This window comes from Oncorhynchus mykiss, chromosome 18 (genome assembly GCF_013265735.2).
Source record: "Oncorhynchus mykiss isolate Arlee chromosome 18, USDA_OmykA_1.1, whole genome shotgun sequence".
In the NCBI taxonomy this organism is placed as follows: Eukaryota; Metazoa; Chordata; class Actinopteri; order Salmoniformes; family Salmonidae; genus Oncorhynchus; species Oncorhynchus mykiss.
In genome coordinates this window covers 73,345,339-73,489,517 of record NC_048582.1, presented here as the reverse complement: position 1 = coordinate 73,489,517, position 144,179 = coordinate 73,345,339, and the positions used below count along the sequence as shown (strand labels likewise).

The 144,179-nt window shown below is 46.9% G+C and overlaps 4 protein-coding genes across 6 annotated transcripts in view; 3 read left to right on the top strand and 1 right to left on the bottom strand.

The window, feature by feature from the left end:
- Positions 1-44,355: 44,355 nt before the first annotated feature.
- On the top strand, positions 44,356-55,803 carry LOC110496758 (sodium-dependent neutral amino acid transporter B(0)AT1). Its single transcript, XM_021572791.2, has 12 exons — positions 44,356-44,867; positions 47,218-47,358; positions 49,050-49,187; positions 50,088-50,269; positions 50,569-50,679; positions 50,764-50,876; positions 51,055-51,183; positions 51,843-51,999; positions 52,091-52,292; positions 52,545-52,704; positions 54,033-54,195; positions 55,011-55,803. Exons 1-12 carry the CDS (start codon positions 44,666-44,668, stop codon positions 55,221-55,223), a joined length of 1,911 nt encoding a protein of 636 aa, XP_021428466.2. The 5' UTR covers positions 44,356-44,665; the 3' UTR covers positions 55,224-55,803.
- A 15,200-nt stretch (positions 55,804-71,003) lies between these two features.
- LOC110496759 (nucleoporin NUP42) lies at positions 71,004-93,073 on the bottom strand. 2 transcript variants are annotated; one of them, XM_036953660.1, is made up of 7 exons: positions 92,779-93,073; positions 86,778-87,084; positions 86,537-86,625; positions 74,354-74,430; positions 73,771-73,857; positions 72,635-72,737; positions 71,004-71,665 (listed from the first exon to the last, which is right to left on the bottom strand). In XM_036953660.1, the coding sequence occupies exons 1-7, from the start codon at positions 92,933-92,935 to the stop codon at positions 71,097-71,099; spliced, it is 1,389 nt and encodes a 462-aa protein (XP_036809555.1). In that variant the 5' UTR covers positions 92,936-93,073; the 3' UTR covers positions 71,004-71,096. The 2 variants fall into 2 exon arrangements, with proteins under 2 accessions (XP_036809555.1, XP_036809556.1); XM_036953661.1 differs by having other exon boundaries at positions 86,778-87,087; positions 92,785-93,073.
- A 2,746-nt stretch (positions 93,074-95,819) lies between these two features.
- LOC110496760 (cell wall adhesin EAP1) lies at positions 95,820-100,757 on the top strand. 2 transcript variants are annotated; one of them, XM_021572794.2, is made up of 3 exons: positions 95,820-96,163; positions 97,600-97,757; positions 99,468-100,757. In XM_021572794.2, the coding sequence occupies exons 2-3, from the start codon at positions 97,610-97,612 to the stop codon at positions 99,755-99,757; spliced, it is 438 nt and encodes a 145-aa protein (XP_021428469.1). In that variant the 5' UTR covers positions 95,820-96,163; positions 97,600-97,609; the 3' UTR covers positions 99,758-100,757. The 2 variants fall into 2 exon arrangements, with proteins under 2 accessions (XP_021428469.1, XP_021428468.1); XM_021572793.2 differs by having other exon boundaries at positions 99,465-100,757.
- A 25,029-nt stretch (positions 100,758-125,786) lies between these two features.
- LOC110517586 (stromal membrane-associated protein 2) overlaps positions 125,787-144,179 on the top strand; it is a 59,361-nt gene continuing 40,968 nt past the window's right edge. The window contains exon 1 of the mRNA XM_036953659.1: positions 125,787-126,401. Within this exon, the coding sequence (XP_036809554.1) occupies positions 126,293-126,401 (109 nt within the window). The 5' untranslated portion in view covers positions 125,787-126,292. The remainder of the gene's footprint in view (positions 126,402-144,179) is intronic.

Genomic DNA, 144,179 nt, shown 5'->3' with positions numbered 1-144,179 from the left:
GAATGAACCTGACCAACCAGAGGATGACGGGTCTTTAGAGGAATGAACCTGACCAACCAGAGGATGACGGGTCTTTAGAGGAATGAACCTGACCAACCAGAGGATGACGGGTCTTTAGAGGAATGAACCTGACCAACCAGAGGATGACGGGTCTTTAGAGGAATGAACCTGACCAACCAGAGGATGACGGGTCTTTAGAGGAATGAACCTGACCAACCAGAGGATGACGGGTCTTTAGAGGAATGAACCTGACCAACCAGAGGATGACGGGTCTTTAGAGGAATGAACCTGACCAACCAGAGGATGACGGGTCTTTAGAGGAATGAACCTGACCAACCAGAGGATGACGGGTCTTTAGAGGAATGAACCTGACCAACCAGAGGATGACGGGTCTTTAGAGGAATGAACCTGACCAACCAGAGGATGACGGGTCTTTAGAGGAATGAACCTGACCAACCAGAGGATGACGGGTCTTTAGAGGAATGAACCTGACCAACCAGAGGATGACGGGTCTTTAGAGGAATGAACCTGACCAACCAGAGGATGACGGGTCTTTAGAGGAATGAACCTGACCAACCAGAGGATGACGGGTCTTTAGAGGAATGAACCTGACCAACCAGAGGATGACGGGTCTTTAGAGGAATGAACCTGACCAACCAGAGGATGACGGGTCTTTAGAGGAATGAACCTGACCAACCAGAGGATGACGGGTCTTTAGAGGAATGAACCTGACCAACCAGAGGATGACGGGTCTTTAGAGGAATGAACCTGACCAACCAGAGGATGACGGGTCTTTAGAGGAATGAACCTGACCAACCAGAGGATGACGGGTCTTTAGAGGAATGAACCTGACCACCTGACCAACCAGAGGATGACGGGTCTTTAGAGGAATGAACCTGACCAACCAGAGGATGACGGGTCTTTAGAGGAATGAACCTGACCAACCAGAGGATGACGGGTCTTTAGAGGAATGAACCTGACCAACCAGAGGATGACGGGTCTTTAGAGGAATGAACCTGACCAACCAGAGGATGACGGGTCTTTAGAGGAATGAACCTGACCAACCAGAGGATGACGGGTCTTTAGAGGAATGAACCTGACCAACCAGAGGATGACGGGTCTTTAGAGGAATGAACCTGACCAACCAGAGGATGACGGGTCTTTAGAGGAATGAACCTGACCAACCAGAGGATGACGGGTCTTTAGAGGAATGAACCTGACCAACCAGAGGATGACGGGTCTTTAGAGGAATGAACCTGACCAACCAGAGGATGACGGGTCTTTAGAGGAATGAACCTGACCAACCAGAGGATGACGGGTCTTTAGAGGAATGAACCTGACCAACCAGAGGATGACGGGTCTTTAGAGGAATGAACCTGACCAACCAGAGGATGACGGGTCTTTAGAGGAATGAACCTGACCAACCAGAGGATGACGGGTCTTTAGAGGAATGAACCTGACCAACCAGAGGATGACGGGTCTTTAGAGGAATGAACCTGACCAACCAGAGGATGACGGGTCTTTAGAGGAATGAACCTGACCAACCAGAGGATGACGGGTCTTTAGAGGAATGAACCTGACCAACCAGAGGATGACGGGTCTTTAGAGGAATGAACCTGACCAACCAGAGGATGACGGGTCTTTAGAGGAATGAACCTGACCAACCAGAGGATGACGGGTCTTTAGAGGAATGAACCTGACCAACCAGAGGATGACGGGTCTTTAGAGGAATGAACCTGACCAACCAGAGGATGACGGGTCTTTAGAGGAATGAACCTGACCAACCAGAGGATGACGGGTCTTTAGAGGAATGAACCTGACCAACCAGAGGATGACGGGTCTTTAGAGGAATGAACCTGACCAACCAGAGGATGACGGGTCTTTAGAGGAATGAACCTGACCAACCAGAGGATGACGGGTCTTTAGAGGAATGAACCTGACCAACCAGAGGATGACGGGTCTTTAGAGGAATGAACCTGACCAACCAGAGGATGACGGGTCTTTAGAGGAATGAACCTGACCAACCAGAGGATGACGGGTCTTTAGAGGAATGAACCTGACCAACCAGAGGATGACGGGTCTTTAGAGGAATGAACCTGACCAACCAGAGGATGACGGGTCTTTAGAGGAATGAACCTGACCAACCAGAGGATGACGGGTCTTTAGAGGAATGAACCTGACCAACCAGAGGATGACGGGTCTTTAGAGGAATGAACCTGACCAACCAGAGGATGACGGGTCTTTAGAGGAATGAACCTGACCAACCAGAGGATGACGGGTCTTTAGAGGAATGAACCTGACCAACCAGAGGATGACGGGTCTTTAGAGGAATGAACCTGACCAACCAGAGGATGACGGGTCTTTAGAGGAATGAACCTGACCAACCAGAGGATGACGGGTCTTTAGAGGAATGAACCTGACCAACCAGAGGATGACGGGTCTTTAGAGGAATGAACCTGACCAACCAGAGGATGACGGGTCTTTAGAGGAATGAACCTGACCAACCAGAGGATGACGGGTCTTTAGAGGAATGAACCTGACCAACCAGAGGATGACGGGTCTTTAGAGGAATGAACCTGACCAACCAGAGGATGACGGGTCTTTAGAGGAATGAACCTGACCAACCAGAGGATGACGGGTCTTTAGAGGAATGAACCTGACCAACCAGAGGATGACGGGTCTTTAGAGGAATGAACCTGACCAAACAAGAGGACGACGGGTCTTTAGAGGAACGAACCTGACCAACCAGAGGATGACGGGTCTTTAGAGGAATGAAGCTGACCAACCAGAAGATGACGGGCCTTTAGAGGAATGAACCTGACCACCTGACCAACCAGAGGATGACGGGTCTTTAGAGGAATGAACCTGACCAACCACAGGATGACGGGTCTTTAGAGTAATGAACCTGACCAACCAGAGGATGACGGGTTTTAGAGGAATTAACCTGGCAACCCAGAGGATGACGGGTCTTTAGAGGAATGAACCTGACCAACCAGAGGATGACGGGTCTTTACAGGAATGAACCTGACCAACCAGAGGACTGACGGGTCTTTAGAGTAATGAACCTGACCAACCAGAGGATGACGGGTCTTTAGAGGAATGAACCTGACCAACCAGAGGATGACGGGTCTTTAGAGGAATGAACCTGACCAACCAGAGGATGACGGGTCTTTAGAGGAATGAACCTGACCAACCAGAGGATGACGGGTCTTTAGAGGAATGAACCTGACCAACCAGAGGATGACGGGTCTTTAGAGGAATGAACCTGACCAACCAGAGGATGACGGGTCTTTAGAGGAATGAACCTGACCAACCAGAGGATGACGGGTCTTTAGAGGAATGAACCTGACCAACCAGAGGATGACGGGTCTTTAGAGGAATGAACCTGACCAACCAGAGGATGACGGGTCTTTAGAGGAATGAACCTGACCAACCAGAGGATGACGGGTCTTTAGAGGAATGAACCTGACCAACCAGAGGATGACGGGTCTTTAGAGGAATGAACCTGACCAACCAGAGGATGACGGGTCTTTAGAGGAATGAACCTGACCAACCAGAGGATGACGGGTCTTTAGAGGAACGAACCTGACCAACCAGAGGATGACGGGTCTTTAGAGGAATGAACCTGACCAACCAGAGGATGACGGGTCTTTAGAGGAATGAACCTGACCAACCAGAGGATGACGGGTCTTTAGAGGAATGAACCTGACCAACCAGAGGATGACGGGTCTTTAGAGGAATGAACCTGACCAACCAGAGGATGACGGGTCTTTAGAGGAATGAACCTGACCAACCAGAGGATGACGGGTCTTTAGAGGAATGAACCTGACCAACCAGAGGATGACGGGTCTTTAGAGGAATGAACCTGACCAACCAGAGGATGACGGGTCTTTAGAGGAACTGAACCTGACCAACCAGAGGATGACGGGTCTTTAGAGGAATGAACCTGACCAACCAGAGGATGACGGGTCTTTAGAGGAATGAACCTGACCAACCAGAGGATGACGGGTCTTTAGAGGAATGAACCTGACCAACCAGAGGATGACGGGTCTTTAGAGGAATGAACCTGACCAACCAGAGGATGACAGGGTCTTTAGAGGAATGAACCTGACCAACCAGAGGATGACGGGTCTTTAGAGGAATGAACCTGACCACCTGACCAACCAGAGGATGACGGGTCTTTAGAGGAATGAACCTGACCAACCAGAGGATGACGGGTCTTTAGAGGAATGAACCTGACCAACCAGAGGATGACGGGTCTTTAGAGGAATGAACCTGACCAACCAGAGGATGACGGGTCTTTAGAGGAATGAACCTGACCAACCAGAGGACGACGGGTCTTTAGAGGAATGAACCTGACCAACCAGAGGATGATGGGCTCTTTAGAGGAATGAACCTGACCAACCAGAGGATGACGGGTCTTTAGAGGAACTGAACCTGACCAACCAGAGGATGACGGGTCTTTAGAGGAATGAACCTGACCAACCAGAGGATGACGGGTCTTTAGAGGAATGAACCTGACCAACCAGAGGATGACGGGTCTTTAGAGGAACTGAACCTGACCAACCAGAGGATGACGGGTCTTTAGAGGAATGAACCTGACCAACCAGAGGATGACGGGTCTTTAGAGGAATGAACCTGACCAACCAGAGGATGACGGGTCTTTAGAGGAATGAACCTGACCAACCAGAGGATGACGGGTCTTTAGAGGAATGAACCTGACCAACCAGAGGATGACGGGTCTTTAGAGGAATGAACCTGACCAACCAGAGGATGACGGGTCTTTAGAGGTAATGAACCTGACCAACCAGAGGATGACGGGTCTTTAGAGGAATGAACCTGACCAACCAGAGGATGACGGGTCTTTAGAGGAATGAACCTGACCAACCAGAGGATGACGGGTCTTTAGAGGAATGAACCTGACCAACCAGAGGATGACGGGTCTTTAGAGGAATGAACCTGACCAACCAGAGGATGACGGGTCTTTAGAGGAATGAACCTGACCAACCAGAGGATGACGGGTCTTTAGAGGAATGAACCTGACCAACCACAGGATGACGGGTCTTTAGAGTAATGAACCTGACCAACCAGAGGATGACGGGTTTTAGAGGAATTAACCTGGCCACCCAGAGGATGACAGTTCTTTAGAGGAATGAACCTGACCAACCAGAGGATGACGGGTCTTTACAGGAATGAACCTGACCAACCAGAGGGCAAAGGGTCTTTAGAGTAATGAACCTGACCAACCAGAGGATGATGGCTCTTTAGAGGAATTAACCTGACCAACCAGAGGATGACAGGTCTTTAGAGGAATGAACCTGACCACCTGACCAACCAGAGGATGACTGGTCTTTAGAGGAATGAACCTGACCACCTGACCAACCAGAGGATGACGGGTCTTTAGAGGAATGAACCTGACCAACGAGAGGATAACGGGTCTTTAGAGGAATGAACCTGACCAACCAGAGGATGACGGGTCTTTAGAGGAATGAACCTGACCTACCAGAGGATGACGGGTCTTTACAGGAATGAACCTGACCAACCAGAGGACAACGGGTCTTTAGAGTAATGAACCTGACCAACCAGAGGATGATGGCTCTTTAGAGGAATTAACCTGACCAACCAGAGGATGACGGGTCTTTAGAGGAACGAACCTGACCAACCAGAAGATGACGGGCCTTTAGAGGAATGAACCTGACAAACCAGAGGACAACGGGTCTTTAGAGGAATGAACCTGACCAACCAGAGGATGACGGCTCTTTAGAGGAACAAACCTGACCAACCAGAGGATGACGGGTCTTTAGAGGAATGAACCTGACCAACCAGAGGATGACGGGTCTTTAGAGGAATGAACCTGACCAACCAGAGGATGACGGGTCTTTAGAGGAATGAACCTGACCAACCAGAGGATGACGGGTCTTTAGAGGAATGAACCTGACCAACCAGAGGATGACGGGTCTTTAGAGAAATGAACCTGACCAAACAGAGGATGACGGGTCTTTAGAGGTATGAACCTGACCAAAAAGAGGACGACGGGTCTTTATAGAAACGAACCTGACCAACCAGAGGATGACGGGTCTTTAGAGGAATGAACCTGACCAACCAGAGGATGACGGGTCTTTAGAGGAATGAACCTGACCAACCAGAGGATGACGGGTCTTTAGAGGAATGAACCTGACCAACCAGAGGATGACGGGTCTTTAGAGGAATGAACCTGACCAACCAGAGGATGACGGGTCTTTAGAGGAATGAACCTGACCAACCACAGGATGACGGGTCTTTAGAGTAATGAACCTGACCAACCAGAGGATGACGGGTTTTAGAGGAATTAACCTGGCCACCCAGAGGATGACAGTTCTTTAGAGGAATGAACCTGACCAACCAGAGGATGACGGGTCTTTACAGGAATGAACCTGACCAACCAGAGGGCAAAGGGTCTTTAGAGTAATGAACCTGACCAACCAGAGGATGATGGCTCTTTAGAGGAATTAACCTGACCAACCAGAGGATGACGGGTCTTTAGAGGAACGAACCTGACCAACCAGAAGATGACGGGCCTTTAGAGGAATGAACCTGACAAACCAGAGGACGACGGGTCTTTAGAGGAATGAACCTGACCAACCAGAGGATGACGGCTCTTTAGAGGAACGAACCTGACCAACCAGAGGATGACGGGTCTTTAGAGGAATGAAGCTGACCAACCAGAAGATGACGGGCCTTTAGAGGAATGAACCTGACCACCTGACCAACCAGAGGATGACGGGTCTTTAGAGGAATGAACCTGACCAACCACAGGATGACGGGTCTTTAGAGTAATGAACCTGACCAACCAGAGGATGACGGGTTTTAGAGGAATTAACCTGGCAACCCAGAGGATGACGGGTCTTTAGAGGAATGAACCTGACCAACCAGAGGATGACGGGTCTTTACAGGAATGAACCTGACCAACCAGAGGACAACGGGTCTTTAGAGTAATGAACCTGACCAACCAGAGGATGATGGGTCTTTAGAGGAATGAAGCTGACCAACCAGAAGATGACGGGCCTTTAGAGGAATGAACCTGACCACCTGACCAAACAGAGGATGACGGGTCTTTAGAGGAATGAACCTGACCAACCACAGGATGACGGGTCTTTAGAGTAATGAACCTGACCAACCAGAGGATGACGGGTTTTAGAGGAATTAACCTGGCCACCCAGAGGATGACAGTTCTTTAGAGGAATGAACCTGACCAACCAGAGGATGACGGGTCTTTACAGGAATGAACCTGACCAACCAGAGGGCAAAGGGTCTTTAGAGTAATGAAACTGACCAACCAGAGGATGATGGCTCTTTAGAGGAATTAACCTGACCAACCAGAGGATGACGGGTCTTTAGAGGAACGAACCTGACCAACCAGAAGATGACGGGCCTTTAGAGGAATGAACCTGACAAACCAGAGGACGACGGGTCTTTAGAGGAATGAACCTGACCAACCAGAGGATGACGGCTCTTTAGAGGAACGAACCTGACCAACCAGAGGATGACGGGTCTTTAGAGGAATGAACCTGACCAACGAGAGAATGACGGGTCTTTAGAGGAACAAACCTGACCAACCAGAGGATGACGGGTCTTTAGAGGAATGAACCTGACCAACCAGAGGATGACGGGTCTTTAGAGGAATGAACCTGACCAACCAGAGGATGACGGGTCTTTAGAGGAATGAACCTGACCAACCAGAAGATGACGGGTCCTTTAGAGGAATGAACCTGACAAACCAGAGGACGACGGGTCTTTAGAGGAATGAACCTGACCAACCAGAGGATGACGGCTCTTTAGAGGAACGAACCTGACCAACCAGAGGATGACGGGTCTTTAGAGGAATGAACCTGACCAACGAGAGAATGACGGGTCTTTAGAGGAATGAACCTGACCAACCAGAGGATGACGGGTCTTTAGAGGAATGAACCTGACCAACCAGAGGATGACGGGTCTATAGAGGAATGAACCTGACCAACCAGAGGATGACAGGTCTTTAGAGGAATGAACCTGACCACCTGACCAACCAGAGGATGACGGGTCTTTAGAGGAATGAACCTGACCACCTGACCAACCAGAGGATGACGGGTCTTTAGAGGAATGAACCTGACCAACGAGAGGATAACGGGTCTTTAGAGGAATGAACCTGACCAACCAGAGGATGACGGGTCTTTAGAGGAATGAACCTGACCAACCAGAGGATGACGGGTCTTTACAGGAATGAACCTGACCAACCAGAGGACAACGGGTCTTTAGAGTAATGAACCTGACCAACCAGAGGATGATGGCTCTTTAGAGGAATTAACCTGACAAACCAGAGGATGACGGGTCTTTAGAGGAACGAACCTGACCAACCAGAAGATGACGGGCCTTTAGAGGAATGAACCTGACAAACCAGAGGACAACGGGTCTTTAGAGGAATGAACCTGACCAACCAGAGGATGACGGCTCTTTAGAGGAACAAACCTGACCAACCAGAGGATGACGGGTCTTTAGAGGAATGAACCTGACCAACCAGAGGATGACGGGTCTTTAGAGGAATGAACCTGACCAACCAGAGGATGACGGGTCTTTAGAGGAATGAACCTGACCAACCAGAGGATGACGGGTCTTTAGAGGAATGAACCTGACCAACCAGAGGATGACGGGTCTTTAGAGAAATGAACCTGACCAAACAGAGGATGACGGGTCTTTAGAGGTATGAACCTGACCAAAAAGAGGACGACGGGTCTTTATAGAACGAACCTGACCAACCAGAGGATGACGGGTCTTTAGAGGAATGAACCTGACCAACCAGAGGATGACGGGTCTTTAGAGGAATGAACCTGACCAACCAGAGGATGACGGGTCTTTAGAGGAATGAACCTGACCAACCAGAGGATGACGGGTCTTTAGAGGAATGAACCTGACCAACCAGAGGATGACGGGTCTTTAGAGGAATGAACCTGACCAACCACAGGATGACGGGTCTTTAGAGTAATGAACCTGACCAACCAGAGGATGACGGGTTTTAGAGGAATTAACCTGGCCACCCAGAGGATGACAGTTCTTTAGAGGAATGAACCTGACCAACCAGAGGATGACGGGTCTTTACAGGAATGAACCTGACCAACCAGAGGGCAAAGGGTCTTTAGAGTAATGAACCTGACCAACCAGAGGATGATGGCTCTTTAGAGGAATTAACCTGACCAACCAGAGGATGACGGGTCTTTAGAGGAACGAACCTGACCAACCAGAAGATGACGGGCCTTTAGAGGAATGAACCTGACAAACCAGAGGACGACGGGTCTTTAGAGGAATGAAGCTGACCAACCAGAAGATGACGGGCCTTTAGAGGAATGAACCTGACCACCTGACCAAACAGAGGATGACGGGTCTTTAGAGGAATGAACCTGACCAACCACAGGATGACGGGTCTTTAGAGTAATGAACCTGACCAACCAGAGGATGACGGGTTTTAGAGGAATTAACCTGGCCACCCAGAGGATGACAGTTCTTTAGAGGAATGAACCTGACCAACCAGAGGATGACGGGTCTTTACAGGAATGAACCTGACCAACCAGAGGGCAAAGGGTCTTTAGAGTAATGAAACTGACCAACCAGAGGATGATGGCTCTTTAGAGGAATTAACCTGACCAACCAGAGGATGACGGGTCTTTAGAGGAACGAACCTGACCAACCAGAAGATGACGGGCCTTTAGAGGAATGAACCTGACAAACCAGAGGACGACGGGTCTTTAGAGGAATGAACCTGACCAACCAGAGGATGACGGCTCTTTAGAGGAACGAACCTGACCAACCAGAGGATGACGGGTCTTTAGAGGAATGAACCTGACCAACGAGAGAATGACGGGTCTTTAGAGGAACAAACCTGACCAACCAGAGGATGACGGGTCTTTAGAGGAATGAACCTGACCAACCAGAGGATGACGGGTCTTTACAGGAATGAACCTGACCAACCAGAGGATGACGGGTCTTTAGAGGAATGAACCTGACCAACCAGAAGATGACGGGCCTTTAGAGGAATGAACCTGACCAACCAGAGGATGACGGGTCTATAGAGGAATGAACCTGACCAACCAGAGGATGACAGGTCTTTAGAGGAATGAACCTGACCACCTGACCAACCAGAGGATGACGGGTCTTTAGAGGAATGAACCTGACCACCTGACCAACCAGAGGATGACGGGTCTTTAGAGGAATGAACCTGACCAACGAGAGGATAACGGGTCTTTAGAGGAATGAACCTGACCAACCAGAGGATGACGGGTCTTTAGAGGAATGAACCTGACCAACCAGAGGATGACGGGTCTTTACAGGAATGAACCTGACCAACCAGAGGACAACGGGTCTTTAGAGTAATGAACCTGACCAACCAGAGGATGATGGCTCTTTAGAGGAATTAACCTGACCAACCAGAGGATGACGGGTCTTTAGAGGAACGAACCTGACCAACCAGAAGATGACGGGCCTTTAGAGGAATGAACCTGACAAACCAGAGGACAACGGGTCTTTAGAGGAATGAACCTGACCAACCAGAGGATGACGGCTCTTTAGAGGAACAAACCTGACCAACCAGAGGATGACGGGTCTTTAGAGGAATGAACCTGACCAACCAGAGGATGACGGGTCTTTAGAGGAATGAACCTGACCAACCAGAGGATGACGGGTCTTTAGAGGAATGAACCTGACCAACCAGAGGATGACGGGTCTTTAGAGGAATGAACCTGACCAACCAGAGGATGACGGGTCTTTAGAGAAATGAACCTGACCAAACAGAGGATGACGGGTCTTTAGAGGTATGAACCTGACCAAAAAGAGGACGACGGGTCTTTATAGAAACGAACCTGACCAACCAGAGGATGACGGGTCTTTAGAGGAATGAACCTGACCAACCAGAGGATGACGGGTCTTTAGAGGAATGAACCTGACCAACCAGAGGATGACGGGTCTTTAGAGGAATGAACCTGACCAACCAGAGGATGACGGGTCTTTAGAGGAATGAACCTGACCAACCAGAGGATGACGGGTCTTTAGAGGAATGAACCTGACCAACCACAGGATGACGGGTCTTTAGAGTAATGAACCTGACCAACCAGAGGATGACGGGTTTTAGAGGAATTAACCTGGCCACCCAGAGGATGACAGTTCTTTAGAGGAATGAACCTGACCAACCAGAGGATGACGGGTCTTTACAGGAATGAACCTGACCAACCAGAGGGCAAAGGGTCTTTAGAGTAATGAACCTGACCAACCAGAGGATGATGGCTCTTTAGAGGAATTAACCTGACCAACCAGAGGATGACGGGTCTTTAGAGGAACGAACCTGACCAACCAGAAGATGACGGGCCTTTAGAGGAATGAACCTGACAAACCAGAGGACGACGGGTCTTTAGAGGAATGAACCTGACCAACCAGAGGATGACGGCTCTTTAGAGGAACGAACCTGACCAACCAGAGGATGACGGGTCTTTAGAGGAATGAACCTGACCAACGAGAGAATGACGGGTCTTTAGAGGAACAAACCTGACCAACCAGAGGATGACGGGTCTTTAGAGGAATGAACCTGACCAACCAGAGGATGACGGGTCTTTAGAGGAATGAACCTGACCAACCAGAGGATGACGGGTCTTTAGAGGAATGAACCTGACCAACCAGAAGATGACGGGCCTTTAGAGGAATGAACCTGACAAACCAGAGGACGACGGGTCTTTAGAGGAATGAACCTGACCAACCAGAGGATGACGGCTCTTTAGAGGAACGAACCTGACCAACCAGAGGATGACGGGTCTTTAGAGGAATGAACCTGACCAACGAGAGAATGACGGGTCTTTAGAGGAACAAACCTGACCAACCAGAGGATGACGGGTCTTTAGAGGAATGAACCTGACCAACCAGAGGATGACGGGTCTTTAGAGGAATGAACCTGACCAACCAGAGGATGACGGGTCTTTAGAGGAATGAACCTGACCAACCAGAAGATGACGGGCCTTTAGAGGAATGAACCTGACAAACCAGAGGACGACGGGTCTTTAGAGGAATGAACCTGACCAACCAGAGGATGACGGCTCTTTAGAGGAACGAACCTGACCAACCAGAGGATGACGGGTCTTTAGAGGAATGAACCTGACCAACGAGAGAATGACGGGTCTTTAGAGGAATGAACCTGACCAACCAGAGGATGACGGGTCTTTAGAGGAATGAACCTGACCAACCAGAGGATGACGGGTCTATAGAGGAATGAACCTGACCAACCAGAGGATGACGGGTCTTTAGAGGAATGAACCTGACCACCTGACCAACCAGAGGATGACGGGTCTTTAGAGGAATGAACCTGACCAACGAGAGGATAACGGGTCTTTAGAGGAATGAACCTGACCAACCAGAGGATGACGGGTCTTTAGAGGAATGAACCTGACCAACCAGAGGATGACGGGTCTTTACAGGAATGAACCTGACCAACCAGAGGACAACGGGTCTTTAGAGTAATGAACCTGACCAACCAGAGGATGATGGCTCTTTAGAGGAATTAACCTGACCAACCAGAGGATGACGGGTCTTTAGAGGAACGAACCTGACCAACCAGAAGATGACGGGCCTTTAGAGGAATGAACCTGACAAACCAGAGGACAACGGGTCTTTAGAGGAATGAACCTGACCAACCAGAGGATGACGGCTCTTTAGAGGAACAAACCTGACCAACCAGAGGATGACGGGTCTTTAGAGGAATGAACCTGACCAACCAGAGGATGACGGGTCTTTAGAGGAATGAACCTGACCAACCAGAGGATGACGGGTCTTTAGAGGAATGAACCTGACCAACCAGAGGATGACGGGTCTTTAGAGGAATGAACCTGACCAACCAGAGGATGACGGGTCTTTAGAGAAATGAACCTGACCAAACAGAGGATGACGGGTCTTTAGAGGTATGAACCTGACCAAACAGAGGACGACGGGTCTTTATAGAAACGAACCTGACCAACCAGAGGATGACGGGTCTTTAGAGGAATGAACCTGACCAACCAGAGGATGACGGGTCTTTAGAGGAATGAACCTGACCAACCAGAGGATGACGGGTCTTTAGAGGAATGAACCTGACCAACCAGAGGATGACGGGTCTTTAGAGGAATGAACCTGACCAACGAGAGGATGACGGGTCTTTAGAGGAATGAACCTGAGCAACCAGAGGATGACGGGTCTTTAGAGGAATGAACCTGACCAACCAGAGGATGACGGGTCTTTAGAGGAATGAACCTGACCAACCAGAGGATGACGGGTCTTTAGAGGAATGAACCTGACCAACCAGAGGATGACGGGTCTTTAGAGGAATGAACCTGACCAACGAGAGGATAACGGGTCTTTAGAGGAATGAACCTGACCAACCAGAGGATGACGGGTCTTTAGAGGAATGAACCTGACCAACCAGAGGATGACGGGTCTTTACAGGAATGAACCTGACCAACCAGAGGACAACGGGTCTTTAGAGTAATGAACCTGACCAACCAGAGGATGATGGCTCTTTAGAGGAATTAACCTGACCAACCAGAGGATGACGGGTCTTTAGAGGAACGAACCTGACCAACCAGAAGATGACGGGCCTTTAGAGGAATGACCCTGACAAACCAGAGTTCAACGGGTCTTTAGAGGAATGAACCTGACCAACCAGAGGATGACGGCTCTTTAGAGGAACAAACCTGACCAACCAGAGGATGACGGGTCTTTAGAGGAATGAACCTGACCAACCAGAGGATGACGGGTCTTTAGAGGAATGAACCTGACCAACCAGAGGATGACGGGTCTTTAGAGGAATGAACCTGACCAACCAGAGGATGACGGGTCTTTAGAGGAATGAACCTGACCAACCAGAGGATGACGGGTCTTTAGAGAAATGAACCTGACCAAACAGAGGATGACGGGTCTTTAGAGGTATGAACCTGACCAAAAAGAGGACGACGGGTCTTTATAGAAACGAACCTGACCAACCAGAGGATGACGGGTCTTTAGAGGAATGAACCTGACCAACCAGAGGATGACGGGTCTTTAGAGGAATGAACCTGACCAACCAGAGGATGACGGGTCTTTAGAGGAATGAACCTGACCAACCAGAGGATGACGGGTCTTTAGAGGAATGAACCTGACCAACGAGAGGATGACGGGTCTTTAGAGGAATGAACCTGACCAACCAGAGGATGACGGGTCTTTAGAGGAATGAACCTGACCAACCAGAGGATGACGGGTCTTTAGAGGAATGAACCTGACCAAACAAAGGGCGACGGGTCTTTAGAGGAACGAACCTGACCAACCAGAGGATGACGGGTCTTTAGAGGAATGAAGCTGACCAACCAGAAGATGACGGGCCTTTAGAGGAATGAACCTGACCACCTGACCAACCAGAGGATGACGGGTCTTTAGAGGAATGAACCTGACCAACCACAGGATGACGGGTCTTTAGAGTAATGAACCTGACCAACCAGAGGATGACGGGTTTTAGAGGAATTAACCTGGCAACCCAGAGGATGACGGGTCTTTAGAGGAATGAACCTGACCAACCAGAGGATGACGGGTCTTTACAGGAATGAACCTGACCAACCAGAGGACAACGGGTCTTTAGAGTAATGAACCTGACCAACCAGAGGATGATGGGTCTTTAGAGGAATGAAGCTGACCAACCAGAAGATGACGGGCCTTTAGAGGAATGAACCTGACCACCTGACCAAACAGAGGATGACGGGTCTTTAGAGGAATGAACCTGACCAACCACAGGATGACGGGTCTTTAGAGTAATGAACCTGACCAACCAGAGGATGACGGGTTTTAGAGGAATTAACCTGGCCACCCAGAGGATGACAGGTCTTTAGAGGAATGAACCTGACCAACCAGAGGATGACGGGTCTTTACAGGAATGAACCTGACCAACCAGAGGGCAACGGGTCTTTAGAGTAATGAACCTGACCAACCAGAGGATGATGGCTCTTTAGAGGAATTAACCTGACCAACCAGAGGATGACGGGTCTTTAGAGGAACGAACCTGACCAACCAGAAGATGACGGGCCTTTAGAGGAATGAACCTGACCAACCAGAGGATGATGGCTCTTTAGAGGAATTAACCTGACCAACCAGAGGATGACGGGTCTTTAGAGGAACGAACCTGACCAACCAGAAGATGACGGGCCTTTAGAGGAATGACCCTGACAAACCAGAGTTCAACGGGTCTTTAGAGGAATGAACCTGACCAACCAGAGGATGACGGCTCTTTAGAGGAACAAACCTGACCAACCAGAGGATGACGGGTCTTTAGAGGAATGAACCTGACCAACCAGAGGATGACGGGTCTTTAGAGGAATGAACCTGACCAACCAGAGGATGACGGGTCTTTAGAGGAATGAACCTGACCAACCAGAGGATGACGGGTCTTTAGAGGAATGAACCTGACCAACCAGAGGATGACGGGTCTTTAGAGAAATGAACCTGACCAAACAGAGGATGACGGGTCTTTAGAGGTATGAACCTGACCAAAAAGAGGACGACGGGTCTTTATAGAAACGAACCTGACCAACCAGAGGATGACGGGTCTTTAGAGGAATGAACCTGACCAACCAGAGGATGACGGGTATTTAGAGGAATGAACCTGACCAACCAGAGGATGACGGGTCTTTAGAGGAATGAACCTGACCAACCAGAGGATGACGGGTCTTTAGAGGAATGAACCTGACCAACGAGAGGATGACGGGTCTTTAGAGGAATGAACCTGACCAACCAGAGGATGACGGGTCTTTAGAGGAATGAACCTGACCAACCAGAGGATGACGGGTCTTTAGAGGAACGAACCTGACCAACCAGAAGATGACGGGCCTTTAGAGGAATGACCCTGACAAACCAGAGTTCAACGGGTCTTTAGAGGAATGAACCTGACCAACCAGAGGATGACGGCTCTTTAGAGGAACAAACCTGACCAACCAGAGGATGACGGGTCTTTAGAGGAATGAACCTGACCAACCAGAGGATGACGGGTCTTTAGAGGAATGAACCTGACCAACCAGAGGATGACGGGTCTTTAGAGGAATGAACCTGACCAACCAGAGGATGACGGGTCTTTAGAGGAATGAACCTGACCAACCAGAGGATGACGGGTCTTTAGAGAAATGAACCTGACCAAACAGAGGATGACGGGTCTTTAGAGGTATGAACCTGACCAAAAAGAGGACGACGGGTCTTTATAGAAACGAACCTGACCAACCAGAGGATGACGGGTCTTTAGAGGAATGAACCTGACCAACCAGAGGATGACGGGTCTTTAGAGGAATGAACCTGACCAACCAGAGGATGACGGGTCTTTAGAGGAATGAACCTGACCAACCAGAGGATGACGGGTCTTTAGAGGAATGAACCTGACCAACGAGAGGATGACGGGTCTTTAGAGGAATGAACCTGACCAACCAGAGGATGACGGGTCTTTAGAGGAATGAACCTGACCAACCAGAGGATGACGGGTCTTTAGAGGAATGAACCTGACCAAACAAAGGGCGACGGGTCTTTAGAGGAACGAACCTGACCAACCAGAGGATGACGGGTCTTTAGAGGAATGAAGCTGACCAACCAGAAGATGACGGGCCTTTAGAGGAATGAACCTGACCACCTGACCAACCAGAGGATGACGGGTCTTTAGAGGAATGAACCTGACCAACCACAGGATGACGGGTCTTTAGAGTAATGAACCTGACCAACCAGAGGATGACGGGTTTTAGAGGAATTAACCTGGCAACCCAGAGGATGACGGGTCTTTAGAGGAATGAACCTGACCAACCAGAGGATGACGGGTCTTTACAGGAATGAACCTGACCAACCAGAGGACAACGGGTCTTTAGAGTAATGAACCTGACCAACCAGAGGATGATGGGTCTTTAGAGGAATGAAGCTGACCAACCAGAAGATGACGGGCCTTTAGAGGAATGAACCTGACCACCTGACCAAACAGAGGATGACGGGTCTTTAGAGGAATGAACCTGACCAACCACAGGATGACGGGTCTTTAGAGTAATGAACCTGACCAACCAGAGGATGACGGGTTTTAGAGGAATTAACCTGGCCACCCAGAGGATGACAGGTCTTTAGAGGAATGAACCTGACCAACCAGAGGATGACGGGTCTTTACAGGAATGAACCTGACCAACCAGAGGGCAACGGGTCTTTAGAGTAATGAACCTGACCAACCAGAGGATGATGGCTCTTTAGAGGAATTAACCTGACCAACCAGAGGATGACGGGTCTTTAGAGGAACGAACCTGACCAACCAGAAGATGACGGGCCTTTAGAGGAATGAACCTGACCAACCAGAGGATGATGGCTCTTTAGAGGAATTAACCTGACCAACCAGAGGATGACGGGTCTTTAGAGGAACGAACCTGACCAACCAGAAGATGACGGGCCTTTAGAGGAATGACCCTGACAAACCAGAGTTCAACGGGTCTTTAGAGGAATGAACCTGACCAACCAGAGGATGACGGCTCTTTAGAGGAACAAACCTGACCAACCAGAGGATGACGGGTCTTTAGAGGAATGAACCTGACCAACCAGAGGATGACGGGTCTTTAGAGGAATGAACCTGACCAACCAGAGGATGACGGGTCTTTAGAGGAATGAACCTGACCAACCAGAGGATGACGGGTCTTTAGAGGAATGAACCTGACCAACCAGAGGATGACGGGTCTTTAGAGAAATGAACCTGACCAAACAGAGGATGACGGGTCTTTAGAGGTATGAACCTGACCAAAAAGAGGACGACGGGTCTTTATAGAAACGAACCTGACCAACCAGAGGATGACGGGTCTTTAGAGGAATGAACCTGACCAACCAGAGGATGACGGGTCTTTAGAGGAATGAACCTGACCAACCAGAGGATGACGGGTCTTTAGAGGAATGAACCTGACCAACCAGAGGATGACGGGTCTTTAGAGGAATGAACCTGACCAACGAGAGGATGACGGGTCTTTAGAGGAATGAACCTGACCAACCAGAGGATGACGGGTCTTTAGAGGAATGAACCTGACCAACCAGAGGATGACGGGTCTTTAGAGGAATGAACCTGACCAAACAAAGGGCGACGGGTCTTTAGAGGAACGAACCTGACCAACCAGAGGATGACGGGTCTTTAGAGGAATGAAGCTGACCAACCAGAAGATGACGGGCCTTTAGAGGAATGAACCTGACCACCTGACCAACCAGAGGATGACGGGTCTTTAGAGGAATGAACCTGACCAACCACAGGATGACGGGTCTTTAGAGTAATGAACCTGACCAACCAGAGGATGACGGGTTTTAGAGGAATTAACCTGGCAACCCAGAGGATGACGGGTCTTTAGAGGAATGAACCTGACCAACCAGAGGATGACGGGTCTTTACAGGAATGAACCTGACCAACCAGAGGACAACGGGTCTTTAGAGTAATGAACCTGACCAACCAGAGGATGATGGGTCTTTAGAGGAATGAAGCTGACCAACCAGAAGATGACGGGCCTTTAGAGGAATGAACCTGACCACCTGACCAAACAGAGGATGACGGGTCTTTAGAGGAATGAACCTGACCAACCACAGGATGACGGGTCTTTAGAGTAATGAACCTGACCAACCAGAGGATGACGGGTCTTTAGAGGAATGAACCTGACCAACCAGAGGATGATGGCTCTTTAGAGGAATTAACCTGACCAACCAGAGGATGACGGGTCTTTAGAGGAACGAACCTGACCAACCAGAAGATGACGGGCCTTTAGAGGAATGACCCTGACAAACCAGAGTTCAACGGGTCTTTAGAGGAATGAACCTGACCAACCAGAGGATGACGGCTCTTTAGAGGAACAAACCTGACCAACCAGAGGATGACGGGTCTTTAGAGGAATGAACCTGACCAACCAGAGGATGACGGGTCTTTAGAGGAATGAACCTGACCAACCAGAGGATGACGGGTCTTTAGAGGAATGAACCTGACCAACCAGAGGATGACGGGTCTTTAGAGGAATGAACCTGACCAACCAGAGGATGACGGGTCTTTAGAGAAATGAACCTGACCAAACAGAGGATGACGGGTCTTTAGAGGTATGAACCTGACCAAAAAGAGGACGACGGGTCTTTATAGAAACGAACCTGACCAACCAGAGGATGACGGGTCTTTAGAGGAATGAACCTGACCAACCAGAGGATGACGGGTCTTTAGAGGAATGAACCTGACCAACCAGAGGATGACGGGTCTTTAGAGGAATGAACCTGACCAACCAGAGGATGACGGGTCTTTAGAGGAATGAACCTGACCAACGAGAGGATGACGGGTCTTTAGAGGAATGAACCTGACCAACCAGAGGATGACGGGTCTTTACAGGAATGAACCTGACCAACCAGAGGACAACGGGTCTTTAGAGTAATGAACCTGACCAACCAGAGGATGATGGGTCTTTAGAGGAATGAAGCTGACCAACCAGAAGATGACGGGCCTTTAGAGGAATGAACCTGACCACCTGACCAAACAGAGGATGACGGGTCTTTAGAGGAATGAACCTGACCAACCACAGGATGACGGGTCTTTAGAGTAATGAACCTGACCAACCAGAGGATGACGGGTTTTAGAGGAATTAACCTGGCCACCCAGAGGATGACAGGTCTTTAGAGGAATGAACCTGACCAACCAGAGGATGACGGGTCTTTACAGGAATGAACCTGACCAACCAGAGGGCAACGGGTCTTTAGAGTAATGAACCTGACCAACCAGAGGATGATGGCTCTTTAGAGGAATTAACCTGACCAACCAGAGGATGACGGGTCTTTAGAGGAACGAACCTGACCAACCAGAAGATGACGGGCCTTTAGAGGAATGAACCTGACAAACCAGAGGACGACGGGTCTTTAGAGGAATGAACCTGACCAACCAGAGGATGACGGCTCTTTAGAGGAACGAACCTGACCAACCAGAGGATGACGGGTCTTTAGAGGAATGAACCTGACCAACGAGAGAATGACGGGTCTTTAGAGGAACAAACCTGACCAACCAGAGGATGACGGGTCTTTAGAGGAATGAACCTGACCAACCAGAGGATGACGGGTCTTTAGAGGAATGAACCTGACCAACCAGAGGATGACGGGTCTTTAGAGGAATGAACCTGACAAACCAGAGGATGACGGGTCTTTAGAGGAATGAACCTGACCAACCAGAGGATGACAGGTCTTTAGAGGAATGAACCTGACCACCTGACCAACCAGAGGATGACGGGTCTTTAGAGGAATGAACCTGACCACCTGACCAACCAGAGGATGACGGGTCTTTAGAGGAATGAACCTGACCAACGAGAGGATGACGGGTCTTTAGAGGAATGAACCTGACCAACCAGAGGATGACGGGTCTTTAGAGGAATGAACCTGACCAACCAGAGGATGACGGGTCTTTACAGGAATGAACCTGACCAACCAGAGGACAACGGGTCTTTAGAGTAATGAACCTGACTAACCAGAGGATGATGGCTCTTTAGAGGAATTAACCTGACCAACCAGAGGATGACGGGTCTTTAGAGGAACGAACCTGACCAACCAGAAGATGACGGGCCTTTAGAGGAATGAACCTGACAAACCAGAGGACGACGGGTCTTTAGAGGAATGAACCTGACCAACCAGAGGATGACGGCTCTTTAGAGGAACAAACCTGACCAACCAGAGGATGACGGGTCTTTAGAGGAATGAACCTGACCAACCAGAGGATGACGGGTCTTTAGAGGAATGAACCTGACCAACCAGAGGATGACGGGTCTTTAGAGAAATGAACCTGACCAACCAGAGGATGACGGGTCTTTAGAGGTATGAACCTGACCAAAAAGAGGACGACGGGTCTTTATAGGAACGAACCTGACCAACCAGAGGATGACGGGTCTTTAGAGGAATGAACCTGACCAACCAGAGGATGACGGGTCTTTAGAGGAATGAACCTGACCAACCAGAGGAGGACGGGTCTTTAGATGAATGAAGCTGACCAACCAGAGGATGACGGGTCTTTAGAGGAATGAACCTTACCACCTGACCAACCAGAGGATGACGGCTCTTTAGTGGAATGAACCTGACCAACCAGAGGATGACGGGTTTTTAGAGTAATGAACCTGACCAACCAGAGGATGACGGGTCTTTAGAGGAATGAACCTGACCAACCAGAGGATGACGGGTCTTTAGAGGAATGAACCTGACCAAACAGAGGACGACGGGTCTTTAGAGGAATGAACCTGACCAACCAGAGGATGACGGGTCTTTAGAGGAATGAACCTGACCAATCAGAGGATGACGGGTCTTTAGAGGAATGAACTTGACCAACCAGAGGAGGACGGGTCATTAGATGAATGAAGCTGACCAACCAGAGGATGACGGGTCTTTAGAGGAATGAACCTTACCACCTGACCAACCAGAGGATGACGGCTCTTTAGTGGAATGAACCTGACCAACCAGAGGATGATGGGTCTTTAGAGGAACCAACCTGACCAACCAGAGGATGACGGGTCTTTAGAGGAATGAACCTGACCACCTGACCAACCAGAGGATGACGGGTCTTTAGAGGAATGAACCTGACCACCTGACCAACCAGAGGATGATGGGACTTTAGAGGAATGAACCTGACCATCTGACCAACCAGAGGACGATGGGTCTTTAGAGGAATGAACCTGACCATCTTACCAACCAGAGGACGATGGGTCTTTAGAGGAACGAACCTGACCATCTGACCAACCAGAGGACGATGGGTCTTTAGAGGAATGAACCTGACCAACCAGAGGACGACGGGTCTTTAGAGGAATGAACCTGACCAACCAGAGGATGACGGGTCTTTAGAGGAATGAACCTGACCACCTGACCAACCAGAGGATGATGGGTCTTTAGAGGAATGAACCTGACCACCTGACCAACCAGAGGATGACGGGTCTTTAGAGGAATGAACCTGACCACCTGACCAACCAGAGGATGATGGGTCTTTAGAGGAACGAACCTGACCATCTGACCAACCAGAGGATGACGGGTCTTTAGAGGAATGAACCTGACCAACGAGAGAATGATGGGTCTTTAGAGGAATGAACCTGACCAACCAGAGGATGACGGGTCTTTAGAGGAATGAACCTGACCAACCAGAGGATGACGGGTCTTTAGATGAATGAACCTGACCATCTGACCAAACATAGGACAATGGGTCTTTAGAGGAATGAACCTGACCATCTGACCAACCAGCGGACGATGGGTCTTTAGAGGAACGAACCTGACCATCTGACCAACCAGAGGACGATGGGTCTTTAGAGGAATGAACCTGACCAACCAGAGGATGACGGGTCTTTAGAGGAATGAACCTGACCAACCAGAGGATGACGGGTCTTTAGAGGAATGAACCTGACCACCTGACCAACCAGAGGATGACGGGTCTTTAGAGGAATGAACCTGACCAACCAGAGGATGACGGGTCTTTAGAGGAATGAACCTGACCACCTGACCAACCAGAGGACGACGGGTCTTTAGAGGAATGAACCTGACCAACCAGAGGACGACGGGTCTTTAGAGGAATGAACCTGTCCAACCAGAGGACGACGGGTCTTTAGAGGAATGAACCTGACCAACCAGAGGAGGACGGGTCTTTAGAGGAATGAACCTGACCAACCAGAGGACAACGGTTCTTTAGAGGAACGAACCTGACCAACCAGAGGACAACGGGTCTTTAGAGGAACGAACCTGACCAACCAGAGGACGACGGGTCTTTAGAGGAATGAACCTGACCAACCAGAGGATGACGGGTCTTTAGAGGAATGAACCTGACCAACCAGAGGACGATGTGTCTTTAGAGGAATGAACCTGACCAACCAGAGGACGACGGGTCTTTAGAGGAACAAACCTGACCAACCAGAGGACGACGGGTCTTTAGAGGAATGAACCTGACCACCTGACCAACCAGAGGACGACGGGTCTTTAGAGGAATGAACCTGACCAACCAGAGGATGACTGGTCATTAGAGGAATGAACCTGACCAACCAGAGGACGATGTGTCTTTAGAGGAATGAACCTGACCAACCAGAGGATGACGGGTCTTTAGAGCTATGAACCTGACCAAACAGAGGACGACGGGTCTTTAGAGGAATGAACCTGACCAACCAGAGGATGACGGGTCTTTAGAGGAATGAACCTGACCAAACAGAGGACGACGGGTCTTTAGAGGAATGAACCTGACCAACCAGAGGATGACGGGTCTTTAGAGGAATGAACCTGACAAACTAGAGGATGACGGGTCTTTAGAGGAATGAACCTGACCAACCAGAGGATGACGGGTCTTTAGAGGAATGAACCTGACCAACCAGAGGATGACGGGTCTTTAGAGGAATGAACCTGACCAACCAGAGGATGACGGGTCTTTAGAGGAATGAACCTGACCACCTGACCAACCAGAGGATGACGGGTCTTTAGAGGAATGAACCTGACCACCTGACCAACCAGAGGATGACGGGTCTTTAGAGGAATGAACCTGACCAACGAGAGGATGACGGGTCTTTAGAGGAATGAACCTGACCAACCAGAAGATGACGGGTCTTTAGAGGAATGAACCTGACCAACCAGAGGATGACGGGTCTTTAGAGGAATGAACCTGACCAAACAAAGGGCGACGGGTCTTTAGAGGAACGAACCTGACCAACCAGAGGATGACGGGTCTTTAGAGGAATGAAGCTGACCTACCAGAAGATGACGGGCCTTTAGAGGAATGAACCTGACCACCTGACCAACCAGAGGATGACGGGTCTTTAGAGGAATGAACTTGACCAACCAGAGGATGACGGGTCTTTAGAGGAATGAACCTGACCACCTGACCAACCAGAGGACGACGGGTCTTTAGAGGAATGAACCTGACCAACCAAAGGACGACGGGTCTTTAGAGGAATGAACCTGTCCAACCAGAGGACGACGGGTCTTTAGAGGAATGAACCTGAACAACCAGAGGAGGACGGGTCTTTAGAGGAATGAACCTGACCAACCAGAGGATGACGGGTCTTTAGAGGAATGAACCTGACCAACCAGAGGACGATGTGTCTTTAGAGGAATGAACCTGACCAACCAGAGGACGACGGGTCTTTAGAGGAACAAACCTGACCAACCAGAGGACGACGGGTCTTTAGAGGAATGAACCTGACCACCTGACCAACCAGAGGACGACGGGTCTTTAGAGGAATGAACCTGACCAACCAGAGGATGACTGGTCATTAGAGGAATGAACCTGACCAACCAGAGGACGATGTGTCTTTAGAGGAATGAACCTGACCAACCAGAGGATGACGGGTCTTTAGAGCTATGAACCTGACCAAACAGAGGACGACGGGTCTTTAGAGGAATGAACCTGACCAACCAGAGGATGACGGGTCTTTAGAGGAATGAACCTGACCAAACAGAGGACGACGGGTCTTTAGAGGAATGAACCTGACCAACCAGAGGATGACGGGTCTTTAGAGGAATGAACATGACAAACTAGAGGATGACGGGTCTTTAGAGGAATGAACCTGACCAACCAGAGGATGACGGGTCTTTAGAGGAATGAACCTGACCAACCAGAGGATGACGGGTCTTTAGAGGAATGAACCTGACCAACCAGAGGATGACTGGTCATTAGAGGAATGAACCTGACCAACCAGAGGACGATGTGTCTTTAGAGGAATGAACCTGACCAACCAGAGGATGACGGGTCTTTAGAGCTATGAACCTGACCAAACAGAGGACGACGGGTCTTTAGAGGAATGAACCTGACCACCTGACCAACCAGAGGATGACGGGTCTTTAGAGGAATGAACCTGACCACCTGACCAACCAGAGGATGACGGGTCTTTAGAGGAATGAAGCTGACCAACCAGAAGATGACGGGCCTTTAGAGGAATGAACCTGACCAACCAGAGGACGATGTGTCTTTAGAAGAATGAACCTGACCAACCAGAGGACGACGGGTCTTTAGAGGAACAAACCTGACCAACCAGAGGACGACGGGTCTTTAGAGGAATGAACCTGACCACCTGACCAACCAGAGGACGACGGGTCTTTAGAGGAATGAACCTGACCAACCAGAGGATGACTGGTCATTAGAGGAATGAACCTGACCAACCAGAGGACGATGTGTCTTTAGAGGAATGAACCTGACCAACCAGAGGATGACGGGTCTTTAGAGCTATGAACCTGACCAAACAGAGGACGACGGGTCTTTAGAGGAATGAACCTGACCAACCAGAGGATGACGGGTCTTTAGAGGAATGAACCTGACCAACCAGAGGATGACAGGTCTTTAGAGGAATGAACCTGACCACCTGACCAACCAGAGGATGACGGGTCTTTAGAGGAATGAACCTGACCACCTGACCAACCAGAGGATGACGGGTCTTTAGAGGAATGAACCTGACCAACGAGAGGATGACGGGTCTTTAGAGGAATGAACCTGACCAACCAGAAGATGACGGGTCTTTAGAGGAATGAACCTGACCAACCAGAGGATGACGGGTCTTTAGAGGAATGAACCTGACCAAACAAAGGGCGACGGGTCTTTAGAGGAACGAACCTGACCAACCAGAGGATGACGGGTCTTTAGAGGAATGAAGCTGACCAACCAGAAGATGACGGGCCTTTAGAGGAATGAACCTGACCACCTGACCAACCAGAGGATGACGGGTCTTTAGAGGAATGAACCTGACCAACCAGAGGATGACGGGTCTTTAGAGGAATGAACCTGACCACCTGACCAACCAGAGGACGACGGGTCTTTAGAGGAATGAACCTGACCAACCAAAGGACGACGGGTCTTTAGAGGAATGAACCTGTCCAACCAGAGGACGACGGGTCTTTAGAGGAATGAACCTGAACAACCAGAGGAGGACGGGTCTTTAGAGGAATGAACCTGACCAACCAGAGGATGACGGGTCTTTAGAGGAATGAACCTGACCAACCAGAGGACGATGTGTCTTTAGAGGAATGAACCTGACCAACCAGAGGACGACGGGTCTTTAGAGGAACAAACCTGACCAACCAGAGGACGACGGGTCTTTAGAGGAATGAACCTGACCACCTGACCAACCAGAGGACGACGGGTCTTTAGAGGAATGAACCTGACCAACCAGAGGATGACTGGTCATTAGAGGAATGAACCTGACCAACCAGAGGACGATGTGTCTTTAGAGGAATGAACCTGACCAACCAGAGGATGACGGGTCTTTAGAGCTATGAACCTGACCAAACAGAGGACGACGGGTCTTTAGAGGAATGAACCTGACCAACCAGAGGATGACGGGTCTTTAGAGGAATGAACCTGACCAAACAGAGGACGACGGGTCTTTAGAGGAATGAACCTGACCAACCAGAGGATGACGGGTCTTTAGAGGAATGAACCTGACAAACTAGAGGATGACGGGTCTTTAGAGGAATGAACCTGACCAACCAGAGGATGACGGGTCTTTAGAGGAATGAACCTGACCAACCAGAGGATGACGGGTCTTTAGAGGAATGAACCTGACCAACCAGAGGATGACGGGTCTTTAGAGGAATGAACCTGACCACCTGACCAACCAGAGGATGACGGGTCTTTAGAGGAATGAACCTGACCACCTGACCAACCAGAGGATGACGGGTCTTTAGAGGAATGAACCTGACCAACGAGAGGATGACGGGTCTTTAGAGGAATGAAACTGACCAACCAGAGGATGACGGGTCTTTAGAGGAATGAACCTGACCAACCAGAGGATGACGGGTCTTTAGAGGAATGAACCTGACCAAACAAAGGGCAACGGGTCTTTAGAGGAACGAACCTGACCAACCAGAGGATGACGGGTCTTTAGAGGAATGAAGCTGACCAACCAGAAGATGACGGGCCTTTAGAGGAATGAACCTGACCACCTGACCAACCAGAGGATGACGGGTCTTTAGAGGAATGAACCTGACGAACCAGAGGATGACTGGTCTTTAGAGGAATGAACCTGACCACCTGACCAACCAGAGGACGACGGGTCTTTAGAGGAATGAACCTGACCAACCAAAGGACGACGGGTCTTTAGAGGAATGAACCTGTCCAACCAGAGGACGACGGGTCTTAAGAGGAATGACCTGAACAACCAGAGGAGGACGGGTCTTTAGAGGAATGAACCTGACCAACCAGAGGACGACGGATCTTTAGAGGAATGAACCTGACCAACCAGAGGACGACGGGTCTTTAAAGGAATGAACCTGTCCAACCAGAGGACGACGGGTCTTTAGAGGAATGAACCTGACCAACCAAAGGACGACGGGTCTTTAGAGGAATGAACCTGTCCAACCAGAGGACGACGGGTCTTTAGAGGAATGAACCTGAACAACCAGAGGAGGACGGGTCTTTAGAGGAATGAACCTGACCAACCAGAGGATGACGGGTCTTTAGAGGAATGAACCTGACCAACCAGAGGACGATGTGTCTTTAGAGGAATGAACCTGACCAACCAGAGGACGACGGGTCTTTAGAGGAACAAACCTGACCAACCAGAGGACGACGGGTCTTTAGAGGAATGAACCTGACCACCTGACCAACCAGAGGACGACGGGTCTTTAGAGGAATGAACCTGACCAACCAGAGGATGACTGGTCATTAGAGGAATGAACCTGACCAACCAGAGGACGATGTGTCTTTAGAGGAATGAACCTGACCAACCAGAGGATGACGGGTCTTTAGAGCTATGAACCTGACCAAACAGAGGACGACGGGTCTTTAGAGGAATGAACCTGACCAACCAAAGGACGACGGGTCTTTAGAGGAATGAACCTGTCCAACCAGAGGACGACGGGTCTTTAGAGGAATGAACCTGAACAACCAGAGGAGGACGGGTCTTTAGAGGAATGAACCTGACCAACCAGAGGATGACGGGTCTTTAGAGGAATGAACCTGACCAACCAGAGGACGATGTGTCTTTAGAGGAATGAACCTGACCAACCAGAGGACGACGGGTCTTTAGAGGAACAAACCTGACCAACCAGAGGACGACGGGTCTTTAGAGGAATGAACCTGACCACCTGACCAACCAGAGGACGACGGGTCTTTAGAGGAATGAACCTGACCAACCAGAGGATGACTGGTCATTAGAGGAATGAACCTGACCAACCAGAGGACGATGTGTCTTTAGAGGAATGAACCTGACCAACCAGAGGATGACGGGTCTTTAGAGCTATGAACCTGACCAAACAGAGGACGACGGGTCTTTAGAGGAATGAACCTGACCAACCAGAGGATGACGGGTCTTTAGAGGAATGAAACTGACCAAACAGAGGACGACGGGTCTTTAGAGGAATGAACCTGACCAACCAGAGGATGACGGGTCTTTAGAGGAATGAACCTGACAAACTAGAGGATGACGGGTCTTTAGAGGAATGAACCTGACAAACCAGAGGATGACGGGTCTTTAGAGGAATGAACCTGACCAACCAGAGGATGACGGGTCTTTAGAGGAATGAACCTGACCAACCAGAGGATGACGGGTCTTTAGAGGAATGAACCTGACCACCTGACCAACCAGAGGATGACGGGTCTTTAGAGGAATGAACCTGACCACCTGACCAACCAGAGGATGACGGGTCTTTAGAGGAATGAACCTGACCAACGAGAGGATGACGGGTCTTTAGAGGAATGAAACTGACCAACCAGAGGATGACGGGTCTTTAGAGGAATGAACCTGACCAACCAGAGGATGACGGGTCTTTAGAGGAATGAACCTGACCAAACAAAGGGCAACGGGTCTTTAGAGGAACGAACCTGACCAACCAGAGGATGACGGGTCTTTAGAGGAATGAAGCTGACCAACCAGAAGATGACGGGCCTTTAGAGGAATGAACCTGACCACCTGACCAACCAGAGGATGACGGGTCTTTAGAGGAATGAACCTGACCAACCAGAGGATGACGGGTCTTTAGAGGAATGAACCTGACCACCTGACCAACCAGAGGACGACGGGTCTTTAGAGGAATGAACCTGACCAACCAAAGGACGACGGGTCTTTAGAGGAATGAACCTGTCCAACCAGAGGACGACGGGTCTTTAGAGGAATGAACCTGAACAACCAGAGGAGGACGGGTCTTTAGAGGAATGAACCTGACCAACCAGAGGACGACGGGTCTTTAGAGGAATGAACCTGACCAACCAGAGGACGACGGGTCTTTAAAGGAATGAACCTGTCCAACCAGAGGACGACGGGTCTTTAGAGGAATGAACCTGACCAACCAGAGGAGGACAGGTCTTTAGAGGAATGTACCTGACCAACCAGAGGACAACGGTTCTTTAGAGGAACGAACCTGACCAACCAGAGGACGACGGGTCTTTAGAGGAACGAACCTGACCAACCAGAGGACGACGGGTCTTTAGAGGAATGAACCTGACCAACCAGAGGATGACGGGTCTTTAGAGGAATGAACATGACCAACCAGAGGACGATGTGTCTTTAGAGGAATGAACCTGACCAACCAGAGGACGACGGGTCTTTAGAGGAACAAACCTGACCAACCAGAGGACGACGGGTCTTTAGAGGAATGAACCTGACCACCTGACCAACCAGAGGACGACGGGTCTTTAGAGGAATGAACCTGACCAACCAGAGGATGACTGGTCATTAGAGGAATGAACCTGACCAACCAGAGGACGATGTGTCTTTAGAGGAATGAACCTGACCAACCAGAGGATGACGGGTCTTTAGAGCTATGAACCTGACCAAACAGAGGACGACGGGTCTTTAGAGGAATGAACCTGACCAACCAGAGGATGACGGGTCTTTAGAGGAATGAACCTGACCAAACAGAGGACGACGGGTCTTTAGAGGAATGAACCTGGCCAACCAGAGGATGACGGGTCTTTAGAGGAATGAACCTGACAAACTAGAGGATGACGGGTCTTTAGAGGAATGAACCTGACCAACCAGAGGATGACGGGTCTTTAGAGGAATGAACCTGACCAACCAGAGGATGACGGGTCTTTAGAGGAATGAACCTGACCAACCAGAGGATGACGGGTCTTTAGAGGAATGAACCTGACCACCTGACCAACCAGAGGATGACGGGTCTTTAGAGGAATGAACCTGACCACCTGACCAACCAGAGGATGACGGGACTTTAGAGGAATGAACCTGACCAACGAGAGGATGACGGGTCTTTAGAGGAATGAACCTGACCAACCAGAGGATGACGGGTCTTTAGAGGAATGAACCTGACCAACCAGAGGATGACGGGTCTTTAGAGGAATGAACCTGACCAAACAAAGGGCGACGGGTCTTTAGAGGAACGAACCTGACCAACCAGAGGATGACGGGTCTTTAGAGGAATGAAGCTGACCAACCAGAAGATGACGGGCCTTTAGAGGAATGAACCTGACCACCTGACCAACCAGAGGATGACGGGTCTTTAGAGGAATGAACCTGACCACCTGACCAACCAGAGGATGACGGGTCTTTAGAGGAATGAACCTGACCAACGAGAGGATGACGGGTCTTTAGAGGAATGAACCTGACCAACCAGAGGATGACGGGTCTTTAGAGGAATGAACCTGACCAACCAGAGGATGACGGGTCTTTAGAGGAATGAACCTGACCAAACAAAGGGCGACGGGTCTTTAGAGGAACGAACCTGACCAACCAGAGGATGACGGGTCTTTAGAGGAATGAAGCTGACCAACCAGAAGATGACGGGCCTTTAGAGGAATGAACCTGACCACCTGACCAACCAGAGGATGACGGGTCTTTAGAGGAATGAACCTGACCAACCAGAGGATGACGGGTCTTTAGAGGAATGAACCTGACCACCTGACCAACCAGAGGACGACGGGTCTTTAGAGGAATGAACCTGACCAACCAGAGGACGACGGGTCTTTAGAGGAATGAACCTGTCCAACCAGAGGACGACGGGTCTTTAGAGGAATGAACCTGACCAACCAGAGGAGGACGGGTCTTTAGAGGAATGAACCTGACCAACCAGAGGACGACGGGTCTTTAGAGGAATGAACCTGACCAACCAGAGGACGACGGGTCTTTAGAGGAATGAACCTGTCCAACCAGAGGACGACGGGTCTTTAGAGGAATGAACCTGACCAACCAGAGGACGATGTGTCTTTAGAGGAATGAACCTGACCAACCAGAGGACGACGGGTCTTTAGAGGAACAAACCTGACCAACCAGAGGACGACGGGTCTTTAGAGGAATGAACCTGACCACCTGACCAACCAGAGGACGACGGGTCTTTAGAGGAATGAACCTGACCAACCAGAGGATGACTGGTCATTAGAGGAATGAACCTGACCAACCAGAGGACGATGTGTCTTTAGAGGAATGAACCTGACCAACCAGAGGATGACGGGTCTTTAGAGCTATGAACCTGACCAAACAGAGGACGACGGGTCTTTAGAGGAATGAACCTGACCAACCAGAGGATGACGGGTCTTTAGAGGAATGAACCTGACCAAACAGAGGACGACGGGTCTTTAGAGGAATGAACCTGACCAACCAGAGGATGACGGGTCTTTAGAGGAATGAACCTGACAAACTAGAGGATGACGGGTCTTTAGAGGAATGAACCTGACCAACCAGAGGATGACGGGTCTTTAGAGGAATGAACCTGACCAACCAGAGGATGACGGGTCTTTAGAGGAATGAACCTGACCAACGAGAGGATGACGGGTCTTTAGAGGAATGAAGCTGACCAACCAGAAGATGACGGGCCTTTAGAGGAATGAACCTGACCACCTGACCAACCAGAGGATGACGGGTCTTTAGAGGAATGAACCTGACCAACCACAGGATGACGGGTCTTTAGAGTAATGAACCTGACCAACCAGAGGATGACGGGTTTTAGAGGAATTAACCTGGCCACCCAGAGGATGACGGGTCTTTAGAGGAATGAACCTGACCAACCAGAGGATGACGGGTCTTTAGAGTAATGAACCTGACCAACCAGAGGATGATGGCTCTTTAGAGGAATTAACGTGACCAACCAGAGGATGACGGGTCTTTAGAGGAACGAAACTGACCAACCAGAATATGACGGGCCTTTAGAGGAATGAACCTGACAAACCAGAGGACGACGGGTCTTTAGAGGAATGAACCTGACCAACCAGAGGATGACGGCTCTTTAGAGGAACGAACCTGACCAACCAGAGGATGACGGGTCTTTAGAGGAATGAACCTGACCAACGAGAGAATGACGGGTCTTTAGAGGAACAAACCTGACCAACCAGAGGATGACGGGTCTTTAGAGGAATGAACCTGACCAACCAGAGGATGACGGGTCTTTAGAGGAATGAACCTGACCAACCAGAGGATGACGGGTCTTTAGAGGAATGAACCTGACCAACCAGAGGATGACGGGTCTTTAGAGGAATGAACCTGACCAACCAGAGGATGACGGGTCTTTAGAGAAATGAACCTGACCAACCAGAGGATGACGGGTCTTTAGAGGTATGAACCTGACCAAACAGAGGACGACGGGTCTTTATAGGAACGAACCTGACCAACCAGAGGATGACGGGTCTTTAGAGGAATGAACCTGACCAACCAGAGGATGACGGGTCTTTAGAGGAATGAACCTGACCAACCAATGGAGGACGGGTCTTTAGATGAATGAAGCTGACCAACCAGAGGATGACGGGTCTTTAGAGGAATGAACCTTACCACCTGACCAACCAGAGGATGACGGCTCTTTAGTGGAATGAACCTGACCAAACAGAGGATGACGGGTTTTTAGAGTAATGAACCTGACCAACCAGAGGATGACGGGTCTTTAGAGGAATGAACCTGACCAACAAGAGGATGACGGGTCTTTAGAGGAATGAACCTGACAAAACAGAGGACGACGGGTCTTTAGAGGAATGAACCTGACCAACCAGAGGATGACGGGTCTTTAGAGGAATGAACCTGACCAACCAGAGGATGACGGGTCTTTAGAGGAATGAACTTGACCAACCAGAGGAGGACGGGTCTTTAGATGAATGAAGCTGACCAACCAGAGGATGACGGGTCTTTAGAGGAATGAACCTTACCACCTGACCAACCAGAGGATGACGGCTCTTTAGTGGAATGAACCTGACCAACCAGAGGATGATGGGTCTTTAGAGGAACCAACCTGACCAACCAGAGGATGACGGGTCTTTAGAGGAATGAACCTGACCACCTGACCAACCAGAGGATGACGGGTCTTTAGAGGAATGAACCTGACCACCTGACCAACCAGAGGATGATGGGACTTTAGAGGAATGAACCTGACCATCTGATCAACTAGAGGACGATGGGTCTTTAGAGGAATGAACCTGACCAACCAGAGGACGACGGGTCTTTAGAGGACTGAACCTGACCAACCAGAGGATGACGGGTCTTTAGAGGAATGAACCTGACCACCTGACCAACCAGAGGATGATGGGTCTTTAGAGGAATGAACCTGACCACCTGACCAACCAGAGGATGACGGGTCTTTAGAGGAATGAACCTGACCACCTGACCAACCAGAGGATGATGGGTCTTTAGAGGAACGAACCTGACCATCTGACCAACCAGAGGATGACTGGTCTTTAGAGGAATGAACCTGACCAACCAGAGGATGACGGGTCTTTCGATGAATGAACCTGACCATCTGACCAAACATAGGACAATGGGTCTTTAGAGGAATGAACCTGACCATCTGACCAACCAGAGGATGACGGGTCTTTAGAGGAATGAACCTGACCAACCAGAGGATGACGGGTCTTTAGAGGAATGAACCTGACCAACCAATGGAGGACGGGTCTTTAGATGAATGAAGCTGACCAACCAGAGGATGACGGGTCTTTAGAGGAATGAACCTTACCACCTGACCAACCAGAGGATGACGGCTCTTTAGTGGAATGAACCTGACCAAACAGAGGATGACGGGTTTTTAGAGTAATGAACCTGACCAACCAGAGGATGACGGGTCTTTAGAGGAATGAACCTGACCAACAAGAGGATGACGGGTCTTTAGAGGAATGAACCTGACAAAACAGAGGACGACGGGTCTTTAGAGGAATGAACCTGACCAACCAGAGGATGACGGGTCTTTAGAGGAATGAACCTGACCAACCAGAGGATGACGGGTCTTTAGAGGAATGAACTTGACCAACCAGAGGAGGACGGGTCTTTAGATGAATGAAGCTGACCAACCAGAGGATGACGGGTCTTTAGAGGAATGAACCTTACCACCTGACCAACCAGAGGATGACGGCTCTTTAGTGGAATGAACCTGACCAACCAGAGGATGATGGGTCTTTAGAGGAACCAACCTGACCAACCAGAGGATGACGGGTCTTTAGAGGAATGAACCTGACCACCTGACCAACCAGAGGATGACGGGTCTTTAGAGGAATGAACCTGACCACCTGACCAACCAGAGGATGATGGGACTTTAGAGGAATGAACCTGACCATCTGATCAACCAGAGGACGATGGGTCTTTAGAGGAATGAACCTGACCAACCAGAGGACGACGGGTCTTTAGAGGACTGAACCTGACCAACCAGAGGATGACGGGTCTTTAGAGGAATGAACCTGACCACCTGACCAACCAGAGGATGATGGGTCTTTAGAGGAATGAACCTGACCACCTGACCAACCAGAGGATGACGAGTCTTTAGAGGAATGAACCTGACCACCTGACCAACCAGAGGATGATGGGTCTTTAGAGGAACGAACCTGACCATCTGACCAACCAGAGGATGACTGGTCTTTAGAGGAATGAACCTGACCAACGAGAGGATGACGGGTCTTTCGATGAATGAACCTGACCATCTGACCAAACATAGGACAATGGGTCTTTAGAGGAATGAACCTGACCATCTGACCAACCAGAGGACGATGGGTCTTTAGAGGAACGAACCTGACCATCTGACCAACCAGAGGACGATGGGTCTTTCGATGAATGAACCTGACCATCTGACCAAACATAGGACAATGGGTCTTTAGAGGACTGAACCTGACCAACCAGAGGATGACGGGTCTTTAGAGGAATGAACCTGACCAACCAGAGGATGACGGGTCTTTAGAGGAATGAACCTGACCAACCAGAGGATGACGGGTCTTTAGAGGAATGAACCTGACCACCTGACCAACCAGAGGATGACGGGTCTTTAGAGGAATGAACCTGACCAACCAAAGGATGACGGGTCTTTAGAGGAATGAACCTGACCACCTGACCAACCAGAGGACGACGGGTCTTTAGAGGAATGAACCTGACCAACCAGAGGACGACGGGTCTTTAGAGGAATGAACCTGTCCAACCAGAGGACGACGGGTCTTTAGAGGAATGAACCTGACCAACCAGAGGACTACGGGTCTTTAGAGAAATGAACCTGACCAACCAGAGGAGGACGGGTCTTTAGAGGAATGAACCTGACCAACCAGAGGACAACGGTTCTTTAGAGGAACGAACCTGACCAACCAGAGGACGACGGGTCTTTAGAGGAACGAACCTGACCAACCAGAGGACGACGGGTCTTTAGAGGAATGAACCTGACCAACCAGAGGATGAAGGGTCTTTAGAGGAATGAACCTGACCAACCAGAGGACGATGTGTCTTTAGAGGAATGAACCTGACCAACCAGAGGACGACGGGTCTTTAGAGGAACAAACCTGACCTACCAGAGGACGACGGGTCTTTAGAGGAATGAACCTGACCACCTGACCAACCAGAGGACGACGGGTCTTTAGAGGAATGAACCTGACCAACCAGAGGATGACTGGTCTTTAGAGGAATGAACCTGACCAACCAGAGGACGATGTGTCTTTAGAGGAATGAACCTGACCAACCAGAGGACGACGGGTCTTTGGAGGAACAAACCTGACCAACCAGAGGACGACGGGTCTTTAGAGGAATGACCCTGACCAACCAGAGGATGACGGTTCTTTAGAGGAATGAACCTAAGGAAGATTTTACTCTCGCTTTGGCTTACTCTGTTTGAGGATTTGGAGACCAATGTTGCTATCAATCACTTGGTAAAAATAACTCAATACAAATGAAATAATTCAAATACTATAAAATATCATTTCAGGGATATAGAAATGTACCATATTTTACATACAATCAAATAGCTTTGATGACATTATTTATAAATCTGTCTTCTAGAGGTCGACCGATTAATCGGAATTGCAAGTTCGAGCCCAGGTAGGGGCGAGGAGAGGGATGGAAGCATACTGTTACACTGGCAATACTAAAGTGCCTATAAGAACATCCAATAGTCAAAGGTATGTGAAATACAAATGGTATAGAGAGAAATAGTCCTATAATTCCTATATTAACTACAACCTAAAACTTCTTACGTGGGAATATTGAAGACTCATGTCAAAAGGAACCACCAGCTTTCATATGTTCTCATCTTCTGAGCAAGGAACTGAAACGTTAGCTTTTTTACATGGCACCTACATGGCACTTATTACTTTCTTCTCCAACACTTTGTTTTTGCATTATTTAAAACAAATTGAACATGTTTCATTATTTATTTGAGGCTAAATGGATTTTATTGATATATTATATTAAGTTAAAATAAGTGTTAATTCAGTATTGTTGTAATTGTCATTATTACAAATACATTTTCTTTATTTTATTATTATTATTATTATTATTATTTTAATTGTCCGATTAATCTGTATCGGCTTTTTTGGTCCTCCAATAATCGGTATCGGTATCGGCGTTGAAAAATCCTAATCGGTCGACCTCTAGTTCTATTGCCAGATATTACAACTACAAGTCAATAAAAACAGTATATTTGCAACAGTGCCTGGGTTAATAATTGTATCAGAAGGGTACACTGATAAGATGTATAGAGAATCAAAGGGAGGCCTTTTACTCCATAACAAAACAGGGAAAACATTTTCCACACTATCAGTTCAAAGGTCACGTCCTTAACAGAACCTTATTCCCTATGGGTAAAAAAGTTGGGTACTACGTAGGACATGGGGTGACATTTGGGACACTGATCAATCAATTAGTTCACCTTTGGCCCGCCTTTAATTAATTACTGTGCTGCTCAGAGTATCTTCATTATGTTCATGGGAACGTCTTGCACTGATTGTTAAGATAAGCGTGGATGGGAAAGATGTGTCACCATGTTGGTAAATGAGGAGGATTTTGAGCACTTTGTACCAAACCCAAACAAATTTGATTTGAACCATTTGTTCTGGTCCAGAACCACTGATTCCATGAGTGGTTCTGTCTCAGGACAAGGCTTCCCACTGGGTACAAAACGGTTAAATCAACGTTGTTTCAACCTATTTTGTTTAAAGTATTGTGATGTGGAATCTGCATATGGAGAAAAAAAAAGTGGATTTTGAAAAAGTAATCGATACAAACGGGTGTTTTGGGGATAAAATTTCAAACACAGGATTATCAAAATCACGGTCGCCAATTTTCAACACGGTCAAACCTTTGAAACAGCGTCAGATCTTCAACATAATATGTCTACGATAAGAATACAATTGGCTGGGCAGCACCTCCTACTAGAGAGTTGATCTATCTACAACTACCCCACTAGTATCCCATCCAGGGTTTTAACAGCTACCCCTCTAGTATCCCATCCAGGGTTTTAACAGCTACCCCTCTAGTATCCCATCCAGGGTTCTAACAGCTACCCATCTAGTATCCCATCCAGGGTTCTAACAGCTACCCCTCTAGTATTCCATCCAGGGTTTTAACAGCTACCCCTCTAGTATCCCATCAAGGGTTCTAACAGCTACCCCTCTAGTATCCCATCCAGGGTTTTAACAGCTACCCCTCTAGTATCCCATCCAGGGTTTTAACAGCTACCCCTCGAGTATCCCATCCAGGGTTTTTACAACTACCCCTCTAGTATCCCATCCAGGGTTTTATCCCTCTAGTATCCCATCCAGGGTTTTAACAGCTACCCCTCTAGTATCCCATCCAGGGGTTTAACAGCTACCCCTCTAGTATCCCATCCAGGGTTTTAACAGCTACCCCTCTAGTATCCCATCCAGGGTTTTAACAGCTATCCCTCTAGTATCCCATCCAGGGTTTTAACAGCTACCCCTCTAGTATCCCATCCAGGGTTTTAACAGCTACCCCTCTAGTATCCCATCCAGGGTTCTAACAACTATCCCTCTAGTATCCCATCCAGGGTTTTAACCAAGCCCAACCCTGCTTAGCTTTGATATGTGTCTCTGACTATTAACAATGTGCTATCGTGAGGATGATTGTTGTGAAATCTCCATATAATAGATTTACTGGTGCTGTCAAAGTCCTTCCAAAGGTTCCACAGAGCCAATGAAAAGTAACTTTATGTTACCAATCATAAACTGTACGATCAATGATGCTATTTAGGCCTATAAAGCGTTTCAGAAGTCATCAACAGCTAAGCATTAAATTCAGAGCCAGGAAAATAGACAATACATATTTAGTCCTTGGGTTTCAAGCTTTGGTTGATTTCAAATGGAATCTATGAGGTAATAATACATATGTTTGATTCACATCTCGATAAGTTAACAACTTAAGAGTCCATGTTTGCATAATGTAAAAACTCCCCCATCAAAATCCGTCTGTTTCTCTCTCTCACCTTTATTTAACTTGGCAAGTCAGTTAAAGAACAAATTCTTATTTACAATGACGACCCACATGTTTAAATGTTGATATTTTGGTTGTGTTGTCAAACAAACAATTAAATATGACTTTTGTAAGACAGTAATGTTAAAGTTATAATAGGTTTTTAATTCAATCAACCTTAAAATGAGTAACACTTCCATGGTCACATTTAGAGAGGTTACTGTGACTATAAATGTCTTCCTATGTAATCCTAGGAAGCGTTCATGGTCACATTTAGAGAGGTTACTGTGACTATAAATGTCTTCCTATGTAATCCTAGGAAGCGTTCAAGGTCACAGGTCTGTGGAAATCTACACTAATCTACAGAGAATCTCACATGGTGTTGATCACTTACACCATGTACTGTAATGTAATCTCATCTGTAATGTAATCTCAACTGTAATGTAATCTCAACTGTAATGTACTGTAATGTAATCTCATCTGTAATGTAATCTCAACTGTAATGTACTGTAATGTAATCTCATCTGTAATGTAATCTCATCTGTAATGTAATCTCAACTGTAATGTAATCTCAACTGTAATGTACTGTAATGTAATCTCATCTGTAATGTAATCTCAACTGTAATGTACTGTAATGTAATCTCATCTGTAATGTAATCTCAACTGTAATGTACTGTAATGTAATCTCATCTGTAATGTAATCTCATCTGTAATGTAATCTCAACTGTAATGTACTGTAATGTAATCTCATCTGTAATGTAATCTCAACTGTAATGTACTGTAATGTAATCTCATCTGTAATGTAATCTCAACTGTAATGTAATCTCAACTGTAATGTACTGTAATGTAATCTCATCTGTAATGTAATCTCAACTGTAATGTACTGTAATGTAATCTCATCTGTAATGTAATCTCATCTGTAATGTAATCTCAACTGTAATGTAATCTCAACTGTAATGTACTGTAATGTAATCTCATCTGTAATGTAATCTCAACTGTAATGTACTGTAATGTAATCTCAACTGTAATGTAATCTCAACTGTAATGTACTGTAATGTAATCTCATCTGTAATGTAATCTCATCTGTAATGTAATCTCATCTGTAATGTAATCTCAACTGTAATGTACTGTAATGTAATCTCATCTGTAATGTAATCTCATCTGTAATGTAATCTCATCTGTAATGTACTGTAATGTAATCTCAACTGTAATGTAATCTCCACTGTAATGTACTGTAATGTAATCTCAACTGTAATGTAATCTCAACTGTAATGTACTGTAATGTAATCTCATCTGTAATGTAATCTCAACTGTAATGTAATCTCAACTGTAATGTAATCTCAACTGTAATGTAATCTCAACTGTAATGTAATCTCCACTGTAATGTAATCTCCACTGTAATGTACTTTAATGTAATCTCATCTGTAATGTAATCTCAACTGTAATGTAATCTCAACTGTAATGTAATCTCAACTGTAATGTACTGTAATGTAATCTCAACTGTAATGTAATCTCCACTGTAATGTAATCTCATCTGTAATGTAATCTCAACTGTAATGTAATCTCAACCGTAATGCACTCTAATGTAATCTCAACTGTAATGTACTGTAATGTAATCTCAACTGTAATGCACTCTAATGTAATCTCAACTGTAATGTACTGTAATGTAATCTCAACTACCTGCAATCCAGGCCATGTAGTTGTGCTATTAGATCAAGCACACACATTAAATTGTTGTAGAAATAAACCAAATAGCTGACATTTTATTCCCATGTGAACTTTAGTGTGCTTTTAACAAAAAACAATGTAAAGTGCAGTTGATAACACATTTAGGTGACAACTAATCCACAAATCTGACATTGATCTTCCAATTGAAATTTGGTTGGGAATTCAAAAAAACGTTTTGGCTGTCTCTGTTTTCGATTGGTTGAAAATCGGTTGGAATCTCATTGATCAACGAATCTACCAAATAGTATCCAATTTCTCCACGTTGAAATGACGTAGTGTGCCCAGTGGATTACATTCTCACTTGATTAATTGATTTTGGATCAACTCTATAGTCTTTAATGAACAATAGGCAGAAGGATTCAATTTCATCAAGAGGTTATTGATTTACATTTATTGGTTTTAGTAAATTGAGCAAATATATCTCAGTTGTAAGAACCTTCCAAACTCAACCTTTTATTGTCCTACTCAAGTCGTATGGGAGTTTTCACCAAACAACTTTTCTATTGGTTTCCTCCTTCTTTGAAACACAGCCTTTTCATATGATCTATACAGTGCCTTGCGAAAGTATTCGGCCCCCTTGAACTTTGCGACCTTTTGCCACATTTCAGGCTTCAAACATAAAGAAATAAAAGTGTATTTTTTTTGTGAAGAATCAACAACAAGTGGGACACAATCATGAAGTGGAACGACATTTATTGGATATTTCAAACATTTTTAACAAATCAAAAACTGAAAAATTGGGCGTGCAAAATTATTCACCCCCTTTACTTTCAGTGCAGGAAACTCTCTCCAGAAGTTCAGTGAGGATCTCTGAATGATCCAATGTTGACCTAAATGACTAATGATGATAAATACAATCCACCTGTGTGTAATTCGGGCGGCAGGGTAGCCTAGTGGTTAGAGCGTTGGACTAGTAACTGGAAGGTTGCAAGTTCAAACCCCCGAGCTGACAAGGTACAAATCTGTCGTTCTGCCCCTGAATTTGTTCTTAACTGACCTGCCTAGTTAAATAAAGGTAAAAAATAAATAAATAAAATAAATATAAAAAAAATCAAGTCTCCGTATAAATGCACCTGCACTGTGATAGTCTCAGAGGTCCGTTAAAAGCGCAGAGAGCATCATGAAGAACAAGGGACACACCAGGCAGGTCCGAGATACTGTTGTGACGAAGTTTAAAGCTGGATTTGGATACAAAAATATTTCCATAGCTTTAAACATCCCAAGGAGCACTGTGCAAGCGATAATATTGAAATGGAAGACCAGATTTGCAGACCACTGCAAATCTACCAAGACCTGGCCGTCCCTCTAAACTTTCAGCTCATACAAGGAGAAGACTGACCAGAGATGCAGCCAAGTGGCCCATGATCACTCTGAACTGCAGAGATCTACAGCTGAGGTGGGAGATTCTGTCAGTCGTATATTGCACAAATCTGGCCTTTATGGAAGAGTGGCAAGAAGAAAGCCATTTCTTAAAGATATCCATAAAAAGTGTCGTTTAAAGTTTGCCACAAGCCACCTGGGAGACACACCAAACAGGTGCTCTGGTCAGATGAAACCAAAATTGAACTTTTTGGCAAGAATGCAAAATGTTATGTTTGGCGTAAAAGCAACACAGCTCATCACCCTGAACACACCATACCCACTGTCAAACATGGTGGTGGCAGCATCATGGTTTGGGCCTGCTTTTCTTCAGCAGGGACAGGGAAGATGGTTAAAATTGATGGGAAGATGGATGGAGCCAAATACAGGACCATTCTGGAAGAAAACCTGATGGAGTCTGCAAAAGACCTGAGACTGGGATGGAGATTTACAGCTGTAATCGCAGCAAAAGGTGGCGCTACAAAGTATTAACTTAAGGGGGCCGAATACTTTCGCAAGGCACTGTACATTCATATAATGGACTGTATTAAGTCATATAGAGTATGGAACATATGACATCAGTGGGCTTCCAGCCACAGAGCAGAACTAGACTGTACAAATTAATTTATGTTAAAGGTCATGAAACACTCAAAATCATGTTTTTCATGAAATTGGATGATAATTTGAATGAAACCAGACCACAGGCACTGGTCCCCTCCCCCGTGTCAAACACTTGGATTAAGGAGGCAGGATTATTAAGCGGATAGGGTAACATCACCCTAGCTCTCATTTTAATACACCAATGGTAACATTATATTGTCTTACCTAATTTAAATAAGAACATCTTGTAACCAACATCAGAGAAGGTGTGTTTGCAGAGGGGTGTGGTTTATATTGCTAGATATCTACTCTACTGGTGCCAACATTTTACTGTCGGGTGTTAGCAAAAGATAATAAAACATCTACACTATTTATCCATGTCAAAGATACTTAGATATCTTTCCCCTTTCATCTGTCTGGGTGTAGCTACTTACTGGCTAGCTAGGTCTTCAAGGGGGGGGGGGGGGGGTTGTTCAAAACCCTTGACACAGTTGTCATGTCAACACATCTGTCAGTGCTGCTGTGAACCGCATCACAAGAGACATGCCAGACGGGAGATATATATATATATAAAAAATTGACATCTTTGATGCAATTTCAATGTTGTTTGAGTTGATTTGTGTTTCACCAAATTAGCTTGAGATGGTTTTACTGCAACGCTGCTAACTGCAACGCTGCTAACTGCAACGCTGCTAACTGCATCGCTGCTAACTGCAACGCTGCTAACTGCATCGCTGCTAACTGCATCGCTGCTAACTGCATCGCTGCTAACTGCAACGCTGCTAACTGCATCGCTGCTAACTGCATCGCTGCTATCTGCAACGCTGCTAACTGCTAACTGCATCGCTGCTAACTGCAACGCTGCTAACGGCATCGCTGCTAACTGCAACGCTGCTAACTGCAACGCTGCTAACTGCAACGCTGCTAACTGCATCGCTGCTAACTGCAACGCTGCTAACTGCATCGCTGCTAACTGCAACGCTGCTAACTGCAACGCTGCTAACGGCATCTAAGTTTCTTGACGTAGGTGTTTCAAAGAGCTGTCAGTCAAAGACAAGCTCATGAAGCTCCCTGCCCACTCAGCCTGTCTTTTCAAACTTCCTGGTAGTTAGTCCTGAGAGAAAATGTACTTTTTCAAAAATGTTCAACCCCCACCCCCCTATATTACAGGTGATATTTTAGTTACTCAAAAGGCTATTTTACATGGGAATCAAAATGACTGTCCGGGACCTTTAAACTAGAAGTAGACTGTACAGATCGTGTAAATAGAACAGGCTTAATTAGTCCACATTTGCCACTCCGTACTACTATGTACATGGAAAGATGAGTGTTGATGGGAAGAATGTGTCAACACGTTGGTAAATGAGAACACAGCATCAGTGACCTTTAAGTCGCGGGTGAGCTAGACCACATTCCTTTCTGCGTTCTATTGTTCTAGAGCGTTCTATTGTTCTAGAGCGTTCTGAGCTAGACCAATTCCTTTCTGCGTTCTATTGTTCTAGCGCGTTCTGAGCTAGACCACATTCCTTTCTGTGTTCTATTGTTCTAGAGCGTTCTGAGGTAGACCACATTCCTTTCTGCGTTCTATTGTTCTAGAGCGTTCTATTGTTCTAGAGCGTTCTGAGCTAGACCACATTCCTTTCTGCGTTCTATTGTTCTAGAGCGTACTATTGTTCTAGAACGTTCTGAGCTAGACCACATTCCTTTCTGCGTTCTATTGTTCTAGAGCGTACTATTGTTCTAGAGCGTTCTGAGCTAGACCACATTCCTTTCTGCGTTCTATTGTTCTAGAGCATTCTATTGTTCTAGAGCGTTCAATTGTTCTAGAGCATTCTATTGTTCTAGAGCGTTCTATTGTTCTAGAGCGTTCCAATAAGGAATAGGCTGCCATTTTGGATGTGGACCCTCGCTTCCGTCTGGAAAAACAATGCCAATTACGCGACTGCTCTTCCCGTGATGTTTTAACCATTATAAAGATGGCTGACCTTTTAGCCGACACAACCTGCTGACGATGTGTATAATATCTCACTGGCTCAGATCAATCCTCAGATAACTGAAGCCACTGTGAAACCAAAGTTCAGCAGAATTGCTGTGACAGTCCCCCTTGAAATAAGACATTTAGAGGGTAAAGGCCACACAAGGTAGGCAGGACACACGCAACAGTCAACCAGCTGACAGTAGAGAGGCTAGATACACTCGGCAGTCAACCAGCTGACAGTAGAGAGGCCATTCAGTTCCTTTTGTTGTTTACAACCATCCTGAGACCCTTTCTGGGTGAACAAAAAAGCCAGCAGCTGAAAGAGAAAGAGAACTAGAGAGAGAGACGGAGAACAAGAGAGAGAGAGAGACGGAGAACTGTATCTTCATTGGGTGAGGAAGACTTCACTATCTAGCCGGTTGCCATGAGATTCCCCAAGCTGCCCAACCCAGGTCTGGATGACCGGATCCCGTCTCATAAGGAGCTGGAGAGGATGGAGAAAGAGGAGGCTGGGGACAGGCCCAAATGGGACAACAAGACCCAGTACATGCTGACCTGTGTGGGCTTCTGTGTGGGGCTGGGGAACGTGTGGAGGTTCCCTTACCTGTGTCAGAGCCATGGAGGAGGTAGGGGAGAAAGAGGGAGTGGGTTTGATTGTATGCAACATTTTTGTAAATTAATGAAAAGGATTTTGAGATACGTATTTTTTCACAGTAGAAATGAAATAGGGAAAACTACAAACTACAGGGAGATTACAAAACATTACATTGAGCAAGGCACTTAGACCTAGTTGCTCTGGATGAAAACGTCTACTGAATAACTAAAATGTCAAACGTAGGACGAGTCAACAACATTGTTTGGGTAATAACACTTTAAAGTAACTGGGGCAGCAGGGTAGCCTAGTGGTTGGACTAGTAACCGGGTTTGAACAACCCCCGAGCTGGACAAGGTACAAATCTGTCGTTCTGCCCCTGAACAGGCAGTTAACGCACTGTTCCTAGGCCGTCGTTGAAAATGAGAATTTGTTCTTAACTGACCTGCTTAGTTAAATAAAGGTTAAAAAAATAAGATATATGAGAACTTTTAAAAGAGGGATTTTTCACTGGAGAGTTAATTTAAAATTGTGATTATCTGAACATCTTCAACACTAAGACTTGGATAACACAATAATACACCTGCTACTGTTGCAATATTGGAAATGTGTTCAGTAGACTATTGTTGATTTGTCAACTGATCAAAACAACCAACAAGAGATTCCAATTCCAATCTTGTGTTCTCAGGAGCATTTATGATTCCATTCCTGATCTTGTGTTCCCAGGAGCGTTTTATGATTCCATTCCTGATCCTGTGTTCCCAGGAGCGTTTATGATTACATTCCTGATCCTGTGTTCCCAGGAGCGTTAATGATTCCATTACTGATCTTGTGTTCCCAGGAGCGTTTTATGATCCCATTCCTGATCCTGTGTTCCCAGGAGCGTTTATGATCCCATTCCTGATCCTGTGTTCCCAGGAGCGTTTATGATCCCATTCCTGATCTTGTGTTCCCAGGAGAGTTTATGATTCCATTACAGATCTTGTGTTCCCAGGAGCGTTTTATGATCCCATTCCTGATCCTGTGTTCCCAGGAGCATTTATGATTACATTCCTGATCCTGTGTTCCCAGGAGCGTTTATGATCCCATTCCTGATCCTGTGTTCCCAGGAGCGTTTATGATTCCATTCCTGATCTTGTGTTCCCAGGAGAGTTTTATGATCCCATTCCTGATCCTGTGTTCCCAGGAGCGTTTTTGATTACATTCCTGATCCTGTGTTCCCAGGAGCGTTTATGATCCCATTCCTGATCCTGTGTTCCCAGGAGCGTTTTGTGATTCCATTCCTGACCCTGTGTTCCCAGGAGCGTTTATGATTCCATTCCTGATACTGTGTTCCCAGGAGCGTTTTATGATTCCATTCCTGATCTTGTGTTCCCAGGAGCGTTTATGATTCCATTCCTGATACTGTGTTCCCAGGAGCGTTTTATGATCCCATTCCTGATCTTGTGTTCCCAGGAGCGTTTTGTGATTCCATTCCTGATACTGTGTTCCCAGGAGCGTTTTATGATCCCATTCCTGATCTTGTGTTCCCAGGAGCGTTTTGTGATTCCATTCCTGATCCTGTGTTCCCAGGAGCGTTTATGATTCCATTCCTGATCCTGTGTTCCCAGGAGCGTTTATGATTCCATTCCTGATCCTGTGTTCCCAAGAGCGTTTTATGATACTATTCCTGATCTTGTGTTCCCAAGAGCGTTTTATGATTCTATTCCTGATCTTGTGTTCCCAGGAGCGTTTTATGATCCCATTCCTGATCCTGTGTTCCCAGGAGCGTTTTATGATACTATTCCTGATCTTGTGTTCCCAAGAGCGTTTTATGATTCTATTCCTGATCTTGTGTTCCCAGGAGCGTTTATGATTCCATTCCTGATCCTGTGTTCCCAAGAGCGTTTTATGATACTATTCCTGATCTTGTGTTCCCAAGAGCGTTTTGTGATTCCATTCCTGATCCTGTGTTCCCAGGAGCATTTTATGATTCCATTCCTGATCCTGTGTTCCCAGGAGCGTTTTATGATTCCATTCCTGATCTTGTGTTCCCAGGAGCGTTTATGATTCCATTCCTGATCTTGTGTTCCCAGGAGCATTTTATGATTCCATTCCTGATCCTGTGTTCCCAGGAGCATTTATGATTCCATTCCTGATCCTGTGTTCCCAGGAGCGTTTTATGATACTATTCCTGATCTTGTGTTCCCAAGAGCGTTTATGATTCTATTCCTGATCCTGTGTTCCCAGGAGCGTTTTATGATACTATTCCTGATCTTGTGTTCCCAAGAGCGTTTTATGATTCTATTCCTGATCTTGTGTTCCCAGGAGCGTTTATGATTCCATTCCTGATCCTGTTTTCCCAGGAGCGTTTTATGATTCCATTCCTGATCTTATGTTCCCAGGAGCGTTTATGATCCCGTTCCTGATCCTGCTGGTTCTGGAGGGGATTCCACTGCTGCACCTGGAGTTTGCCATCGGACAGCGCCTCAGGAGCGGCAGTGTCGGGGTGTGGGGCTCTGTCAACCCTTACCTCACTGGCATTGGTGGGTGACAGACCATTCCTGATTACGGTATCTGTGTGGAATTCCTGTGATCATGTCTGACAAAACCCTTGTGGCTTCAGGAATATGGTTATAAGTGGCTATGTTTTTATGTTTTGCCATATTATGTATTATGTATAGCATACTTAAACATACAGTACCAGTCAAAAGTTTGGAAACAGCGACTCGTTCAAGAGTTTTGCTATATTTGTACTATTTTCTATATTGTAGAATAATAGTGAAGCTATCCAAACTATGAAATAACACATATGGAATCATGTAGTAACCAAAAAAGTGATAAACAAATCAACGTATATTTTACATTTCAAATCAAATCAAAGTTTATTTGAGAATCTTCAAAGTAGCCACCATTGCCTTGATGACAACTTTACACACTCTTGGCATTCTCTCAACCAGCTGAATGAGGTAGTCATCTGGAATGCATTTCAATTAACAGCTGTGCAAAGTTGTAGAATTCCATTTGTAGAATTTCTTTCCTTCTTAATGCTTTGAGCCAATCAGTTGTGTGGTGAAAAGGTAGGTGTGGTATACAGAAGATAGCCCTATATGGTAAAAGACCAAGTCCATATTATGGCAAGAACAGCTCAAATAAGCAAAGAGAAATGACAGTCCATTATTACTTTAGGACATGAAGGTCAGTCAATCCGGAAAGTTCCAAGAAATGTGAAAGTTTCTTCAAGTGCAGTCACAAAAACCATGAAGTCCTATGATGAAACTGGCTCTCATGAGGACCGCCATAATTGCTGCAAAGAAACCACTATTAAAGGGCACCAATAACAAAAAGAGACTTGCTTGGGCCAAGAAACAAGAGCAATGGACATTAGACCGGTAGAAATCTGTCCTTTGGTCTGATGAGTCCAAATTTGAGAGTTTTGGTTCGAACCGCCGTGCCTTTGTGAGATGCAGAGTAGGTGAACGGATGATCTCCGCATGTGTGGTTCCCACTGTGAAGCATGGAGGAGGAGGTGTGATGGTGTGGGGGTGCTTTGCTGGTGACACTGTCTGTGATTTATTTTGAATTCAAGGCGCACTTAACCAGCATGGCTACCAAAGCATTCTGCAGCGATATGCCATCCCATCTGGTTTGCGCATAGTGGAACTATCATTCATTTTTTTAACAATGACCCAAAACACACCTCCAGGCTCCTTAAGAGTTGTTTGATCAAGAAGGAGAGTGATGGAGTGCTGCCTCCACAATCACCCGACCTCAACCCACTTGAGATGGTTTGGGATGAGTTGAACCGCAGAGTGAAGGAAAAGCAGCCAACAAGTGTTCTGCATATGTGGAAACACTTTCCATTGTTTTGGAAAATCATTCCTCATGAAGCTGGTTGAGAGAATGCCAAGAGTGTGCAAAGCTGTCATCAAGGCAAAGGGTGGCTACTTTGAAAAATCAAAAATATATTTTGATTTGTTCAACACTTTTTTGGTTACTACATGATTCCATCTGTGTTATTTTATAGTCTTGATGTATTCACTATTATTCTACAATGTACAAAACAGTTTTTTTGTTGTAATAAAGAAAAACCCTTGAATGAGTATGTGTGTCCAAACTTTTGACTGATACTCTGTATACTGTATATACTTAGACATAGCATACTTGAATACACTTTAATATGCTTATAATTCACTGGAATGTACAGGGAATGTAAATAACATTGGTTCTGAAACAGGTATTGCCTCCATGTTGGTATCATTCCTGGTTGGGATGTACTACAACACCATCATGGCCTGGATCATGTGGTACCTCTTCAACTCCTTCCAGGACCCCTTGCCTTGGAGTCAGTGTCCCCTCAATGCAAACAAGACAGGTACAGAATTTCCTTCATGAGTAACAGTTGGTATTGGTAGCGACCTTAACTCAATACGTAGCTACCTCGGTTACCTAGCTACCTCGGTTACCCAGCTACCTCGGTTACCCAGCTACCTCGGTTACCTAGCTACCTCGGTTACCTAGCTACCTCAGTTACCCAGCTACCTCGGTTACCCAGCTACCTCGGTTACCTAGATACCTCAGTTACCCAGCTACCTCGTTTACCTAGCTACCTCAGTTACCCAGCTACCTCAGTTACCTAGCTACCTCAGTTACCTAGCTACCTCGGTTACCCAGCTACCTCGGTTACGATGTTCAGACCTCTAGGCGTAAAGGTTTGAGGTGTTGGCTTGACAGAGTCCCGGTCAGGGCGACCCCCCCGTGAATTCACTACAGTATCATCAAAACCTGGACCCCAAAAAAGATATCTAAACTTAGCTAGCTAGCCTAATAACAGCATGATAGCAAGCAGGCTCAGCTCACGGGTTAACTGACGTCGTCACGAAAACGATGCACACACGTCCATGGGGAAGATGTGTCTGTGTGTTATTATTTAAGATGGATAGCTAGCAACTAGCTTATAACTATATGAATAAATATATATGATATATATATAGCTACGTATAACTAAGCTAGCAACAATGACAAGAAGCTGCCTTGAGGGGGAATCGTAGGTAGCTGTTATTAATACCATGTTGTTTTGAGGTGTTTTTGACTCGTCTCATCTATGCTGAATCATGCTTTTTCATTCTGTATCATGCTGAATACATTGGCAGTAAGATCGCTAGCTAGACAAACATTGAGAATTTAGACCGACCCAACTTCTATCTCATTTTCATCTTAGCTGTTATCATTCTTAGATCCAGACAGAAACAGTTTGAATATCGGCCCCCTGCAGGTCTGGTGTCAGAATGCGCACGGAGCTCCTCAGTGGATTACTTCTGGTACAGAGAGACACTGAACACCTCTACGGCCATAGATTTATCTGGAGGCCTTCAGTGGTGGATGGTGCTAGCCCTGGTGTCTGCCTGGACCTTACTCTATGTCTGCTGTATCAGGGGGATTGAGACTACTGGCAAGGTACCAGCTCAGATTCACTCTCTCCCTGTTTATGAGGGAGGTCAAATTTCAGTAAAAAATAATGGCTTGCCTTGGGAATGGGTGCCAGTTGTCTTATTGCTGATGTTTCTCTGTATCTCTCTCTCTCTCTCTTTCTCTCTCTGTCTCTCTCTCTGTCTCTTTCTCTCTGTCTCTTTCTCTCTGTCTCTCTCTCTCTCTCTCTCTGTCTCTCTTTCTCTTTCTCTCTCTGTCTCATTTCATAAGTGGTTCTGGATTCAGTTTGTGTAACAGTTTTAGAATCTCTCTCTCCTTCTCGTCAGGCTGTGTACATAACATCCACTCTGCCCTACTTGGTGCTCACCATCTTCCTGATCCGAGGACTGACTCTCAAAGGTTCTCTGGATGGAGTCAAGTTCCTCTTCACGCCCGACGTACGTACGCATTAACGTTGTCGTGCCACTAAAATCAACACAAAGGCTGATTTCTTTAGGTCTAACTGTTTTCTATTTCTCCAGGTGAATGAGTTGATGAACCCGTCTACCTGGCTGGATGCAGGGGCACAGGTGTTCTACTCTTTCTCCTTGGCCTTCGGAGGTCTCATCTCATTCTCCAGCTACAACTCTGTACAGTAAGCAACTCCTTATTAAAATGTTTTTTTTTTATTTTTTTTTTACTTTTATTGCGACTGAATCCTCATCCGTGCAGAGAGTAAATCACAGATGCTCATATACATTATTCCCAAGGATCTTGTCTTTTAATCTCTTCAAATAATTTCAGTCATTTTCTTCCATTGTCTGTTTCTCCAGCAACAACTGTGAACAGGATGCTGTCATCATCTCCATCATCAACGGAGCCACCTCCGTCTACTCTGCTACCGTCATCTACTCCATCATAGGCTTCAGGGCCACGGAGAAGTTTGACGACTGCTCGGATGGGTAAATTCCTAGTTCCGTCTTGGTTGAATCCATATTTTCAATCAAATTCAATGTAGATTGAACTCATATTTGTTGACAACACTGTCAAGTTTATGTCAAAATTGGATTTAATAATTAGGGATTACAGGAAGATAATCTAATGAGTTTGGTGTTTACTTCTATATGTTCTCTTCCTTGTGACATCATGGCCCTGCTAAATGTGTTCTCTTCCTTGTGACATCATGGCCCTGCTGAATGTGTTCTCTTCCTTGTGGACATCATGGCCCTGCTGAATGTGTTCTCTTCCTTGTGACATCATGGCCCTGCTGAATGTGTTCTCTTCCTTGTGACATCATGGCCCTGCTGAATGTGTTCTCTTCCTTGTGACATCATGGCCCTGCAGAATGTGTTCTCTTCCTTGTGACATCATGACCCTGCTGAATGTGTTCTCTTCCTTGTGACATCATGGCCCTGCTGAATGTGTTCTCTTCCTTGTGACATCATGGCCCTGCTGAATGTGTTCTCTTCCTTGTGACATCATGGCCCTGCTGAATGTGTTCTCTTCCTTGTGACATCATGGCCCTGCTGAATGTGTTCTCTTCCTTGTGACATCATGGCCTTGCTGAATGTGTTCTCTTCCTTGTGACATCATGGCCCTGCTGAATGTGTTCTCTTCCTAGTAACACCACGGCCCTTGTGAATGCATTTGATCTCCCTGAGCACTTCCTCACTGAGAACAACTATGAGGAAGTTCTTCAACATTTCAACAGCACATCGCCAGATATCATCCAGGGATTAAACCTGAAGACCTGTGATCTACAGCAGTTTCTCAGTCAGGTAGTGAAATTACACCATGTCCAATCCAAGACACATCATTTACTCTAAGGGACACCAGAACTTTCTTATGCCCGTACTGTGTTCCCTGTAGGGTGTGGAGGGAACTGGTCTGGCCTTCATCGTGTTCACAGAAGCCATCACCAAGATGCCTGTCTCTCCTCTCTGGTCCATCCTGTTCTTCATTATGCTCTTCTGTCTGGGACTGTCCACCATGTTTGGGAACATAGAGGGGGTCGTGGTGCCCCTTCAGGATCTCAACATCTTCCCCAAGTGGCCCAAAGAAGTCTTAACAGGTTAGTGACACACAGAAGCTGACATTTCTTCTTCTAAACAGCACTAAATCAAAATGTCTTCAAACCAAGGCATTGTCTCCAACATCCCAGTTGTTCAGGGGTTGAGATCACAAGCTTGTTGTTGACCTTTAACCTCTCTGCGCACGCACCTTTAAGGGAGTATCCCTCTGAACATCCAATGAGGTTGAGCACCAATGATAGAACCTTGGCTGTCGCCGTTTAAACAAATGTCTTTGTTTCGTCTTCTTTCAGGCGTCACTTGTATCGTTTGCTTCACGGTCGCTCTCATATTCACCCAGCGGTCTGGTAACTACTGGCTGGCTCTGTTCGACGGCTTTGCCGGCTCCATCCCTCTCCTAGTCATCGCCTTCTGTGAAATGGTGTCTGTTGTTTACATCTACGGGATCGACAGGTGAGTCCAGATACTGAAACACCACAAAATAAAATAGAACTGAATAGAATAGAAAATACCTAATTGTCAAAGCTTACATGGAGATGTACTGTAGATGTCAAACGTTTGGACACACCTACTCATTCAAGGGGTATTCTTAATATTTTTTCATCTGGATCATCATAGCTAGCTAACCGCAACCCGGGTTGACTACTCCTGGCTAACGTTTTCGTCCCGGAGCTAGCACCAACTAGCCTGGGGCTAGCCCATGCTAGACCCATCTTCCGGCTCACTCCTGGGCTACAATATCCGGTCCCCTTCTACTGCCGGTACGGGGCACAGAACCCCACCGATCCTCTACGACTGGAATACTGACATAATCTGCCCGAGGATTCCAACAGGCCCCTCAGGCGCGACGCCCGCTGAAGGCCCATTCTGCTAACCTGCTAGGCCTGCTAGCTACCTAGAGCTACTTGGAACCCTACTAATTCCACAACTGGTGTAACGACGTCACCTTACGAAGAGGCAAAAACAGACTTACCGCCATCGCAACGTCCCCCAAAGGCTAACTTGCTAGCCCTGGTCTACTAACTGCAAGCTTGCCAGCCCCGGTCTGCTAACTGCTAGCTTGTTTAGCCCCGGCCTACTAACTGTTAGCGTGTTAGCATCGGCCTGCTAACTGTCTGAATCGCCTTGTCCCCAGTCAGCCCAACCACTCACTGGACCTAATACTGTCTTATTGTAGTGGGTTTATTTTACTGTCTTATTTCACTGTAGAGCCTCTAGCCCTGCTCAATTTGCCTTAACCAACCATGTTGTTCCACCTCCTACATATGCGATGACATCACCTGGTTTAAAAGTCTCTAGAGACTATATCTCTCTCTTCATTACTCAATGCCTAAGTTTACCTCCAATGTACTCACATCCTACCTTATCTTTGTCTGTACACTATGCCTTGAACCTATGCTTTCGTGCCCAGAAACCTGCTCCTTTTACTCTCTGTTCCTCTGGTGATGTAGAGGTTAATCCAGGCCCTGCAGTGCCTAGCTCCACTCCCACTCCCCAGGTGCTCTCATTTGTTAACTTCTGTAACCATAAAAGCCTTGGTTTCATGCATATTAACATTAGAAGCCTCAAAAATGCAATTTCAGGATGTGGGGGGGGCATGTCCCCAGTGAATGTTGCGCGCCTGAGTACACCTTAGGTCTTCATTAGACCTGTTGGGTTACATCAAACATGTATCACAGTGTGCATATTCCTCTTCATTAGATATCATGGGGAACTTTCACTCTGATAACCAGCCATTGGAACATCGAAATCCCAGTTAATTCACTCTCCTTCTCCGACAGGTTTAACGCAGACATAGAGTTCATGATTGGACACAAGCCCAACCTGTTCTGGCAGGTGACTTGGAGGTTCGTCAGTCCAGTCATCATGCTGGTGATTTTCATCTTCTACTTCGTCACCCAGGTCAGCGGAGAGCTGACCTACCTCGTATGGGACCAGGAAGCGGTAAGTCTTGTTGACAGGAAATAGTTCATGAATGTTGTTGATATCATATCTGCGTCCCAAATGGCACCATATTCGCTGTGTAGGGTCTATAGGGTAGTAGTGCACTACTTTAGACCAGGGTCTATAGGGTAGTAGTGCACTACTTTAGACCAGGGCCTATAGGGTAGTAGGGCACTACTTTAGACCAGGGCCTATAGGGTAGTAGGGCACTACTTTAGACCAGGGTCTATAGGGTAGTAGTGCACAACTTTAGACCAGAGTCTATAGAGTAGTAGTGCACTACTTTAGACCAGGGCCCATAGATGATGCCGACATGGACTTGTATGCATTTTCTCCCTTATTCTAAGTAAAGACTTTCACTTGTTGAAGTTTAAACCATTTGTTGCTCTTATGCCACAACAACTCTTTAGTATCTAGATTGGAAATGTATCTAAAGTTGTCAACAGTTTTTTGAAGTTGATACATTATACAGGATATATAGCCGTATGTGGACACCCAATCAAATGAGTGGATTCGTCCATTTCAGCCACACCCATTGCTGACGGGTGTATAAAATCGAGCCCGCCGCCATGCGATCTCCATAGACAAACAATGGCAGTAGAATGGCCCGTATTGAAGAGTTCGTTCCGGTTCTCTTAACACAGTATGGACCCGGAACTTAATCCAGAATCTAAACTAATTACGCAAAACTTTAGTTCTGGATTATCCAAGATGAATCAATTATCAACAAATGAAAACACTATTTAGGATAAACCAAGTTAATTTAAGAAAATAAGTTATTTTGTTGTTCCCTGATTTCCTTCATCTGGTTCTAGGAGGAGTTCCCTACTCTGGCAGACCGTCAGTATCCCGACTGGATCTACTTCATCATATTTATTTTGGCTGGCATTCCCAGTCTGGCTGTCCCTGGAGTCGCCATATTCAAATTCACCTACAACCGCTGCTGCCAGAAAGACAACGGCTTCAGAGAAGACACCATCAACTCTGTCTCTGCTAAAATACAGATGATAGAAAAACCGATGGACTAAAAGTAACAGGTTCACCTTCAGTTCTGGATTTCAATGAAAAGTTGTTTTTACCTTGTCAGCTCGGGGGATTCGTCCCCGAGGTCGGTGTCGGCACGCTGCTGGAGCCGCGTGTCAACGGGGTGGGGGGGGGTACTGTCAAGACTTCCATCAAAGTTGTTCCCTCTCCTTGTTCGGGCGGCGTTCGGCGGTCGACGTCACCGGCTTTCTAGCCGCCACCGATCCATGTTTCATTTTTCCTTTTGTTTTGTCTCTTTACACACCTGGTTCCCATCTCATAATTAATGTTCCGTATTTAACCCTCTCGTTTCCCTTTCTGTTTTGTGCGTGATTGTCTTTCGTTGTATTCCGGTGTGATGTATTTTGAGTCCTGTTTTGTCCTTGTTTGGAACGGGATTTTGTTACGTTTTGGAGTAAATCAGTGATTGTTACTCTTATCTGTGTCCTGGGCCCGACTCCTTCGCTATCTTTTAGATAGACTCTGACAGCTGTAACTTAACAAAATGTGGAAAAAGTCAAGGGGTCTGAATACTTTCCGAATGCTCTGCATTTTACTTGCTTTGGCAATGTAAACATACAGTGGCTTGCGAAAGTATTCACCCCCCTTGGCTTTTTTCCTATTTTGTTGCCTTTACAACCTGGAATTAAAATTGATATTTTGGTGGTTTGTATCATTTGATTTACTCAACATGCCTACCATTTTTAAGATGTAAAATACTTTTTTTATTGTGAAGCAAACAAGAAATAAGACAAAAAAAACTGAAAACTTGAGCATGCATAACAAAGCATGCATAACAAAGTCAATATTTTGTAGAGACATCTTTTGAAAGTCTCTTGGGGTATGTCTCTATAAGCTTGGCACATCTAGCCACAGGGACTTTTGCCCATCCTTCAATGCAAAACTGATCCAGCTCCTTCAAGTTGGTTGGGTTCTGGTGGTGTACCGTAATCTTTAAGTCATACCACATATTCTCAATTGGATTGAGGTCTGGGCTTTGACTAGGCCTTTCTAAGACATTTAAATGTTTCCCCTTAAACCACTTGAGTGTTGCATTAGCAGTATGCTTAGGGTCATTGTTCTGCTGGAAGGTGAACCTCCGTCCCAGTCTCAAATCTCTGGAAGACTGAAACAGTTTTCCCTCAATAATTTCCCTGTATTTAGAGCCATCCATCATTCCTTCAATTCAGACCATTTCCCCAGTTCCTGCCGATGAAGAACGTCCCCATAGCATGATGCTGCCACCACCATGCTTCACTGTGGGGATGGTGTTATTTGGGTGATGAGAGGTGTTGGGTTTGTGACTGACAAAGCATTTTCCAAAAAACTACATCTGACCAGAGTGCCTTCTTCCATATGTTTGGGGAGTCTCCCACATGCCTTTTGGCAAACACCAAACAGGTTTGCTAATTTTTTTCTTTAAGCAATGGCTTTTTTCTGGACACTCTTCCGTAAACCCCAGCTCTGTGGAGTGTACGGCTTAAAGTGGTCCTACGGACAGATACTCCAATCTCCGCTGTGGAGCTTTGCAGCTCCTTCAGGGTTATCTTTGGTCTCTTTGTTGCCTCTCTGATTAATGCCCTCCTTGCCCGGTCCGTGAGTTTTGGTGGGCGGCCCTCTCTTGGCAGGTTTGTTGTGGTGCCATATTCTTTCCAGTTTTTAATAATGGATTTAATGGTGCTTCGCTCCATGGGATTTTCAAAGTTTCAGAATTTTTTTATATCCGATCCCTGATCTGTACTTCTCCACAACTTTGTCCCTGACCTGTTTGGAGAGTTCCTTGGTCTTCATGGTGCCGCTTGCTTGGTGGTGCCCCTTGCTTAGTGGTGTTGCAGACCCTGGGGCCTTTCAGAACAGGTGTATATATACTGAGCTCATGTGACAGATCATGTGACACTTAACTAATTATGTGACTCCTGAAGGTAATTGGTTGCACCAGATCTTATGTAGGGGCTTCATAGCAAAGGGGGTGAATACATATACACACACCACTTTTCCATTTTTAATTATTGAACATTTTCTTAAACAAATTATTTATTTCATTTCACTTCACCAATTTGTATTTTTTTTGTGTATGTCCATTACATGAAATCCAAATGAAAATCTATTTAAATTATAGGTTGCGATGCAACAAAATAGAAAAAACGCCAAGGGGGATGAATCCTTCTGCATTGCCACTGTATGTGTAAATTGAATTGAGAAGTGAATTCAACCAGTATATTAGTTTGACTGTCTCATACTAGAGGGAACACCTGTTAGGATCTACTCAAAGGAGACGTATTTGTGCAGCTGAAATATGGGAACGCAACGCAAACGGAGCTCTGTAGATGAGTTGGCGTAGACTGTGAAATCACGATGGAGAGCCTTTCACAGCCTAAAGACAGACCTGGGCAAGTGGCACCAGTGAGAAAGATACTTTCATTATCAGCACAGTCATCAGCACATTTAGCTAATGAAGACAACAGTGACAATGAGTGGATAGAGATGGAGGATGTGAAAGGCAGATGGAAGCTAAAACGACAGAAGTATGGAGAATCCTATATTATGTAACAAAAAGCTCAGGCTTGCCTTTGTTTCAGAGTTTGACTAGTTGGTTGGTGTACTCTGACATGTCCCAGATCAGATTGAGGAAGTAAGCGTGGTTTCAGTCCACATTCTGACCAAAGGGCAAACTCTGGGCATAGGCATGGAACCTAATGCCCCAAAACCACAGAAAGTATCGCTGATTAGAAGTAAAGGAGGTTACTGAATGAAATGGAATGTGTCCACTCTTGGAATAAAGGTGAACAAGAAAATAAATGATTGATTCCGTTAGAGATAAAATGTAATCCCCCCAAAAAATTCATTCATAAAACCCAGGAAAACATTAACCATAGAGAAATGACCATTACTATATCATAGCTGCTAAGATTTATTACAGTATCTATAAACTATGTTAGTGGTTAGCTAGTTAACCATCAATCTGCTGGTGTGTCTATCTGGGTTTCTTTCAGACAGAGAGGCTAAAGTCCCTCTCCTTTGTTTACTGTGGCTGTTTGTGGTCACACATTTCATGTAGGCCGTGGAGAGAGTGGACAGACAGTTGATTGACAGGTGGTCATAGCCAATAGCAGAGCCCGACTCACTTTAAAGTCCAGGAAGAGGGCGTGGCACTTGAATCCGAGGATGGACATGAGCTTCCTCATCATTTGCGGTGCGTCACAGTGGGCGGAGCCTAGAGTCAGACTGTAGCTCAGGGATTTATTTAGTTATTTCACCTATATATAACCAGGTAGGCCAGGTGAGAACCAGTTCTCATTTACAACTGCGACCTGGCCAAGATAAAGCAAAGCAGTTCGACACAGACAACAACACAACGGCTCACGTGGATATTTCTGCAGTCAGCGTGCCTTTGCTGTCCCCAGTCCACCTGGCCGTGCTGCTGCTCCAGTTTCAACTGTTCTGCCTGTGATTATTATTATTTGACCATGCTGGTTATTTATGAACATTTGAACATCTTGGCCATGTTCTGTTATAATCTCCACCCGGCACAGCCAGAAGAGGACTGGCCACCCCTCAGAGCCTGGTTCCTCTCTAGGTTTCTTCCTAGGTTCTGGTCCTTTCTAGGGAGTTTTTCCTAGCCACCGTGCTTCTACACCTGCATTGCTTGCTGTTTGGGGTTTTAGGCTAGGTTTCTGTACAGCACTTTGAGATATCAGCTGATGTACGAAGGGCTTTATAAATACATTTGATTTGATTTCAAAGCTGCAATATGTAACGTTTTTTGGGAGACCCCGACCAAATTAACATAGAAATGTGGGTTATAGATCTGTCATTTTCATTGAAAACAAGTCTAAGAAGCAGTAGATATGTTCTACGTGCGCTAATTCTACGCATTCCGTTCTTTAAAATGTTGTTAATGCGTCTTCTTTTACTTTCGGTTTTGTTCACCAACTTCCAACAGCTGAAAGTACTATATTTCTTTATGGAAAACATATTTCACATTAGATTAGATGGTTATATAATATATATATATATAATAATAATAGAATAGATACAATGATTCTTTAAACAACTTGTTTTGTCATAAACTGAAATTAGTAAGAACGAAAAAATATATAAAATGCAGCAACCAGGAAATGGCAGAGCAACCAGGAAATGGCAGAGCGAGCAGGAAATGGCAGAGCGAGCAGGAAATGGCAGAGCGAGCAGGAAATGGCAGAGCGAGCAGGAAATGGCAGAGCGAGCAGGAAATGGCAGAGCGAGCAGGAAATGGCAGAGCGAGCAGGAAATGGCAGAGCGAGCAGGAAATGGCAGAGCGAGCAGGAAATGGCAGAGCGACCAGGAAATGGCAGAGCGACCAGGAAATGGCAGAGCAACCAGGAAATGGCAGAGCGACCAGGTAAATGGCAGAGCGACCAGGTAAATGGCAGAGCGACCAGGTAAATGGCAGAGCGACCAGGTAAATGGCAGAGTGACCAGGAAATGGCAGAGCGACCAGGTAAATGGCAGAGCGACCAGGTAAATGGCAGAGCGACCAGGTAAATGGCAGAGCGACCAGGTAAATGGCAGAGCGACCGGGAAATGGCAGAGCGACCAGGAAATGGCAGAGCGACCAGGTAAATGGCAGAGCGACCGGGAAATGGCAGAGCAACCAGGAAATGGCAGAGCGACCAGGTAAATGGCAGAGCGACCGGGAAATGGCAGAGCGACCGGGAAATGGCAGAGCGATTTCTGCACTGTACGTCTTAAACTAGAGACTTTCAGCATATAGAGACACTCAACTTCTACTGCAAATCAAATCAACATTAATGTCGCGTGTGCCGAATACAACAGGTGTAGGTGGACCTTACAGTGAAATGCTTACTGACAGGACCTAATCAACAGCATAATTTTTAAGTAAAAAAAAAAAAAAGGTATTAGGTGAAAAATAGATTAGTAAAGAAATAAATACAACTGTAAAAAGTAGAGAGGCTCTATACAGTAGAGAGGCTTTATACAGTAGAGAGGTTATATACAGTAGAGAGGTTATATACAGTAGAGAGGCTTTATACAGTAGAGAGGTTATATACAGTAGAGAGGTTATATACAGTAGAGAGGCTCTATACAGTAGAGAGGTTATATACAGTAGAGAGGCTTTATACAGTAGAGAGGCTTTATACAGTAGAGAGGTTATATACAGTAGAGAGGCTTTATACAGTAGAGAGGTTATATACAGTAGAGGCTATATACAGTAGAGAGGCTATATACAGTAGAGAGGCTTTATACAGTAGAGAGGCTATATACAGTAGAGAGGCTTTATACAGTAGAGAGGTTATATACAGTAGAGGCTATATACAGTAGAGAGGCTATATACAGTAGAGAGGCTTTATACAGTAGAGAGGTTATATACAGTAGAGGCTATATACAGTAGAGAGGCTTTATACAGTAGAGACTATATACAGTAGAGAGGCTATATACAGTAGAGACTATATACAGTAGAGAGGCTATATACAGTAGAGAGGTTATATACAGTAGAGAGGCTTTATACAGTAGAGAGGCTTTATACAGTAGAGAGGCTTTATACAGTAGAGAGGCTTTATACAGTAGAGAGGCTATATACAGTAGAGGGGCTATATACAGTATAGAGCCTATATACAGTAGAGAGGCTATATACAGTAGAGAGGCTATATACAGTAGAGAGACTATATACAGTAGAGAGGCTTTATACAGTAGAGAGGCTTTATACAGTAGAGGCTATATACAGTAGAGAGGCTATATACAGTAGAGAGGCTATATACAGTAGAGGCTATATACAGTAGAGGGGCTATATACAGTAGAGAGGCTATATACAGTATAGAGCCTATATACAGTAGAGAGGCTATATACAGTAGAGAGGCTATATACAGTAGAGAGGCTATATACAGTAGAGAGCCTATATACAGTAGAGAGGCTATATACAGTAGAGAGGCTATATACAGTAGAGAGGCTATATACAGTAGAGAGGCTATATACAGTAGAGGCTATATACAGTAGAGAGGCTATATACAGTAGAGGGGCTATATACAGTAGAGGGGCTATATACAGTAGAGAGGCTATATACAGTATAGAGCCTATATACAGTAGAGAGGCTATATACAGTAGAGAGGCTATATACAGTAGAGAGGCTATATACAGTAGAGAGGCTATATACAGTAGAGAGGTTATATACAGTAGAGAGGCTATATACAGTAGAGAGGCTATATACAGTAGAGAGGTTATATTCAGTAGAGAGGCTATATACAGTAGAGAGGTTATATTCAGTAGAGAGGCTATATACAGTAGAGGCTATATACAGTAGAGAGGCTATATACAGTAGAGAGGCTATATACAGTAGCGAGGCTATATACAGTAGAGAGGCGTTATACAGTAGAGAGGCTATATACAGTAGAGAGGCTATACAGTAGAGAGGCTATATACAGTAGAGAGGCTATATACAGTAGAGAGGTTATTTACAGTAGAGAGGCTATATACAGTAGAGGCTATATACAGTAGAGAGGCTATATACAGTAGAGAGGCTATATACAGTAGAGAGGCTTTATACAGTAGAGAGGCTATATACAGTAGAGAGGCTATATACAGTAGAGAGGCTATATACAGTAGAGAGGCTATATACAGTAGAGAGGGTATAGACAGTAGAGGCTATATACAGTAGAGGCTATATACAGTGGAGAGGCTATATACAGTAGAGAGGCTATATACAGTAGAGAGGTTATATACAGTAGAGGCTATATACAGTAGAGAGGCTTTATACAGTAGAGACTATATACAGTAGAGAGGCTATATACAGTAGAGACTATATACAGTAGAGAGGCTATATACAGTAGAGAGGTTATATACAGTAGAGAGGCTTTATACAGTAGAGAGGCTTTATACAGTAGAGAGGCTTTATACAGTAGAGAGGCTTTATACAGTAGAGAGGCTATATACAGTAGAGGGGCTATATACAGTATAGAGCCTATATACAGTAGAGAGGCTATATACAGTAGAGAGGCTATATACAGTAGAGAGACTATATACAGTAGAGAGGCTTTATACAGTAGAGAGGCTTTATACAGTAGAGGCTATATACAGTAGAGAGGCTATATACAGTAGAGAGGCTATATACAGTAGAGGCTATATACAGTAGAGGGGCTATATACAGTAGAGAGGCTATATACAGTATAGAGCCTATATACAGTAGAGAGGCTATATACAGTAGAGAGGCTATATACAGTAGAGAGGCTATATACAGTAGAGAGGCTATATACAGTAGAGAGGCTTTATACAGTAGAGAGGTTATATACAGTAGAGGCTATATACAGTAGAGAGGCTTTATACAGTAGAGACTATATACAGTAGAGAGGCTATATACAGTAGAGAGGCTATATACAGTAGAGAGGCTATATACAGTAGAGAGGTTATATTCAGTAGAGAGGCTATATACAGTAGAGAGGTTATATTCAGTAGAGAGGCTATATACAGTAGAGGCTATATACAGTAGAGAGGCTATATACAGTAGAGAGGCTATATACAGTAGAGAGGCTATATACAGTAGAGAGGCTATATACAGTAGAGAGGCTATTTATAGTAGCGAGGCTATATACAGTAGAGAGGCTTTATACAGTAGAGAGGCTATACAGTAGAGAGGCTATATACAGTAGAGAGGCTATATACAGTAGAGAGGTTATTTACAGTAAAGAGGCTATATACAGTAGAGGCTATATACAGTAGAGAGGCTATATACAGTAGAGAGGCTATATACAGTAGAGAGGCTATATACAGTAGAGAGGCTATATACAGTAGAGAGGCTATATACAGTAGAGAGGCTATATACAGTAGAGAGGCTATATACAGTAGAGAGGGTATAGACAGTAGAGGCTATATACAGTAGAGGCTATATACAGTGGAGAGGCTATATACAGTAGAGAGGCTATATACAGTAGAGGCTTTATACAGTAGAGAGGCTATATACAGTAGAGGCTTTATACAGTAGAGAGGCTATATACAGTAGATAGGCTATATACAGTAGTGAGGCTATATACAGTAGAGGCTATATACAGTAGAGAGGCTATATACAGTAGAGAGGCTATATACAGTAGAGAGGCTATACAGTAGAGAGGCTATATACAGTAGAGAGGCTATATACAGTAGAGAGGTTATTTACAGTAGAGAGGCTATATACAGTAGAGGCTATATACAGTAGAGAGGCTATATACAGTAGAGAGGCTATATACAGTAGAGAGGCTTTATACAGTAGAGAGGCTATATACAGTAGAGAGGCTATATACAGTAGAGAGGCTATATACAGTAGAGAGGCTATATACAGTAGAGAGGGTATAGACAGTAGAGGCTATATACAGTAGAGGCTATATACAGTGGAGAGGCTATATACAGTAGAGAGGCTATATACAGTAGAGAGGTTATATACAGTAGAGGCTATATACAGTAGAGAGGCTTTATACAGTAGAGACTATATACAGTAGAGAGGCTATATACAGTAGAGACTATATACAGTAGAGAGGCTATATACAGTAGAGAGGTTATATACAGTAGAGAGGCTTTATACAGTAGAGAGGCTTTATACAGTAGAGAGGCTTTATACAGTAGAGAGGCTTTATACAGTAGAGAGGCTATATACAGTAGAGGGGCTATATACAGTATAGAGCCTATATACAGTAGAGAGGCTATATACAGTAGAGAGGCTATATACAGTAGAGAGACTATATACAGTAGAGAGGCTTTATACAGTAGAGAGGCTTTATACAGTAGAGGCTATATACAGTAGAGAGGCTATATACAGTAGAGAGGCTATATACAGTAGAGGCTATATACAGTAGAGGGGCTATATACAGTAGAGAGGCTATATACAGTATAGAGCCTATATACAGTAGAGAGGCTATATACAGTAGAGAGGCTATATACAGTAGAGAGGCTATATACAGTAGAGAGGCTATATACAGTAGAGAGGCTTTATACAGTAGAGAGGTTATATACAGTAGAGGCTATATACAGTAGAGAGGCTTTATACAGTAGAGACTATATACAGTAGAGAGGCTATATACAGTAGAGAGGCTATATACAGTAGAGAGGCTATATACAGTAGAGAGGTTATATTCAGTAGAGAGGCTATATACAGTAGAGAGGTTATATTCAGTAGAGAGGCTATATACAGTAGAGGCTATATACAGTAGAGAGGCTATATACAGTAGAGAGGCTATATACAGTAGAGAGGCTATATACAGTAGAGAGGCTATATACAGTAGAGAGGCTATTTATAGTAGCGAGGCTATATACAGTAGAGAGGATTTATACAGTAGAGAGGCTATACAGTAGAGAGGCTATATACAGTAGAGAGGCTATATACAGTAGAGAGGTTATTTACAGTAGGGAGGCTATATACAGTAGAGGCTATATACAGTAGAGAGGCTATATACAGTAGAGAGGCTATATACAGTAGAGAGGCTATATACAGTAGAGAGGCTTTATACAGTAGAGAGGCTATATACAGTAGAGAGGCTATATACAGTAGAGAGGCTATATACAGTAGAGAGGGTATAGACAGTAGAGGCTATATACAGTAGAGGCTATATACAGTGGAGAGGCTATATACAGTAGAGAGGCTATATACAGTAGAGGCTTTATACAGTAGAGAGGCTATATACAGTAGAGGCTTTATACAGTAGAGAGGCTATATACAGTAGAGAGGCTATATACAGTAGTGAGGCTATATACAGTAGAGGCTATATACAGTAGAGAGGCTATATACAGTAGAGAGGCTATATACAGTAGAGAGGCTTTATACAGTAGAGGCTTTATACAGTAGAGGCTATATACAGTAGAGAGGCTATATACAGTAGAGAGGCTATATACAGTAGAGGCTATATACAGTAGAGAGGCTATATACAGTAGAGGGGCTATATACAGTAGAGAGGCTATATACAGTATAGAGCCTATATACAGTAGAGAGGGTATATACAGTAGAGAGGCTATATACAGTAGAGAGGCTATATACAGTAGAGAGGCTATATACAGTAGAGAGGTTATATACAGTAGAGAGGCTATATACAGTAGAGAGGCTATATACAGTAGAGAGGTTATATTCAGTAGAGAGGCTATATACAGTAGAGAGGTTATATTCAGTAGAGAGGCTATATACAGTAGAGGCTATATACAGTAGAGAGGCTATATACAGTAGAGAGGCTATATACAGTAGAGAGGCTATATACAGTAGAGAGGCTATATACAGTAGAGAGGCTATATATAGTAGCGAGGCTATATACAGTAGAGAGGCGTTATACAGTAGAGAGGCTATATACAGTAGAGAGGCTATATACAGTAGAGAGGCTATACAGTAGAGAGGCTATATACAGTAGAGAGGTTATTTACAGTAGAGAGGCTATATACAGTAGAGGCTATATACAGTAGAGAGGCTATATACAGTAGAGAGGCTATATACAGTAGAGAGGCTATATACAGTAGAGAGGCTTTATACAGTAGAGAGGCTATATACAGTAGAGAGGCTATATACAGTAGAGAGGCTATATACAGTAGAGAGGCTATATACAGTAGAGAGGGTATAGACAGTAGAGGCTATATACAGTAGAGGCTATATACAGTGGAGAGGCTATATACAGTAGAGAGGCTATATACAGTAGAGAGGCTATATACAGTAGAGAGGGTATAGACAGTAGAGGCTATATACAGTAGAGGCTATATAACAGTGGAGAGGCTATATAACAGTAGAGAGGCTATATACAGTAGAGAGGCTATATACAGTAGAGAGGCTATATACAGTAGAGAGGCTATATACAGTAGAGAGGCTATATACAGTAGAGAGGTTATATACAGTAGAGAGGCTATATACAGTAGAGGCTATATACAGTAGAGGATATATACAGTAGCGAGGCTATATACAGTAGAGAGGCTATATACAGTAGAGAGGCTATATACAGTAGAGAGGCTATATACAGTAGAGAGGGTATAGACAGTAGAGGCTATATACAGTAGAGGCTATATACAGTGGAGAGGCTATATACAGTAGAGAGGCTATATACAGTAGAGGCTTTATACAGTAGAGAGGCTATATACAGTAGAGGCTTTATACAGTAGAGAGGCTATATACAGTAGAGAGGCTATATACAGTAGTGAGGCTATATACAGTAGAGGCTATATACAGTAGAGAGGCTATATACAGTAGAGAGGCTATATACAGTAGAGAGGCTTTATACAGTAGAGGCTTTATACAGTAGAGGCTATATACAGTAGAGAGGCTATATACAGTAGAGAGGCTATATACAGTAGAGGCTATATACAGTAGAGAGGCTATATACAGTAGAGGGGCTATATACAGTAGAGAGGCTATATACAGTATAGAGCCTATATACAGTAGAGAGGGTATATACAGTAGAGAGGCTATATACAGTAGAGAGGCTATATACAGTAGAGAGGCTATATACAGTAGAGAGGTTATATACAGTAGAGAGGCTATATACAGTAGAGAGGCTATATACAGTAGAGAGGTTATATTCAGTAGAGAGGCTATATACAGTAGAGAGGTTATATTCAGTAGAGAGGCTATATACAGTAGAGGCTATATACAGTAGAGAGGCTATATACAGTAGAGAGGCTATATACAGTAGAGAGGCTATATACAGTAGAGAGGCTATATACAGTAGAGAGGCTATATATAGTAGCGAGGCTATATACAGTAGAGAGGCGATATACAGTAGAGAGGCTATATACAGTAGAGAGGCTATATACAGTAGAGAGGCTATACAGTAGAGAGGCTATATACAGTAGAGAGGCTATATACAGTAGAGAGGTTATTTACAGTAGAGAGGCTATATACAGTAGAGGCTATATACAGTAGAGAGGCTATATACAGTAGAGAGGCTATATACAGTAGAGAGGCTTTATACAGTAGAGAGGCTATATACAGTAGAGAGGCTATATACAGTAGAGAGGCTATATACAGTAGAGAGGCTATATACAGTAGAGAGGGTATAGACAGTAGAGGCTATATACAGTAGAGGCTATATACAGTGGAGAGGCTATATACAGTAGAGAGGCTATATACAGTAGAGAGGCTATATACAGTAGAGAGGGTATAGACAGTAGAGGCTATATACAGTAGAGGCTATATAACAGTGGAGAGGCTATATAACAGTAGAGAGGCTATATACAGTAGAGAGGCTATATACAGTAGAGAGGCTATATACAGTAGAGAGGCTATATACAGTAGAGAGGCTATATACAGTAGAGAGGTTATATACAGTAGAGAGGCTATATACAGTAGAGGCTATATACAGTAGAGGATATATACAGTAGCGAGGCTATATACAGTAGAGATACTACATACAGTAGAGAAGTTATATACAGTAGAGAGGCTATATGCAGTAGAGGTTATATACAGTAGAGGCTATATACAGTAGAGAGGCTATATACAGTAGAGAGGCTATATACAAGCACTGGTTAGTCATGCTAATTGAGGTAATATGTACATGTAGGTGTAGTTAAAGTGACTGTGCATTTATGATGAAAAGAGAGTAGCAGCAGCGTAAAAGGGAGGGGGGGCACAATGCAAATAGTCCGGGTAGCCATTTGATTACTTGTTCAGGAGTCTTACGGCTTGGGGGTAAAAGCTGTTGAGAAGCCTTTTTGTCCGTGGCAGAGAGCAGAGAGAACAGTCTATGACTGGGGTGGCTGTGGTCTTTGACCATTTTTAGGGCCTTCCTCTGACACCGCCTGGTATAGAGGTCCTGGATGGCAGGAAGCTTAGCCTCACTACCCTCTGTAGTGCCTTGCGGTCGGAGACCGAGCAGTTGCCATACCAGGCAGCTGTAGAACCTTTTGAGGATCTCAGAACCCATGCCAAATCTTTTTAGTTTCCTGAGGGGGAATAGGCTTTGTCGTGCTCTCTTCACAACTAACTCAGATAAAGGATGATTGGTTAAAAGACAAGGATAAGATGATAGTTGGAACTGTGTTGTTAGATTTCAGTGCAGCCTTTGATGTTATTGATTATAAATTGTTATTGAAGAAACTCACTATATATGATTTTACATCACCTGCCATCATATGGTTGGTTGGATAGTTACTTAACCAATAGAACCCAGAGTGTGTTCTTCAATGGAAGATTCTCTAACATCAGATGTGTAGTGGGGGTGTCCCTCAGGGCAGTTGCCTTGGGCCATTACTCTTCTCTATTTTTACAAGTTATTTGCCACTGGTCTTAAACACAAAGCTAGAATGATTCAGATGATTCCAAAGCCAGTTTGAGCTCACTGAACCTCTAAATAATGAGTTAGTTACAGAATGGGTGATTCATAACAAACAGGTCTGAAATACATCTGCAACTAAAAGTATTTCATTTGATTAAAAACACTCTCTAAGACCTCAATTGGAGAACATAAAGAATGTGACCACTGAGCCTGTTGAGGAAATTCATCTCCTTGGTTTAACATTGGAGGGTCAGTTATCATGGTTAAGACTGTCATGACTGTCCTGATCAGGTCAGGTTACAGGAGACCACAACCCTACAGATTATCTCTCAACCCCAACAGAGGAGGAGAGATCTGGGGGTTTTATGACCCCTCACGCCCCTTGTAAATCTCAGGCCACAGACACATTCCTTTGTCCTGTTACTATGAAGAACCAGCCTCAGAACATTAAACATGAAATGAAGGAATTTGGGACAATGGTTTCCGTCAGCCACAATGGTGGTCATGACGATAGATGGGATATGAAAATGTATGTCATTTTTGTTTTGTTATTAGAGGTTAATAGATGATGTTATTACAAAAACATTGTAACATCAACAGTTTACCTAGTATATGTTTGATGTTTATACATTGTACGTTGTATGGAAAATGTCCAAATCAAAGAGAATGTTTTGGTAAAGGTGAAATGTGAAGTTAGTTGTCTAAAATTGGATTTGAGTCAAATCTAGACCTTTCCTCTTAACTAGGTATGCCCAGAGAATTGCCCTAAAAGGCGGTTACGCCCACTTCTGACATGAGGGTATAAAACCTGTGAGAAAATAATTTACAGATAAGACTACGTGACCCAAGCTGCAGCCAAGGTCTAAAAAGTCAACAAACCCAAAACGCAACGCAAGTTTGAAGACAAAGAAATATTTTTCTACCCAAGCTACCCGCTATGTCCAAGCGGGTGAATTCAAGTCGAACCCCCTAGCATCCAATCCCAGCGAATCATGGTATCGAAAAGGTTTCATTCCTATGCTGTGAGCTCTGAGCTACAGAGCTGCCTGTCCTCAGAAGACCCCTTCCAGAGCAAGGGTGAGGGAACAGACTCCTAAGCCAAAAGGACACTGACATCGTGAGGACGACCAGAAAGGTGCGCCGGAGAAGTGCGTCATCGAGAAGCCTGAACGGTCCCCTGAACGGTCCACGCAGAGAATCCTCGGAGGTCTTCCCCACGTAATTACATCATTATATTCTGACCCATAAGAGCGGCAGTTTGGGGCAAGGCTAGGGTTAGAATAGCACAGCTGACAAATTCACACAAATGTATATTTCTCTCGTGTACTTTCTTTTTTCTCTCTCTCTCTTTGAAATCCCCATTGTGGGTGACACGCGCCATAGTGTGTTGGCCCGTTATACTAAGTTCTAATCAATAGCCTATGTGTTTTGTCTATGTGTACCTTTTTTCATCATTTTAGCTTTTTAGTAAATAAATAGTAAACTAAGATTGGTGTGGTACGAACTCATTGGTGAGACCCGGGTCCGAACTCATTGGTGAGACCCGGGTCTGTGCAGATTCACGGGCTACACGACGTTCAGAACCAGATTGGTAGAGGAAACTGGTTAATTAACGGCTGTTGTAAAATCGATATTCTGATATTCTTTTGAGTTAATTTGGGAAATAGAAACTCAATAAAAAACTAGTTTTCCCATGGTGCCCCAGGTTAATGAGTTAATAATTGCTTGATTCAGTTAATCACGCAATTAGAATTGTTTTAATATTGATGAACAACAGTCGTCACATTAACTAATACAACGTCACGACATATTGACTAAGTTGCTGTGAAGACGGGAAGGTCTGTTATTAAAACATGTTCTGTATTGTTTTTTGTGTTTAAATTATTATTATTATTTTTACACATAAATCAACAGTAGCAGTAGTATCAGACTGTGGTCCCATGTTGATTACTGTCCGGTAATATGGTCAAGTCTAGCTAAATAAAGACCTGGCGGGGGGGGGGGGGGGGGGGGGGGGGGGGGGGGGGATGAAAGCACACAACAATTTGGTTTGAAAAAATACATCTATGTAAAGGAAAACAAATACCACCAACCATAATTAATTAAAACTGAATTTAATGTTGAAACATTAAGTCCCTGCAGACCACCAGTAAGTAGCCTGTGATAATGATATCTGCATTACATTCTGCTCCACCTTCATTTTAAAAAGAAAACATTTCAACCAACTGCCAAGGAACTATTACCAGGAACACCCTCTTGGTTGAAACATGACATCATTCAGAATCCATGTGATCAGTAGAATCTAGTCAGATCAAAGGGTTTTTTTACTCATTCTGTCCAGCTCTTTCCTCCATCGGGTCAGTTAAAGAAGAGGAGACAAGACATTTTGCAGATGTCCATGGTGGGATCAGACCACCAGCATATCAACAGGGGGGAGGTCTGAGTGGTGGGATCAGACCACCAGCATATCAACAGGGGGAGGTCTGAGTGGTGGGATCAGACCACCAGCATATCAACAGGGGGGGGGGGGGTCTGAGTGGTGGGATCAGACCACCAGCATATCAACAGGGGGGAGGTCTGAGTGGTGGGATCAGACCACCAGCATATCAACAGGGGGGAGGTCTGAGTGGTGGGATCAGACCACCAGCATATCAACAGGGGGAGGTCTGAGTGGTGGGATCAGACCACCAGCATATCAACAGGGGGAGGTCTCAGTGGTATCTGTCCCAGGGTGAACCTCTTCCCTCCAAACTCCTTCAGTTCCTCTTCACTCAGCTGGCTCTGGGGGGAGAAGAGACTGTTTGCTGCCCCCCCAGTCGCCCCTGCCCCTGCTACCAAACCCCCAAACCCTCCACTCGCCTGTCCAAAACCACTTGCAGCCCCCGGGACTGCACTCCCGAAACCACTTCCTCTAAATCCTCCTCCACTAGTGGTCGTCGAGGTGAAGCTAAACCCGGAAGCAGAGGCAGCAGCTCCAAACCCTGAAGCAGAAGCTCCGAAAGCGGCAGTAGTTAGGTCTTTGTTGGCAGCAGGGGCGGTAAAGGAGAAACCGGCTGCCGAGGGAGCAGAGGCGGCCGTAGAGCCGATCCCAGCGGGAGATGGTGCGGCACCTACCACAGCACTGCCAAAACCAGACGCTGCAGGCTTTGGAGCAGCCGAACCAAAGCCTCCTGCACTCGGCGCAGCAAAGCTGAAACTGCTGACACCTGCGGTGTCCTGGACTGGAGCCTGGGCTGGCACTCCAAAACCTAGAGAGAGTCGAGCTTTAGACTGAGAGACGTACCAGAGAGAATTCATCCTACAGGGGGTCTTAGCCAGTCAACATAGGACTTACAGGGTCTTAGCCAATCAACATAGGAGTTAGAGGGGGTCTTAGCCAGTCAACATAGGAGTTAGAGGGGGTCTTAGCCAGTCAACATAGGAGTTAGAGGGTCTTAGCCAGTCAACATAGGAGTTAGAGGGTCTTAGCCAGTCAACCTAGGAGTTACAGAGGGTCTTAGCCAGTCAACCTAGGAGTTACAGGGTCTTAGCCAGTCAACATAGGAGTTAGAGGGGGTCTTAGCCAGTCAACATAGGAGTTAGAGGGTCTTAGACAGTCAACATAGGAGTTACAGGGTCTTCGCCAGTCAACCTAGGAGTTACAGAGGGTCTTGGCCAGTCAACCTAGGAGTTACAGAGGGTCTTGGCCAGTCAACATAGGAGTTACAGAGGGTCTTAGCCAGTCAACATAGGAGTTACAGAGGGTCTTGACCAGTCAACATAGGAGTTACAGAGGGTCTTGGCCAGTCAACCTAGGAGTTACAGAGGGTATAGGCCAGTCAACATAGGAGTTACAGAGGGTCTTAGCCAGTCAACATAGGAGTTACAGAGGGTCTTAGCCAGTCAACATAGGAGTCAGAGGGGGTCTTAGCCAGTCAACATAGGAGTTAGAGGGTCTTAGCCAGTCAACATAGGAGTTAGAGGGTCTTAGCCAGTCAACCTAGGAGTTAGAGGGTCTTAGCCAGTCAACCTAGGAGTTACAGAGGGTCTTAGCCAGTCAACATAGGAGTTAGAGGGTCTTAGCCAGTCAACATAGGAGTTACAGGGGGTCTTAGCCAGTCAACATAGGAGTCAGAGGGGGTCTTAGCCAGTCAACATAGGAGTTACAGAATGCCCCCACGCCTGTATTCCATTTGTATTGTCTTCCTATGAAGAACACAGGCTACAGCAGATCTTACCTGTTCCGAAGCCAGATGGTGCTGAGGACCCAAAGCCGGTCACTGGTGTCGACCCAAAACCTCCAGACGCTGCCCGTGGTGCTGGGTTGCCTAGCTCTGCAAGCTGGGAGAGAAGAGACAGTATTACTCACCCTGTACATACACTACCGTTCACCAGGCTCAACGTCAACAGTGAAGAGGCGACTCCGGGATGCTGTCCTTCTAGGCAGAGTTCCTCTGTCCAGTGTCTGTGTTCTTTTGCCCATCTTAATCTTTTATTTTTATAGGCCAGTCTGATATGGCTTTTTCTTTGTAACTCTGCCTAGAAGGCCAACATCCCAGAGTTGCCTCTTCACTATGGACATTGAGACTGGTGTTTTGCGGGTACTATTTAATGAAGCTGCCAGTTGAGGACTTGTGAGGCGTCTGTTTCTCAAACTAGACACTCTAATGTACTTGTCCTATTGCTCAGTTGTGCACTGGGGCCTCCCACTTATCTTTCTATTCTGGTTAGAGCCAGTTTGTGCTGTTCTGTGAAGGGAGTACTACACAGCTTTGTACGAGATCTTCAGTTTCTTGGAAATTTCTCACATGGAATAGCCTTCATTTCTCAGAACAAGAATAGACTGACGAGTTTCAGAAGAAAATTCTTTGTTTCTGTCTATTTTGAGCCTGTAATCGAACCCACAAATACTGATGCTCCAGATACTCAACAAGTCTAAAGAAGGCCTGTTTTATTGCTTCTTTAAATCAGGACAACAGTTTTCAGCTGTGCTAACATAATTGCTAAAGGGTTTTATAATGATCAACTAGCCTTTTAAAATGATAAACTTGGATTAGCTAACACAACGTGCCATTGGAACACAGGAGTGATGGTTGCTGATAATGGGCCTCTGTACGCCTATGTAGATATTCCATTAAACATCTGCCGTTTCCAGCTACAATAGTCATTTACAACATTAACAATGTCTACACTGCATTTCTGATCAATTTGTTGTTATTTTAAAAATGGACAAAAAAAATGATCATTTCTTTCAAAAACAAGGACATTTCTAAGTGACCCCGACCTTTTGACCTTTTGAACAGTTAGTGTATAAGACTTCCTATTTTGTCTTGTCGTATTACTACAGAAAGTAGTGTGTGTGTGTGTGTGTTACCATAGCGACTCTGGTGTTGCCGCTCATAGCCCTCAGCTCCTGGACTCTGCATCTCCATTGGTTGAGCAGCTGATTGATGATGTCAGCCTGCAGACACACAGAAGGTAGCATTGATTGGACGATACAGACACATATCAAATCAAATCAAATTGTACTCCAATGGCGGTACACTCTGGAATCGCTGTCCTTAAAGTTCGAAGGAACTTAACGCCCCTAAACTGCTCCTTGGACGCTGCACTACGGCCACCTCTACATAAGGTGTGTGTGTGTGTGTGTGTGTGTGTGTGTATCGGAATGGTTCGTAAAAAAAACCAGGAGACAAATGTCTGTCTCGTATGGATCAATAACATATTGTGTTCATGACATTGAATCCCAGTGCAGACGCCTTCACGTTATACTGTGTTCATGACATTGAATCCCAGTGCAGACGCCTTCACGTTATACTGTGTTCATGACATTGAATCCCAGTGCAGACGCCTTCACGTTATACTGTGTTCATGACATTGAATCCCAGTGCACAGATGGCTTCACGTTATACAGTGTTGCTGCAGATAAAGGGACACATGCATGTGATTCTACTCACATATCCCTGCAGGTCTCCAGACGGCTTGGTGTTGTAGTACTCCAGTCTCAGCTCCTCTGGAGAGAGCTCTGTGAACCCTGCACAGAGGAGGAGGAAGACCCGGTTCAATGCCGTCCACATCCATTCAATATGCTGGAGTTAACATCACAGCCCCCCCACCCCCCCCAAGTCCAAAACTAATTCATGACAACGCACAGTAATATACAGAGAGCCATGATCGCATAGAAACTCCTTTCCATGTCCAACGACTCAAGCAAACAGCAAAATGACCTTTTAAAACAAACGAATAAACAACATCTCATGGAACAGTAGGGACTGTAAGACACACACGCATACACACACACGGGAAAAGGAGACAAGCCATTTTGCAGATGTCCATGGTGGGATCAGACCACCAGCATATCAACAAGGGGAGGTCTGAGTGGTGGGATCAGACCACCAGCATATCAACAGGGGGGGGGGGGGGGGGGGGGGTCTGAGTGGTGGGATCAGACCACCAGCATATTAACAGGGGGGGGGGGGGGGGGGGTCTGAGTGGTGGGATCAGAACACCAGCATATCAACAGGGGGAGGTCTGAGTGGTGGGATCAGACCACCAGCATATTAACAGGGGGGGGGGGGGGTCTGAGTGGTGGGATCAGAACACCAGCATATCAACAGGGGGGGGGGGGGGGTCTGAGTGGTGGGATCAGACCACCAGCATATCAACAGGGGGGGGGGGTCTGAGTGGTGGGATCAGACCACCAGCATATCAACAGGGGGGGGGGGGGGGGGGGTCTGAGTGGTGGGACCAGAACACCAGCATATCAACAGGGGGGGGGGGGGGGGGGGGGGTCTGAGTGGTGGGATCAGACCACCAGCATATCAACAGGGGGGGGGGGGGGGGTCTGAGTGGTGGGATCAGACCACCAGCATATCAACAGGGGGGGGGGGGTCTGAGTGGTGGGACCAGACCACCAGCATATCAACAGGGGGGGGTCTGAGTGGTGGGATCAGACCACCAGCATATCAACAGGGGGGGGGGGGTCTGAGTGGTGGGATCAGACCACCAGCATATCAACAGGGGGGGGGATCTGAGTGGTGGGATCAGAACACCAGCATATTAACAGGGGGGGGGGGGGTCTGAGTGGTGGGATCAGAACACCAGCATATTAACAGGGGGGGGGGGGGGGGGGTCTGAGTGGTGGGATCAGACCACCAGCATATCAACAGGGGGGGGGGGGGGGGTCTGAGTGGTGGGATCAGAACACCAGCATATTAACAGGGGGGGGGGGGGGGGGTCTGAGTGGTGGGATCAGACCACCAGCATATCAACAGGGGGGGGGGGGGTCTGAGTGGTGGGATCAGACCACCAGCATATCAACAGGGGGGGGGGGGGGTCTGAGTGGTGGGATCAGACCACCAGCATATCAACAGGGGGGGGGGGGGTCTGAGTGGTGGGATCAGAACACCAGCATATCAACAGGGGGGGGGGGGGTCTGAGTGGTGGGATCAGACCACCAGCATATCAACAGGGGGGGGGGGGGGTCTGAGTGGTGGGATCAGACCACCAGCATATTAACAGGGGGGGGGGGGGGTCTGAGTGGTGGGATCAGACCACCAGCATATCAACAGGGGGGGGGGGGGGGAGGGGGGTCTGAGTGGTGGGATCAGAACACCAGCATATCAACAGGGGGGGGGGGGTCTGAGTGGTGGGATCAGACCACCAGCATATCAACAGGGGGGGGGGGGGGTCTGAGTGGTGGGATCAGAACACCAGCATATCAACAGGGGGGGGGGGGTCTGAGTGGTGGGATCAGACCACCAGCATATCAACAGGGGGGGGGGGGTCTGAGTGGTGGGATCAGAACACCAGCATATCAACAGGGGGGGGGGGGGGGGTCTGAGTGGTGGGATCAGAACACCAGCATATTAACAGGGGGGGGGGGGGGGGGGGGGGTCTGAGTGGTGGGATCAGACCACCAGCATATCAACAGGGGGGGGGGGGGTCTGAGTGGTGGGATCAGACCACCAGCATATTAACAGGGGGGGGGGGTCTGAGTGGTGGGATCAGAACACCAGCATATTAACAGGGGGGGGGGGGGGGGTCTGAGTGGTGGGATCAGACCACCAGCATATCAACAGGGGGGGGGGGTCTGAGTGGTGGGATCAGACCACCAGCATATCAACAGGGGGGGGGGGGGTCTGAGTGGTGGGATCAGACCACCAGCATATTAACAGGGGGGGGGGGGGGGGGGGGTGTCTGAGTGGTGGGATCAGACCACCAGCATATCAACAGGGGGGGGGGGTCTGAGTGGTGGGATCAGAACACCAGCATATCAACAGGGGGGGGGGGGGTCTGAGTGATGGGATCAGAACACCAGCATATCAACAGGGGGGGGGGTCTGAGTGGTGGGATCAGAACACCAGCATATCAACAGGGGGGGGGGGGTCTGAGTGGTGGGATCAGACCACCAGCATATCAACAGGGGGGGGGGGGGGGGGTCTGAGTGGTGGGATCAGAACACCAGCATATCAACAGGGGGGGGGGGGGTCTGAGTGGTGGGATCAGACCACCAGCATATTAACAGGGGGGGGGGGGGGTCTGAGTGGTGGGATGAGACCACCAGCATATCAACAGGGGGGGGGGGGGGGGGTCTGAGTGGTGGGATCAGAACACCAGCATATCAACAGGGGGGGGGGGGGGGGGTCTGAGTGGTGGGATCAGACCACCAGCATGTCAACAGGGGGAGGTCTGAGTGGTGGGATCAGACCACCAGCATATTAACAGAGGGGGGGGGCCTGAGTGGTGGGATCAGACCTCCAGCATATCAACAGGGGGGGGGGGGGTCTGAGTGGTGGGATCAGAACACCAGCATATCAACAGGGGGGGGGGGGTCTGAGTGGTGGGATCATACCACCAGCATATCAACAGGGGGGGGGGGGGGGGCTGAGTGGTGGGATCAGACCACCAGCATATCAACAGGGGGGGGGGGGGGGGTCTGAGTGGTGGGATCAGACCACCAGCATATCAACAGGGGGAGGTCTGAGTGGTGGGATCAGACCACCAGCATATTAACGGGGGGGGGGGGGGGGGTCTGAGTGGTGGGATCAGACCACCAGCATATTAACGGGGGGGGGGCCTGAGTGGTGGGATCAGACCTCCAGCATATCAACAGGGGGGGGGGGGGGGGGTCTGAGTGGTGGGATCAGACCACCAGCATGTCAACAGGGGGAGGTCTGAGTGGTGGGATCAGACCACCAGCATATTAACAGAGGGGGGGGGCCTGAGTGGTGGGATCAGACCTCCAGCATATCAACAGGGGGGGGGGGGGTCTGAGTGGTGGGATCAGAACACCAGCATATCAACAGGGGGGGGGGGGTCTGAGTGGTGGGATCATACCACCAGCATATCAACAGGGGGGGGGGGGGGGCTGAGTGGTGGGATCAGAACACCAGCATATCAACAGGGGGGGGGGGGTCTGAGTGGTGGGATCAGACCACCAGCATATTAACAGGGGGGGGGTCTGAGTGGTGGGATCAGAACACCGGCATATTAACAGGGGGGGGGGTCAGACCACCAGCATATTAACAGGGGGGGGGGGGTCTGAGTGGTGGGATCAGACCACCAGCATATTAACAGGGGGGGGGGGGGGGGGTCTGAGTGGTGGGATCAGACCACCAGCATATCAACAGGGGGGGGGGGGGTCTGAGTGATGGGATCAGAACACCAGCATATCAAAAGGGGGGGGGGGGTCTGAGTGGTGGGATCAGACCACCAGCATATTAACAGGGGGGGGGGGTCAGACCACCAGCATATTAACAGGGGGGGGGGGGTCTGAGTGGTGGGATCAGACCACCAGCATATTAACAGGGGGGTGGGGGGGGGTCTGAGTGGTGGGATCAGAACACCAGCATATCAACAGGGGGGGGGGGGGTCTGAGTGGTGGGATCAGACCACCAGCATATTAACAGGGGGGGGGGGGGGGGGGGGTGTCTGAGTGGTGGGATCAGACCACCAGCATATCAACAGGGGGGGGGGGTCTGAGTGGTGGGATCAGAACACCAGCATATCAACAGGGGGGGGGGGGGGTCTGAGTGATGGGATCAGAACACCAGCATATCAACAGGGGGGGGGGTCTGAGTGGTGGGATCAGAACACCAGCATATCAACAGGGGGGGGGGGGGTCTGAGTGGTGGGATCAGACCACCAGCATATCAACAGGGGGGGGGGGGGGGGGTCTGAGTGGTGGGATCAGAACACCAGCATATCAACAGGGGGGGGGGGGGTCTGAGTGGTGGGATCAGACCACCAGCATATTAACAGGGGGGGGGGGGGGGTCTGAGTGGTGGGATGAGACCACCAGCATATCAACAGGGGGGGGGGGGGGGGTCTGAGTGGTGGGATCAGAACACCAGCATATCAACAGGGGGGGGGGGGGGGGGGTCTGAGTGGTGGGATCAGACCACCAGCATGTCAACAGGGGGAGGTCTGAGTGGTGGGATCAGACCACCAGCATATTAACAGAGGGGGGGGGCCTGAGTGGTGGGATCAGACCTCCAGCATATCAACAGGGGGGGGGGGGGTCTGAGTGGTGGGATCAGAACACCAGCATATCAACAGGGGGGGGGGGGTCTGAGTGGTGGGATCATACCACCAGCATATCAACAGGGGGGGGGGGGGGGGGCTGAGTGGTGGGATCAGACCACCAGCATATCAACAGGGGGGGGGGGGGGGGTCTGAGTGGTGGGATCAGACCACCAGCATATCAACAGGGGGAGGTCTGAGTGGTGGGATCAGACCACCAGCATATTAACGGGGGGGGGGGGGGGGGTCTGAGTGGTGGGATCAGACCACCAGCATATTAACGGGGGGGGGGCCTGAGTGGTGGGATCAGACCTCCAGCATATCAACAGGGGGGGGGGGGGGGGGTCTGAGTGGTGGGATCAGACCACCAGCATGTCAACAGGGGGAGGTCTGAGTGGTGGGATCAGACCACCAGCATATTAACAGAGGGGGGGGGCCTGAGTGGTGGGATCAGACCTCCAGCATATCAACAGGGGGGGGGGGGGTCTGAGTGGTGGGATCAGAACACCAGCATATCAACAGGGGGGGGGGGGTCTGAGTGGTGGGATCATACCACCAGCATATCAACAGGGGGGGGGGGGGGCTGAGTGGTGGGATCAGAACACCAGCATATCAACAGGGGGGGGGGGGGTCTGAGTGGTGGGATCAGACCACCAGCATATTAACAGCGGGGGGGTCTGAGTGGTGGGATCAGAACACCGGCATATTAACAGGGGGGGGGTCAGACCACCAGCATATTAACAGGGGGGGGGGGGGTCTGAGTGGTGGGATCAGACCACCAGCATATTAACAGGGGGGGGGGGGGGGGGTCTGAGTGGTGGGATCAGACCACCAGCATATCAACAGGGGGGGGGGGGGGTCTGAGTGATGGGATCAGAACACCAGCATATCAACAGGGGGGGGGGGGTCTGAGTGGTGGGATCAGACCACCAGCATATTAACAGGGGGGGGGGGTCAGACCACCAGCATATTAACAGGGGGGGGGGGGTCTGAGTGGTGGGATCAGACCACCAGCATATTAACAGGGGGGTGGGGGGGGGTCTGAGTGGTGGGATCAGAACACCAGCATATCAACAGGGGGGGGGGGGGTCTGAGTGGTGGGATCAGAACACCAGCATATCAACAGGGGGAGGTCTGAGTGGTGGGATCAGAACACCAGCATATTAACAGGGGGGGGGGGGGGTCTGAGTGGTGGGATCAGACCACCAGCATATCAACAGGGGGGTGGGGGGGGGTCTGAGTGGTGGGATCAGAACACCAGCATATCAACAGGGGGGGGGGGGGTCTGAGTGGTGGGATCAGAACACCAGCATATCAACAGGGGGAGGTCTGAGTGGTGGGATCAGACCACCAGCATATCAACAGGGGGGGGTCTGAGTGGTGGGATCAGAACACCAGCATATTAACAGGGGGGGGGGGGGGGGGGTCTGAGTGGTGGGATCAGAACACCAGCATATTAACAGGGGGGGGGGGGGGTCTGAGTGGTGGGATCAGACCTCCAGCATATCAACAGGGGGGGGAGGGGTCTGAGTGGTGGGATCAGAACACCAGCATATCAACAGGGGGGGGGGGGGGTCTGAGTGGTGGGATCAGACCACCAGCATATTAACAGGGGGGGGGGGGGGGGTCTGAGTGGTGGGATCAGAACACCAGCATATCAACAGGGGGGGGGGTCTGAGTGGTGGGATCAGAACACCAGCATATCAACAGGGGGGGGGGGTCTGAGTGGTGGGATCAGACCACCAGCATATCAGCAGGGGGGGGGGGGGTCTGAGTGGTGGGATCAGAACACCAGCATATCAACAGGGGGGGGGGGGGGGTCTGAGTGGTGGGATCAGACCACCAGCATATTAACAGGGGGGGGGGGGGGGGGTCTGAGTGGTGGGATCAGAACACCAGCATATTAACAGGGGGGGGGGTCTGAGTGGTGGGATCAGACCACCAGCATATTAACAGGGGGGGGGGGTCTGAGTGGTGGGATCAGAACACCAGCATATTAACAGGGGGGGGGGGTCTGAGTGGTGGGATCAGAACACCAGCATATCAACAGGGGGGGGGGGGGTCTGAGTGATGGGATCAGACCACCAGCATATCAACAGGGGGGGGGGGGGGGTCTGAGTGGTGGGATCAGACCACCAGTATATCAACAGGGGGGGGGGGGGGGGGTCTGAGTGGTGGGATCAGACCACCAGTATATCAACAGGGGGGGGGGGGGGGGGGTCTGAGTGGTGGGATCAGACCACCAGCATATTAACAGGGGGGGGGGGGTCTGAGTGGTGGGATCAGAACACCAGCATATCAACAGGGGGGGGGGGTCTGAGTGATGGGATCAGACCACCAGCATATCAACAGGGGGGGGGGGGGGGTCTGAGTGGTGGGATCAGACCACCAGTATATCAACAGGGGGGGGGGGGGGGGGTCTGAGTGGTGGGATCAGACCAGCAGCATATTAACAGGGGGGGGGGGGGGGGGGGTCTGAGTGGTGGGATCAGACCAGCAGCATATTAACAGGGGGGGGGGGGGTCTGAGTGGTGGGATCAGAACACCAGCATATCAACAGGGGGGGGGGGGTCTGAGTGGTGGGATCAGAACACCAGCATATCAACAGGGGGAGGTCTGAGTGGTGGGATCAGACCACCAGCATATTAACAGGGGGGGGGGGGGTCTGAGTGGTGGGATCAGAACACCAGCATATCAACAGGGGGGGGGGGGGTCTGAGTGGTGGGATCAGACCACCAGCATATCAACAGGGGGGGGGGGGGGGTCTGAGTGGTGGGATCAGACCACCAGTATATCAACAGGGGGGGGGGGGGGGTGTCTGAGTGGTGGGATCAGACCACCAGCATATCAACAGGGGGGGGGGGGGGTCTGAGTGGTGGGATCAGAACACCAGCATATCAACAGGGGGGGGGGGGGGTCTGAGTGGTGGGATCAGACCACCAGCATATTAACAGAGGGGGGGGGGGGGTCTGTGTGGTGGGATCAGAACACCAGCATATCAACAGGGGGGGGGGGGGGGTCTGAGTGGTGGGATCAGAACACCAGCATATCAACAGGGGGGGGGGGGTCTGAGTGGTGGGATCAGACCACCAGCATATCAACAGGGGGAGGTCTGAGTGGTGGGATCAGACCACCAGCATATTAACAGAGGGGGGGGGGGGGGTCTGAGTGGTGGGATCAGAACACCAGCATATTAACAGGGGGGGGGGGGTCTGAGTGGTGGGATCAGAACACCAGCATATCAACAGGGGGGGGGGGGGGTCTGAGTGGTGGGATCAGAACACCAGCATATTAACAGGGGGGGGGGGGGGGGTCTGAGTGGTGGGATCAGACCACCAGCATATTAACGGGGGGGGGGGGGGGGTCTGAGTGGTGGGATCAGAACACCAGCATATTAACAGGGGGGGGGGGGGGGTCTGAGTGGTGGGATCAGACCACCAGCATATTAACAGGGGGGGGGGGGGGGGTCTGAGTGGTGGGATCAGAACACCAGCATATTAACAAGGGGGGGGGGGGGGTGTCTGAGTGGTGGGATCAGAACACCAGCATATCAACGGGGGGGGGGGGGGTCTGAGTGGTGGGATCAGAACACCAGCATATTAACAGGGGGGTCTGAGTGGTGGGATCAGAACACCAGCATATTAACAGGGGGGGGGGGGGGGGGGTCTGAGTGGTGGGATCAGAACACCAGCATATCAACAGGGGGGGGGGGTCTGAGTGGTGGGATCAGAACACCAGCATATCAACAGGGGGGGGGGTCTGAGTGGTGGGATCAGACCACCAGCATATCAACAGGGGGGGGGGGGGGGGGGGGGGGTCTGAGTGATGGGATCAGAACACCAGCATATCAACAGGGGGGGGGGGTCTGAGTGGTGGGATCAGAACACCAGCATATCAACAGGGGAAGGTCTGAGTGGTGGGATCAGACCACCAGCATATTAACAGGGGGGGGGGGGGGTCTGAGTGGTGGGATCAGAACACCAGCATATCAACAGGGGGGGGGGGGGTCTGAGTGGTGGGATCAGACCACCAGTATATCAACAGGGGGGGGGGGGGGGGGGGTGTCTGAGTGGTGGGATCAGACCACCAGCATATCAACAGGGGGGGGGGGGGGGGGTCTGAGTGGTGGGATCAGAACACCAGCATATCAACAGGGGGGGGGGGTCTGAGTGGTGGGATCAGACCACCAGCATATCAACAGGGGGAGGTCTGAGTGGTGGGATCAGACCACCAGCATATTAACAGAGGGGGGGGGGGGTCTGAGTGGTGGGATCAGAACACCAGCATATCAACAGGGGAAGGTCTGAGTGGTGGGATCAGACCACCAGCATATTAACAGAGTGGTGGGATCAGACCACCAGCATATTAACAGAGTGGTGGGATCAGACCACCAGCATATTAACAGGGGGGGGGGGGGTCTGAGTGGTGGGATCAGAACACCAGCATATCAACAGGGGGGGGTGGGGGGGTCTGAGTGGTGGGATCAGACCACCAGCACATCAACAGGGGGGGGGGGGTCTGAGTGGTGGGATCAGAACACCAGCATATCAACAGGGGGGGGGGGGGGGGGTCTGAGTGGTGGGATCAGACCACCAGCATATTAACGGGGGGGGGGGGGGGGGCTGAGTGGTGGGATCAGACCACCAGCATATCAACAGGGGGGGGGGGGGGGTCTGAGTGGTGGGATCAGAACACCAGCATATTAACAGAGTGGTGGGATCAGACCACCAGCATATTAACAGGGGGGGGGGGGGGGGGGGTCTGAGTGGTGGGATCAGAACACCAGCATATCAACAGGGGGGGGAGGGGGGGTCTGAGTGGTGGGATCAGACCAACAGCATATTAACGGGGGGGGGGGGGGGGTCTGAGTGGTGGGATCAGACCACCAGCATATTAACGGGGGGGGGGGGGGGGGGCCTGAGTGGTGGGATCAGAACACCAGCATATCAACAGGGGGAGGTCTGAGTGGTGGGATCAGACCACCAGCATATCAACAGGGGGAGGTCTGAGTGGTGGGATCAGAACACCAGCATATCAACAGGGGGGAGGTCTGAGTGGTGGGATCAGACCACCAGCATATCAACAGGGGGAGGTCTGAGTGGTGGGATCAGAACACCAGCATATCAACAGGGGGGGGGGGGTCTGAGTGGTGGGATCAGACCACCAGCATATCAACAGGGGGAGGTCTGAGTGGTGGGATCAGACCACCAGCATATCAACAGGGGGAGGTCTGAGTGGTGGGATCAGAACACCAGCATATTAACAGAGTGGTGGGATCAGACCACCAGCATATCAACAGGGGGGGGGGGTCTGAGTGGTGGGATCAGACCACCAGCATATTAACGGGGGGGGGGGGGGGGGGTCTGAGTGGTGGGATCAGACCACCAGCATATTAACGGGGGGGGGGGGGGGGGGGGGCCTGAGTGGTGGGATCAGAACACCAGCATATCAACAGGGGGGGGGGGGGGGGGTCTGAGTGGTGGGATCAGACCACCAGCATATCAACAGGGGGAGGTCTGAGTGGTGGGATCAGACCACCAGCATATCAACAGGGGGGGGGAGGTCTGAGTGGTGGGATCAGACCACCAGCATATCAACAGGGGGGGGGGGGGGGGTCTGAGTGGTGGGATCAGAACACCAGCATATCAACAGGGGGGGGGGGGGTCTGAGTGGTGGGATCAGACCACCAGCATATCAACAGGGGGGGGGGGGGGGGGGGGGTCTGAGTGGTGGGATCAGACCACCAGCATATTAACGGGGGGGGGGGGGGGGGGGGTCTGAGTGGTGGGATCAGACCACCAGCATATTAACGGGGGGGGGGGGGGGGGGGCCTGAGTGGTGGGATCAGAACACCAGCATATCAACAGGGGGGGGGGGGGGTCTGAGTGGTGGGATCAGACCACCAGCATATCAACAGGGGGGGGGGGGGGGTCTGAGTGGTGGGATCAGACCACCAGCATATCAACAGGGGGAGGTCTGAGTGGTGGGATCAGACCACCAGCATATCAACAGGGGGGGGGGGGTCTGAGTGGTGGGATCAGACCACCAGCATATTAACGGGGGGGGGGGGGGGGGGGCCTGAGTGGTGGGATCAGAACACCAGCATATCAACAGGGGGGGGGGGGGTCTGAGTGGTGGGATCAGACCACCAGCATATCAACAGGGGGGGGGGGGGGGTCTGAGTGGTGGGATCAGACCACCAGCATATCAACAGGGGGGGGGGGGGGGGGGGGGGGGGGGGGGGGGGGGGGGTCTGAGTGGTGGGATCAGACCACCAGCATATCAACAGGGGGGGGGTCTGAGTGGTGGGATCAGACCACCAGCATATCAACAGGGGGGGGGGGGGGGGTCTGAGTGGTGGGATCAGACCACCAGCATATCAACAGGGGGGGGGTCTGAGTGGTGGGATCAGAACACCAGCATATTAACAGGGGGGTCTGAGTGGTGGGATCAGAACACCAGCATATTAACAGAGTGGTGGGATCAGACCACCAGCATATTAACAGGGGGGGGGGGGGTCTGAGTGGTGGGATCAGAACACCAGCATATCAACAGGGGGGGGGGGGGGGGGGGGTCTGAGTGGTGGGATCAGACCACCAGCATATTAACGGGGGGGGGGGGGGGGGTCTGAGTGGTGGGATCAGACCACCAGCATATCAACAGGGGGGGGGGGGGGGTCTGAGTGGTGGGATCAGACCACCAGCATATTAACAGGGGGGGGGGGTCTGAGTGGTGGGATCAGAACACCAGCATATCAACAGGGGGGGGGGGGGGGGGGGTCTGAGTGGTGGGATCAGACCACCAGCATATTAACGGGGGGGGGGGGGGGGTCTGAGTGGTGGGATCAGACCACCAGCATATTAACGGGGGGGGGGGGGGGGGGCTGAGTGGTGGGATCAGAACACCAGCATATCAACAGGGGGGGGGGGGGGGGGTCTGAGTGGTGGGATCAGACCACCAGCATATCAACAGGGGGGGGGGGGGTCTGAGTGGTGGGATCAGACCACCAGCATATCAACAGGGGGGGGGGGGGGGGGGGGGGTCTGAGTGGTGGGATCAGACCACCAGCATATCAACAGGGGGGGGGGGGGGGGTCTGAGTGGTGGGATCAGACCACCAGCATATCAACAGGGGGGGGGGGGGGGGGGTCTGAGTGGTGGGATCAGACCACCAGCATATCAACAGGGGGGGGGGGGGGGGGGGTCTGAGTGGTGGGATCAGAACACCAGCATAACAACAGGGGGGGGGGGGGGGTCTGAGTGGTGGGATCAGAACACCAGCATATCAACAGGGGGAGGTCTGAGTGGTATCTGTCCCAGGGTGAACCTCTTCCCTCCAAACTCCTTCAGTTCCTCTTCACTCAGCTGGCTCTGGGGGGAGAAGAGACTGTCTGCTGCCCCCCCCCCCCCCCCAGTCGCCCCTGTCCCTGCTAACAAACCCCCAAACCCTCCACTCGTCTGTCCAAAACCACTTCCTCTAAATCCTCCCCTGACTAGTGGGTAATAGTTAACAGCTGTATCCAACCCTCATGTGTGAGTGTGTGGTTGCAACAATCAATCTGTTCCAACCAGACGATCCTATAGTGGGACACACCGAAGCTAAGCTGTTTGTCTTACCTGAGATGCTTTCTTTGAGGACAGAGTAACAGGAAAAAAGCCATTGGCCTGAAGTCTCCCAGATCTCCATATATTTCTGGATGGTCTCTCTGGTGAGGATAGAAGACAATGGATATTACATTTACAGACTACTTTGTACAGTGTGTGTGTGTGTGTGTGTGTGTGTGTGTGTGTGTGTGTGTGTGTGAATTCTGAATAGCATAATGAAAACTGTATCCACACAACCAATCACTGGACTTACAAGTGTTTTTCATTGTCCTCCCCTTCACTCCCCCCCCTCTCGTAGGTGCTCTGTGTGCTCAAGGCAGAAAATCTGTTGTGGTTTGGAGAGGCGGCTGCAAAACTGAAACTGGAACTCTTGACTTGGCTGTCTCTTCCTCCTCCTCCTCCTCCGCCTGGACCCCAGTTGTTGCCACCACCTCCCCCACCTCTTCCTCCCCCTCTACCCCAGTCATCCCCACCCTGCTGGGAGGAGAAGGATGACGGCTGGACGTAGCTTCCTCCTCCAGACCTCTGAGCTGGGTTCACCCACACTCTGTTCCCAAATCCTGAAAACAGGACGTTCATAGATTAGACTGCCTCCATATTGGATGAGGAAACAGGACATTCATAGATTAGACTGCCTCCATATTGGATGAGGAAACAGGACATTCATAGATTAGACTGCCTCCATATTGGATGAGGAAACAGGATGTTCATAGATTAGACTGCCTCCATATTGGATGAGGAAACAGGACGTTCATAGATTAGACAACCTCCATATTGGATGAGGAAACAGGACATTCATAGATTAGACTGCCTCCATATTGGATGAGGAAACAGGACATTCATAGATTAGACTGCCTCCATATTGGATGAGGAAACAGGACATTCATAGATTAGACTGCCTCCATATTGGATGGGGAAACAGGACATTCATAGATTAGACTGCCTCCATATTGGATGAGGAAACAGGACATTCATAGATTAGACTGCCTCCATATTGGATGGGGAAACAGAACATTCATAGATTAGACTGCCTCCATATTGGATGAGGAAACAGGACATTCATAGATTAGACTGCCTCCATATTGGATGAGGAAACAGGACATTCATAGATTAGACTGCCTCCATATTGGATGAGGAAACAGGACATTCATAGATTAGACTGCCTCCATATTGGATGAGGAAACAGGACATTCATAGATTAGACTGCCTAAATATTGGATGGGGAAACAGGACATTCATAGATTAGACTACCTCCATATTGGATGAGGAAACAGGACATTCATAGATTAGACTGCCTCCATATTGGATGAGGAAACAGGACATTCATAGATTAGACTGCCTAAATATTGGATGGGGAAACAGGACATTCATAGATTAGACTACCTCCATATTGGATGAGGAAACAGGACATTCATAGATTAGACTGCCTCCATATTGGATGAGGAAACAGGACATGCATAGATTAGACTGCCTCCATATTGGATGAGGAAACAGGCAATTCATAGATTAGACTGCCTCCATATTGGATGAGGAAACAGGACATTCATAGATTAGACTGCCTCCATATTGGATGAGGAAACAGGACATTCATAGATTAGACTGCCTCCATATTGGATGAGGAAACAGGACATTCATAGATTAGACTGCCTAAATATTGGATGGGGAAACAGGACATTCATAGATTAGACTGCCTCCATATTGGATGAGGAAACAGGACATTCATAGATTAGACTGCCTCCATATTGGATGGGGAAACAGAACATTCATAGATTAGACTGCCTCCATATTGGATGAGGAAACAGGACATTCATAGATTAGACTGCCTCCATTGTGGATGAGGAAACAGGACGTTCATAGATTAGACTGCCTCCATATTGGATGAGGAAACAGGACATTCATAGATTAGACTGCCTCCATTGTGGATGAGGAAACAGGACGTTCATAGATTAGACTGCCTCAATATTGGATGAGGAAACAGGACGTTCATAGATTAGACTGCCTCAATATTGGATGAGGAAACAGGACATTCATAGATTAGACTACCTAAATACGGGCTGCTTGAGTGGCGCAGCGGTCTATGGCACTGCATCTCAGCGCAAGAGGCGTCACTGCAGTCCCTGGTTCAAATCCAGGCAGTATCACAACCGGCCGTGATTGGGAGTCCCATAGAGCGGCGCACGATTGGCCCGGCGTCGTCCGCGTTTGGCCGGGGGGGGCAGGCCGTCATTTTAAATAATAAATAGTTCTTAACTGACTTTCCTAGTTTAATAAAAGGTTAAATAAAAAAATACTGGATGAAAATAAGAATTTGTTCTTAACTGACTTGCCTAGTTAAATACAGGTAATTACATGTACAGAGTCAATGGGCCACCGGTTAGTCAAAGTAATTGAGGTAATATGTACATGTAGGTAGAGTTATTAAACTGACTATGAATAGATAATAAACAGAGAGTAGCAGCAGCATAGTGGGGTCTAGGTAACCCTTTGATTAACCAAGGATCTTTGTTTGGTTTGGGTATTACAGAAATGAGGCCTTGTGTCATAGAAACAGGCAGGAGCCCTAAATCAATTGCCTCCTTAAAGACATGAAATATAAATTAAACAATATCCTCCTGAAAATATGAATAGAATTCAGTAATAAGGCCATCATTCCCTGGAGATTTGTTCTCTTTTAACCTAGCTGATACATTTAGCTGATACATTTAGCTGATACATTTAGCTGATACATTTAGCTGATACATTTAGCTGATACATTTAGCTCTCTTCATACATTCGGTCCATAATTGACCCTTTCCTTCTTCATCCATAGAGATTAGAGAAAGTATGTCCTTAATTTCCTCTTCCCTCAATCTTTTAAAGTTCAGAAATGTCTTTCCCTCTCATCTCATACATTCACAATATTTTCCTTTTTTTATTTTATTTTACCTTTATTTAACCAGGCAAGTCAGTTAAGAACAAATTCTTATTTTCAATGACGGCCTAGGAACAGTGGGTTAACTGGTCTAGGAACAGTGGGTTAACTGGTCTAGGAACAGTGGGTTAACTGGTCTAGGAACAGTGGATTAACTGGACTAGGAACAGTGGGTTAACTGGTCTAGGAACAGTGGGTTAACTGGTCTAGGAACAGTGGGTTAACTGGTCTAGGAACAGTGGGTTAACTGGTCTAGGAACAGTGGGTTCACTGGTCTAGGAACAGTGGGTTCACTGGTCTAGGAACAGTGGGTTAACTGGTCTAGGAACAGTGGGTTAACTGGTCTAGGAACAGTGGGTTAACTGGTCTAGGAACAGTGGGTTAACTGGTCTAGGAACAGTGGGTTAACTGGTCTAGGAACAGTGGGTTAACTGGTCTAGGAACAGTGGGTTAACTGGTCTAGGAACAGTGGGTTAACTGGTCTAGGAACAGTGGGTTAACTGGTCTAGGAACAGTGGGTTAACTGGTCTAGGAACAGTGGGTTAACTGGTCTAGGAACAGTGGGTTAACTGGTCTAGGAACAGTGGGTTAACTGGTCTAGGAACAGTGGGTTAACTGGTCTAGGAACAGTGGGTTAACTGCCTGTTCAGAGGCAGAATTATATTTTTATATTTTTACCTTGTCAGCTCAGGGATTCCTTTCGTTTACAAGTCCAACGCTCTAACCACTAGGCTACCTGCCGCCCCAATGACAAATAGTTGGGCTTTCCTCCAATTGTCTTGTATAATATCTTTGACATCCATCTTGAAATGATCATCTACCAACAGTCTACTATTGAGTTTCCTATAACTCAGATTTGGGTTTATTAACTTCAGATCTATTCAAATTTAAAGATAATAATATAACTGTATGATCATATGGTTCAATGGATACCTTTACTACAGTGTTATCTAATGGATTAGAAGTAAATTCTTGACTATCTGGACATGTCCTTGTTACACCAAGTGAAGTACTTTTTAATTAGGATATTTAGGTATCCAAATATAGAATATTACAAGAGTGGTGAGTCTTACTACTGATGACCTTCCCTTTAAATAAACCTTTAACTCTATTAATCTCTGCCAGAGTGGTGAGTCTTACTACGGATGACCTTCCCTTCAAATACACCTTTAACTCTATTAATCTCTGCCAGAGTGGTGAGTCTTACTACGGATGACCTTCCCTTTAAATACACCTTTAACTCTATTAATCTCTGCCAGAGTGGTGAGTCTTACTACTGATGACCTTCCCTTTAAATACACCTTTAACTCTATTAATCTCTGCCAGAGTGGTGAGTCTTACTACTGATGACCTTCCCTTTAAATACACCTTTAACTCTATTAATCTCTGCCAGAGTGGTGAGTCTTACTACTGATGACCTTCCCTTTAAATACACCTTTAACTCTATTAATCTCTTCCAGAGTGGTGAGTCTTACTACTGATGACCTTTCCTTTAAATAAACCTTTAACTCTATTAATCTCTGCCAGAGTGGTGAGTCTTACTACTGATGACCTTCCCTTTAAATACACCTTTAACTCTATTAATCTCTGCCAGAGTGGTGAGTCTTACTACTGATGACCTTCCCTTTAAATACACCTTTAACTCTATTAATCTCTGCCAGAGTGGTGAGTCTTACTACTGATGACCTTCCCTTTAAATACACCTTTAACTCTATTAATCTCTGCCAGAGTGGTAAGTCTTACTACTGATGACCTTCCCTTTAAATGTACCTCTTAAAAACTGCTACACCTGCAGAGTGGTTGTTGCCATATGATAACCAGATATCGTTACTCCATAGATTTTTTTCAAAAAGCTAGATCGGAAGAACAAGCATGGGTCTCTTGTAGAATGTCTCCATTAAACAGTTTTCAATACAGGAAAATAGCCTTAGGTTTTGAGTAAATCCCCAATAACCCTGACATTAATTGAACAAAGAGATAAAGACATCAATTTAAACCAACAACCTACACAAAAGCTAAGGAAAAAAAGTTGTAACTCAAAAGATGTCCATCCCATTATACTGTTCATAACGTTACCAAAGTATTCTTACTCCCACAAGGGGGAGACATTGTGTAAACTTTACAATAAGCAGTTATTCACCCATAGTTAGTGTTTAGTTCACCAGTTTTCAGTTTAGCCTTTTCTTATTTCAAGTGTATTGTGTAAATTCTTTATAATAAAAGGCTGCTTTTCACCTGGCAATTAGGCCGTGTTTAGGCCTGCCAGGTCTGTCCGAGTTAGAACATTTAAGAGAGAGCCAGAGTCTGATTTCCTGACGATAACTTCAGCACCGACTATGAATGCCGTTTTTCCCTGCCTTTCGAGCTGCAGCCACCGTCAGTCACAGTTTCTCCCGTGTCACTTTGTCCGCAGAGGTCAGCGAGTGAGCGTGAGTGAGAGAGCTCCACAGATGTCAACAACTCTACATTTGGTGTCCTCCCCCGACTGCTCTGGAATTCGATGGAGCCTCAGGTTCCACCTGCTGGCATCTCTCCGCCTCATTCACCTTTCGCTCGAGTTCAGACACCTTCTCATTTTCCTGGCAGATACCTTCCGTCATTGTAAATAAGAATTTGTTCTTAACTGACCAGTTAAATAAAGGTTAAATTTAAAAATTAAAATAAACCATGTTCTCCAAGCCATCTGCCCTTTCATTTATTTATTTTGTTGCTGTCAAAAGCATCACAATATTGTTTTGCATCTCAATAAGTGACATACCCTCTTGCCCTCTCATCTTTTTCACCTGGGACGTGACTGGAGTTTCAGGGCTCGTCCGAGCACCTATTTTTCCTCACCAACAGCATCATTTCCCCCACAGTTACATTCTGAAGAGGACTACCCACGACCATACCATCTTCTGCTCTTAATAAACATTTTCAAAACATTCAACATATGCCAGACAAATACTGGTTCACTCGCGGGAAATCGTGATTGGTCCAAATAATCAGTGAACCAAAAACCATCACAAGTCACGTTACAATACAAGTGTTCCTCATAACCACCGTCTTTATCCCACTGCCGTAACATCTTGTAACGGATGTAAAGCCGAGACTACTAGAAAGAAACGTAACTAGCTAGGCTAAAAGGTAAACAAAACAAATGTTATAGTTGAGTTTATGTCTATTAGCTACGGTGGAGAGTTGCTTATAACAAAAACAGACTGCGGTCTGGGGACCCGGATGAACAATACTACTTGCTAGTACTACATCTGGTTCGCCTCGGCTCCCACGCTGCGCCGACGTTGTTGTCGAAAGTGAAGATGAAAGCCTGTGTGGCAGAGACTAGCTACTAGTTACCCCTTACCTCCGCCACCTCCTCCACCTCCACCTCTGTTGGACTGTTGAGGGGGACGGTTGTTGTAATTTCCTCCTCCTCCCCCTCCTCCTCCTTTTGGGTGCTCATTCCAACACTTGTCGCCATATCGACACCGGCCTTGCATCCAAAAGTTGCACACCGTCATAGTGTGGCAGGATTTATAATTACCGGTGCGGTGAATGAAATGAAATCCTCTCGTTTCCCCACAATAGTTTTCAACACCACATTGTTTTCTTTCAGATTACGCCATTTTGAAAATCCACATGAAGGAATGTCGCGGGTCTATGACGTCAGGTTCAAGGCGGGTAACGCAACAACGCGCTCATGTGTTTGGTTTTGGTACTGCATCCAGGAAAGTAATCCTCAATCAAAATGATCATCAGCCACAGCAGACAATAGTACCGAAAATAATTACATAATTAGGCTATATTACCCAAGACTCTATACAATTTGTAGTATTATTGTATTTTGTGTGTGTGTGTGTGTGTGTGTGTGTGTGTGTGTGTGTGTGTGTGTGTGTGTGTGTGCGTGTGCGTGTGCGTGTGTGTGTGCGTCAGGTGCATATGGGTGCTTAAATACTGTACATACGTAGCCTGTGTTAAGAGCAACAAGATTGTCTGCATTGTCAGTGTTGATAGTACAGTTGCTATGTAAACTATGCTATTTTTAACCTAGAAGTGAAAGAGTTGCAAGACAGAGAGACAAAGTGAAAGAGGGTGGAACACAAGAGTTTCTTTTGGATTCCTCTGGGCCAACTCCACATTCCAGAGCGTTTCACCTGTGGCGAGTCTTGCCATGACAACACACAACCTGTTGAGGTGAGATTCAGGTGAGTTTCACCTGGAGGGCCGTGCAGTGTTTACACAGTACCACACACACACACACACACACACACACACAGTACAGTATCACAAATCACAGGACACCAATAACATGCACCTGCAACACATACACTACCAATAGACTGAAAAGTCCCTTTCCCAATATTGTATAAGAGACACTCCACCGTAATATTCCTGCAAATAGTATTTTGTATTGTTTACAACAAGCCCATGCAAATGTGAGGAAGGTTAAGCATGCATTAGGGATAAGGAGTTGACCCGAGCAAAAACCCGGGGAAGGATTTTTTGTATTTATTTAACCTTAATTTAAGTCAGTTAAGAACAAAATCTTATTTACAATGAAGGCCTAGCCCGGCCGATCCCTAACCCGATGACGCTAGGCCAATTGTGCGCCGCCCTATGGGACCCCCAATCATGGCCAGTTGTGACACAGCCTGGAATTGAACCAGGGGTCTGTAGTGATATCTCTAGCAATGCAGTGCCTTAGACCGCTGTTCCAGTTGGGAGCCCCAAGTATGGTGAGATCTTTTCCCATTTCCACCTTGTGACATAAAATATCATACTGCTCAAAGAGTGTGTGTGTGTGTGTGTGTGTGTGTGTGTGTGTGTGTGTTGTCTGTCTCAGTCTGTCTGTCTGCCAAAGGAGTGTGATAGTTGCAGCCTTAAAACATGCCTGACATAAATACATTAGGTGTCATTGTGTACTTAGATCCAATACTTCCTGAAAGATGTCCTGACTCAGAGATGCATCTCTCTCTCCTCCATCAGAGATGCATCTCTCCTTCCTCCATCATCTCCTCTCTCTCTCTGTCTCTCTCTCTCCTTCCTCCATCATCTCCTCTCTCTCTCTGTCTCTCTCTCTCCTTCCTCCATCATCTCCTCTCTCTCTCTGTCTCTCTCCTTCCTCCATCATCTCCTCTCTCTCTCTGTCTCTCTCTCTCCTTCCTCCATCATCTCCTCTCTCTCTCTGTCTCTCTCTCTCTCCTTCCTCCATCATCTCCTCTCTCTCTCTGTCTCTCTCTCTCCTTCCTCCATCATCTCCTCTCTCTCTCTGTCTCTCTCTCTCCTTCCTCCATCATCTCCTCTCTCTCTGTCTCTCTCGCTCTCCTTCCACCTTCATCCCCAATCTCTCTCTCTCTCATCCACTTTCATCCCCAACCCCTCTCTCTCTCTCTCCTTCCACATTCATCCCCAACCTCTCTCTCTCTCTCTCTCCTTCCACCTTTATCCCCACCCTCTCTCTCTCTCTCCTTCCTCCATCATCTCCTCTCTCTCTGTCTCTCTCAATCTCCTTCCACCTTATCCCCAATCTCTCTCTCTCTCATCCACTTTCACCCCCTGTCCTCTGTTGACTTGTGAAAGCATCAAATGGAACTACTGGCACACTGCTTGGTTTATACGTTTATATGGATACAATCCTATTTTTCACTGAGATAGGTAATGACATGGGTTAGATATTTCATATGTTGTATTGACATTGGTCCATTTACACCATGGATGATCAGGTGACTCTGTGACTGTGGATGGTGAAAAAAGTCCCAGTTATAATGAGAGATAGAGAGAGAGAGAGAGAGAGAGAGAGAGAGAGAGAGAGAGAGAGAGAGAGAGAGAGAGAGAGAGAGAGAGAGAGAGAGAGAGAGAGAGAGAGAGAGAGAGAGAGAGAGAGAGGGAGAGAGAGAGAGGGAGAGAGAGAGAGGGAGAGAGACAGGGAGAGAGAGAGAGAGAGAGAGAGAGAGAGAGAGAGAGAGAGAGAGTGAGAGGGAGAGAGAGAGAGAGAGACATAGAGAGAGAGAGAGAGAGAGCGAGAGAGAGAATTGTAAAAACTCATACAGAAACAGTAAGGAATGCACAGTATGTGTCCTTGCTAAAGCATTCGGAACCTTCATTTCCTACAAGCTGCACAACAGGTAAAACTGGCAACAGTCCAGTCTGGCAACAGTCGTTGGTCCCTTTGGAGGGTGTGACTCTGTGTTGTGTCCTATTGTTCAGTGCCTCTATGTATATCCTCCTGGATGTCAGGCAATGTGCGCGCCGCAGCACGTTGCTAGGTAACCCTGAAGCCCAACCCACCCTTCGAGTGGATTCACCTGAACGCAGGTCACGTGTGCGGTCCTCCGGTTTTGGCCAATCAGGGGCCCGGACAGGTGCTCCTCCGGGAGGACAGTTTCGGAGGCGGAAACCTGCAGGTCCACTAAAAGACAGACGCCTCAATATAAAGTTGTAAATTCAGTCGTATTTTTTAAAATCAGAGAATCACCGAAACAACGAGTTATGAGAGCGAATCAAATTAATGATATTTAGGTTTAAATATATATATTTTTCAACCTTGGAAAGAGAATGAGTGGAGATAGCTTGCGCTGAGAATCCGTGTGTAAAGGTAGACGCACTTTTAGGACGCACAACATATAAACCGTTTCAACTGACTCCACAAGAGATCAGCCATGGATTTTTGCCTCAACACGGACTAAAGTTCGTTCTTGAAGAGGTCCGACCCGCTCCGACCCTGTCCCATACCAGCCCGAATAGTGCAGGTGAGTGGCCCGGTGGTGTAGAGATGCTTATAGCGTTGCTGAGCGGTGAATCACAGCTCTGTCTCAGCTGTTCTCACGGCTCATTAAACCTGTTCTGCACCACATAGATAGTCACGGATAGTATACGCTGTGTTTGCTGTTTAGTTTTTTTTTTTTTTGCAGAGAAGTTCTGTATTCATATTCATAGGCTTTCACTGACCAAGAAGAACATAAAGGCATAGTCGGTGTGCGAATGAGACATGAGCTTCTAGACACTGTATTTGCGTCTCATATATTTTATATATATATATATATGGTATGGTGCACAGTGCGCTGTTGTGATGCACGAAGTCTTTTTGGAGTGGAACGAACATGTGCATGTAGCCTTATTTTGTTTAGTTGATTTTTAAAAATATCATACATATATCCCATATTTCAACACCTTCTCATGTGTCCAGACTTTCATTTTTGACAAAAAAAAAAGAAGTTCATTTTGACAACCTAAACGTATCAATTAATCAGGCTACAAGAGTGCAGGCCTAATGACAATCACCGAATGTAATTTAGACTTGTTGGTGTGTCTTATAACAGATGTCTCTTTCTATTCATCCAATCGCGGTGTACAGTGCGTCCCATATGGGATGGTGCATAGTGCGTCTCATATATTTCATATGTATGGGACGGTGCACAGTGCGTCCCATATATTTCATATATATGGTATGGTGCACCGTGCGTCCCATATATGTAATATATATGGTACGTGCACAGTGCGTCCCATATATTTCATATATATGGTATGGTGCACAGTGCGTCCCATATATTTCATATATATGGTATGGTGCACCGTGCGTCCCATATATGTAATATATATGGTACGTGCACAGTGCGTCCCATATATTTCATATATATGGTATGGTGCACAGTGCGTCTCATATATTTCATATATATGGTATGGTGCACAGTGCGCTGTTGTGATGCACGAAGTCTTTTTGGAGTGAAACGAACATGTTATGTTTTTAAAGTCTATATATATATTTTTTGACAATCAGATGACAGCATCATGAAGATCATGCCACATTAAAATAGAATACATTTCTACCGCTATAGGAAGTCACATAATTATTTTAATTTTTTTTAAATATCTCCCGAATGTCAGGATATAATTCGCACTGTGGGCATCATCATAGAGCTATAATTGCTGATGATGAAGATGATGATGATGAGCATGCATTATGCTGCTCAGGATGTTTGATGTAAAAACAAAACAACGTAATATTCATTGCGTGATTATACCAGCAGTATTGTAAACAGTTATTACATTGTAATAACACTGTACCAACCTGTACATCACTATGACATCACTATGACATCACTATGACATCATTTGTTTTAGATATACTGTTTAATACATGTCTGAGTGACACTCGGCATAAAGGTGGACCTGTTAATGTCTCTAGCAGGTGGAGGATGGCCGAGAGAGTGACTTGGTGGAGAGCGTTTATGGGGAACAATAAGAGAACGAGTAGTGGTACCAAGGACATCGCCACTCAGCTCCCCGACACAATGAAGGACCCTCTGACGCCCAGCACACAGGGAGTCCTAGCAACACCACACTGTAAGTCATCTCAGCACCCGCAGTGAAGTCGGAAGTTTACATACACCTTAAATACACTTAATAAACTCTTTTTTTCACAATTACTGAAATTTAATCCTAGTAATAAAAAAAAATCCCTGTTTTAGGTCAGTTAGGATCAACACTTTATTTTATGAATGTGAAATGTCAGAATAAAATGTAGAGAGAATTATTTATTTAAACTTTTATTTATTTCATCACATTCTCAGTGGGTCAGAAGTTTACATACACTCAATTAGTATTTGCTAGCATTGTCTTTAAATTGTTTAACTTGGGTCAAACATTTCGGGTAGCCTTCCACAAGCTTCCCACAATAAGTTGGGTGAATTTTGACCCATTCTTCCTGACAGAGCTGGTGTAACTGAGTCAGGTTTGTTGGCCTCCTTGCTCGCACACGCTTTTTCAGTTCTTCCCACAAATGTTCAATAGGATTGAGGTCAGGGCTTTGTGATGGCCACTCAAATACCTTGACTTTCTTGTCCTTAAGCCATTTTGTCACAACTTTGGAAGTATGCTTGGGGTCATTGTACATTTGGAAGACCCATTTGCGACTAAGCTTTAATGTCTTGAGATGTTGCTTTAATATATCGACATCATTTTCCTCCCTCATGATGCCATCTATTTTGTGAAATGCACCAGTCCCTCCTGCAGCAAAGCACCTCCACAACATGATGCTGCCACCACCGTGCTTCACGGTTGGGATGGTGTTCTTCGGCTTGCAAGCCTCCCCATTTTTCCTCCAAACATAACGATGGTCATTATGGTCAAACAGTTCTATTTTTGTTTCATCAGACCAGAGAACATTTCTCCAAAAAGTATGATCTGTGTCCCCATGTGCAGTTGCCTTGAAATACATCCACAGGTACACCTCCAATTAACTCAAATGGTGTCAATTATCCTATCATAAGCTTCTAAAGCCATGACATCATTTTCTGGAATATTCCAAGCTGTTTAAAAGCACAGTCAACTTAGTGTATGTAAACTTCTGACCCACTGGAATTGTGATACAGTGAATTATAAGTTAAATAATCTGTCTTTAAACAATTGTTGGAAAAATGACTTGTGTAAATGTAAATGGCCCTTGAATGTTTTGGTACCTACAGGACAGCTCTTCTTTGACTTGTGTAAATGTAAATGGCTCTTGAATGTTTTGGTACCTGTCTAGAAAGCTCCTATTTGACTTGTGTAAATGTAAATGGCCCTTGAATGTTTTGGTACCTATCTAGAAAGCTCTTATTTGACTTGTGTAAATGTAAATGGCCCTTGAATGTTTTGGTACCTACAGGACAGCTCTTCTTTGACTTGTGTAAATGTAAATGGCCCTTGAATGTTTTGGTACCTACAGGACAGCTCTTCTTTGTTTCCACCCATTCAGCATCATCCTCTTAAACTGTAGTCCCCATCCAAAACTCTGACCATTTTACTCCCCCTAGCAGAGCTTGGTTAGGCAGTTTTCATGTTATCCAGAGCGTTGGTGACTGTGCTGCTGGCAACAATTTAATTACGTTATTTTGCTGATGTTGACTGACTCCGGCCAACAGGTGTTGAGCGTTCGTAAAATCATCAGTTATTGTTTACGTTCAAACGGCTCTCCTGTAAAGTAGTGACCTGCCACATAGTTCCTGAAACGGGCCACATATGTTAAGCCACCTTGAAATCCCCCAAACTGTTCTCTTCTACTGTTCTCAGCAGCAGCAGCCCCCAAACTCCCAACCGACCAACAGCCTCCAGCATCACAACAGCTACCAGCATCACAGCAGTCACCAGCGTCACAGCAGCCACCAGCATCACAGCAGTCACAGGCACCAGTCAGTACAGGCAACAGCCTCTTCAGCGACGAGACCTTCGATGACTCCCAGTTTGAGTCGGTCTTCAACGAACAGACGTGTCGTAGGAACCTGAGGGTGTCTCGGTCAGGCCGGTTTAAGGAGAAGAAGAGGGCACGCTCCAGTCTTCCTACTGGGAAAGAGGACGTACGATGACAAGGATGGCGATGAGGATGAGGGAGATAGTGGCCAAAGACTGCTCTTACTTCTGAACTTTATTTCAACATGGCCGTCCGTTCTGGGGAAAGACGAAGGTAGATGAAGATGAATTGTAAGTTGAAGATAAGTTGAGGGTTAATTGAAGATAAGTTGAGGGTAAGTTGAAGATAAATTGAGGGTAAGTTGAAAATAAGTTGAGGGTAAATTGAAGATAAGTTGAGGGTAAATTGAAGATAAGTTTAGGGTAAGTCGAAGATAAATTGAGGGTAAATTGAAGATAAGTTGAGGGTTAATTGAAGATAAGTTGAGGGTTAATTGAAGGAAAGTTGAGGGTAAGTTGAAGATAATTTGAGGGTAAGTTGAAGATAAGTTGAGGGTAAATTGAAGATAAGTTGAGGGTAAATTGAAGATAAGTTGAGGGTTAATTGAAGATAAGTTGAGGGTAAATTGAAGATAAATTGAGGGTAAATTGCAGATAAGTTGAGGGTAAATTGAAGATAAGTTGAGGGTTAATTGAAGATAAATTGAGGGTTAATTGAAGATAAGTTGAGGGTAAGTTGAGGGTAAGTCGAAGATAAGTTGAGGGTAAATTGAAGATAAGTTGAGGGTAAGTCGAAGATAAGTTGAGGGTAAGTTGAAGATAAATTGAGGGTAAGTTGAAGATAGTGATTTGAGACTTTGACTTTACCATTTGGAACCCTTTTGTCAGTACTAGAGAGTCTGAAGTTATACTCTCCTGTACCTCCTGTCTTGTTACATTATAATGGACTGCTGATTGGCAGTAGTGAACATTTCTCAGTGACAGCTAGGTAGGCACTTAACAGTCCTTCCCTGAGGAAATCACAGGTCTGACAAGGTTTGATTGATTTAAAGCAAAAGGAAGACAAGTGTGTCTTTACTAATCCAATCCCATAAAGATCAGTGGTTAGGCTACTTCAAGAAAGGAAGGAAGTGAGGGAGGAAGGAAGGAAGGAAGGAAGGAAGGAAGGAAGGGAGGGAGGGAGGACGGAAGGAAGGAAGGAAGGAAGGAAGGAAGGAAGGAAGGAAGGAAGGAAGGAAGGAAGTGAGGGAGGAAGGAAGGAAGGAAGGAAGGAAGGAAGGAAGGAAGGAAGGAAGGAAGGAAGGAAGGGAGGGAGGGAGGACGGAAGGAAGGAAGGAAGGAAGGAAGGAAGGAAGGAAGGAAGGAAGGAAGGAAGGAAGGAAGGAAGGAAGGAAGGAAGGAAGGAAGGAAGGAAGGAAGGTTTTCTGTAAGAAGTATCACCTTTCAGCTTTAAAAACTATCCAGACTTTTCTAGCCTTTTCTGTATCCAAACAGTATACTGGAAATGAGACACACACAGCTATGCACATTCCAGGAAATGATACATTGTTTATAAGATGTTAACATATATATATATATACACATGTGTAATATTTTGAATATGAAGGATATAATATTGTTTTTTACTAATCAATGTTGTTTTTTTGTAAAAAAAAAAAAACTATGATTACAGTGGGTTAAAAGGGTACCTCATTTGTTTTTTTTAAAGAGGTGGGATTGCTTGAATGAATGAGCATTGGTGTTTCTGACCGGACAGGTGAAAATATAAGATTATATCCACTAGCTGCTATTCAGTTACATACTGATAGAAGGTACGGTGTTATAGATATATATAATCCTGATAGAAGATAAAGTGTTATAGATATATATAATCCTGATAGAAGGTAAGGTGTTATAGATATATATAATCCTGATAGAAGGTACTATTAGAAGCTAAACAGTAAGGTGTTTTATATATATATATATATATATGTCATGCCCTGACCATAGTTTGCTATGTATGTTTCTATGTTTTGTTTGGTCAGGGTCTGATCTGAGTGGGCATTCTATGTTGGATGTCTAGTTTGTCTGTTTCTGTGTTTGGCCTGATATGGTTCTCAATCAGAGGCAGGTGTTAGTCGTTGTCTCTGATTGGGAACCATATTTAGGTAGCCTGTTTTCTCATTGTGGGTTGTGGGTGATTGTCTATGTTAGTTGCTTGTGTCAGCACAGTTCTTTTAGCGTCACGGTCGTTATTCGTTTATTGTTTTGTATAGTTTGTGTTCAGTGTTCAGTGCTTTCTTTAATTATTAAAATCATCATGAACACATACCACGCTGCATTTTGGTCCGTTCCTTATGACGATCGTGACAATATATGTATGTAATCCTGATAGAAGGCAAGGTGTTATAGATATATATAATCCTAATAGAAGGTAAGGTGTTATAGATATATATAATCCTGATAGAAGGTAAGGTGTTATAGATATATATAATCCTGATAGAAGGTAAGGTGTTATAGATATATATAATCCTGATAGAAGGTAAGGTGTTATAGATATATATAATCCTGATAGAAGGTAAGGTGTTATAGATATATATAATCCTGATAGAAGGTAAGGTGTTATAGATATATATAATCCTGATAGAAGGTAAGGTGTTATAGATATATATAATCCTGATAGAAGGTAAGGTGTTATAGATATATATAATCCTGATAGAAGGTAAGGTGTTATAGATATATATAATCCTGATAGAAGGTAAGGTGTTATAGATATATATAATCCTGATAGAAGGTAAGGTGTTATAGATATATATAATCCTGATGGAAGGTACCATTAGAAGCTAAACTAGTCAGTAATTGACATCACTGTGCTTCAAGTGGACGTGAAACATACATCATGGTCTGTAAATGCTGCAATGAAGGCTAAACATGATTGTTGTAATGACAGAAGAACAAATAAACATTGATCAATGTCTCCATGTCTGTGTGAACGCTGGTGTGTGTGACTACATACTGTATGTACATCTCTGTGAGAGCCAGTGGCGTCTCGCTTATTTCCTGACTCAGTGACGTTGTGAATCACATGACCCAAAAGACAGGAGTGCGACCCAAATGGCACCCTATTCCCAACATAGTGGACTACTGGCACCCTCTTCCCTACACAGTGGACTACTGGCACCCTATTCCCAACACAGTGGACTACTGGCACCCTATTCCCAACATAGTGGACTACTGGCACCCTCTTCCCAATATAGTGGACTACTGGCACCCTCTTCCCTACACAGTGGACTACTGGCACCCTATTCCCAACACAGTGGACTACTGGCACCCTCTTCCTTACACAGTGGACTACTGGCACCCTCTTCCCTACACAGTGGACTACTGGCACCCTATTCCCAACACAGTGGACTACTGGCACCCTCTTCCCTACACAGTGGACTACTGGCACCCTATTCCCAATGTAGTGGACTACTGGCACCCTCTTCCCTACACAGTGGACTACTGGCACCCTCTTCCCTACACAGTGGACTACTGGCACCCTCTTCCCTACACAGTGGACTACTGGCACCCTCTTCCCTACACAGTGGACTACTGGCACCCTCTTCCCTACACAGTGGACCACTGGCACCCTCTTCCCTACACAGTGGACCACTGGCACCCTATATTCCCTACACAGTGGACTACTGGCACCCTCTTCCCTACACAGTGGACTACTGGCACCCTCTTCCCTACACAGTGGACTACTGGCACCCTATTCCCAACAGAGTGGACTACTGGCACCCTCTTCCTTACAGAGTGGACTACTGGCACCCTCTTCCCTACACAGTGGACTACTGGCACCCTCTTCCCAACGTAGTGGACTACTGGCACCCTCTTCCCTACACAGTGGACTACTGGCACCCTATTCCCAACGTAGTGGACTACTGGCACCCTCTTCCCTACACAGTGGACTACTGGCACCCTCTTCCCTACACAGTGGACTACTGGCACCCTCTTCCCTACACAGTGGACTACTGGCACCCTCTTCCCTACACAGTGGACTACTGGCACCCTCTTCCCTACACAGTGGACCACTGGCACCCTATATTCCCTACACAGTGGACTACTGGCACAATCTTCCCTACACAGTGGACTACTGGCACCCTCTTCCCTACACAGTGGACTACTGGCACCCTCTTCCCTACACAGTGGACTACTGGCACCCTCTTCCCTACACAGTGGACTACTGGCACCCTATTCCCAACCTAGTGGACTACTGGCACCCTCTTCCCTACACAGTGGACTACTGGCACCCTCTTCCCAACACAGTGGACTACTGGCACCCTATTGCCAACATAGTGGACTAATGGCACCCTATTCCCAACACAGTGGACTACTGGCACCCTATTCCCTACAGAGTGCACTACTTTTTTACCAGACCCCTATGCCCTACACAGTGGACTACTGGCACCCTATTCCCTACATAGTGGTGAATATGGAGGTAGGCAGAGACTCAGGACACTGCCCTGGTGAATATGGAGGTAGGTGGAGACTTAGGAGACTGCCCTGGTGAATATGGAGGTAGGCGGAGACTTAGGAGACTTCCCTGGTGAATATGGAGGTAGGTGGAGACTTAGGAGACTGCCCTGGTGAATATGGAGGTAGGTGGAGACTTAGGAGACTGCCCTGGTGAATATGGAGGTAGGCGGAGACTTAGGAGACTGCCCTGGTGAATATGGAGGTAGGCGGAGACTTAGGAGACTGCCCTGGTGAATATGGAGGTAGGCGGAGACTTAGGAGACTGCCCTGGTGAATATGGAGGTAGGTGGAGACTTAGGAGACTGCCCTGGTGAATATGGAGGTAGGCAGAGACTTCTCACAGCTGAGCAGGAGACTGCCCTGGTGAATATGGTGATTGCCAATAATGCCATCCGTTTGAGGGAAATTCAAACCCAAATAGTTGAAGACCCGGGTAGTCTTCCAAGGAATTGACAGCATCAGCATTTCCACCTTTGACCAGATCGTTCAGAAGAAACACATACGGACAAAACATATTTTCCTTGTGCCTTTTGAAAGGAATTCAGAGTTAAGGTGCAACGATTCCAATATGTGCAGGTAGTTGCTATACTGTACAGAACTTTTACAGTATGTAGAGTATGGCCCATCTCTCCAGCATATCAATACAGTACTGTGTAGTAATGTGTCATGACATTGCCCTCTTTGAGTACAGCGAGCACCATCCCCCTCTCTCTGCCTCCTACAACCAGGCTGCTGTGGTCAGGGAGGTCGTAAATTCCTGGAGGTGATTATCTCCTCATGGCCACACAGTATAGAGACAGAGTGAAGTTTCATAGAGAACAAAGGAATTTATTCCCCCTCACAGAACTTGAGGTCTGAAGGTATAAAAGATTGGTGAAGAATCCAGCTACGAACTAGTCCGTTTGGTACAAGTTTGTGAAACTCATGGGAGACGGTGCGGCCACATTACCATAACGCTGTTTATATAATAGCCTCAGATATGAGGTTTACATCTAATTGTTGTATAAGATGAATGCGTGAGGATGATGCTGTTTGTAAAATTGTGTAATGTGATTTTGGACTGTTTAATGAGGGAAACTCCAATTCCCTTTTGAGTTGAACTAAATCAGAGGACTACCCCGGAGCCCACTTAGGGTCAGGCATCCTGGGACAGGCCCTTTTCTGCAACTCCCGAATAAAACCCCAACTTTGAGAATGTCTCAACAGACCATGTTTTCTCTCAATCACGAGAGGACAAAGGTTGCAGACCAGCTTACCTCGATAAAGAGCGGGCCAAGGTTTGAGACGATTGCTGAATCGGACGGAGAGGACAGAAACCATACCACGTGGTTAAACTCTTAGACTATCGATACCGACAGAATAAGAACAAGTCTTTGATATTAATTACTAGTCTGCAGCTAGGAATTCAGTATCATTGAACGTGAAGAACGACAACCGCCGAAACATCCATTCTATAACCAATGAATGAATGTCACTCTGATGAATCCATTCTAACCACGACAGAAAGAGAGAGGACGGAAACTCTCCAACAGAAACTAACTTTTCAACAGCGATCAAGACGACACACTGAGCGTGAATATATACACTGCTCCAAAAAATAAAGGGAACACTAAAATAACACATCCTACATCTGAATGAATTAAATATTCTTATTAAATACTTTTTTCTTTACATAGTTGAATGTGCTGACAACAAAATCACACAAAAATGATCAATGGATGTCTGGATTTGGAGTCACACAAAATTAAAGTGGAAAACCACACTACAGGCTGATCCAACTTTGATGTAATGTCCTTAAAACAAGTCAAAATGAGGCTCAGTAGTGTGTGTGGCCTCCATGTGCCTGTATGACCTCCCTACAACGCCTGGGCATGCTCCTGATGAGGTGGCGGATGGTCTCTTGAGGGATCTCCTCCCAGACCTGGACTAAAGCATCCGCCAACTCCTGGACAGTCTGTGGTGCAACCATGACTTGGTGGATGGAGCGAGACATGATGTCCCAGATGTGCTCAATTGGATTCAGGTCTGGGGAACGAGCGGGCCAGTCCATAGCATCAATGCCTTCCTCTTACAGGAACTGCTGACACACTCCAGACACATGAGGTCTAGCATTGTCTTGCATTAGGAGGAACCCAGGGCCAACCGCACCAGCATATGGTCTCACAAGGGGTCTGAGGATCTCATCTCGGTACCTAATGGCAGTCAGGCTACCTCTGGCGAGCACATGGAGGCCCCCCAAAGAAATGCCACCCCACACCATGACTGACCCACCGCCAAACCGGTCATACTGAGGATGTTGCAGGCAGCAGAACGTTCTCCACGGCGTCTCCTGGCTGTCACGTTTGTCACATGTGCTCAGTGTGAACATGTGCTCACGGCGCCAGTGGCGAATTTGCCAATCTTGGTGTTATCTGGCAAATGCCAAACGTCCTGCACGGTGTTGTTCTGTAAGCACAACCCCCACCTGTGGACGTCGGGCGTTATCCACTAATGTAAGAGGTATTTATTACAGTAGTATTACCTTATCCACTAATGTAAGAGGTATTTGTTACAGTAGTATTACCTTATCCACTAATGTAAGAGGTATTTATTACAGTAGTATTACCTTATCCACTAATGTATGAGGTATTTATTACAGTAGTATTACCTTATCCACTAATGTAAGAGGTATTTATTACAGTACTGTTTTGAATGTCTCTCACCAGTGTGTTCCTAAAAGGGTTATCTGGATAGTCAGTGCTGTGATTTTCCAAAGATATTTATCTGAAAACCTTTTCCCTCCAGCGTGAAACAGTCATGTAGACTGTGTTTTTGACAGCTTGTATTGTCTGAGGGCAAAGTTTGTATTGGGACCCAGAAGTTAGAGGTTTGTACCGTTGGGTGTGAGTTTTTAAAATTGGGTGTGAAGATTTGAGAAAATGGTGAGTTGTTCCAGGAATTGTGTCTAAGCAATTGAGAAACTGTAAATGGCAGCACAAATAGCATGCGTTTGTTTATAGGTTCAAGTAAAACCTCATTTCATTGCGAGTGTCCTGCCTTCCAACAATTATTGCTTCATAACAAAACATCTGCAGTGACAATGCCCATCTACCTAGAAGGGAACTTAGTTCCGTTTTTGAAGATATCCTTCGTGGTGTACCAGCCTGATGTCTCTCTACTTTGACTTGCGATGACAGAGGAAAAGGTTTGTGCAGAACTGCAACGACACTTTGTGTTTAAATAAAGTATACTTGTTAGTTTCAGGACATTTATACTGTACGCAGCGGAGTAGAACAAACGTGCCTGAGTGTCAAGACGTAGCAGGGACGTTTCGGTCGTCACTAGTTACCACATAATTATGGCTAAACCACTCCTATTTCGACGATGTATAAAATAAGATAAAAAAATTAAAAAAAACTAACCTTAACCCTAACCACACTACTAACATTATCCATAACCCTAACTTTAAATTAAGACCAAAAAGAGTTACTTTTTATTTTCAATCATTTTTTTAAACAATATAGTCAACTTGGACTTTGTGGCTGTGGTAACTAGTGACAACCGGACATTTCATCATGCAAGTTGTTGCAGGAAGCGTTGCTGTGATTGGTTTTGAATGTTCTGTATTGACATATTCCCCTCCTTTTTCTTGGGAGCTGGCGTTCTAAAATTCCTGGCTGTGACCTTGCAGGTCAGCAGAATGGAATTTGTAGCCTACTGAAAGTATCCTGGGTGTGAGTCTGTTTCTCACCCGGGTATGAGTCTGTTTAAATAGCATTCCACTCCTTGTACTCTGTGTCATAATGCCAAAGATCGTTTAAAATTACAGAAGTGGCAAGGAGTGTAATGATAGCTAAACAGACTGAACGATAGCTAAACAGACTGAACGATAGCTAAACAGACTGAACGATAGCTAAACAGACTGAACGATAGCTAAAACAGACTGAACGATAGCTAAACAGACTGAACGATAGCTAAAACAGACTGAACGATAGCTAAACAGACTGAACGATAGCTAAACAGACTGAACGATAGCTAAAACAGACTGAACGATAGCTAAACAGACTGAACGATAGCTAAACAGACTGAACGATAGCTGAACAGACTGAACGATAGCTAAACAGACTGAACGATAGCTAAACAGACTGAACGATAGCTGAACAGACTGAACGATAGCTAAACAGACTGAACGATAGCTAAACAGACTGAACGATAGCTGAACAGACTGAACGATAGCTAAACAGACTGAACGATAGCTAAACAGACTGAACGATAGCTAAACAGACTGAACGATAGCTAAACAGACTGAACGATAGCTGAACAGACTGAACGATAGCTAAACAGACTGAACGATAGCTAAACAGACTGAACGATAGCTAAACAGACTGAACGATAGCTAAACAGACTGAACGATAGCTAAACAGATTGGTACCCAGACTAGTCGGTTTCTGCGCTCTGGCCAACTCCTTATAAAATTGTTATGCCAAACAGTTGAGCTTGACAATGACAATGGAATAGGCGAAAGCACAAACCGACCTGGGACCAGGCTACAGACAGACCTGGGACCAGGCTACACAGACCTGGGACCAGGCTACAGACAGACCTGGGACCAGGCTACAGACAGATCTGGGGTCAGGCTACAGACAGATCTGGGACCAGGCTACAGACAGACTACAGGCTACAGACAGACCTGGGACCAGGCTACAGACAGACCTGGGACCAGGCTACAGACAGATCTGGGATCAGGCTACACAGACCTGGGACCAGGCTACAGACAGACCTGGGACCAGGCTACAGACAGATCTGGGACCAGGCTACAGACAGATCTGGGACCAGGCTACAGACAGACCTGGGACCAGGCTTAACTGAAAGACTCAAAGAAGTATCAATGTCAAAGCCTTCAAATGAGAAAGTACAAGAAGGATGGGGAAGATAATCAGATTAACAATAGACCTACACCTGCATAACAATAGACCTACACCTGCGTGCATTGGGAGTGAGTTACAGAAGACTAATGACACTTTCTAATTCACTTTTGTATTTTTATTTAACGTTTTTAAAACTAATTTCTCATGTAGACACATCAACATGCCATCAACTATTTAGTTTAGTAAAGGCTGATTGAACATTATATTTTATGAACTTTATATGAGATTAAACCATTTACCGAGATGTGTTACTGAATCTATATCATGCTGGTGTAACGTTCGCATTCCTCATCCATGGCTACAGTTCCGTATAAGATTATTTAACTACAGTATCTAGTCAACTTGCTAACTTATTCAGTGGTTGTTCAACACATTTCTACCGGTAAAATAACATATTTTCAGTAGTAAATGTGTTCAATTATAGACACGGTATAAAAACGGGATAATCAACCCGGAGCTCTAACGTTATACGTTCTTTAGAAAATAATGAACGACGCGCTCGCGGTGAACAGACCTTTCCCTTTTATAGCGTAATTTAACACATTTACTACTGAAAATGTGTTATTTTACCGGTAGAAATGCGTTGAACAACCACTGAATAAACTAGCAAGTTGACTAGATGCTGTAGTTACAGGAGTTGCCGTGGTAACCAAACAGACTTGCTAGTTTAGCTTAACCAAACCCTCAGTCCTAGCTCGCTATTATGAAATCTAATTCGACAATACCAGTACTGTTTTCAATTGGACTTTTGCAATTCTAAGCAGCTCAAACTAAACATGTAAATGAACTATAGCCATTGAATTCTATCGTGCATATATGCCGTGCGTAAAACAGGAAATAATCGACGATCTAGAATGCCCTTCAAGCCAATCAGAAAGGAGTATTCAACAATGCCAATATGTAATACACTATAATACACACTCTAGTTCACACAACGTATTCAGTACATATTATCGGTAAAAGGCAGAGATTATTGCACACAGTTCTAGTCTACAGTAGACCAGAGCATCAACAGTCCTACTCTACAGTAGACCAGAGCATCAACAGTCCTAGTCTACAGTAGACCAGAGCATCAACAGTTCTAGTTTGCAGTAGACCAGAGCATCAACAGTTCTAGTTTGCAGTAGACCAGAGCATCAACAGTTCTAGTCTACAGTAGACCAGAGCATCAACAGTCCTACTCTACAGTAGACCAGAGCATCAACAGTCCTAGTCTACAGTAGACCAGAGCATCAACAGTTCTAGTTTGCAGTAGACCAGAGCATCAACAGTTCTAGTCTACAGTAGACCAGAGCATCAACAGTCCTAGTCTACAGTAGACCAGAGCATCAACAGTCCTACTCTACAGTAGACCAGAACATCAACAGTCCTACTCTACAGTAGACCAGAACATCAACAGTCCTACTCTACAGTAGACCAGAGCATCAACAGTCCTAGTCTACAGTAGACCAGAGCATCAACAGTCCTACTCTACAGTAGACCAGAACATCAACAGTCCTACTCTACAGTAGACCAGAACATCAACAGTCCTAGTATACAGTAGACCAGAGCATCAACAGTCCTAGTATACAGTAGACCAGAGCATCAACAGTCCTAGTCTACAGTAGACCAGAGCATCAACAGTCCTAGTTTGCGGTAGACCCTACACAGGAGCATCAACATACACACATTGTCGCCACTTCATCAATATATAAATACAAATAATAGGTCCTTATTGTAAGAGGTCATTTGTTCTCAATTAATTAAATAAAGATTAAATACAATAAGCAGAGCTATTTACACACTTTGTTTTGTTTCGCTTCTTGGCTAAATAGTCCTGTGAGTTACAACTTAAGTAACACCTTTAAGTCTTTAACATAAAGAGAACAAACCCATAAATTAGTAAACAGGAAGTCACATGTGGCTCTAAATACATACACATGGTCTCAGGTTGCTTTCTTAGTACTGACATTGTTTTAGCTTATGCACATTACAATCTTACTGTATAACTTACTGTATAACTTACTGTATAACTTACTATATAACTTACTGTATAACTTACTATATAACTTACTATATAACTTACTATATAACTTACTGTATAACTTACTATATAACTTACTGTATAACTTACTATATAACTTACTATATAACTTACTATATAACTTACTGTATAACTTACTATATAACTTACTGTATAACTTACTATATAACTTACTATATAACTTAGTGTATAACTTATTGTTTAACTTATTGTTTAACTTACTACATAACTTACTATATAACTTACTGTATATCTTACTGTATAACTTACTGTAAAGCTTACTGTATAACTTATTGTTTAACTTACTGTACAACTTATTGTATAACTTATTGTTTAACTTACTGTAAAGCTTATTGTTTAACTTACTGTTTAACCTACTGTAAACTTACTGTAAAGTTTACTGTATAACTTATGGTATAACTTACTGTAAAGCTTACTGTATAACTTATTGTTAAACTTCCTGTATAACTTACTGTATAACTTACTGTAAAGCTTACTGTATAACTTATTGTTAAACTTCCTGTATAACTTACTGTATAACTTACTGTAAAGCTTACTGTATAACTTATTGTTAAACTTCCTGTATAACTTACTGTATAACTTATTGTTAAACTTCCTGTATAACTTACTGTAAAGCTTACTGTATAACTTATTGTTAAACTTCCTGTATAACTTACTGTATAACTTACTGTAAAGCTTACTGTATAACTTATTGTTACATTTCCTGTATAACTTACTGTAAAGCTTACTGTATAACTTATTGTTAAACTTCCTGTATAACTTACTGTCTACTTACTTTCACAATTGCACACAGTCGGTCATATCAGAGGTAGGTACCCTCCTTTATGGAACACTCCAGAACAGAGCTGAAATAGCGACCTATCGAAAGAGAGGCTCGCTGAAGGTGGACCAATCACAATTGGTAATACTGCAATAACATCTTCTCGTTTGCTCAGGTGAAGTATTTGCAGCCAGTAGAATCAATGGAACAGGACCCAGTACACCTGAGATTCCCAAAAGACCTGAAACAAGAGAGGACACACTTTAACAGGATACTATAGTGTGTGTGTGTGTGTGTGTCTGTGTGTGTGTGTGCGTGCGTGCGTGCGTGCGAGTGTGTGTGTGTGTGTGTAGAAGGAACATACCCAGGGAGATATGATGTGCAGGTCTCACACTCCTCCAGGCCCTCATGACGACATCCATCTCCACAGTACGCCCACCTACAATCTACAGGGAAGAGAGGGAGGGAGAGAGAGGAGGAGAGAGGGAGAGAGAGAGAGAGGGAGGGGGAGAGAGGGGGGGGGAGAGAGAGAGAGAGAGAGGGATGGAGAGAGAGAAGGAAGGGATGGCGAGAGAGAGGAGGAGAGAGGGAAGGAGAAAGAGAAGGAAGGGATGATGAGAGGGAGAGAGTGAAGGAAGGGAGAGAGAGAGAGGGGGGGAGAGAGAGCAGGAGAGAGAGATATAAGGAAGGGATGGAGAGAGAGAGGAGGAGAGATTGAAGGAGAGAGAGAAGAAAAGGATGATGAGAGGGACAGAGGGAGGGAGAGAGAGAGAAGGAAGGAGTGGAGAGAGAGAGATGGAGAGAGAGGAGGAGACAGAATGAAGGGATTGAGAGAGAGAGATGGAGAATGGGAGGGAGAGAAAGACAGACAGAGGAATGGTCTTGGGTAAACATATGTTTCCCATGCCAATAGAGCCCTTTGAATTTAATTGACAAATGGAGACAGAGAGAGTTCGGCTGAGGAGAAGCCCTCATTTCTTATTATAATTTAGCAGATGCTTTTATCCAAAGCGACACAGTCATGAGTGCATACATATGAGTGGTCCCCGGAATCGACCCATAAGAGTTGCTGTCCACTGGGCCTAGATTGTTGCTGTCCACTGGGCCCAGACTGTTGCAGTCCATTGGGCCCAGACTGTTGCTGTCTACTGGGGCTAGATTGTTGCTGTCCACTGGGCCCAGAATGTTGCTGTCCACTCGGCCTAGATTGTTGCTGTCCACTGGGCCCAGACTGTTGCTGTCCACTGGGCCTAGATTGTTGCTGTCCACTGGGCCTAGATTGTTGATGTCCACTGGGCCCAGACTGTTGCTGTCCATTGGGCCCAGACTGTTGCTGTCCACTGGGGCTAGATTGTTGCTGTCCACTCGGCCTAGACTGTTGCTGTCCACTGGGCCTAGATTGTTGCTGTCCACTGAACCTAGACTGTTGCTGTCCACTGGGCCTAGACTGTTGCTATCCACTGGGCCTAGACTGTTGCTGTCCACTGGGCCTAGACTGTTGCTGTCTACTGGCCCTAGACTGTTGCAGTCCACTGGGCCCAGACTGTTGCTGTCCACTGGGCCCAGACTGTTGCTGTCACTGGGACTAGATTGTTGCTGTCCACTGGGCCTAGACTGTTGCTGTCCACTGGGCCGAGATTGTTGCTGTCCACTGGGCCTAGACTGTTGCTGTCCACTTGGCCTAGACTGTTGCTAGCCACTGGACCCAGGCTGTAGCTGTCCACTGGGCCTAGACTGTTGCTATCCACTGGGCCTAGACTGTTGCTGTCGACTGGGCCTAGATTGTTGATGTCCACTGGGCCTAAATTGTTGCTGTCCACTGGGCCCAGACTGTTGCTCTCCACTGGGCCCAGACTGTTGCTGTCCACTGGGCCTAGACTGTTGCTGTCCACTGGGCCTAGACTGTTGCTGTCCACTGGGCCTAGACTGTTGCTATCCACTGGGCCTAGACTGTTGCTGTCCACTGGGCCTAGACTCTTGCTATCCACTGGGCCTAGACTGTTGCTATCCACTGGGCCTAGACTGTTGCTGTCCACTGGGCAGATTGTTGCTGTCCACTGGGCCCAGACTGTTAAAGTCCATTGGGCCCAGACTGTTGCTGTCCACTGGGCCTAGATTGTTGCTGTCCACTGGGCCCAAACTGTTGCAGTCCATTGGGCCCAGACTGTTGCTGTCCACTGGGGCTAGATTGTTGCTGTCCACTGGGCCTAGATTGTTGCTATCCACTGGGCCTAGACTGTTGCTGTCCACTGGGCCTAGACTGTTGCTGTCCACTGGGCCTAGACTGTTGCTGTCCACTGGCCCTAGATTGTTGCAGTCCACTTGGCCCAGACTGTAGCTGTCCACTGGGCCCAGACTGTTGCTGTCACTGGGACTAGATTGTTGCTGTCCACTGGGCCTAGACTGTTGCTGTCCACTGGCCCTAGATTGTTGCAGTCCACTTGGCCCAGACTGTTGCTGTCCACTGGGCCTAGACTGTTGCTGTCGACTGGGCCTAGATTGTTGCTGTCCACTGGGCCCAGACTGTTGCTGTCCACTGGGCCCAGACTGTTGCTGTCCACTGGGCCCAGATTGTTGCTGTCCACTTGGCCCAGCCCAGACTGTTGCTGTCCACTGGGCCCAGACTGTTGCTGTGACTGGGACTAGATTGTTGCTGTCCACTGGGCCTAGACTGTTGCTGTCCACTGGGCCGAGATTGTTGCTGTCCACTGGGACGAGATTGTTGCTGTCCACTGGGCCTAGACTGTTACTGTTCACAGGGGCTAGACTGTTGCTGTGCACTGGGCCTAGACTGTTGCTATCCACTGGGCCTAGACTGTTGCTATCCACTGGGCCTAGACTGTTGCTGTCGACTGGGCCTAGATTGTTGCTGTCCACTGGGCCCAGACTGTTGCTGTCCACTGGGCCCAGGCTGTTGCTGTCCACTGGGCCCAGACTGTTGCTGTCCACTGGGCCCAGACTGTTGCTGCCCACTGGGCCTAGACTGATGCTGTCCACTGGGCCCAGAGTGTTGCTTTCCACTGGGCCCAGATTGTTGATGTCCACTAGGCCCAGACTGTTGCTTTCCACTGGGCCCAGACTGTTGCTCTCCACTGGGCCTAGATTGTTGCTGTCCACTGGGCCCAGACTGTTGCTGTCATCGGGCCCAGACTGCTCCTGTGCTGCTGAAGTTGGAATCCAGATTCTGACGCTGTCCACTTCAGTGGTGTTGAATCTCCCATTGCCACTACAACAGCTTGTTTTACCTACCCCTGTTACCACCATAGTTTCCTGACTTTCCCATGATATCAACGTGAAGGACAGACCCATGATATCAACATGAAGGACAGACCCATGATATCAACATGAAGGACAGACCCATGATATCAACATGATGGACAGACCCATGATATCAACATGAAGGACAGACCCATGATATCAACATGAAGGACAGACCCATGATATCAACATGAAGGACAGACCCATGATATCAACATGATGGACAGACCCATGATATCAACGTGAAGGACAGACCCATGATATCAACATGAAGGATAGACCCATGATATCAACATGAAGGACAGACCCATGATATCAACATGAAGGATAGATCCATTATATCAACATGATGGACAGACCCATGATATCAACATGAAGGACAGACCAATTATATCAACATGATGGACAGACCCATGATATCAACATGATGGACAGACCCATGATATCAACATGAAGGACAGACCCATGATATCAACATGATGGACAGACCCATGATATCAACGTGAAGGACAGACCCATGATATCAACATGAAGGATAGACCCATGATATCAACATGAAGGACAGACCCATGATATCAACATGAAGGACAGACCCATGATATCAACGTGAAGGACAGACCCATGATATCAACATGAAGGACAGACCCATGATATCAACATGAAGGACAGACCCATGATATCAACGTGAAGGACAGACCCATGATATCAACATGATGGACAGACCCATGATATCAACATGAAGGACAGACCCATGATATCAACATGAAGGACAGACCCATGATATCAACATGATGGACAGACCCATGATATCAACATGAAGGACAGACCCATGATATCAACATGAAGGACAGACCCATGATATCAACATGAAGGACAGACCCATGATATCAACGTGAAGGACAGACCCATGATATCAACATGAAGGACAGACCCATGATATCAACATGAAGAACAGACCCATGATATCAACATGAAGGACAGACCCATGATATCAACGTGAAGGACAGACCCATGATATCAACATGAAGGACAGACCCATGATATCAACATGATGGACAGACCCATGATATCAACGTGAAGGACAGACCCATGATATCAACATGAAGGACAGACCCATGATATCAACATGATGGACAGACCCATGATATCAACATGAAGGACAGACCCATGATATCAACATGATGGACAGACCCATGATATCAACATGATGGACAGACCCATGATATCAACATGAAGGACAGACCCATGATATCAACATGAAGGACAGACCCATGATATCAACATGATGGACAGACCCATGATATCAACATGAAGGACAGACCCATGATATCAACATGAAGGATAGACCCATGATATCAACATGAAGGACAGACCCATGATATCAACGTGAAGGACAGACCCATGATATCAACATGAAGGACAGACCCATGATATCAACATGAAGGACAGACCCATGATATCAACATGAAGGACAGACCCATGATATCAACATGAAGGACAGACCCATGATATCAACATGAAGGACAGACCCATGATATCAACGTGAAGGACAGACCCATGATATCAACGTGAAGGACAGACCCATTATATCAACGTGAAGGACAGACACTATGTGTCGTTGGTAAGGACAGAGTTGGTCTATAGTCTTCGGCCTGTTGGTTTCTCCTCAAGACACTCATATTGTGTAAAAAGGGTTGTATATGATGGGAAGGATTTACCTCAAATAGAAGGCTACTCTGCACAGAGGTTTAGTTTATCGCTCATGGAGTAGCCCAGCCCAGTGGGTTTTCCAACCTCTCTACAGAGACTCCCATCCGTTCTCTGTATTTGAACTATTCCACAGCCAGTGTAAAGGACATCACACTGCTTGCTTAGCGATTACCACTTCCTCCCGATTCGAGCCCATACCCGGCAGCGAACCCGGGACCTCTGCCTTGCTAGCACACGTGAAAAAAAAGCTTGCTATTTATTGGCACAAGTTGGGACACTTCATGCTGAGAAGTAAGTCCTATACATCCTCATGAGCTTCATTGGTACACCTGAACGAGTCGACTCATCGTCAAGCCCTTCAATAGCTGAATCAGGTAAACTAGTTCAGGGATACAACCAAATCCTGAAATGTCTGGGGGTCCCAGAGGAGAAGTTTTGAAACTCCACTGGCCTATCCTATAGTCTGGCCTATCCTATGGTATGGCCTATCCTATGGTATGGCCTATCCTATGGCCTATCCTATGGTATGGCCTATCCTATGGCCTATCCTATAGTCTGGCCTATCCTATGGCCTATCCTATAGTCTGGCCTATCCTATGGTATGGCCTATCCTATGGTATGGCCTATCCTATGGCCTATCCTATGGTCTGGCCTATCCTATGGCCTATCCTATGGTCTGTCCTATCCTATGGTTTGGCCTATCCTATGGCCTATCCTATAGTCTGGCCTATCCTATGGTCTGGCCTATCCTATGGCCTATCCTATTGTCTGGCCTATCCTATGGCCTATCCTATGGTCTGTCCTATCCTATGGTCTGGCCTATCCTATGGTCTGGCCTATCCTATGGTCTGTCCTATCCTATGGTTTGGCCTATCCTATGGTCTGGCCTATCCTATGGTCTGGCCTATCCTCTGGTCTGGCCTATCCTCTGGTCTGGCCTATCCTATGGTCTGGCCTATCCTATGGTCTGGCCTATCCTATGGTTTGGCCTATCCTATGGTCTGACCTATGGTCTGGCCTATCCTATGGTCTGGCGTATCCTATGGTCTGACCTATCCCATGGCCTGCCCTATCCTATGGTCTGGCCTATCCTATGGTCTGGCCCATCCTATGGTCTGGCCTATCCTATGGTCTGGCCTATCCTATGGCCTGACCTGAGATGCAGATTAAGCACAGCGGACAGCAGTGGCGGAATGGGACAATCCATCTGACGCTCAGAAGTGCAAGACAGTGGCCGTATCAGGTGAAGCTAACAGTAGGAACTAGCTCTGGTCCAGGGCACAAGACCGTATCAGGTGAAGCTAACAGTAGGGGGTATCTCTGGTCCATGGCACAAGACCGTATCAGGTGAAGCTAACACTAGGAGCTAGCTCTGGTCCAGGGCACAAGACCGTATCAGGAGAAGCTAACAGTAGTGGGTATCTCTGGTCCAGGGCACAAGACCGTATCAGGTGAAACTAACAGTAGGAACTAGCTCTGGTCCAGGGCACAAGACCGTATCAGGTGAAGCTAACAGTAGGGGGTATCTCTGGTCCATGGCACAAGACCGTATCAGGTGAAGTTAACAGTAGTGGGTATCTTGGTCCAGGGCACAAGACCGTATCAGGTGAAACTAACAGTAGAAACTAGCTCTGGTCCAGGGCACAAGACCGTATCAGGTGAAGCTAACAGTAGGGGGTATCTCTGGTCCATGGCACAAGACCGTATCAGGTGAAGCTAACAGTAGTGGGTATCTCTGGTCCAGGGCACAAGACCGTATCAGGAGAAGCTAACAGTAGTGGATATCTCTGGTCCATGGCACAAGACTGTATCAGGTGAAGCTAACAGTAGTGGGCATCTCTGGTCCATGGCACAAGACCGTATCAGGTGAAGCTAACAGTAGTGGGTATCTCTGGTCCATGGCACAGGACCGTATCAGGTGAAGCTAACAGTAGGGGCTAGCTCTGGTCCAGGGTGTTAGTTGTGTTTCTCTCCTAACCAGTGCCCTGTATTCATGGATGCAAAGAGAAGCCAGGCTTACCCCCCCAAAAAATTTACCAAATAAAAAATAAATAAAACATTAACGAATTTATCTTTCTTCTCTCTGTGTTTTCATAATTTCCCTTCAATTCGCAATAGCCTGAATATATCTCACCGTGTGAAACAGCGCCCCTCTGTCTCCGTATGTGTAGACCATATATCTGATGCTGTCTGGTCATAAAGAGTATGACATTGTTGACGCCCTTAGCATTGCATGCAAGGGAAGCAAATGATCATCTGGCCTCCCTTGATAAAAAATAAATAAACAAAAATAGCCAATCAGCGTTGAGATAAACTGAGTGAGCTCAACTGTGAATGGTCCTGGCGCACCAAAAACAAGTGTCAAGGGAAGTCAGATTGGATTTGGCTTCGCACCAATCACATCAATCACATGACACCACATCACATCAATCACATCAATCACATCACATCACATGACACAACATCACATCAATCACATATATCACATCACATGACACCACATCACATCACATCACATCACATGACACCACATCACATGACACCACATCACACTAATCAAATCAATCACATCACATCACATGACACCACATCACATCACATGACACCACATCACACCAATCACATCAATCACATCACATGACACCACATCACATCACATGACACCACATCAAACCCCAAGTGGTAAGGGTAGGCAACAACACATCTGCCACGCTGATCCTCAACACTGGGGCCCCTCAGGGGTGTGTGCTTTGTCCCCTTCTGTACTCCCTGTTCACCCACGACTGCGTGGCCAAGCACGACATTTCAGTACAGGCAGGAAGTCAGTGACCTGGCAGTGTGGTTCCAGGACAACATCCTCTCCCTCAATGTGAACAAGAACCCTAACCTAACCTAACCCTAACCCTAACCCTAAACCTAACCTTAACCAAGACAAAGGAGCTGCTCGTGGACTACAGGAAACGGAGGTCCGAACACGCCCCCTATTCACATCGCCGGTACAGAAGTGGAACAGGTTGAGAGCTTCAAGTTCCTTGGTGTCCAAATCAACAACAAACTATCATGTTCCAAACACACCAAGACAGTAGTGAAGAGGGCACGATAACACCTTTTCCCCCTCAGGAGACTGAAAAGATCCTCAAAGTTCTACAGCTGCACCATCGAGAGCATCCTGACCGGTTGCATCACTGCCTGGTATGGCTACTGCTCTGCATCTGACCGTAAGGCACTACAGAGAGTAGTGCGTACGGCCCAGTACATCACTGGGGCCAAGCTTCCTGCCATCCAGGACCTATATACTAGGCAGTGTCAGAGGAAGGCCCCAAAAATTGTCAAAGATTTTTGTCACCCTAGTCATAGACTGTTCTCTCTGCTACCGCACATCAAGCGGTTGCAGAGAGTTGTTTTTACAATGCTGCTACTCGTTGTTTATTATCTATGCATAGTCACAAATTACTTTACAAACTAGCCTGTACCCCCGCACATCGACTCGGTACCGGTACCCCTGTATATAGTCTCCACATTGACTCTGTACCGTAATACCCTGTATATAGCCTCCACATTGACTCTGTACCGGTACACCCTGTATATAGTCTCCACATTGACTCTGTACCGTAATACCCTGTATATAGCCTCCACATTGACTCTGTACCGTAACACCCTGTATATAGTCTCCACATTGACTCTGTAGCGTAACACCCTGTATATAGCCTCCCATTGACTCTGTACCGGTACCCCCTGTATATAGCCTCCCATTGACTCTGTACCGGTACCCCCTGTATATAGCCTCCACATTGACTCTGTACTGGTACCCCCTGTATATAACCTCCACATTGACTCTGTACCGGTACCCCCTGTATATAGCCTCCACATTGACTCTGTACTGGTACCCCCTGTATATATCCTCCACATTGACTCTGTACCGTAATACCCTGTATATAGCCTCCACATTGACTCTGTACTGGCACCCCCTGTATATAGTCTCCACATTGACTCTGTACCAGTACCCCCTGTATTTAGCCTCCACATTGACTCTGTACCAGTACCCCCTGTATAAAGCCTCCACATTGACTCTGTACCGGTACCCCCTGTATTTAGCCTCCACATTGACTCTGTACTGTAACACCCTGTATATAGTCTCCACATTGACTCTGTACCGTAACACCCTGTATATAACCTCCACATTGACTCTGTACCGTTACCCCCTGTATTTAGCCTCCACATTGACTCTGTACCGTAACCCCCTGTATATAGCCTCCACATTGACTCTGTACCGTAATACCCTGTATATAACCTCCACATTGACTCTGTACCGGTACCCCCTGTATTTAGCCTCCACATTGACTCTGTACCGTAACACCCTGTATATAGCCTCCACATTGACTCTGTACCGTAACACCCTGTATATAGCCTCCACATTGACTCTGTACCGTAACACCCTGTATATATCCTCCACATTGACTCTGTACCGTAACACCCTGTATATAGCCTCCACATTGACTCTGTACCGTAATACCCTGTATATAGTCTCCACATTGACTCTGTACCGTAACACCCTGTATATATCCTCCACATTGACTCTGTACCGGTACCCCTGTATATAGCCTCCATATTGACTCTGTACCATAACACCCTGTATATAGCCTCCACATTGACTCTGTACCGGTACCCCCTGTATATAGCCTCCATATTGACTCTGTACCATAACACCCTGTATATATCCTCCACATTGACTCTGTACCGGTACCCCCTGTATATAGCCTCCATATTGACTCTGTACCATAACACCCTGTATATAACCTCCACATTGACTCTGTACCGGTACCCCCTGTATTTAGCCTCCACATTGACTCTGTACCGTAACCCCCTGTATATAGCCTCCACATTGACTCTGTACCGTAATACCCTGTATATAACCTCCACATTGACTCTGTACCGGTACCCCCTGTATATAGCCACCACATTGACTCTGTACCGGTACCCCCTGTATATAGTCTCCACATTGACTCTGTACCGGTACCCCCTGTATATAGCCTCCACATTGACTCTGTACCATAACACCCTGTATATAGTCTCCACATTGACTCTGTACCGGTACACCCTGTATATAGCCTCCACATTGACTCTGTACTGGTGCCCCCTGTATGTAGCCTCCACATTGACTCTGTACCGTAACACCCTGTATATAGTCTCCACATTGACTCTGTACCGTAACACCCTGTATATAGCCTCCACATTGACTCTGTACCATAATACCCTGTATATAGTCTCCACATTGACTCTGTACCGTAACACCCTGTATATAGCCTCCACATTGACTCTGTACATTTATTGTGTTACTTGTTTTAATTTTTTACATGTTTGCTTTAGTTTATTTAGTAAATATTTTCTTCTTTCTCGAACAGCGTTGTTGGTTAAGTAAAGTAAGCATTTCAACCTGTTGTATTCAGCGCATGTGATAAATAACATTTGATTTGATTTGATTGACAGAAACAACTTGGAGTGTTGTATCTGGTTGTGTTGTTGTTCTCCGGTGGCTAGCTAGCTAAATAAAATGATCCTTTTTCCTAAATTAGCTACGGACAGAGATAACGATTTGGACTTGCGGTTTTACTTATATCCTCCTTACTAGCCAATGATTATAACGACGATTCTGATCCAACCATAAACTACATTGTGCCCCTGGACTAAGAGAGGATGGATGTTCAACATGTAGCTAAATGTAGAAGGCTAATGCTGATTGCTAATGCTAACTAGCTAACGTTGGCCATGAAAGGAAGTTAAGCAGTTTTAGCCAGTTAGCCTCGGACAATGACAGTCATATGACAGCCTATGACAGTCATACACCCTTTCGTCAACATGAAAGAGAGGAGGATGGTATTGGCGTTACTCTACAAGTAGGGTGACTCAACATGTTTTTTCTACACACACACACGCACACATGTACACACACATGTACACACACATGTACACACACACACACACACACACACATGTACACACACATGTACACACACATGTACACACACACACACACACACACACACACACACACACACACACACACACTCACACACACAGTCTCAGCAGCTGATGAACCAGAGGGAGAGGCTAACATATTTTACTTCAACTCAACTAAGACAAGAGAAGGGCCACACCATATTTAGCTTTCGTTGATTGGACTAAATAGTGTTTGGTATCTTTTTAGTTGTCAATGTGTTAGACTGAGCAGAGTTGATTTTGATGATGTTGAAATGTTGAAGTGTAAATGGTGCTGAAATAGTGGAGGCAGCTCCGGTTTTCTTTGCGTCTTTCAGTAACTCCTTTCTGGTGTGAAAAACGTTCTTGACCCTGCTGTAGGCCATATAACTGTTTGTTACAGATGTCGCTCTCTCCGGTTTTCCAATGAAACAAAAGGAGTGGTTGAATTTATTCTGCCACTGTGTCTTCTTATTGTCTCAGCCTTTTAGGCCTACTGTAGATATCACGATCACAAGGCATATGAACTAACAGGTTACAGGGCAAACTACACAATTATCACAATAAATAGGTTGTAATATGGCTTGGCTTCCACAGGGATCTTACCCACGCACCCCTACTGTTAGTAGAAGAACGGCCACGTAACGCCCAGAGCGACGTTGTCACTTTAGTACAAATTGGCTGCAGTAACAGTAAGTCACTTCTCATGATTGACCACAAGGTGGCGTAAATGAGATCAGACAGACAAGTGAGTATGTTGTCTGAATTTCCATCTCCACAGAGAAAAAGCCAGGTCTATTTAAAGTGGAACTGACAGCATTTTAGCAACAGGAAATTTAAAATTTAAAATCTGTTCATATTCAACCCCCAAGAAAGAATGTGACACTTTAGAAAGAAAGAAACATTCTGAGAAATGAGCACTTAGACAAAAGTCCTTTTCACATTTTCACCGTGTATTTAGACAATTACTAGACATTGCAGTCAATAAAACCTAATAAAAACATCTCTCCTTCAAGACCTGGGTTCAAGAACCCGGAGTCTACGCAGACCGTAGCCAATCAGAGCTACAGAAAACAATCCAATTGCCAAACAGATATGCCATTCTTAACTTTGAACCAGACTGTGTGTTTACAGGCCGTTGCAACAGGGAGACATTAGAACATTAGATCATTAGATCATTAGAACATTATAACATTAGATCATTAGATCATTAGAACAATAGAACATTAGATCATTAGATCATTAGAACATTAGATCATTAATCATTAGATCATTAGAACATTATAACATTAGATCATTAGATCATTAGAACATTAGATCATTAGATCATTAGAACATTAGATCATTGGAACATTAGATCATTAATCATTAGATCATTAGAACATTATAACATTAGATCATTAGATCATTAGATCATTAGAACATTAGATCATGAATCATTAGATCATTAGAACATTATAACTTAGAACATTAGATCATTAGAACATTAGAACATTAGATCATTAGATCATTAGATCATTATAACATTAGATCATTAGAACATTAGATCATTAGATCCTTAGAACATTAGATCATTAGAACATTAGATCATTATAACATTATAACATTAGATCATTAGATCATTAGATCATTAGAACATTAGATCATTAATCATTAGAACATTAGATCATTAAATCATTAGATCATTAGATCATTAGAACGCATTCGCCAAAAGCCACAAATAATATTTGTGTATTATGTAAATACTACAGGATTCGTCTTACATTTGCAAACTTTACAGTCCTACTGATCAACAAACAACCATGAAAATGTCGGCTCTGTCTCTCCCTCAGTTATACACATCAACAACAACAAGATCAACAGCTATAATGTTAGCCAGAACAAGATGAGCTAAAAATCTAACAAAAGGAACATTAGAGATAAACCCTCTCAAACTGTTTCAGCTAGTTGCCCGTCAAAATTGCACTGGTAAATGAGGGGGGATTGCAGCCTACTCGTCGTTCCGCAGCTTGCCTGCCAATGCATTCATTCTTGTCCCAACCAAGAACCCAAACTAGCTAGCTACTTCCAGACACAAATGAGAGAACACCTCACTCTGAACATTTCACTCACCGTAGCAACGCTGGTCTGGCTGTTTATATGTTATCTACAGCATTCGTGACTAACTATTACTTATTCTGTCTATGTTTACTGATACCGGTCATATTCAGCAGGTGCACGTTAGTAAATTCATCAGTCAGACAATAGTGCTCTGGAATCAAGAGTAGATAGCCAGAGTGAATTTGCGAACTAAAGAAGAGATATATACTAACTGGATAACAGTTGTTCGAGTTCGTCCTAGTGCTTTACATGTATGAGGCCCTGGGTTCAATCCCTGGCATCTCCATGAAACTGACTACTTGATAGTTGCTAGTTCAATTTTCAGCCTTAGTTACATGTATCCGTTTTTGTCCAGAATATCGAGTCATTGAAACTGAACCAGTGCATCCCGAATGGAGGCAGCAAACTATGTACCAGGCCAGCTGGGATTTACAAACTGATAGCAATATCTTTTGGACAACTAATAAATGTATTGGTGAATTAAATATATCTATTCTGCCAACACTACCGTCTTGTACCTCATATAACTTTGAGTCAAATATAACCTATTTTTAAAACCTCTTGTAAAGGTCAGTTTTGTAGCATAAACTGGGAATTTGATATTTTTGGACTGGATATTAAGATTGTCTGTATGTTTATTAATATCTGCAGAAGTAGTTTAAAACGCGTTCATTTGAACTTTAAAGCCAGGTGTCCTTGTTGGCTGCAATGCAGGTGTTTGGGAAGATTAGCATTCATAGGTAGTTTCGTTTAAATAGTTAGCATAAATGCTCAAGCTACCATTTCACTCAAGCATGAGTTATAGGCCTAATGTATAAACCTGTGAAATAAATTATGGCGCGCCGACAGGAAGTGGGAAACGCTTGTGTGTTTGTGTGTCCGCCCGCGTGCGCGGCGCGCTGTGTTTGAGCGGCGAGGATGCGGTCAGTTCGAGGAGAGAGAGAGAGAGAGTGTGTGTGTGTGTGTGAGAGAGAGAGAAAGAGGTGTGAACTGTCAGACGAGAGGACTCGATACCGATGCGCTTGAAAGGAGTGAAGCAAAACCGCTTGTTGCGCTATAATTTTACACAAGAAGACGGCAGGAAATATAGTTTTTTGTTGTTGTTGTTGTGATATTTACTACCTAATATAGATCTTTCGACGAAGCATAGGAGTGCAATAACAGGCTATAACCTCTGTCTTGCCAGGCCATTACTCATGCATTGTTGTAAGCTAACTGGGTAGCTTTGACTTAAGGGATTGTTCCATAACCTGAAAAACAAATCGCTTCCCTTTTTTGAAGAGGAAGAAGAGGAGGCGGGGACCGCATAGCTTCTTCTGTATTTCATTTGTCTGGGGTCTGGGTTTTTTTATTCTGCAAACGGAGCTTATCTGAATCAGGCTACTTCGTCTATCTTCATATTAGGACGACAGCGGCGGGTGTCGGAGAGGTGTGTGAGGAAGAGGAAGAGACAGGAATGATGATGATTGGTAAATCGGTAAAAGACATTGACAGATATCAAACTGTCCTCACTTCGCTACTGTCACTCGAGGAGAACAAATTCTGCGCGGATTGTAAATCCAAAGGTAAGGCAAATAACAACAAATAAAATACACAATTACAGCCAGCCAAATGTCATATAACTAAGTGTTTTGTATGGACAGAGACTGTACGCTATTATAGCCACCCATATGTCTGTGCAAAACGCCGTGTTCGGGGGTGGACACGACCAAACTGGGAACCTATGAGTCAACCTCCGTTTCATCAGTTTTACAGGAACCTACCCGGTCCGTCTTACCCAGGGAATACGGTCAACTGCATATATTGTGTAATACGATTAGCCTACTTTCAAGGTTGTTATATGAATTCCACTGTAGAGGTAGTAGCTGAAGGGAAAGGCACTTGCATTGACGTTCATGGTGTCCTCTCCTCTCTCTCCATACAAACTGTTTTGGGTTGAACCCTAGAGCAAGTCTGTCTGTCTGTCTCTGTCTGTCTGTCTGTCTGTCTGTGTGTGTTAGCAACAGTTATACTCTACAAGGGTTTTCTCACCAGCTATAGGCCTGTTTCTAGGGTAGATAAGGCATGTGTTCTGTAGAGAAGATATCTTTCTCTTTAGGGTTTACAGCTGACAAAACCTTAGGCCTTTTGCCCTAGGGTGAACTTCAAACCTGTTCCTATGGTGTAGACACACAACATATTCACATCGTTATATCTTATTATTATTATATTATATTATACTCATATCTTTCTGCTACTCGGTGTCTGTGCCCTCAGACAACACCAACTGATCTGAGTAGACAGATACACTCTTATTGGCCGTGAAATGCTACTTACAAGCCCTTAACCAACAAGGCAGATCAAGAAATAGAGTTAAGAAAATATTTACTAAATAAAGTAAACTACAAAATGAAATTAAAAGTAACACAATAAAATAACGAGGCTATGTGTATATATATATATATATATATATATATATATATATATATATATATATATATATATATATATATATATATATCTACTGTATACAGGGGGTACCGGTACCGAGTCAATGTGCACAGCTACAGGTTAGTTGAAGTCATTTGTACATGTAGGTAGGGGTAAAGTGACTATGCATCGATAATAAACAGAGAGTAACAGCAGTGTAAAAACAAGGGGGGGGGGGGGGCAATGTAATCCTCCTGGTGGCCATTTGATTAGTTGTTCAGGAGTCTAATGAGGAGGGTAGAAACTGTTAAGGAGCCTTTTGGTCTTTTGGACTTGGCGCTCCGGTACCACTTGCTGTGCGGTAGCAAAGAGATCAGTCTAAGACTAGGGCGGCTGGAGTCTTTCACAATTTTTTGGGGCCTTCCTCTGACACCGCCTGGTATAGAGGTCCTGGATGGCAGGAAGCTTGGCCCCAGTTCGCACTACCCTCTGTACCAGTCAGGATGCTCTCGATGGTGCAACTGTATTACTTTTTTGAGGATCTGGGGACCCATGCCAAATCTTTTCAGTCTTCTGAGGGGGAAAAGGTGTTGTCCTGCCCTCTTCACGACTGTCTTGGTGTGTCTGGACCATGATAGTTTGTTGTTGATGTGGACACCAAGTAACTTGAAACTCTCGACCCGCTCCACTCCACTTCTGTCCCGTCGATGTTAGTGGGGGCCTGTTCGGCCCTCCTTGTCCTATAGTCCACGAGCAGCTCCTTTGTCTTGTTCACATTGAGGGAGAGGTTGTTGTCCTGGAACCACACTGCCAGGTCACTGACCTCCTCCCTATAGGCTGTCTCATCGTTGTCGGTGATCAGGCCGACCACTGTTGTGTCATCAAACTTAATTATGGTGTTGGAGTCATGCTTGGCCACGCAGTCGTGGTTGAACAGGGAGTTCAGGAGGGGACTAAGCACGCACCCCTGAGGGGCCCCCGTGTTGAGGATCCGCGTGTCAGACGTGTTGTTACCTACCCTTACCACCTGGGGGCGGTTCGTCAGGAAGTCCAGGATCCAGTTGCAGAGGGAGGTGTTTAGTCCCAGGGTCCTTAGTTTAGTGATGAGCTTCCTGGTGTTGAACGCTGAGCTGTAGTCAATGAACAGCATTGTCACATAGGTGTTCCCTTTGTCCAGGTGGGGAAGGGCAGTGTGGAGTGCGATTGAGATTGCGTCATCTGTGGATCTGTTGAGGCAGTAGGTGAATTGGAGTGGGTCTAGGGTATCCGGGAGGATGCTGTTGATGTGAGCCATGACCAGCCTTTGAAAGCACTTCATGGCTACCGATGTGAGTGCTACGGGCCGGTAATCATTTAGACAGGTTACCTTTGCTTCCTTGGACACAGGGACTGTGGTGGTCAGCTTGAAACATGTTGGTATTACATACTCGGTCAGGGAGAGGTTGAAAATGTCAGTGAAGACACTTGATAGTTGGTCCGTACATGCTCTGACTACACGTCCTGGTAATCAGGCCTTCTGAATGTTGTTCTTTTTAAAGGTCTTGCTCACTTCGGCTACGGAGAGCGTGATCATACAGTCGTCCATAATATCCGGTGCTCTCATGCAGGCTTCAGTGTTGCTTGCTTCAAAGCGAGCATACAAGGCATTTGTGTGCGTCTCTGTGTATGGAGTAAAGGTGGTCTAGAGTTTTTTTCCCTCTGGTTGCTCATGTGACATGCGGGTAAAAATGAGGTAAATCGGATTTAAGTTTGCCTGCATTGAAGCCCCCGGCCACAAGGAGCACAGATTCAGGATTAGCATTTTCTTGTTTATTTTATGGCCTTGTAGAGTTGGTTGAGAGGGGTCTTAGTGCCAGCATCGGTCTGTGGTGATAAATAGACGGCTACGAATAATACAGATGAGAACTCTCTTGGTATATAGTGTGGTCTACAGCTTATCATGAGCTATTCTACCTCAGGCGAGCAAAACCTCAAGACTTCTTTCATTTTAAACGTTGCGCTCCAGCTGTTATTGACCTCGTCTTTCCAGATGTAGCTGCTCTGTCCTGCCGATGAGTCGTGTCGTTGTTCAGCCACAACTCGGGGAAACATAAGATATTACAGTTTTTAATGTCCCGTTGGTAGGATAGTCTCTAAACGGAGATCATCCAGTTTATTCTCCAGTGATTGCACTTTGGCCAATAGAACGAATGGTAGAGGCGGTTTAACCACTCGCCGACAAATTCTCACAAAGGTACCCCGACCTCTGCCCGCTGTATTTCCGTCTTTTTCTTCACGTGAATGGCGGAGATTTGGGCCTGGTCTCGGAGGAAGCTGTGTATCCTTCGCGTCAGAAAATATCTTCGTCCAGTTCGAGGTGAATAATCGCTGTTCTGATATCCAGAATCTCTTTTCGGTCACAAGAGACGGTAGCAGCAACATTATGTACAAAACAAGTTACACACATTGCTTAAAAAAACCTAACACAATAGCACAGTTGGTTAGGAGCCTGTAATCGGCTAGCTATCCCTGCCGGCGCCATTATCCATCTTCTACGCTGACCCCACCTACGTTCTCCTTGTGTTTTATTCTACTCATCGACCAGAAATCTCCAAGCTGATTGAATGTCCTTGTCCTTGGACTGTGTTATGTGGATCATGAGCATTAAACAAATTCTGAACCCAGGCATACACACACACACACACACACACACAATGAGTCTGTGCACAATAGTTTGTTTGTGACTCCTGTGAAAGTCAAACAGCAGACAGACAATGTTTTATTTTTAGATTAAGGGCTTTTTATTAGACGGTTTGAAGAGACAATCTGGTTACACTCCCGTGACACGCATACTTCCTGTTCCATTTGATCTCTCCTGTCTGGGTCTATTTCTCCTTTCCTGTCTGGGTCTATTTCTCCTTTCCTGTCTGGGTCTATTTCTCCTCTCCTGTCTGGGTCTATTTCTCCTCTCCTGTCTGGGTCTATTTCTCCTCTCCTCTCCTGTCTGGGTCTATTTCTCCTCTCCTCTCCTGTCTGGGTCTATTTCTCCTTTCCTGTCTGGGTCTATTTCTCCTTTCCTGTCTGGGTCTATTTCTCCTTTCCTGTCTGGGTCTATTTCTCCTCTCCTGTCTGGGTCTATTTCTCCTATCCTCTCCTGTCTGGGTCTATTTCTCGTTTCCTGTCTGGGTCTATTTCTCCTTTCCTGTCTGGGTCTATTTCTCCTCTCCTGTCTGGGTCTATTTCTCCTCTCCCCTCCTATCTGGGTCTATTTCTCCTCTCCCCTCTTATCTGGGTCTATTTCTCCTCTCCTATCTGGGTCTATTTCTCCTCTCCTACCTTGGTTTATTTCTCCTCTCCTCTCCTATCTGAGTCTATTTCTCCTCTCCTATCTTGGTCTATTTCTCCTCTCCTCTCCTATCTTGGTCTATTTCTCCTCTCCTCTCCTATCTGAGTCTATTCTCCTTTCCTATCTGGGTTTATTTCTCCTTTCCTGTCTGGGTCTATTTCTCCTTTCCTATCTGGGTTTATTTCTCCTTTCCTGTCTGGGTCTATTTCTCCTTTCCTATCTGGGTCTATTTCTCCTCTCCTCTCCGGGTCTATTTCTCCTCTCCTCTCCGGGTCTATTTCTCCTCTCCTCTCTTATCTGGGTCTATTTATCATCTTCTATCTTGGTCTATGTCTCCTCTCCTATCTTGGTCTATTTCTCCTCTTCTATCTTGGTCTATGTCTCCTCTCCTATCTGGGTCTATTTCTCCTCTTCTATCTTGGTCTTTGTCTCCTCTCCTCTCCAATCTGGGTATATTTCCCCTCTCCTCTCCTATCTGGGTCTATTTCTCCTCTCCTATCTGGGTCAATTTCTCTTCTTCTATCTTGGTCTATGTCTCCTCTCCTATCTTGGTCTATTTCTCCTCTCCTGTCCTATCTGGGTCTATTTCTCCAATTCTATCTGGGTCTATTTCTCCTCTCCTCTCCTATCTGGGTCTATTTCTCCTCTCCTATCTGGGTCTATTTCTCCTCTCCAATTCTATCTGGGTCTATTTCTCCTCTCCTATCTGGGTCTATTTCTCCTCTTCAATTCTATCTGGGTCTATTTCTCCTCTCCTCTCCTATCTGGGTCTATTTCTCCTCTCCTATCTGGGTCTATTTCTCCTCTCCAATTCTATCTGGGTCTATTTCTCCTCTCCTATCTGGGTCTATTTCTCCTCTTCAATTCTATCTGGGTCTATTTCTCCTCTCCTCTCCTATCTGGGTATATTTATCCAATTCTATCTGGGTCTATTTATCCAATTCTATCTGGGTCTATTTATCCAATTCTATATGGGTCTAATTCTCCTCTCCTCTCCTATCTGGGTCTAATTTCTCCTCTCCTATCTGGGTCTATTTCTCCTCTCCTCTCCTATCTGGGTCTATTTCATATCTTCTATCTGGGTCTATTTCATCTCTTCTATCTGGGTCTATTTCTCCTCTTATCTTCTCACCTAACTATTTGTCTGTGTGTCCTCTCATCTTCTCATCTCCTATCTCCAAAAGCTACAGGCAACAATCTAATATCCTCTAAGTCTCCCTTCCTTCCTCTCTCTCTCTCTCTCTCTCAATTCAAGGGTCTTCATTGGCATGGGAAACATGTTTACATAATGCTGACATGGCAAGTCTGTCAAGAGGGACACAGAGGTCAACCCCAATAACACAACACAGCACAGCAAAAAAGTAGTGTTGCACACAGCAACACCAAGCCAAGTTAAAACACAGGTTGGAGAGAGTAGAGAGAACAGGCCCTGTAGAGAGAACAGGCCCTGTGGAAAGAACAGGCCCTGTGGAAAGAAAAGGCCCTGTAGAGAGAAGAGGCCCTGTAGAGAGAAGAGGCCCTGTGGAGAGAAGAGGCCCTGTGGAGAGAAGAGGCCCTGTGGAGAGAAGAGGCCCTGTGGAGAGAAGAGGCCCTGTAGAGAGAACAAACACTTTAGAGAGAACAGGCCCTGTAGAGAGAACAGGCCCTGAAGAGAGAACAGGCCCTGAAGCGGACCTGAAGAGGGAAATAAATAAGCATAAATATGGGTTGTATTTACAGTGGTGTTTGTTCTTCACTGGTTGCCCTTTTCTTGTAGCAACAGGTCACAAATCTTGCTGCTGTGATGGAACACTGTGGAATTTCACCCAGTAGATATGGGAGTTTATCACAATTGGGTTTGTTTTTGAATTCTTTATGGATCTGTGTAATCTGAGGGAAATATGTCTCTCTAATATGGTTGTACATTGGACAGGAGGTTAGGAAGTGCAGCTCAGTTTCCACCTCATTTTGTGGGCAGTGTGCACATAGCCTGTCTTCTCTTGAGAGCCATGTCTGCCTACGGCGGCCTTTCTCAATAGCAAGGCTATGCTCACTGAGTCTGTACATAGTCAAAGCTTTCCTTAAGTTTGGGTCAGTCACAGTGGTCAGGTATTCTGCCACTGTGGACTCTCTGTTCAGGGCCAAATAGCATTCTAGTTTCCTCTGTTTATATGTTAATTCATTCCAATGTATCAAGTAATTATCTTTTTGTTTTCTCATGATTTGGTTGGGTCTAATTGTGCTGTTGTCCTGGGGTTCTGTGGGGTGTGTTTGTGTTTGTAAACAGAGCCCCAGGACCAGCTTGCTTAGGGGACTCTTCTCCAGGTTCATCTCTCTGTAGGTGATGGCTTTGTTATGGAAGGTTTGGGAATCACTTCCTTTTAGGTGGTTATAGAATTTAACGTCTCTTTTCTGTATTTTGATAATTAGTGGGTATCGGCCTAATTCTGCTCTGCATGCATTATTTGGTGTTCTACGTTGTACACGGGGGATATTTTTGCAGAACTCTGCATGCAAAGTCTCAATTTGGTGTTTGTCCCATTTTGTGAAGTCTTGGTTGGTGAGCGGACCCCAGACCTCACAACCATAAAGGGCAGTGGGCTCTATGACTGATTCAAGTATTTTTAGCCAGATCCTAATTGGTATGTTGAATTTTATGTTCCTTTTGATGGCATAGAATGCCCTTCTTGCCTTGTCTCTCAGATCGTTCACAGCTTTGTGGAAGTTACCTGTGGCGCTGATGTTTAGGCCAAGGTATGTCTAGTTTTTTTGTGTGCTCTAAGGCAATGGTGTCTAGATGGAATTTGTATTTGTGGTCCTGGTGACTGGACCTTTTTTGGAACACCATTATTTTGATCTTACTGAGATTTACTGTCAGGGCCCAGGTCTGACAGAATCTGTGCAGAAGGTCTAGGTGCTGCTGTAGGCCCTCCTTGGTTGGTGACAGAAGCACCAGATCATCAGCAAACAGTAGACATTTGACTTCAGATTCTATTGGGATGAGGCTGGGTGCTGCAGACTTTTCTAGTGCCTGCGCCAATTTGTTGATATTTATGTTGAAGAGGGTGGGGCTTAAGCTGCATCCCTGTCTCACCCCACGATCCTGTGGGAAGAAATGTGTGTGTTTTTTGCCAATTTTAACCGCACACTTGTTGTTTGTGTACATGGATTGTACAGTTAACCCACTGTCCCCCGGTAGGCCGTCATGGCTCTGGTTAGAAGAGGGTCAACAACATTCCTGCCTCTTTCTGTCCTCTAATCATCATGTCGAGAGAGAGAGAGAGAGAGAGAGAGAGAGAGAGAGAGAGAGAGAGAGAGAGAGAGAGAGAGAGAGAGAGAGAGAGAGAGAGAGAGAGAGAGAGAGAGAGAGAGAGAGAGAGAGAGAGAGAGAGAGAGAGAGAGAGAGAGAGAGAGAGAGCATGTAACCACTTCCTGGTGTAACCAGCCATAGAGATACAAGTGATATGAGAGAGAGATTTCAATAATCTTTATTGGGTCTGGGGTCCCACCACACAATAAATACTCATACAAGACCACAGTTACACATCAATTAAAAACACAATTCCAATGCCTCCTCCATAGTAACTAAACACAACAGCCTCTGAATACCCCATATACTCAAAGTTTATGATATGGCAAACTCAACTCTTAGGCTCGCTAACAACATTCCCTCCAGCATTCCCACCACATCCACAAACACCTGTCCCCAAATACTGTTCTTTCGGGTCTTCCATATCGCCTCTCCCAACCTCTCCCAACGTTGAGAACCAATCAGTGATCAGTTCAATCATCCCGACCAACCTGGGACACAGTAAAAACAGATGTGGCACAGAATGGACACCCCTCCCCAACAGTAGGGTCCAGGTGTACCAAATGCAGAATGGACACCCCTCCCCAACAGTAGGGTCCAGGTATACCAGATGCAGAATGGACACCCCTCCCCAACAGTAGGGTCCAGGTGTACCAGATGCATGTTGGAGGCTATAGCTCCATGTATGATCCTCCATTGGAGGTCAGCTGTCCTCTTATCAATAGGCAGTTTGTATAATGATCGCCAACAGCCTTGGAGAGGCACCTGGACCAAGCACACCCGCCCACCTCGTCGATTTGACCCCTTCCAGGGAAGAGGGATGGGACACCTTTACACATATTCTGTACATGGCCTTCTTTCCCACCTCCTTGAACTCCCCCAGCTCCGGGGTATCGAAGGAAAGCAGCATCCCCACATCCTCCTCGAATGCCCCCATCGCAGCACTAACAATCAGTGCAGGGAACACATAATCCAGACCCTCCTTCCACCGATCAGATTTGGAAGTGTCAGTCACATACTGCAGATGAAGTACTGGCAAGGAGTCACAGACCTCAGCGACGACCTTCCTCAGTAGGCGAGATGATCGGATCCCCGCTCTTTCTCCCAGCTCCTCCAACGATCTGACCCAGCTTGGTACACCCCACGCCTAACAGGCATGAACGTAGGCTAGCTGAACCCAGAACACGGGACTGGATGGCAGTGTTGTGAAAAAGAGGCTCTTCAAAAAGCCACATCCCTGGTGGCGTGGCGGCCTTAAGGGACTTGACAAAGACTCTCCAAGCCTGCATAACAGACTCATAGAATGGAGTCAGGCCAGGCAAATCACCCCCTCCAGCTTTAAGAGGAACAGCCCGCTCTCCTCATCAATATGTAGGCTGTTTCGACCCAGCTAGAACAGTCTCTATACAACAATCTCTGGGCTGCTTGAAGCAGGAAAGCCATGATTCTAGAGGAATTGTCCACGAGGCCTTGCCCACCCTCGTGCAGTGGCAGCTACAGGGCTGCAGCTTTAATCCAGTGTTGTCCAGACCAGAAGAAATTGATAAGGGTCCTCTGAAGCTCTTGTATCAGACCCTTTGGTGGCTGTAAAATCATTAGTCTGTGCCACAGGGTAGAGGCATCAAGATTATTAGCTACCAGGACCCTTCCCCTATAAGACAGCTGGGGCAACACCCATTTCCATCTTGACAGTCTGGAACACACTTTCTCCAATACACCCTCCCAGTTATTTTTCTGAAAGACATCGGAGCCTAGAAAAAGTCTTCATCCCATCTCTGCCCCACTGAAGCCCCCTTGGTAACCGTGGAGCGGACCCCATCTGAAGTCCCCCTGGTAACCGTGGAGCGAACCCAGTCTGAAGCCCCCCTGGTAACCGTGGAGCGGACCCCATCTGAAGCCCCCCTGGTAACCGTGGAGCGGACCCCATCTGAAGCCCCCCTGGTAACCGTGGAGCGGACCCCATCTGAAGCCCCCCTGGTAACCGTGGAGCGGACCCCATCTGAAGCCCCCCTGGTAACCGTGGAGCGGACCCCATCTGAAGCCCCCCTGGTAACCGTGGAGCGGACCCCATCTGAATCCCCCCTGGTAACCGTGGAGCGGACCCCATCTGAAGCCCCCCTGTTAACCGTGGAGAGGACCCCGTTTGAAGCCGACCTGCCCACAGCGCTTCACTCTTTCCCCAATTGACTCTAGCTGAGGAGGCCCCCTCATACACCTTTAAAGTGTTTGAGAGAACCTTAACATCCTCACCCCCTGTAATAAAAACTATCACGTCATCTGCAGACACAGGCAGTGCTATCATGGGACCCTTCATTACACCTGGCACAGAGAAACCAGTAAGCTTTGCTCGTAAAAATCAAAGCAATTGGTTCAATCGCCAGACTATATAACTGCCCTGAAATTGGGCATCCCTGCCTGATGCCCCTTTGGACAGGGATGGGGCAACTCAAACCACCCCCCACCTTCACCATACACGAGGCCCCAGCATACAGTAAATTCATCCAAGACAGAAAAACATCCTCAAACCCAAAGGCATTCATTGTTTTAAACAAGTACTGGTGGTCAAAAGTAAACCCACATTTACATCAGAGAGTTTACACATGTCTAAAACATCTCTTATCAGAAACAAGTTGTCAACAATAGAGCGATCAGGTACACAGTAGGACTGGTCCTTGTGGATCAACAATCCCAGATACTCTTTCAACCGGTTTGAGAGACATTTAGAAACAATTTTGTATTCAGCGCACAGCAAAGCAACAGGTCTCCAATTTTTTATGAGAGCCAAATCCCCCTTTTTTGGCAACAGTGAAAGCACCGCACGTTGACAGGATACAGGAAGAGAACCCTCATGAAAAGATTCACACACCACTTCATAAAATTCCTCCCCAATAGACCCCCAAAAGTGCTTATAAAACCTCGATGCCAGGGGCTCGGCCTCTTGAGAGCTGCATAACTGCTGTGGACCGCTCTTGCAGTGTAATGTCAGAGTCCAATGCAACTCTCTGCTCAGGTCCCAATTGAGGAAGACCTTGTAACAACTGTTCAGTACATAAAGAGTCACAATCCTCCGCCTTATAGAGAGCAGAGTAGAAATCCACGGCATGTTGACGCATTTCACTGTCGTCCGTGGTCACCTTCCCATCAGGGAGACGAAGGCAGACCATCTGTTTACGTTGCAATGTCGCCTGTTCTAGGTTTAAAAAACAAAAAAACGCTAGGAGCATCCATATCCTTGAGGGAAGCGAAACGAGACCTAATCAAGGCACCCTTCACTCTTTCATGCAGAAACGACCTCAGTTCATGTCTCTTGTCCTGTAAGTTCATGACTAGTCCAGGGTCGTTCTGAGTGAGCAGCTTCAATTCAATAGACTTGATGTCCTGTTCAAGGGCCTTGATAGTCTCTTTAACCTCAATTTGAGACAGAGCAGTATACTGTTGACAAAATACTTGTATGTGGGCCTTCCCAACCTCCCACCATTGTCTCAAGGACTCAACATTCCCTTTTATACCCCTCAATTTTACCCAAAACAACAAAAACCTGTCACAAAACATGACATCATGTAACAATTTAACATTAAAGTAAGTAAGGTGATGACCGTCGTGGACAGGACAAGTGAATGTCAACAGTAACAATATGATGATCAGAGAAACCCACAGGAGTAATGGCACACTTTCCAACCCTACTACAGTATTGCTCAGAAACATACAACCTGTCTAACCTTCCAACCCTACTACGGTAGTGATCAGATACATACAACCTGTCTAACCTTCCAACCCTACTACAGTAGAGCTCAGATACATACAACCTGTCTAACCTTGCTGCACTGACACAACCTTCATTAACTTTAAACCATGTGTACTGCCTAACTTGTGTACTGCCTAACATTCCTTACTCTCCGCACATCAGAAAGCTCAAACTCAGTTAATAGACCAGACAGGCAGGTGGCTGACCGCAGGTGAGGTTCTTCAGCGGTGCGATCAACAGTAAAATCCACTGTACAGTTCCAGTCCCCCCTAAAACCATACACCCCTCTTGATCACACTGTTCCAGTCCCCCCCTAAAACCATACACCCCTCTTGGTCACACAGTTCCAGTCCCCCCCTAAAACCAAACACCCCTCTTGGTCACACAGTTCCAGTCCCCCCCTAAAACCATACACCCCTCTTGGTCACACAGTTCCAGTCCCCCCCTAAAACCAAACACCCCTCTTGGTCACACAGTTCCAGTCCCCCCCTAAAACCAAACACCCCTCTTGGTCACACAGTTCCAGTCCCCCCCTAAAACCAAACACCCCTCTTGATCACACAGTTCCAGTCCCCCCCTAAAACCATACACCCCTCTTGATCACACAGTTCCAGTCCCCCCCTAAAACCATACACCCCTCTTGATCACACTGTTCCAGTCCCCCCCTAAAACCATACACCCCTCTTGATCACACAGTTCCAGTCCCCCCCTAAAACCATACACCCCTCTTGATCACACAGTTCCAGTCCCCCCCTAAAACCATACACCCCTCTTGGTCACACAGTTCCAGTCCCCCCCTAAAACCATACACCCCTCTTGATCACACAGTTCCAGTCCCCCCCTAAAACCATACACCCCTCTTGGTCACACAGTTCCAGTCCCCCCCTAAAACCATACACCCCTCTTGATCACACAGTTCCAGTCACCCCCTAAAACCATACACCCCTCTTGGTCACACAGTTCCAGTCCCCCCCTAAAACCATACACCCATCTTGATCACACAGTTCCAGTCCCCCCCTAAAACCATACACCCCTCTTGATCACACAGTTCCAGTCCCCCGCTAAAACCATACACCCCTCTTGATCACACTGTCTTAAACATAACATCCACCTTGACCAATAAAACCCGACCCTTGACAATCTCTGTTGTAGATACCACAGTCACCCCTAAGCCTGAGGAAAACAAGATGGCCACCCCAGCACTGAAATTAGTACCATGACTGAGTACATGCTGCCCCTCCCACCACATACCCCAGTCAACCTCATTTTCCTCATCACTGTGTGTCTCCTGTCGGAAAACTACATTAAGCCTTTTCTGTTTTATTACTTCTAATACCCAAGCCCTCTTATTCCTGTCCCTTCCCCCATTAATATTGAGAGAACCTACCCTTAGTACCTCCATAGAGAAAAGAAAAGCAGAAGAAACCACAGAGAAAAAGAAAAAAGGAGAAAAAAGACACCCTATGAAGCATGATCATCATCATTATTTTAATCTTCTCTTAACCTGACCACGTTTCCCACCACCTTTTGCTGCTGCAACAGCAGTAATACATTTTCTCAAATGAAACCACTTCTTCTCACTCAGCTGGTCTAACCCCACCGTCTTCTGTAACATCACAGCTGGTCTAACCCCACTGTCTTCTGTAACATCACAGCTGGTCTAACCCCACCGTCTTCTGTAACATCACAGCTGGTCTAACCCCACTGTCTTCTGTAACATTACAGCTGAACTCACAAACTTATCAACATCAAAATATTCTGCCAGTTTGACAGATTTCCCAAAAGTCTGATCAAGAAACTAATTTACTTCTTCTAGATTGTAAATTGAGTCCTCACCAGCTGCTATCATATCAAAAGAGATATCCATATCCTTCTCCTGATCCTCAGCTGAGACCACAGACAACTGACTCCCCTCTACCACATCCCTTTCAACACTCCCCACTTGCACCTCATCACTCGTACCAGGCATCTCCTCCACTACCTGGGAGACTAGCCCCACCTGAACCTCATTACTCGTAGTGGGCATCTCCTCCACTACCTGGGAGACTAGCCCCACTTGCACCCCATCACTCGTACCAGGCATCTCCTCCACTACCTGGGAGCTCCACATGAATCCCAGCACTCGTGGTGGGCATCTCTTCCACTACCTGGGAGCCTAGCTCCACATGAAAACCCTCCTGTACCTCATTACTCGTAGTGGGCATCTCCTCCACTCCCTGGGAGCCTAGCTCCACATGAACCCCAGCACTCATAGTGGGCATCTCCCCCACTCCCTGGGAGTCTAGCTCCACATGAACCCCCTCCTTTACCCCAGCACTCGTACTGGGCACCTGCTCACCAGTCTGAGGAACTGGCTCTTCGGATCCATCCTTACCTTCTACAACGATATTTTTCTGCTGCATAACATTTCCCTCTTATACAAGTTGCAACCCCGTACGCTCAACACGGATAACTTGTTCCTCAGCAACAGGTGCTTGTGGCTGCTCTACCGCTGTCGGTCCACCTCTCCCTACATCAGTGGGCCCAGGCGTTACGAGGACCACCTCTCCCTACATCAGTGGGCCCAGGCGTTATGAGGACCACCTCTCCCTACATCAGTGAGCCCAGGCGTTACGAGGACCACCTCTCCCTACATCAGTGGGCCCAGGCGTTACGAGGACCACCTCTCCCTACATCAGTGGGCCCAGGCGTTACGAGGACCACCTCTCCCTACATCAGTGGGCCCAGGCGTTACGAGGACCACCTCTCCCTACATCAGTGGGCCCAGGCGTTACGAGGACCACCTCTCCCTACATCAGTGGGCCCAGGCGTTATGAGGACCACCTCTCCCTACATCAGTGGGCCCAGGCGTTACGAGGACCACCTCTCCCTACATCAGTGGGCCCAGGCGTTATGAGGACCACCTCTCCCTACATCAGTGGGCCCAGGCGTTATGAGGACCACCTCTCCCTACATCAGTGGGCCCAGGCGTTACGAGGACCACCTCTCCCTACATCAGTGGGCCCAGGCGTTACGAGGACCACCTCTCCCTACATCAGTGGGCCCAGGCGTTACGATGACTACCTCTCTCTACATCAGTGGGCCCAGGCGTTACGAGGACCACCTCTCCCTACATCAGTGGGCCCAGGCATTATGAGGACCACCTCTCCCTACATCAGTGGGCCCAGGCGTTACGAGGCCCACCTCTCCCTACATCAGTGGGCCCAGGCGTTACGAGGCCCACCTCTCCCTACATCAGTGGGCCCAGGCGTTACGAGGCCCACCTCTCCCTACATCAGTGGGCCCAGGCGTTACGATGACCACCTCTCCCTACATCAGTGGGCCCAGGTGTTACGAAGACCACCTCTCCCTACATCAGTGGGCCCAGGCGTTACGAGGCCCACCTCTCCCTACATCAGTGGGCCCAGGCGTTACAATGACCACCTCTCCCTACATCAGTGGGCCCAGGTGTTACGAAGACCACCTCTCCCTACATCAGTGGGCCCAGGCGTTACGATGACCACCTCTCCCTACATCAGTGGGCCCAGGCGTTACGAGGCCCACCTCTCCCTACATCAGTGGGCCCAGGTGTTACGAAGACCACCTCTCCCTACATCAGTGGGCCCAGGCGTTACGATGACCACCTCTCCCTACATCAGTGGGCCCAGGCGTTATGAGGACCACCTCTCCCTACATCAGAGGGCCCAGGCGTTACGAGGACCACCTCTCCCTACATCAGTGGGCCCAGGCGTTACGATGACCACCTCTCCCTACATCAGTGAGCCCAGGCGTTACGATGACCACCTCTCCCTACATCAGTGGGCCCAGGCGTTACGATGACCACCTCTCCCTATATCAGAGGGCCCAGGCATAACGAGGACCACCACTCCCTACATCAGAGGGCCCAGGCGTTACGAGGACCACCTCTCCCTACATCAGTGGGCCAAGGCGTTACGAGGCCCACCTCTCCCTACATCAGTGGGCCCAGGCGTTACGAGGACCACCTCTCCCTACATCAGTGGGCCCAGGCGTTGCGAGGACCACCTCTCCCTACAAGAGAGGGCCCAGGCATTACGAGGACCACCACTCCCTACATCAGAGGGCCCAGGCGTTACGAGGACCACCTCTCCCTACATCAGAGGGCCCAGGCGTTACGATGACCACCTCTCCCTACATCAGTGGGCCCAGGCGTTACGAGGACCACCTCTCCCTACATCAGAGGGCCCAGGCGTTACGAGGACCACCTCTCCCTACATCAGTGGGCCCAGGCGTTACGATGACCACCTCTCCCTACATCAGTGGGCCCAGGCGTTACGAGGACCACCTCTCCCTACATCAGAGGGCCCAGGCGTTACGAGGACCACCTCTCCCTACATCAGTGGGCCCAGGCGTTATGAGGACCACCTCTCCCTACATCAGTGGGCCCAGGCGTTACGAGGACCACCTCTCCCTACATCAGTGGGCCCAGGCGTTACGAGGACCACATCTCCCTACATCAGTGGGCCCAGGCGTTACGATGACCACCTCTCCCTACATCAGTGGGCCCAGGCGTTATGAGGACCACCTCTCCCTACATCAGTGGGCCCAGGCGTTACGAGGACCACCTCTCTCTACATCAGTGGGCCCAGGCGTTACGATGACCACCTCTCCCTACATCAGTGGGCCCAGGCGTTACGAGGACCACCTCTCCCTACATCAGTGGGCCCAGGCGTTACGAGGACCACCTCTCCCTACATCAGTGGGCCCAGGCGTTATGATGACCACCTCTCCCTACATCAGTGGGCCCAGGCGTTATGAGGACCACCTCTCTCTACATCAGTGGGCCCAGGCGTTATGATGACCACCTCTCCCTACATCAGTGGGCCCAGGCGTTATGATGACCACCTCTCCCTACATCAGTGGGCCCAGGCGTTACGAGGACCACCTCTCTCTACATCAGTGGGCCCAGGCGTTATGATGACCACCTCTCCCTACATCAGTGGGCCCAGGCGTTACGATGACCACCTCTCCCTACATCAGTGGGCCCAGGTGTTATGAGGACCACCTCTCCCTACATCAGTTGGCCCAGGCGTTATGATGACCACCTCTCCCTACATCAGTGGGCCCAGGCGTTATGAGGACCACCTCTCTCTACATCAGTGGGCCCAGGCGTTATGATGACCACCTCTCCCTACATCAGTGGGCCCAGGCGTTACGATGACCACCTCTCCCTACATCAGTGGGCCCAGGCGTTATGAGGACCACCTCTCCCTACATCAGTGGGCCCAGGCGTTATGATGACCACCTCTCCCTACATCAGTGTGCCCAGGCGTTATGAGGACCACCTCTCCCTACATCAGTGGGCCCAGGCGTTATGATGACCACCTCTCCCTACATCAGTGGGCCCAGGCGTTATGAGGACCACCTCTCCCTACATCAGTGGGCCCAGGCGTTACGATGACCACCTCTCCCTACATCAGTGGGCCCAGGCGTTACGATGACCACCTCTCCCTACATCAGTGGGCCCAGGCGTTATGAGGACCACCTCTCTCTACATCAGTGGGCCCAGGCGTTATGATGACCACCTCTCCCTACATCAGTGGGCCCAGGCGTTATGAGGACCACCTCTCCCTACATCAGTGGGCCCAGGCGTTACGATGACCACCTCTCCCTACATCAGTGGGCCCAGGCGTTACGATGACCACCTCTCCCTACATCAGTGGGCCCAGGCGTTATGAGGACCACCTCTCTCTACATCAGTGGGCCCAGGCGTTATGATGACCACCTCTCCCTACATCAGTGGGCCCAGGCGTTACGATGACCACCTCTCCCTACATCAGTGGGCCCAGGCGTTACGATGACCACCTCTCTCTACATCAGTGGGCCCAGTCGTTACGAGGACCACCTCTCCCTACATCAGTGGGCCCAGGCGTTATGATGACCACCTCTCTCTACATCAGTGGGCCCAGTCGTTACGATGACCACCTCTCCCTACATCAGTGGGCCCAGGCGTTACGATGACCACCTCTCCCTACATCAGTGGGCCCAGGCGTTACGATGACCACCTCTCCCTACATCAGTGGGCCCAGGCGTTACGATGACCACCTCTCCCTACATCAGTGGGCCCAGGCGTTATGAGGACCACCTCTCTCTACATCAGTGGGCCCAGGCGTTATGATGACCACCTCTCCCTACATCAGTGGGCCCAGGCGTTACGATGACCACCTCTCCCTACATCAGTGGGCCCAGGCGTTATGATGACCACCTCTCCCTACATCAGTGGGCCCAGGCGTTACGATGACCACCTCTCCCTACATCAGTGGGCCCAGGTGTTATGAGGACCACCTCTCCCTACATCAGTGGGCCCAGGCGTTATGATGACCACCTCTCCCTACATCAGTGGGCCCAGGCGTTATGAGGACCACCTCTCTCTACATCAGTGGGCCCAGGCGTTATGATGACCACCTCTCCCTACATCAGTGGGCCCAGGCGTTACGATGACCACCTCTCCCTACATCAGTGGGCCCAGGCGTTATGAGGACCACCTCTCCCTACATCAGTGGGCCCAGGCGTTATGATGACCACCTCTCCCTACATCAGTGTGCCCAGGCGTTATG

What these genes read in the sequence shown, in the direction of transcription:
- LOC110496758 (XM_021572791.2), top strand. Translation starts at nt 44,666, where the DNA reads ATGAGATTCCCCAAGCTGCCCAACCCAGGTCTGGATGACCGGATCCCG. An exon ending in GTGTCAGAGCCATGGAGGAG is followed by an intron (nt 44,868 to 47,217) that starts GTAGGGGAGAAA and finishes TTATGTTCCCAG; the next exon opens with GAGCGTTTATGATCCCGTTC. An exon ending in CCCTTACCTCACTGGCATTG is followed by an intron (nt 47,359 to 49,049) that starts GTGGGTGACAGA and finishes GTTCTGAAACAG; the next exon opens with GTATTGCCTCCATGTTGGTA.
- LOC110496760 (XM_021572793.2), top strand. Translation starts at nt 97,610, where the DNA reads ATGGCCGAGAGAGTGACTTGGTGGAGAGCGTTTATGGGGAACAATAAG. An exon ending in AGTCCTAGCAACACCACACT is followed by an intron (nt 97,758 to 99,464) that starts GTAAGTCATCTC and finishes TACTGTTCTCAG; the next exon opens with CAGCAGCAGCCCCCAAACTC.
- LOC110496759 (XM_036953660.1), bottom strand. Translation starts at nt 92,935, where the DNA reads ATGACGGTGTGCAACTTTTGGATGCAAGGCCGGTGTCGATATGGCGAC. An exon ending in CTGGAGACCTGCAGGGATAT is followed by an intron (nt 73,858 to 74,353) that starts GTGAGTAGAATC and finishes GTGTGTCTGCAG; the next exon opens with GCTGACATCATCAATCAGCT. An exon ending in ACCATCTGGCTTCGGAACAG is followed by an intron (nt 71,666 to 72,634) that starts GTAAGATCTGCT and finishes GACTCTCTCTAG; the next exon opens with GTTTTGGAGTGCCAGCCCAG.